Source organism: Xiphophorus maculatus, chromosome 1, assembly GCF_002775205.1.
Source record: "Xiphophorus maculatus strain JP 163 A chromosome 1, X_maculatus-5.0-male, whole genome shotgun sequence".
In the NCBI taxonomy this organism is placed as follows: Eukaryota; Metazoa; Chordata; class Actinopteri; order Cyprinodontiformes; family Poeciliidae; genus Xiphophorus; species Xiphophorus maculatus.
This window is the reverse complement of record NC_036443.1, coordinates 14,465,925-14,572,818: the sequence shown is the minus strand read 5'-3', so window position 1 is coordinate 14,572,818 and position 106,894 is coordinate 14,465,925. Positions and strand designations below refer to the sequence as shown.

The following is a 106,894-nucleotide window of genomic DNA, read 5'->3' as shown; positions in this document are numbered from 1 at the left end:
TAGAAGCATGGTCCTCCCAGCTGAGAAGAAGCCATTATTCCAAAAGAAGCAAAAAAAAAAGACAGATTAAAGTGTGAAAATGAACAGAATAATATTACTTTTAGCATAAAACTATAAAAAGAAATGATAAATAATGTGACATTTTTGCTGTATTACCAGTCCCTAAGTCACACAGCAGTTTTAATTGTCAACTATACTTCTGTACTTTGAACTGGTGGCCAGCAACCATACACAGTTTGATGACAGATGGAGCCATTAAAGGAGAAAAAGTCATAAAACTCATTTTAACTGCAATTTAAGGCATCTATAAAAGTGATGATCAATTCGATTAAAATGTAATTCAGTTTATTTATACAGCGCAAGCTGACAACAAATAACATCTTACAAGACTTTACAAGACCAACAGATCGAATTTAATAAAGACAGAGCAACTATGCATTAATAACAACACAGCAGGTGAGTTTGTATAAGATCTCGTGTTGCGAGAGATGGAGGTGGACTGAATATTTCAAACACCTGCCACAGAACTCATTGTTCTCCGCTACCTTACTCTGACCTTCCCTCCTCCATTAGTTTCTGTTTTTGATGAGAACGACTGCTTTGAAAATAAAGGAACGCGACTTAATGAATGTGTTTTCTACATGGCGGAAAGCAGTGTGTTACTACGCAACACATCAGCTGCAAAGATATTCCCGTAGAGAATTTTCATCTGCCATCTGCCCGCATCCACCCCCCTCTCTCTGAAAATCTATGTGCTTCTTCTTCTCCTCTCTTTCTTCTTCTTCCCCCCTCTGTTTGGCTCACATATTCCCAAGCTTTTGATTCTGAGCAGTTGGGAAATGGTGGGGTGCTTTTCAGGAAAAGTAAATATGTGTTCTCTCCTAGTTTGCCATCCGTCCTGCCTTGATATGTTGACTGTAAAAGGCTTAGAGGCGTCTCTGTGGCAGGAATCAGTCTCCTGCTCTTCAAACACCGACTCTATCAGAATCCCTTCTAATTAGTGACATGGTCTGCATTGTCAGAAAGAACTAGAAAGTGACAATGTTTTCATCTCATTTGACTACAGTGTTGTGTTTTCATTTCACACTCATTTTGCTATGTTTTGGTTAAATTAAGAGCTTAAGCACCTTCTAAGCACTTGTATTGTCCTTGTAAGAGTTGCACAGTTTTACAAAAGGCCTCAGTGTGTGTCAGGGGGTGAAAGAGGGGCAGGGGGGTGTGTGTGATTGGTGTCCTATATCTGCAACAAACTTAATTTTACTCCTTCCCCCTGTGCTCTACTAAAACCAGTATGTATCCATATGCGTGTTATGACTCATTTTGATTTATGCAGCATACTGTATAGCAGAGCCTACAACAGTCACAACTCTTTCTATATTTATCTGATGTGATTAAGCTTTCTGTTTGTGGTCATGATTCACCGTCTGCACTGCTGCGTAAGCTGTTTGTTGCCATAAGGTGCAGCTGTTTTCATTTGCTAATCATCAGAGCCCCCACTGAGACCCTCTGGAAGTGTGACGTACACACGTCCGCAAACCACAAGGGAAGTAAGGCACATTTTATTTACCATAAGGGTTTCTTTTTTCATCTCTTCCACCTTAACTTTCAGTGTATTTTAAAATCCCTGATCACTGTCTGATTGTCTGGGAGGTATTTGCAAAGATGTAACACCCGGCATTATGGTGTAAGAGGGTTACAGTATTTCCTGTTCTGTTAGATAACCCCACTGCATGGCCGATGGTTATTTGGCCAAGAACTGAGGCAGCAGAAGCAGCCCACACTTTGGCATCTCAACACAAAATAAACAGTTGTGCAAACACTAAGCATTCCTTGAGCAGGTCTATGTTTAGCGTTTCTGTTCAATTTGCGGATCCTGAGCAGCTTGTGCACAGGATTGTGCTTAAGCCTACATCATGATGTTACAATCTGGCGGCTTAATTAAAATAAACAAACAGGTTAACAATAATTCTCTTAATCCCTCAACACCAACCCACAAATGTGATGAAATCCGTGCTCAGATGCGGTTTCCATCCATATTTAGAGTTTGTCTCAATTGGCTGTGCAATTCATTCATTTAAGGCAGTGAGAAACTAAAGAAGCATCCGCAATGAATGACCGACACACACTTCTAAAGCCTGTCCAACATTCATGATGTACAGGAATAGTTTTATGTTAAAGTGGATCTTTAAAAAGAACAAACATTTTACAGAGTGTAATATTCATAGACCAACAAAGTCATTCACTTCCAGAGACCATTCATGAAAATATTTGTAAAAGAGATAACAAATGAGGTTGCATGTGATGGCTTTCTTCAATGACAATTTCAGAACTTAAAGAAAAATTAAAACTCCTCAATATGTGCATCCCACCAAGTGGAAAACCAGAAGCAAAACAAATAAAATGTCTGTCAAAATCTAAACAATAACTGTGTCCCAAGTGTGACTCTTTCACACTAAGACGCAGCTTCAAACTTGTGTTTAGTAAAATACAAATTTTACTAACAATACAAATTGTTTTATTACCAATGGAAATGTGATGGATGCAGTCTCTTAACAGAGGCACATTTCAGCCAGCTTCTGCCAGCTTCTTTCATCAACAAAGCCCGTTTATTGTCCCCCGATGTGCTACAGACAGCTGCTGTTGTGGTTGTTGAAAAGAAAGGCCTTGGTAAAGAAGACTCCTGTTTGTAAAACGGCATAAAAGGTCATGCTAGTTGTCATGGCAGCCGAAGCTAATTGCTCTAACACGACGATGTCTGACAATGGACGGCCATGGACGAGCTGCAGACAGGAAGGGCAACAAAATGTTACCCGGCAAAGCCTGCAGCTTTGCTTTTTATTGCTATTTTCGTTGCATACTAAAGAATAACAGTTTTTGCATGATGTTAGAAGAAAAGTAATTTTTTACAGAAAATTATTATTGGAGCTGTTGTTTTGATGTCATGCAGGAACTGTGGTTTTTGCTCATGAGCAACAGCTTAAGTGCAAGACTTCAATCTGCAACAGCCTGGCCCAAAAACCTTGATGCATAACGTCTCTGCTGCTGTGTCCTGTCAGGAAAGCAAGTCAGTAAATCTGTCAGCGTTACTAGGAAAAGCTGAGGGTCTGTTAGGCTAAATCAGGCAGGCAAAAAGCCACGTAACCCCGGCTATGAATCAGAGAGCAGAATGCTAGACTCATCCTTGACCGCCACGCGCAAACACAGACTTGTACATTCATGTATTGCATCTCCGTACACAGTGCATGCACAGATGCAGGGAGACAAACAGTCGCAGAAGCGCAAGCAAGCACCCACACACCCACCTTCACTTTGCTGTTCTTAAGCAAACAGCCTGAGGCTCAGAGGATGAACATGTCAGTGGTGTGGGCTGACATTCTGTCACACAAAGGGAGCGGATGGAGACACATGCCTCTTCAGCAACCCTTGTGCGTTTCGGCTTACACGCCAGCACCGCCTCGTGTCTCATTACTTCATCTTCGTGGTGCACAGATAGACATTTTTTGGATTCCTCCAACCATTTTTTTTTTCTTCTGTCAACTTTGACATTACAGGGGAAGAAAAAAAAAACTGGGTGAAGATATAAAATACCTTCAAAGCCATGCAGAAGTAGGTTACATCTGCTGGAGCCGATTCTCATTACAGAGAAGAGGAAATAAAAGTAAAAGTGTACAATTCACAGGTAGTTTGTCTGTAGTTGGGCACCTCTAGCATGATGAGTAGGCAGACAAGGAAAGAGGGAGGGAGGAAAGCAGTGTGCCAGGGCTCTCCCTCCTCACAGCCAAAAACCCTCTAATTAAGGAGCATGGAACGGAGAGAGCGCGAGAACAACAGCTCTGCATTGTCACATAATGATTTTCTTATCAACCGCAGCACAGAAAATGCAGCATGCCTCTCATCTGATGGATGTACGCATGCATCTCTGTGCTTCCAGGGAGCGTCTCAGAAGGAGACGTCTAGTCGCACCAAGAAGCATGCAAGCAACAGTCTCAGTGCTATTTTTTACTGCTCTGCAGCAGCAGGATGTAACAAAAAAAACAGCAGAGAGCAACAATCGATGAAAGGCAACTAAAGCGTCAGAGGACAAAGCTACCACCCATATTAAAACATATGCCGAGAGCTCAGGTGATTATTAACGTTTAGAGGGAGGTTTTTCACTGAAATTTACATTGCTGGTTGTTTGAAACCTTACTGCTCTGCAAAAATTTAATGTGCATATTTATGGAGCTGCTTGCATTGTTGTCATGTTTTTGCCCTCTTATCCAGATGGACCAGATGGCGACGGAAAGTACCTGTCCATAGAGGCACAAAATTATTTTAATTTTCTTAGGAATCCTCTGCACTATTTTCCTTCAATATAGCTTCAAAGTATGTTATTGGGATTTTTTTGTGATGGACCAACACAAAGTTTTGCATAATTGCGAAAAGGAGTTGTGGTTTTAGATTTTTCAACAAATTACAATCTAAAAAAAATTGTGCAGTGGGTAGTTGACCCTCCCCTCTACTGGACCACCCCTAAATCAGTGGTGTCCACACTTTTTACTCACCAGCCACGGAAAAATTTAATATATTTTTAACGTTAAAAAATAATTTTAACTTTTAAAGTAAAGTTAAAATTGGTACCAACTTATTTCTACTTGTTTGGTAAACAACTAAATATGAAATATTTTATTTAGCAAATCTAACTTTCGCATAAAGTCAATTAAAACTTGTTATTCTGAAAACAAAAAAGGATCTTGCCTTTTCTTAAAAATGGATATAATTCCTGAATTTTTTTGTTACAATTTATTTTTCTCTTCTCAGACTGGAAAAGTAATTGTTTAGGCTTATTATAAAGAAGAGCAGAGTCATTCTTTGTAAACACTTCTTAGATTTAGCCAAACCATCTGCGTGGGTGGTATGCTTTTGAGTTGTTCTGTTTACTGACAATAGTATGAAAGTAAGCGAAAATAGTTGATAAAAGACAATATCTTGGTGTTGTGTGTAACATTTTCCATTTTAAGAATATCTTTTTATAAAAACTTTCCAGAAGGTTGCAAATAAAACCCAGTGAAGTCTCCCAATTGGTAAACAGAGTCCATTGGTGTGTAATTGTGTAATTTCAACAGAGTATGAACTTGTTTCTGAAGGCCTTAGATGTTGCTTAGAGAACATTAGTGAACAAACACCATCATGAAGATCAAGGAACACAGCAGAAATGCTAGGGTTTATCGTCATTATGGTCTTTATTTATTCAAGTATAAGTCACAGAGATTAAAACATTCTGATTACAGAGAGACTAACTCGCAAACGCTTTAAAGCAGAAAAACAAAATACGATATTCAATAAACACAAAATATATGTCACTAATATGCAACATAAGCTGTTGTGAAGACCTTTAAAGCAAGGTAGAATTTTATAATACAATCCAATGCTTTAAACATCTGAAAGAGCCTTGTTCAATCCATTATCTGGTAATGAAAGACTATGATTAATCAAAGAGGCAGCCAAGAGGCTCATGGTAACTCTGGAGGACCTGCAGAGATCCACAGCTCAGGAGGGAAAATCTGTTTCCAACTATTATTCGTGCTCTAAACAGATCTGGTCCTTAAGGCAGCAAAACAGTTGAAAAAAGTCTGAAAAAATCCCTTCTGCAGTTTTTTTCCAAACATAGGGAATACAGAATACTTATGGAAGATGTTGCTCTGCACAGATGACACCAGAACTGAACTTTTGAGCCTACGTGCAGAAGAATATATGGAGAAAAATCTGAGACAAAATTTAAAACAAAAAAATGTATCTAATAAAATAAAAAGCACACACACAAAAAAAGTCAACCTTTCTCAATTTGAATTTTTAGCAACAAAATGCATTTGTGCTTTTACTCCAGAGAGACGTCCTCATATAGTAACAAACCAGACAAATTCACATGAAGTATTTCATGTGTAAATGTAGGTTAGATTCAATGAAGTGAAAGTAATTTCAGACATGCTTCTACTTTGTGCTACTTTCACTAGATTCTGCTTTATATGACACACAATCCTGCCTCACTACTCAGTGCGTTTAGGGTTTCTAGGATTATTATTGAAATGTAAGTTGCATTATGAGGCAATCTTTCTACGTCAGAGAACCAAAATGTTGAAGAACTTTTTAAAACACAAAACAATTCAAATAAACCTTTTTTTTTTATTATTTGGTGAATGGACGGATGATGACATGTGAATGAATTTTACTGATGAACTACTGCAGAAAGAGGGGCAACATAGGGTGGGGTGGCAGATGGGTCCTACTCTGATTAGAGGTTAGCAGATGCCCTGAGATCCTACAGGCCACAGAAATGCCCCCAGACACTGACGTCAGAGTGGAAAACAGGCCACTATCTGACTCTGTTACATCACGTGCACGCTTTCAAACTAAATAAACGTTAAACGTGCTTCTAGACTATTCTTTTTTTTTTTGGACAAAAACCAAATTTGAACTTTTTTTTTACAATTTGTCACATTACAGACACAAACTAGAGTGAGGGACGAGAGGATCATGTATGATGGGTTGAAAAATGCCGAATAAAATCTTCAAACTGCGGTGTGCATTTTTATTCAGCTGGATTCATTCTGATATCCCTAAATAAAAGCAAGCAAAATCTGAAGTCATTTCAGAAAGCATTTACACAATAGTAAATGTGTAAATTTACTATTGTAAATAGTATAGTTTACACAATAGTTGTGTTGTGTAAATTAACCTCTTAATCAATCCAGCTGATTTGAAGGTCTCAGAGGTTTGTTAGAGAACTAAAAGAATCATAAAGACCAAGAAACACCAGACATGTAAGGGAGAAATTGAATGTTATACTATACTTTCCAAATTTGTTTTTGTGGGGAAAAAAATGTATATATACCATATAATTGTGGTAAAAAATACACTGACGCTTGTGTCTGCAAAGTGAAAAATCAGCTTAGTATGCCATGCACTGTAATGCTAGACCAAAACATTCAGAGCGAGTTTTAAATAGGATATACACTATTTGGTCCAGCATTGATTTAGTCGGTCTTCACACAATTAACAAAGAACAGCAACTTCCCTTTCAGCATTTAGCCATCATCACCACATAGCAGTACACATTCCTCCAAAATATAACATCATATCTTAGTGAAAGACAAAGCAACCTCCTCTCTAACTGTTGCAGTGAAAACTGACCCAAACACATTAAGTAGGAAACTTTGAGGGGAGAGAGAAAGCTGGGAACAGAATGACGACGAAATGTAACAGTCCTTCTACTAGGAAAACACCGCCATCTAGTGTACAAGCGTGGTGATGTCAGGGTATAAAAACATATTTCAATCGTTCTTAAGGCACAAACTTATCTGATATTGCATAAGGCACGAAATCAATTAAGGTGTATTACTGCAAAAACAAAAAATATTACCCAAAATTCTGTTTTTGTAGAAAGGCTAATAAACCTACTTTTAAAAAAACAATGTAATTTACTTTTAATTAGTCTTTAGCCAGGCACTGTCATTCTTTAGTTTTTTTGGTACACCTATTTAAAAATAAAATGTAAATTTAGTTAAATATATTTTATGGGAAATGTTATGTTCAAATATATTTTCACAAAAAGCGTTTGCATGCGTTTGCACTTTTTAAAGAAGGAAGCTGGAAAAGAACAAAAATTATTTTGCAAAATATTTTAAGCGTTTTCAATAAACAGAACTGATTGTCAACAAAATAATATACAGGATCATTTATCTGACTCTGCCATAGACCCTAGAAAACAATCGCTTTTCATTCATATTATGTTTCCATCCAGTGCAAATAAATTGTTACAAACAAAGCACTCTCTAATTTTATTGGCATCTCTGGAGAAAAAAAAAGAAAAGAAATGTGTAAAAGTCCTTTAAATAAACTAATCTACCCGTCTGCCACAAAAAATTCAACCTTCACCTAAAAATGATGTTCAACTCCTAAGTGTATTTTTAGTTTTTTGAATGACTACTTTACTTTTTTGTATTGTTCAAAATCTAATCCACATTTTTCTGTTTGCTGGAGTTATAAATAAATAGGTAAATAAATACAGGTCCATTTCTCCTAGTCACTCTTCAAAATGGATACATGCCATTCCAGGAAAGCCTCTTTTCCACTACATCCTGAGTGATGCTTGAAACACTTAGAACTCAATGAGGTAAACAGGATGTTTTTCAGTGTGTGATCAGAATAAGGTGACAAAAGATTAACTTAGTTTGTCTACTTTCCACACTTTTTTACCAAGACTGCTAAAAAATGTGAACGGTGCTGTATACACTAATGAAATCAATACCAAACTCGTCTTGCTTATTGGCTTAAAGTAAATCAGCTACATAACAGGAATAAAGCAGAAAAGGTCTTTGGAAAAGCTAAACTTCTCCCTCAGTTTAGCCCAGGTCACATACAAAAAACCCCCCAAAAAAACACATCTTCAAGTATTCGTGGTGAACATTACTGTTGAAAAGTGCAGATTTGCAGCTGGGAACTTTATTAAGAGCAGCACTAAGTCTGTCTAAAAAATGTTTTTGAACAATCAGGCATCCTCTGTTACACCTTTAAGACGAAGCTCCTCTTGAACCCTGAACAGGTACGCTGGATCTGGATAACCAAAACTGTAAAAGAAAGAGATGAGCAGAGAAAGAGATCTCATTGGTTTTGTGAGTTCCAGGGCTGCTGCAAAACCATGCAACAGTTAATGCAACATAAATAATCTGAACTTCATTGTTTTATTCTTTACCTCTAGCAGCCAGTGTTGCCCATAAAACAGCCCAAATAACTAAGGTAATCCTAGTTTTCCTGATGTACCTGGAAAACCCGGCTTTCTTGTTTTCTTGGGACCGATTAAGTATTTTTTCACAAACTTACCTGTTTTACTTTTTATCACTGAAGTTAATCTGGTCTTAAACGATTTCATTGAAAAATACATCACATTTATGCAAAGCATCAAGAGTTGGTTTTCATAAGAATAAAGATGTAAAGAGCTTCTTAACTACGTAAACAAAATATGAACATTTTGATTCCTGATGCACTTGAGGCACCTTGAGATAAATCTCTCCATCATGCTGGGAAAACCATTGAACAGCTGCTGGATGGTTGGACAAAGTTCCTCTTAGAGGACATTTTGTTGTTTTTTATTATTCATAGAAGTTTATTTGGAAAAGTAAGTCCACTACTTCGCACAAGAGGCAGGCCTATATAACTATAAGTATAATACAGGTCTCATGGCAGAGTTTGCCATTTTTCCTGTAAAATGTCAAATTGCTTTTGATGTTTTTCTTGAATAAGAAGAAATACATGTGCCAAAACCTCACACCTACTTGCTGCCGTCCCTGAGCTAGCTCTGCAGTGGTGGAAACCTGATTTCTTAGCTGCACACTCTTTCTGAAGCAGACTTGCTGGACTTTCACAGAGCTTTGTCACAACAGCTGAATGTCTAACCTTGAAGTTGTTGTGGTTTATTTATTTCAAAAGGGGCAATGCATGTCACATAATAAACTTGAGTTAGCCATAGAGGTTAATTTTAGTCCCTCCAGGTACAATCAATATAAATACAACATATTACCGTGGAACGCAGACAAGTTTCTTCCCCAAAAAATTATTATTATTATTATAAATAAAAAGCACTTTTTAATCTAAACGAGGCATGTCAAGTTACACAGCTAAAAAGAATAAAAAGCGATATAGCACAATGGTTTACTACAATGCAAACAATATAATAATCACATATTCAGTGCCTGCATATTTGATTATCTAAGAGCCATACTTTTAACTAAATAGAAAATGATTTAAAAGACTCTTACGTTCGTACGCTCTCAGGAATTTTATTCCAGCCATAAGAAGCTTTCACTGAAAATGTCAGTGCATTTGGTGCATTATGTCTAATGCACCAAATGCAGAAAATAACTGTTCTAGGCCTCAGGGCCCCTCCACAAAATAGTTTTTTTGTTTTTTTCTTCATAGAAATAGAAAACAAATTGGGGCCTTGTCATTTGCAAAATTAATTATATCGTGTTTTTTAAATTGTTTTTATCAGTAAAAAATAAATGTTACCACTCCGAGACCAAAACGCACACATTCAAATTTACACTGAGCCCCAACCCCCTTGAATCTGCATGAAATGGTGACGGTGTTCAGCAGCAGTCAGTAGAAGACAAGAACACTGTGGCAGTTACTATGCTGCCAAGAAAAATAATAAAGTCAGATTTTCACAAAGAGAGAGAGAAAAAAGACAAGAGTGTCAATTTGTAGCCCAGTTTTTCTTCAAGAGAAGAGGGGGGTTCACTGTGTGAGATTAGCAACCATTTAGCATAGTTAGCTTAGTTACAGACTGTTTGCCTCCATTTCACTAGCATTTAAAGAACGAAGGAAAAACATCAACCAACTTAATCACATATTTAAGTTGTCCCTGTACCTTTTACCACACTTAACAACAGATGAGTCAGTCAGCAGCAGCTCTAACCATCATATCAGAACAATCCCTCATCCCTGCCCCAGTGAAAACGGTGAGCAACATTGTGTTCAGTGACAAGCTAGTTAGCATCATTCCAGGGAGTCTATGTAGATTTTTCCTCTTTTGACAATTACACAACAAAACAATATATTTATTAGTGACAGAAATTCAAACAATATTTATAAAATTATAATAAAAAACAGCCTCTTGTCAGTCCAGATAGTCCTGCCTTAGCTTGCATTTAAATTGTTACCAGATATCTGTTGCCCCGGCCCTCCTCAGTGAAATTAAAGCTGCAGTATGTAACTTTTATGAACAAAAAGTACATATTTGTTAAGTCTGTCAATATGTTGTGAGATTATCTGACAATAATCTAATTCCTCTGCATGACACACAACTATAGAAATATGTTTGAAAAAGTAGGCAGCAACATAAATAAATAAACAGTTAGATAAAAATAGTGGAGTGCATTAAAAAAGACCCTGAAGTGGGACCAAGCTTGCTAAGCAAAGCAGAAAATGAGGGTTTATGAGAGTTGGAGGCCTAAGGAGATGTATAATTTAAGACTCAAGTTGATTTGAGTGTGATGTTTTTTAACCTTTTGTCGACAGAAAATAACAGCACAGCAAGATAGGTCTTTGCAGTCCTTCATCTATGTCTTAGAAACAAGTCTTGTCTTTTTTAAGAAGCTCTTTGCCACTAATTTGTTATTGTTTATTGACTCTGTTAAATGATGGATTATCAATTGTCCAGTGGCCAAAAAAAAAACTCTTATGAAGACTCTAAGAACAGTCTTTATGACACTTCTGCAAAAAGGAAGCTTTCAGACTTTAGAAATTTTCTAAGCTACCTTACAAAACACAAAGACAAAGAAGACTGACTTTAAGCACCTCTCTGTTTTCAAATAACTTTTGTGCTTTTCTGATGAGAGAAGGATACCAGTCATCGTTGTCGAGCCTGGACAAAGCATTGAAATGATGCTTTCCTGAAGAAAGAATAACTGCAGTCTTTTGGAAATAGATTTTCATATCAAGAGACAGTTCTATTTATACAGATTTTTAGTTTTTTGTTTCTTTTAATTAAATGCGATTCTAGTATGATCATTTCATAATGGAATTGTTTCAGATGTCAGCCAAAAAAATGGATCACCTACCTCTCTGGGCCACCATTTATGCTGGTCTTGTGGTGAATGTCGTTCCAGGTAATGACATTGTTGAGGCCTGTGGTGGCCGACCGTCCAACGGTAAAAGTAAGTCTTCGGTCGAATGCTTTCCTTAGCAGCCTCAAGACCTTCTGTCCCTCTGCACAATCTGGCAGGTAGGCAATACGAGAGGTGCTGCTGTACCTCACGCCGGGATTTGGGTGTTCAGCCTGGAATAAAGACAACATTTTTTTAGCTGAGCACCAAAAGGTTTCATCATAAAAATACAAAAAAACAAACATTCATTTTGCAAATTTATAAGTTTCTGAGCCGTGATTGTCTTGATGTTCTCTCCAATCAAATTAGACATCAGTTCTGAAATCTGATTACTAACCATTAACTAATTAGTAACAAGAATTATTGGGGCCTGCCATAGCAGAGCATAGAGCATTGAAATGCCTTGCCATTTTGAATAACAATAATTGTTGTTAATTTGTTGCTAAGAGATGAGTGCGTTTTCTGGTAACCACGTGCCATGAAGTAAACATCTGATTTTTACTTTTGCAAAAATTTACCAACTGTAAATTTCCTGTGCCTAAGCAGATAAGCAGTATTTCAAAAGAGCTTACGTTTAATAAACAATAATTCATTTGGTGTTAAGAGAAGGAATTTTTTTCTCTGGTAACGAAGTGCCACCGAGTATAAATCTGATTTTTACATTTGCGTTGAATGTCTGTTTTATAACATATTCACCACCAACGACAAAAAAAAAACATTTTCACTTTTATGAAAAATTCACCAATTGCACATTTCTTCTTAAGTAGTATAAGACAAACAGTATTTCAAAGTAACAGAAGAAATCTTATGTTTTTTTTAACAATAACAATATTTGTTGTTAATCACTGCCTTGCATCTTGGTGCAGAGTTGATATACTGGTACCTTTCACATTATCCAGTTTCAGGTTACATTTCTGGTGCAGTAGACTGAATCATCTGCCTAAATACTCCTGAGTAAATGTAGCCACATTGATCCCAGTTTCTCATGGTGTGCTGCCAGAGTGCTTGAAGGTCATCTATGTTTAACAGTGTACAGCACTGGCCTTTACACAAAGAATACCTGAACCTTTCCTCTTACTAACAACTTTAATATGCAGAAAGTTGAGCAATTTGGCTGCAAAGTTTCTTGTTTTTGTTTTGCATTAATATTGCCTGACTGGAAATTGCTTGAAATAAGCTCATGAGTTAAATAAATGGCTTGATGAAGGTAAATGCTCAGTCTGCATTAATACAGGTACTTTGAGAAAAACAGTTTTTTCCACAGTATTGTTATCATGTTGACATCCACTGTTGCCATGTATAAAGGACATGCTTTATGGGTTACCCCAATGCATTGTGCACATCAATTGACATGGTTGCTCTCCACCTTTATCCCAAAAGTATACAGTCAGAAAATGGTTTCAACAACTAATGGTACATCCACTTATTTATCTGCTTTTACTGGAAATTATTAATCGATTAGTCAAAAAAAATAAAAATCAACAGATCAGCTCTACACTGTATTGATGTTAAATCAGGCAGAAATTATGGTTCTTTTCACATCATTACGTCCACACTTTGTTTTCAACAATGTAATGACGTCAATCTTTAGAGTTTACTCGGATGCCTTAAGGAACTTCCCTCCTGTAATTAAAGAAGGAAACACAGCACCCCCTGCTGGATAACTATGTTCCTAACAAGTAACAGTATAACAGCAGCAGCGTGAGGAAGCTGCCAGACTCACCCCTTGTATCCCCCCTGGGAAACTGTACTGGATGACGATTGAGCCGCAGTTCTCGAAGCCCGGCAGCTTCAGAAAGCTGTGGGTCACCGTCATCGTGCCCTGCGGCTGGGTCCCCGTGTACACTCCGTGGAATGTGTTGCATATCGGACATGCGGGCTTCAGTCTGAAAACTGAGTCGATGCACTCCGAGCAGAAAGAGTGCTGACACTTGAGCGTTTTCTTCCTCTGAATCCTCTCCAAGCAGATGGCGCAGTCTCCCGTGCTATCAGCGTGCTTGCTGTTGTTTGCCGGGTTTTCCATGATTTCCGCGGAATGTCAGACATTTAGCAGTCTTCTGCTTCCTCTCTGGGTCTGACTCCTAGGGGTTGGATACTTCAGACCTGTGACGAAGGGAAAGGGGCGTCTAGTTCATCTCTACTGGATGAGAAACATCCCATGTGCCAGGAAGTGGTAAACAACTTGTCTCTGATTGGTTGTATGTTTTTTCATTATTATTTCTCTTGCCCAGGTTATGTTTTAACAGCTGCTATGTTAAAATATAACCTCGCAATGTGATTTAAATGACATTTAAATCATTCGCGTTATACTTTCAGATTTACACATTTGTGCTTTTGACATCAGCTTTATTGTGCGTTTGCTATAACTTCTGTTTTCTATAACCTGAATAAATTACATTTTTTAAAACAAGGTTTCATTCTTAAAGAATATGCATGTGAAAATCTGACCTTGAGCTCTTTAAGAAGTAACTACTTCCCTCTACTATATGAACTTCATTCTACCAACAGGACATCGCTTAGGTTTTATTATTGTCCTGTTAAAACATCACCCCATTTTATTCAAAATCACCTGATAGTTCAGATGTAATAATGCCATGTTCTCTAAAATAAGATATTCAGGATCTTTGGAAAACAAACAAGCCCACAGCATCACAGATTCCCCACCATCCTTAGCAGTTTGCACCATCATTAACACTGTGTAGGAGAGATGCTGGTCCACACATTCATCACATCTTTCACACCAGATCTGCCCAAAGTGTTTCTTGCAAACATGCTCAACCTTCATCCAGTTAAGTCAGATGGTTCCAGTTAAGCATTAACTCTAGACCTGAAAGACAGAAAGTCATGAATTAATAATTAAAGGTCAATAGAGACTGAAAAAAAGTATGTCTTTGCTATAAAATTTTCCTTAATTTTACCATTTGTTACCAAGGGTTTCGATAAATTTGTAGAGGCTGGTTGGATATGTGAAAAATGTGATGACTTTTGTTCATTCACCTCTATTTCCAGGATTTTATAATTGGTATCCTATCCATCCCTTTTGAACAGAAAAAGTACAAAAAAGGCACAATGGTATTTCCAAAATTACAATGTTGCAAAAAGGATTTGCTCCCGTTTCTTCAGTTTTTGCTTTTGCTCAAACTTTAACTTTCTATGATCTGAAACTTACAAGTGTGGATAAAAAGCAAAAACAGAAGAAAACTGTATGGGAGCTAATACTTTTTCACAGATGTTGAAGCAGTTTGAGCATAGTGTGGTTCCCTGCAATAAACTTTTATATTAGTACAATTTGTCTTCAAGAAGAATTTATTACACCTTATTTTAGCAACATATTGCTGTATTTCTGGTGACAGCACAGTAGAATGATTACATTGGCTGGTATATTAATTTATGGTATGTTTAGTTTTCACTAAAGATGCAAAAATATTAACTGCATCCTACAAGTCACTCCAAAACACCCCTGCTGGATACTTTTAATAAAACCTTCTTCCCCACCTGGTTCATGTCAGCGAATCTCCAACATATGAATGCTTCTAAGACCTTGACAAGTGCTTTGCTCAAAGCGGCTTTGTTTCGTTGCCAAACTTAAATGTCCAAATAATCATGTTTTGCTAGTTCAAAGTTTTAAAACATCTGCCAGTTAGTAGGAACTTTAAATATTGTGTTGAAATCTGACACGTGAACCTGCCTTTTTATTTAATAGAATATGTTTGAACCTTGAATGTGAAACCACCTCTAGTCATGAGAAGTTTTTATTAAAGAAATGGGAGTATCCAGCAAGGGTGTTTTGTTATCTTAGTTTGTTGCCATTTTGGTTTTGTTAAAATAATCCATTTTCCTTTGCTGTGTAATACTGACATTGAAATGACGGCCTCGGATTGGTTGATCAGTCCCTCATGACGTCTCCATCCCCAGGACCTTTGCTTGCTGACTCATCCTTTGATGAGTCAAGGTTTGTTTTTCCACACTGGGTCAGAGCCAAGACAAGTTAGACAAGTTCTCTTTTTAGATTGGGTTAAATACGGAGAGACATTTCTCTCTACAATGAACATTACGTGACTCTCCTGTGATTTTCTTCAAGAAAAATACTCATCATATCCAAAATCCGAAATGAAGAAGCACAGAAATTTAAAGATTGTTGTTGTTGTTGTCTTTTGAGACTATAAAACTATGCAGTTTATGATCAGAAACTGTTTATTTTGAATGCATAGAAAGAACTGGATTTATCTATTCCACATATGGTACTTATATTGTTGGTCATTGAGGAAATATGCTGCTGGTGGTACTCATATCTTGTATGGACTGATATTTGATTTTGTTGTGGCAAACTATATTGTTATTGTCCATCATTTTTAGAACTTTGATTGTATGTCTCTTAGGTTTTCTTTTTTTCACCTTTTTTTTTTTTTTACTTGCAAACATTAATTGCCCTTTGGGACCCAAACCTCTTCAAACTGAACACAGGCTTACAAATCAACAAGCTTTTAAAGTGAATGTGTTCCAGACTTTCTTCAGAATATAACAGCATACTCTGAAAACTTGAATTAGACTTTTGCTTCCAGCCAGAGGTATATCTTATCCTCTTCTTTTTTCTCTTTAGAACAACCTCTCTTTAAAAGCAAAAAGAAAAAAGTAATTTCTTATTAAAATAGGTGTTTATTATTGCTATCAAAAATGTGTATGTTATTAAGAAGATGGAAAAGATTGTTTGACGCATAGCTATAGCTAAGTAGCCTTACCTATTTCTATATTTAACGGTTAGTAATGTTCCTATAAAAAGTACTTCAATCTAACTTTTAACTTTTTTAGAAGTACCTCACAAAAGAATTGAGTCAACATTTTTGTTGTTATCTTTGTATTTATTTTTACTCAGCTAAATAGTAAATAGATTTTAGCTTGATTACATTAGTTAAAAGTTACTTTGACTTTTTAATGATCCCTAATTGGGGTTCATCTCATTTTAGCTTTTATTTGAGAAATACTGTATTATAATCATGAGAAATATACAGAAATTTTCTTGTGGCCTTATAATTGTGCTAGATTACTCAACGTGAAGGAATTCAAAATTAAGGTACTTTTTTTAAGATTATGAAGTGTTTCATGTGCACTGTTCTTCCCGCGCTACATGTTCAAAGTCCTTTAAACACTGTGTATCATTTATTGCTTTTAACTGTTTGCAACAATGCAGTAGTAAACATTAAAATGCAAGACTTCCCAGAATAATTTTGTATTTTCTATACTTTAACTTCTTGAGGATAGAGCACTAAAAGCTTTGGTCATAAAACACTAAATACTTTGTGTGTAAAATTACTAATTTACATGTAAGATATTAAAATATTATAGAAACCTGTAGTCATAGAAAGCCTAAAAAATGTGTAATAATACCTCTGGGACTTTGTTAATGTTGAAAGTAATAACCTCCGCTGCCACATTTCCCAGTGAATCATCAGTTACTTGATTCACATACATACCGGCAGCATAAAACATACATACCGTTTATTCAGGACCCACATTGAACGTCGTGGACAAACCCAAAAAGAACTTTTATTCAAGTATTAAAATGTAGCCACATCATTCTGAATACCAACGAAGTACAAATCAACACAATTATAAAAGCAGAACAGATTTTTGTTTTACTTAACATTCGATTTGCAAAATATGGAATCCAGCCATCTACTTCTTCTTTTTCCCCTTCTTCAGGTTCAGTATGCATAGAAAGGTGTGCAGAGTAGCTTTGATTAACTACAATCCTGTGTCCCAAAAATGTATTGATTGGTCCCTTAACTAAAATACAAAGGGGGCAAGAACATAACAAAAGCATTTGATGTGCCGTTATGACTATTTAAATCAGTATTTATTTTCAACCAAAAACAAAAATGCTGCTGGATGCCAAGCACATTCACACTAAAAGACTAGGATCTATTTCTAAAATTAATGTAGGCAAACGTCTTGGACAGAAGGGGGGTGATATTTTTTGGACCAGATTAGGTTTTACATTTAATCCTGTGGAGTATTTGTCTAATATACACTGGAGGCTTCTATACAATCAAACAGCACTGCAAAAGCACTCAAAATCCTCAACATTCGCCAAAGTCTTCATGGCTGATTATTTAATCAAAAATGAATATAAGGAAGGCACAAGAAAATGAGATCAGTGACTCACCTCTAATCAAATCAATTACTAAACTCTCCTACTGTTTGTTACACATTGATAGATTTACAGCAGTTAGCTCATTTCGAATAAAACGATTAAATAGGCAAATTTCCTAGTTTGAAAGGAACTGAAGCATAGATATTTAAAGAGCTTTTGTGCCTCTGATTTGGTTCAAGTGATCTGTATGCCCTTCAAAGTTGACATCGTCATAAATCTGCTAATTCGGACCAGAGTGTTCCTATCTAAGTGAGGTAATGGGCCGAACCCCTCGAAGACATCTTGGAAAAAACAGGAGTAATAACTGGAAAAAACACAGTGGGAACTTCCAACACTTGCTGAAAGGTGCTGCCATGAGACATCATTTAACATTCCTCCTATTTTAAAAATCAAAGTACATCCCGAGATAAAGGTCACGCGTAGCGTTTTCTAAGCAACTGACATGAATGTGTCGCCAGCTAATAGCTGATGGCTGCATAAACCTGTTTGCTTTGGGCATTCCTTCATTCAAAGGAAGCAGATTTCCATTACTTCTACTTCACTAAAACAAAAATAATAGTTACCAAAGTGCCTGTGAGTGCTTAAGATTGCAATAACATCAGAACTGTAAATCTGTTGCTAAAAGCAGTGCTCTTCTGCTGTACGAACCAAGTACAATCATTACAACAGGTAATTAATAACAATCAAACTTGTTCAACAAACATTTCAGGGAGACACAACCAAACATGTGCTTCTAAGACTTAAAAGTACTCCCAAAGGAGGGAAATGAACATTAATAGAATGTAACTTAAATGTCACTAAACTTAAATTATCTAAATAACATCTTGTAATATTAATTCTGACAAGCTCCTAAATAAGTGCATCAGAAATTAGGCCTGGTGCCAGCAGTGAGGGTTTGAGGATTTGCACTGCATTTAAGAGTATTCTCTTCCACATGTAGCACTGAATGACTTGAACGCTTGAGAAAAATAACCAAAGTAGAACAGCAGTGGAGGAGATATGGATTCTTCTGCAGCAATAGACGTGTGTCTGATGAGGTGATTTTCTTTTTGTTTTGTTTTGTTTTTTTAATCTTCAGCTATCTTTTAGGCATCAGGCAGTCTCAGAGCAAATCCTGCAGCTTGGTCCACAGTGAGGACATGTCCAAGGAAAAGTCCAACAAAGTCCTGGAGGTCTCATGTGGTCAGTTCATGGCAATACCTTTTTCTCTGAGCTCCTCTGTCACGCGCACCAAGTATGTGGGGTCTGGGTAGCCAAAGCTGTAAAAAGAAGGGAAAAGTGGCTAAAGTTCCTTTGTTTGCTCAACTGGCAACAAAAAGTACCATGTAACTGCATTTTAATCCGTCCATTTCCACCGAAGCCTTTCTTTATAGACTGAACTCCCTTGCCAAGGATTCTCCAAAAACCAGACAACCGATACGTACCAGGGTGGCCCGCCGAATATGGATGTCTTGTGGTGAATGTCATTCCAGGTGATGACATTTTGCAGGCCCGTAGTCATGGAGGTACCAATGGTGAAGATAAGGCGCTGTTCGAAGGCCCGACGCAGCAGGCCCAGCACGCGGTTCCCTTCTGGGCTATCAGGGAGGTAGGCCACGCGGTCTGTGCCTGGGTATCGAATGCCAGGGTTTGGGTGATCGAGCTGTGGGTAAAATGAATCAGAAACTGTTTGAAACTGCACCATCAGTACGGGGTGTTTTTCCCTTTACATTCTCGTGCATCATTTAAAAAATGCCAACTAAGTAGCAAGCGTCAAATAAAAGCTGAACGTTTGTTATGGAATCAGTCATTTCATGAATCAAAAACAATCCATCTTTTAAATGGTCAGGCCTTAAAGAGACAGCCACTAGAGTAAAATGTTTGAAATCATCTTAAGTCACCACTTTAATCAAAGGTCTACCCATGAGCTGTAAGCCTCAATGATCAGCTTAAAGGCACCAACATAAAATATCTAACCCCCTGGTGTGGCAAAAGTATTCATACTGTTTGAACTTTATTTTATAATGTTATACACATGAACCTAAATTTGTGCATTTTTCGGTGATTTTTTGTGACCAAACAAGCTGTACTGATATTGGGATTTAGTTATGTATTAAATAGGAGATTTCTGCTCAACAAACATGTGCTCCACAGATCTTCATTTAGATTAGGGATCTTCAAACGCAGGCCTCGAGGGTCAGTGCCCTGCAACTTTTAGGTGTGCCTCTGCTTCAACACACCTGACTCAAATAATGAGGCCATTAGTAGGACTGTGGAAAACTTGAATCACTGTGAGGACGTGATTCAGCCATTTGATTCAGGTGAGTTAGACCAGAGACACATCACAAGGTTACAGAAAATTAGCCCCTGGAGCCTGCATTTGAAGACCCATAATTTAGAAGCATCAGAATAAAAGGAGGATAAACCACTTTCTTTTGGTTTATCACATAAAATTCAAACAAAATAGTTTGAGGTTTGTTGTATCAAAGTGCAAAAAGGGTGAAAGTAATTTTGATTGCCATAACAGCCAACAGAAGATGAAAGAAAAGAAGAAATTAGTGAGAGGTAATGCTATGATACAAAATAAAGACAGCAGCAGTAGCAATTCAAACACTTTGCAAGCCGTTTGATCCTCCAACGTCCAACTAATCTGAGAAGTACTTCATGTAGATCAGCAGAATGATGAAAATAGTACGTATGATGTGAATAAGGGCTCCTTAAAGTGAAACTCATAGTCAAGAGATTAACACAAAACTAAGATCTGCAAGTGGGTGATTACTTTGTCACTTTCCAAGCCTATTTAACATCTCCTTTGTAGTTTTAAGTTTATTCACTTAACAACAAATGTTACACAACATGGGGGTTTTACACTTCCTTAGAGGTGATTTAATAGGCGAGAATCATGGTGAACATCAGTCACATTTGCATGTTGACGTAAATCTCCAGACATTATCTTGAATGTTGAAGCTTAAAACCTGTTTCACTTCCTGTAAATGAAGAGCAGATTTTCCAGTGTGGGAACAATGCTGTCTAACTCATTAGATGTTGTTTGGCTTTGGATCAAAAATGTGAGGATAAAGTGACGTCAAAGGGAGAACACAGTGTTTAATTTCTGACAGTGTTTCATGGTCATGTCAGAAAAAATTACATTAATGGAACACAAATACGACTTTGTTTTTGTTTTAAATAAAATGTATGGAAAATTAATTTGCAACAGCACTGTATAAAATATTAAGGCTATAAATGCAGATTTTTTGCGTTTGCAATCTTCAGTCATCTAAGCTCTTTCTATCCATGAGGTGTTACAATAAGACTGAGGACTGCAACTTTGAATTAGGGATTTTCTGTCTAATGTTTGAAAATACTAGATGTACAGTACAGACCAAAAGTTTGGACACACCTTTCTAATTCAATGGGTTTTCTTTATTTTCATGACTATTTATAAGGCAAGAAATCCCACTTATTAACCTGACAGAGCACACCTAGGAAGTGAAAACCATTTCAGGTGACGACCTCTTGAAGCTCATCAAGAAAATGCAGAGTGTGTGCAAAGCAGTAATCACAGCAAAAGGTTGCTACTTTGAAGAAACTAGAATATAAGGGGTATTTTCAGTTGTTTTACATTTTTTGTTTAGTGCATATTTCCACATGTGTTATTCATAGTTTTGATGCCTTCAGTGTGAATCTACAATGTCAATAGTCATGAAAATAAAGGAAACTCATTGAATTAAAAGGTGTGTCCAAACTTTTGGTCTGTACTGTGAATCTAACTCAAGAGAATATTAATGCATGGTATCTTGCAAAGATAAGCTCTTTCAAATTGTGTCATGTTACAACCACAAAGTCTATATTGTTGGGATTTTATATGAAAGATAAAAACAAAAAAAAATGCATAATTGTGAAGTGAATGAAAAGAATGAGTCTTGTTTCGCTTTATCTTTTACAGATAAAAAATCTGAAAAGTGTGGAGTGCATAGATATTCAGCCTAATTTCATAGAGCTGAAAAAATGAGGAAAAAAATAACGGGACAAGAGAGGAAAGTTGTGTTTTAGGCTTTTGAATAAGTTGCATTGCTCAGAGTCTCTATCCGTACCTGACGGTACTTACTGTCTGTACTCCAGGAGGGAAGCTGTAGATGATGCAGATACATCCGTAGCCCTCATGGCCAGGAAGCTCCATATCAGGGTCCCGCTCCACCATCATTGAACCATTGGCAGGCTGGTTCCCAACCAGCTGGCCATAAACCAGTCTGCACACGGGACAAGCTTGCTTCACCTTAAAGGCTCGTTCCAGACATGAGCGGCAGAACGAATGGCCGCATTTCTCCAGGGTGGTCCTCTCCACTATGTCCCCCATGCAAATTGAGCAAATGCCACTGTCCTCGGCCTCACTGTGGGACCCAATGCCAGAGTCCATGTCTTTCCTCAGAGAGGCCTCGTGGAGCATGGCGCACACCTCCTCATCAGCAGGTTTCCTGAACCTCTGCTGCTGTCTCTGGGAGCGCCGTGGCAGGGAAGGTGGAGCCTGGAGGTTCCCTTCTCCATTCTGCTCCAGGACCCCCACGCAAGGCAGCAGAGCCCTCTTCCTCTTGGGTCCTCCCTCCTGTTTGCTCATTTCTTTGCGGGCACATCGGCATAAGTCAATGAAGGCTTTACGCGTCTCGCTAGAGATAGGTCCATCCATCATCCCAGATCTGGTGCTCCTCGAGCCTTCCACCGGCTGTAGCCGCACAGCACAGCAGCCCCCCCTCTCTCCTCGCCTGATGATGCCGGCACTCATCCCCTGCTTGTGCTGGAAGTCAATGAGCCAGGGCCGCCCAGCTGCAGCCAGGTAATCCCAAACTGCCTGAGAAACTAGCACCTCATCACTGCCCTGGCCAGCACGCACACTCATCTCATCAGAGGAAACTGCACAGAGGAGCACATAAAAGTCATTACAGCTTATAAAACTTACTCACTTGACCGCAGCCGGTTTAAGGGATAAATGAAATGATCTGCTGCTTAAGGTGAACATTCTACAACTACGAATGTTGCTGAAACACATTGGCTGCTACAAGTTATTTAACTGGTGTCTATTCTAACCACTGACCTGACAAAACATTGATTGCCGGATTTTTTTGTTGAACATTTGTGGCATTACAAAAAAAACTGACTGTAAGCATTTTTGAAGCTTTTAGGTTACAAGCTTTCACCAGTTGAATATAAACTACACCTGAATTTCTGCTTATATTATGCAATAAATATCTTTTCAAGCCTCTATTCCTGATGTATAGATCTTACATAAGATCTACATATCAGTTAGTTATTTTATCCAACTACAGCACAACTATGGCCCCCGGGCCAATCGAAGCAGTCTATATCTGTACAGTGTCAAATTACATCAGTGTGAAAAGATGTTCAGTATTAAAATTTTAAGACGTACTCCTTGAATTCAGAGACAGCTATTTAATAATACTTTCAACAGTTTGTTTATGGGTAGTTTTATCAATACACTCTGCCTCAACTGACTCTCTGAGGACATCCATGATCTTGACATATGGCAAAATGAAAATGAGTTTGACGCCCATGAAGTATAGAATCTTAAATAATAGCGAACACAAAAAATGCTATTAGAATAAATATATTTTTTGCACTATAGTTAAATCTTAACGAAGTAATCAGCCAGTGGATCTTAAAACCAGCTATGTAATAGAGGTAACGTAAAAGTAATATAAGAGAAATTCAAGCGCATCCCAGAATACCTACTGAGTGAACAAGTGTGAGACGTAAACGCCCACACTACTCATTATTCTTTGATTACAAAATATATGCGGTCACATCAGTCACACTGCACAGTCTTTTAAAAGCACAATTTTACCTTAGCCTTTATAATAGCGCTTTTAGAGGTTTGCATTGAGCACGTGCAAGCTGACCAAACAGACCATTTTGAGTGAAAGGTGGCACATTTGATCCATGCCAATTTCCCAAACTTCTGAGGTGAATAGGCACCATGACAGCCCACAAGGCCAACATGTAGGGGCGGGAACGTCGCGATTGGCGCGCAACCCCTTGTGCCCAGTTCAACGCATCAACTATACAGCTTAACCTTTCTGTGCTATCACTGTGACGGGTATGTAAAACAACCTATTTAAAATAAAATTACAAATGATACTTAGCCTAGCGGGGCGGGGGTCAGTAAAGCCTAATTACAGTCATATAAACTAATGTTTTCAAGCCTCTATTTCTGTTAATTATGTTTGTTTTGCTTACAGCTAGTGAAAACACTATTAAGATTAAAGTATTACATCACGCCAATACAAAAGTTCAATACATAAATGTTGGCTAAATGAAAAGCATCATTAATAGCTCCTTAAATGTTCAAAAGACAGTTTTAACAAGCGTCATTTCTAATTTGTTTAATAATAATAAACCTGCAAGTGGTTACAAAATTTTATTCTGCTTAGGGCCTTATTCAGCTTTGTGTAGGTCCTCCTCACAGTCATTTGCACTTTAAACTGATAGATGCAGTGATGCACAAGCCAGGTTGAAGCTTTTCACATGTATTAGGGGGATTACTTTAGCTTTAGCTCAAATGTAGGTCCAAGAGTTCTCTGGCTTTGTTGCGTTCACATCTGCTTAATCTGCTGATATTGAGAGAGAAATAGTGCAAAATTCAGGAAATTTGTCCGCGACTCGTCAAAGGGTGACAATTTAAATGTTTGAAGAACAAGTATTTGCTTCAGGGAACATAAAGGCTGGTGGCAACACATTAGCTGCTGGGATGTTCAGGCTATAAACAAAATAAACTAAAGCCTGTGACGTGTACAGGAAAGAAAGAAAAACAAACCCTGAAAGCATGCACTGACAGAATCACCCGAAAAGGACAGAACCGTGATCGATCCAACAATGTTACCTTGTGATCCCATAAATTCCTCCAAGTGCGAATAAAGCGTCCTGTTGAACAGAAGTAAAGAGAGAAACTGAAGGTCTGGAGCATATATATATATATATATATATATATATATATATATATATATATATATATATATATATATATATATATATATATATATATATATATATATATATTCCCCCGCCAGCTGTATATATATACAGCTGGCGGGGGAATTCAGCGATGTGGCAACATTGGCGTCAAATTTCTTACAACATGAATCACTAAAGCGCTTTCTTCTCTGCACACCTCACCCCTCTGAGTAGTTCTCCACTGCCTGTCAGGGAGCTGTGAGGCTGGATTAAAGAGCTCTGAGCTCCATCTGCGGAAGGAGACGGAGTGAGAGAAAGAGAAAGAGAGAGAGAGAGGGCCGTTATTTCTCACTGCAGTTTATCGGCGGAGGATGGTGAAGAGCCTGCTGTGGTCAAGCCATGATATCCCAATGTTTTCCCGGATTAAGATACAAAAAAAAAACCAAAAAACATTTGAATCCACAACCTCCTTCCTCTCGTTTTCGGTCTCGTCTGCGCTCCTGTGTCCTTGTAGGCGTCAACACAAAGTAGAAAAACATTCACCGACGCTGTCCGTTTATCAGCCTCCGCCACGTTGAGCTGTGAGCCTGCGCTGTCCTCTCAGATAATTTACTCTGCCTTTTTTCTTTTACTCCAACCTGTTTTCATCCAATCGTGGTCGCGTCATTTTTGTCAGCTGCGCGGCGCAAACAGACTTCACTTCATGGAGGAGGAGGAGGAGGAGGAGGAGGAGGAGGAGGAGGAGGAGGAGGAGGAGGAGGAGGAGGAGGAGGAGGAGGAGGAGGAGGAGGAGGAGGAGGAATAGGAAAGGGGAGGATAGGGAACTACATGATGAAACTGTAACCAGGAAGTTCGTCATTGGTATGACATGATTGGTCAGTAAACGGTGGATTACATAGTTTATGTGGTTTCATGTTGCCTTTATTACCACTCTAAGCGGTGATGTAGTGCACAAAAAATCCTCGCAAAAGACATGAGCCCACAGGGAATACCCACTCCAATACCGGAATTACCTTTATCCGCTTTTATCTGTTAATATCATAACAGAGATCTTAAATACACTGGAAATACGACCCCTTAACAACCAGACAATCCAAGGACTTCGTGAAGCCAAACTGAGGCACGTGATCTGGTATATTCCTCATCCAAATTTACTAATGTAAGAGTAAAGAAATATTTCGTAAGGCAATTTCTTTTTACAAAATATCTGATCACAACACCTTATTTAATATTTGAAAATGAAGTCAGAACAGACAAAAATATATAGTTGTATGCAAATAAAATGTAATAAAATTAATACAACTAAACATAATTACAGAATGTCAGATTTAGGCAGAGAAAACATATTTTTAACAAGAAATATATGAAACCAACACTAACATGTCTAAGTATTAAGTAGGTATTGAAATCATTTTATTATTTTTTTATTTTTTTGCTTTACAATATACTAAAGTGTTATACCTAATCAAAAACATACCTGGAGTGTTGATTTGATACTTGTATGTTTGTTTGAGCTTGATGGTCTACAAAGTCCTGAAGAATGAATTACTGTACAGGATCTGAGCCAGGCCTTCTTGTCCAACAACAGTGTCTGACCACATAAATGTGCTTCTGGAAGAATAATAAACAACATAATATTAAACCCTACTGGTCATTCATTCAATGTCACATGTGTTGGAAGGCAGAGCAACATAAGGCCAGTTGATGTTGATGATTTGTCTTTTGTAACAACTTCCATGTATTTGAGATTGGAAGGGTTCCATGTCTTCACACTGATCTTTAGCTTCCTCCCCAGATTACTTGTCAAATTCAAGTCTGTGCCACTAAAAAGTGGCAATATTAATGCAATCTGTGTCTCTTTTGGGTTTTATTTAGAGTTTCGGGAAATAGCAGTTGCAATCTACGTTAATTTATCTATTTTTGACTTTCTATATTAGATTAGTTGTTGGTTTGTCAACAATTGTATTTTTCTCAGAGGAAGACCAAGGACACTATTTGAGTTCACATTGAAATTTAATTCTTCTATTTTAAACGGTTCTCCATATGTATTTAAACCCTTTAAAAGGCCAGCTGTTATATCTGGTTATTTTTTTAAAAAAACAGTTCCAGTCCATTAATAGATTACCAGAATATGAACAATTGTTCAATTTTCTTCAATCTTCTCACAGAGACCAATTCAATGACTCACTTTGTCCTCTGTGGATATTTTGCTAAATTTAAATATATGAAATATGATCACTTATTGTCATAAAACCCCCATGGCTGCATGAATTGTCTGCTAGATTGTTCCATCATTCACTGGAAATGGAGCAGCTATTGGATTTGTGCCTGGCTTTATTGCAGTCTTTTCTCTCTGTTGGACAGAAAATCCTGTAAAGAGTTTTTAGCCAGGAAAATGACATGTTCCTTGGGTAGGCTGGGAGAAAATAAGTGATATCAAAAACTGCTTTTGCAAACCTTTTTACAACGTGTGTCTCAACAACTGACCAAAGAAAAGCAGTTCTTTTGAAGTACTACCTGAGCCCCTCTTATGCTGTTTGCATTGCACAAAGATTTCTGCAGACATCAAGTGCTTTGCTGTGTGAGAGTAATCCATTTTTGTTTGTTTGTATTCATGGCACCTAAGCCAAAGCCAGATTTGCAACAAAGTACTTTTCAAATTCTACAAATGGCATAATTATAGTCAGAGCGGTAGGTAACGTTCACTCATCTGGACCACACAAAAGAAAAGATAATTAGGTGCCAAGATCACAACAATACAACCACATTATGGCTTACTGTGCAACGAGACTGGTAGAAACGACTTAGCACCACAGTGAGCAATAGTTAATCCCCCCTTTCTAATTACAGAGCTACTGCAGAAAGCTCCTGGATGCAAATTAGATTTAACTGATGTATTTCTTTTCTTTAGTAATGGCTAATTTAAAAGATTAGTTGGTTGTAAATGCACAGAACCCAGTGCCTTTATTGTATGGATAAAATATGTTTGGTTTTGAGTCTGTGCTTTTAGGGGGGACACTAGTAATTTTAACATTTGTCTTTATACTTTAATGAATCCATAAAGTTTTGTCTCATCGTGAAGCAATATTTTAATGGTGCTGACCCAGCAGCAACTCAAATTTCAAGTAAGTAAATAATTACATTTCCACTGCATTGTTTGCCATCTCTAACGTTTTTGTAGTTTCCCACAGTGACGTCTGAATTGCTTTATCAATAAAAGGGAATTTGACAAGTGAGTGGGATGTTTGAAAAGAAAGAGACAGAAAAACAAGATGAAGCATAGAAAAAGAATCAACAAATATCAAATGGCTGTGGTAATATTGCAATATTACAATTTGAGTTTTTCACAAGGTCAAAATTATTCTGAATAAACAAGTCTTAGATAAATAATTGTAAGAAATGCATCAAACATAATTAATTAAAAGTGAAACCAACATTACCATTGTACAATTTTAACAATGTTTTATGCTTTGGGGGTATTTAACTAAATGTGCAGTTGTCTTAGTTGTGCATAATATTTTACATGATTTGGCTTCTGAGGCTACTGAGTGGTTTTATTGAACAAAATCACTTGAGTTTTGAAGATGCTCAAGAATTGCATTCAGTCTCTATGGGATCCAGCTGTCGTTTAGAAAACTGGGCTGTTATGTCTCTGTTTGCTCTAGAAATATATAAAATTGAACATTGTATCCAATAAAAGATGTACTCAAGCTTTAAAATGTTTTCATTTTAGCCTCTTGATAATTCACGTTCAGAAGGCCATGTAGTTTCACTATAAGTCAAGTAAAGGGTATTCATAGAGCACATTTGAGCATCAACACTTTACATCATGAAAACATAAAAGCCAATTATGAAGTAGTAAACATTACATTTTGTCAAATGCCATCATCAACATCATCAACCAAATGTATATCAAATATGTTGATCAATGTTTCACTAACTCAAAGGCAGTTATAAACGGGCGGGTTTTTTAGTCTTGATTTGAAGAAATTCAGTTTTTCAGCATTTTTGCAGTTGTCTGGAAGTTTGTTCAAGAAAATAAATGCTACTTCCCCATGTTTGGTTCTAGTTCTGTGGAAGCAGAGTACACTAGAACCAGAAGACCTGATTGGACTGGAAGATTATGCGTTTTTATTGTTTTATAATTTATTCTTGCCTGCAAGAGATTTGGAGATACAAACTCCTGTGCATGGTCCCCTGTGAAATTCTTTTTATATACACAGTCATGTTCAATAAATTCTATTATTAGAAAACTAGTTTATTTCGGTAACTTAATTCAGTAAATGAAACGCTACACAGACCAATTACACACTAATGTTTTCATCCCTTTGTTTGTGTTATTTATAAAAAATAATTTTGCTTATAGCTAATGAAAATGGAAGACTTAAGATCAGAATATTTCCCTACATTAATAAAAATACATTTGAAAGTCCACACTTAATGAAAAATATTGTAATACTTGCTTAAAGGTTGTTATTTTCAATTGAAGCGCATCCGTCTAAATATTGTAATTTATTGACTAACATTTAGCTTATTAGTTTTAGTTTTGTTGTTCAATGTCAGAGCTGAACAGTGTCATAGTTGATAAAACTGTTGTCTGGGTTTGCATGGACCTTTCTGCATGGACTTCCATGTTCTCCTTTCTGTGGTTTCTCTCCGGGTTCTTCACTGTCTAAATGCACACCGGTTGGGATAATTCATTAATCCATCCATTTTCTTCTACCCTTGTCCCTAGTGGGGTCGGGAAGGGTGCTAATGCCTATCTCCAGCGAGACATTTCGGGTGGTACACCCTGGGCAGGTCGCCAGTCCATCGCAGGGGTCAGGATTTGTTTTTTTCGAAATAATCCGGTGGACGTTTGAATTTATCATGAATTACTTGTGGCTAACCAGCAGCAGGCGCTGTTGAGCCACACGCTGTTTCTAGAATTATCTCATAGCGCGCGCCCACGCTCCAAGCAAGCGGGTAACGTCCTCTCGAGATATCAAGAAAACTCCGCGATACTTTGAGGGACTTCAACGTTTCGGTTGAAAACCTCAGAGTTTAGGTTTAGGTTTCAGTCATCACATTTGCACGGATTGTTATTATATAACACCGCTAGGTAGCCCCTAGTCAGACGAAGAAGTTCACCTGCTATACTGTAAAGATGTAAGTCTTGTTTATGTGTGTACTAGCAGTCGATTGTTGCTAATATGCGCTTAGTCTTTGAAGTGCTGTAATGCGGATCAACTAGCTAACATTAGCTCATTGAGCTAGCACACGAGTTAGCATTAGCTGTGCAGTTAACATCTATTGTTACAGGACTAAAAACCAACACAAATAGTTAAACCTACATACCCTTGTAGCTTAACATAACCTTTTCCAACTAGCCCCGAACTTTTAATTGTAGCTTGCGTTGTATGCGCCCCACATATCAGTTAAGTTAACATTAGCTGGCAAGCTAAAGTCAACTAACTGTACTAGGTTAAAGTTAGAACCGAGGAGGAACGCTGTCATGGTGTGAAGATTTCACTTTGAGTAAAACCAGTGAAACGAGTAAAAACTCGTTCAAAGCCAGTACGTGTAATTCAGAACAAATATTTGACATTCAAAAAAACACAGATTACAACAATTGTAAGTCAAAGCACAACCGTTTTGCCACCTAGTTAGGTTGCAGAGAAATCTTCATTGGTTACAATTCCTGTATAAAACCGAAAGCACTCAGTCTTGCCCTGTTAAATGGTTTAAAGATGTGATTATATGATATTTTCTCTCTGTAATAAAATGTAACATAACTCAGATAGCTTCACCCTGCACACGCGACCCAGCAGATCAAAATGACCACTTAGGTTGACAGTCTAATGTGAAAAGGAAATATGTTGTTGTTAATTCCTTCTTTCTGTTCATCAATAGCATGGCCCATTTGCCACAGCATGGCCCATTTCCCACCCTATGTGCCATAGCTAAATGGTATGACAGACGAGACTTTGTTTTTGTAGAGTTCTGCGTGGAAGACAGTAAAGATGTACATGTCCAGTTTGACAAGTCAAAATTTGAGTTTAGGTAAGTTATGTTTAAAGTGCACTGGATGGTAAGTCTCCTTGTATTTGTATAAAAATGTGATGTGTTTTGTGAAATCCAGTCATCTGTGTGGACCAAATTTAAGAAAAACTGGGTGTACTGTATGGTGACCTCCCTTTCTGTCATTTTACAGTTGTGTCAGCAGAAGAGACAAATACTACAATGACATTGAGCTTTTTGGGGAAATTGATCCCAAAGTAAGATTAACATCTGCAGAACTAGTTAAAGTTTTAGGATGAGTTTTACTTCTCAAGGGTTGTTAATAAATTGATAATCTATGTAATTTACAGCAATCGAAACACAGCCGCACAGACAGGTCTGTGCAGTGTTGTTTACAAAAAGCAGAAGTTGGGAAACCATGGCCACGACTTACCAAAGAAAAAGCAAAGGTAACTTTAAATTTAAGGCATTTTTTCTTAATTGTTTATTGTCGAACAAACATCTTCACATGTTCAAAAGTACTTTTCATAAACTTAAAAAAGAAAAGTGATTGTCTTTTGGAAATAAACTCTGCTGTCTTCAGGTGTTTAGATCATGACATCTTCTTGTACAAATGTGCAAGAAATCGGATGCTACTCAATTAAATTGGAGTGAGACAGTTAGATAATGGAGCTTTATTACTTTTTAAATGTTGTACTAAATACACTCTTAAGTCTTTCCTCTTACGTTTTTTCACTTATTTTCTACATTGCGTAATCTTTTAAAAGATCTTAATTTTGTTGTACAGTGTGTAAGCCCTACACAAACAAAGTTATTCATTCATTTAGTGAATCTAAATTTAAGAATTTGACAAAATGCTGTTTACGTGCAGGTAAATAGTATTTGTTGGTTGTATAACTCTGTTCCATCCCCTAGTTTAAATGGTTGAGTGTGGATTTCAACAACTGGAGAGACTGGGACGATGACTCGGATGAGGACATGTCAAGTTTTGACAACTTCTCTGAGGTAATTGAGTGAAAAACTGTCAGCATTTATTTGTTTATTCAAAGATCCCCTTTACCGTAGTAGAAACTAATGGGCTCGACAACAAAAACTACAATTAAATATTCCTTCACAGACGTTACAATAAAGACATAATGGTATTCCTTAAGACATAAATAAATTAAACACAAAATTCAAATCAACTCCAACAGCTATAATGTTTTACAAACATTACGAAAAGACATGCTGATTTATGTACGTCATACATCTTTCTTTTTTTTTCCTTTTTCTTCAGATGATGAACAACATGGGTGGAGATGATTTACCCGATTTTGATGGTGCAGAAGAAGTTAGTTATGTTTATTATTTTCTGATGATTTCCTTGAAGTTTACCAGGTGAAATTCGAGTTCCCATAATTTTGTTTTTGTGTTTCAGCATGATTCTGCAGACGGAGATGATGAAAGTAAGTATGACTTTTAAAAAAAAAACAGCAAAGTTGTAGGTTTTTTTTATTGAGAACACAGGAATATTATTCTTTATATGTAGAAGAATATCGCAGTATAATATCTTTGAAAGGTTCACATATGACAAGTTCAGTTAAAGTGAAACTCATATAACGTCATTACCATGGGAGTGAAACATTTCAAGTGATTTATGTTAACCGTTGATGAATATTTCTTGCAGCTAATGAAAAGCTGAAAATTCAGTTTCTTAGGAAATTTAAATGGTACACAAAACTAATTTAAAAGGAATTCAAACACAGAAAAGTTAGTCTATCACAAAGCATGTCCATGTGCTGTACAGTACATGGTCGAGACTCCTGACATTAACTTTATTAACACCAATGAAGTCTGGCGTAGAGGAGAAAGGCCTGTGATTCTGCTGAGGTGTTAAGTTATGGTTGCTGCAGTTATGACCTTCAGGTTTTCTCTTATCTTACTCTTGATGATAATCCATAGAGTCCCTGCAGGGTTTAGATGAGAGGAGTTTGCTGGCTCATCAAACACTCTGACACTGTTGCGTTCAAACGGTTACGTTTGGTACCTTTTGTCATTATGGACAGATGCCAAGTCCTGTTGAAAAATTAAATCAGGATCTCCATGAAGCCCATCAGCAGAGGGAAGAATTTAGTGCTTTAAAATCTCCTGGTAACAGGTGCTTGTGCTACTTTATCAGTTTTCCACTCAACCATTATTCCTCTAACACACAGGACTCTGAACAGCAGTGACCTCTTAAGACTTAGCTACCTTGTGGAAGATGGCAATGTCTATCTGCTGGACACTTTGCGGATGTGCCATATACTAAATCAAGTGTCATTTATTGTATTTTGATTACTGAATTTAGATATTTTTTTACACTTAATTTTAAGCTGTTTCTGCATTTGTCATTGTTGTCAATGTTCCCCTCATTGGAATTGTTGTCTCTTGCAGAAATGCCAGACCTCGAGTAGGCAAACATGGTTGCCACCTCACTAGAGATCAAAACAAGTCATGAGTCTGAAGAACGAAATTGGGCAATGAGTTGGCAGCCACATTGAAGAAGAACTTCTCTCTATACCCCGTTTCCAAAGTGAAATCCCTGCAGAGAGCGACGGGGAGTGACTGTTGGATACAGACATGCACAGGCGTCCATAACAACATACAGTGCTGTGCTTTGCTGTTTTGTTCTGCATGGACGATTCTGTTCAAATGAAAATGTTGTTCCCTGGCTTAAATTACTATTGGGATGTGCTGATGTCTTATACCCTGTTTATCTTCTGTTTTGTTGTTTTTTTTTTTTCTGGTGTCAGGTTATGTAAACACATTGTGATTTTTAATGACAAAAAAGAAACTGAAAATGCCTATTTTCCAAGAAGTACATTTTCTAATGACAGACTTTCCCCTCTTTAATGTTTGTATTGTAAATTGCACTTATGTTTAATTTAAGTGGCAAGAGTTCTGCTTTAAATTGGTTTTTTGATGTCTTTGGTCATATGCAAATATTTAACAGTAATTTCACTTTTTTTTAATATGTCGCAGCATTTAAAATAAACATGCCTGTACAACTACAGATTTGTTAAAAATATGGCGGTTGAGTTTACGATCTTATGTGTTCACATCTTGGAAAGGCATTGTTTTCTTTATGCAATCCATTAAAGAGATCTTTCATTGTTGCAAATAAAACAGATAAGTGTTGTTTTTTTTTAATTGTATGAAGTGAGAAGATAAACTGCATTTTTCTAAAAGTTAAACAACTTATGCATAACATGAACAGCAAATATGTTTTGAATGCACATGTTTGATTCTCGGTGTCAAATGTGTTCATTGTAGGCAGTGGGATTTTAAGAAATATTTTAAATCAACTTTATTGTACCATTGACCACTCGTCATAAACGGGACAATAATTATTAGTTATTTGGTATTTTTTTAAAATCCATCCAGAGTCGAGATGCTCTACGTTATCCAAATTATTGGATCACTGACCGTACACTACAGCAGTCACATCCTATTTTTACTACAAATATGGTTCCTGTACCAGGGTGGACCTATAACGCAACTTCAATTAAATTGTGTAAACAATTAACTGCACATGTTTATTTATAATGAAATTTGTTGTATAGTCACTGAATGAAGAACAATGCATATGCCCACTCTAATATTTGACTAAATCTCCACTGGCAAACTTAAGCTTGACCTCAAGCTTTTAATTTCAAATATTCACAAACTAATTTCTTGTGAATATTTGACCACGGAAATAAGCACAAGCATCCATTTCTTAGTTGGTTTTATGAAAAAAGAAGTAAAAATTGTGACAGTCATGTTGAGATGTGAGAAGAGACCTGGATGTTAAGCAGAGTTAAAAACATTTTAGTTGAGTTAATTTAGTCAAATTCAGAAATTTAATTAGCCAACTTTATTCATTCTTTGATATAATTTTCCTGTTGATTCTCCCAATTATTTCCAGTTTCACTCATCGGACAAAATCTGTCTCCAGGGGGCGTGCCGTGGTGTCGTAGGGGATAGCTCAGATAGCCATGTTTGGAGGCCTTGAGTCCTCGACGTGGCTGTCGCGGGTTCAACTCCCGGACCCAACGATATTTGCCACATGTCTTCTCTCCTCTCCTTCCCCCTTTCCTGTCAACCTACTTTCACATTAGGGACACTAGAGCCCACAAAAGACCCCCTGGAGGGGTAAAAAAAAAAAAATTAAAAATCCATCTCCAGATGAAAAGGAATGGATTGGGATTTGTATATAACCCAGGAACTAAATGGCTTAAAATCAAACATAAACATAAGAACGATCACCAGACTGGTCTTTTGATGGATAAAGCAGGGCAAAATGAAACTTCTGGAATGACCCCAACGGCAGACCAATTCAAATCTCATGGACAACGGTTCATACACATGTCCATTCCCGGAAATCTTCCAATTTAATCAGTTACACCATTTTTGAAACCTAAAGTCATCAACTATCTAACCAGAAATGAGACAGAAGCTCCCATTTGCTACATAAAGTGAATGCTGCAGGTGCAACTGATTGTAGGAGATTTAACTAGATATTAGTGGGAGGAGTGTGTGGATGTTTGAGCTTTTATAGCTAAAATTAAAACCTGTATACTCATTTTTCGCTTTAAAAATGTGTTAAGGTTCTAAGAGTAACTTCAGGAAAAGATTGAAGTTTAACCTGGTAGCAGTGTTGGTGATGACTTTATGCGAACTTCGGTGGAACATGAATAGTTTGCATGTCACTGTGCTGCCTTATAAGGACCTCTGTCCTGTTCTGCATCCTTTTACTTGGAGCGGCTGGTAGGGACTTACCGTCTTTACTTTCACACAGACTAAAAAGGGAAATACCCAGTTTCATTCCTCTTTTCTGAATATTTGAGGTGTAAATTAGTTGTGGTTCAGTTTTGCTGTCTGTGAATTTTCAAACTGTGACCTTCAATTTTAGACTTCCCTTAACATCAGGGAAATACAACTAGTTAGCTTTTATACACTATTTGATGCTCATCAAATCAAGTCTAAAGCCCAACTCAGAATTTCAAACACACACACAATTATACAGTCCACAATTATGCTAGCAGAGGGCTTCTCAAAGGTATTGTAATTTAATCATGTAGTCTAAATTTCCTTCTTCTCTGGCAAGTCTTTACTGCTGTACAGTTTTTATAGAGCTTGTCTGCCCCAGTGTGAGATGTTTAGGGGCTGCAGGTTATGTGTGCGTCAGCAGTCTGGACCAAGAGAACAGAAAAACACAATGTAAGCATCTTTTCCAACACCCTCCAAACAAAACTATAGGCTTAAATGTACAAAAGCTGGCTTAGAGAGACATGGGGAGTGGGAGGACAAAACTTCCCAACCTGTTAACTAATGAACTTTCTGAAATGATCGATGTGTTGTTTAGTTATTTATTTAATTTTTCCAAAATCAAAATGACCAAATTCTTTTTGCTGTTTGGCAAAAATCTGCCAGTTGAATTTGTAAACATGTTTCACACCACTGAAAAAAATCTGGACCATGTACAAATCAAAAGTGAAACAACAAGTACTAAGTTAGCCACTCACAGGTGCAGGGAAGGGAACTTGCAGATCTGAATATGACTGCAAGAAAAACAGACCATAGAAACCAGCAGAAACTGTTACTGCTAGCGTTTTGTTTCCATGCGTGAAAGGCACAAAAAGCAGTAAGGTCAGCATAAACCTTTCAGAGAGCAGCGGCCGTCCCTGTAGCTGTCCTGGTCAGCATGACGCTCCAGTGCAGAAGCTCAATACCACGGCTGCTCTCCCCTCTTCCTCTGTGGCCGTGGATTTTCCACCGCTTTATCCGACCTGAGCCTACAAACCAATCCACAGCACACAATGCATAACTCTGTCTAATCAGTTCTGCTGCAGAACTGTTTTTTTTTTTTTTATTCAGAGCATAAGGCTGGGAAATTACTGGAGCCTTATGGATTCCAGCGTTGATTAGAGTTCATCTGAGTTCTGCTTTAAAAATAAGGCCATAAACGTGTGGAAGATCAGTCGTTTCTATACTGTATGTACTACTGACTGGCACCCTTACATGTTTAGCATGTAAGAAGAAAATAAGGCCAGAAAGAAGTTTTTTAGTGTAAAAGCAGTCACCTCAAGCAGTCATCTGTTCTCAACAGACTTACAACCAAATGCATTCCAGAAAAAATAGTGATTGTGAAATGAAACACGCAGGGAGGTGGAAGTGTCATGGTTTGGGGAGGAGTTGCTGCTCCAGGAACTGGTCAGCTCACCAACATGAGCTGACCACATTGCCGATGCTGATGGAGGAAAATGAGAGACTATTAAAGCTGAAGCAGAACAGAAACTTGTGATGATAATCTAAAATATAACAGTGAATACACTAAGTACTGGCTGGGAAATAATACATGGAAAGTTCTGGACAAAGTCAAACGTGCTGAAAAGTGTGTGTCCAAACCGGGAGAACATGCAGCACTTTAGACGTGGTTACAAGACCTCTTTTTCTCTTCATATTTTCATTAGCAACTAAGAATAAAAAATAAGTTATTAAGGTAGCAATAACAACAGATAAGTTACTAAATAAAATTTTTTTTGTAAGTACAAAACCAAAGGAAATTGGTTATTGTTACTGTTTTTGAAGTTTTACTCAGGTGTTATTCATTCTTAAATTTCTTTATTTGTTCCAACCTTGTAATTACGCCAAACAAATGGGAAAATCCGAAATCGAATCAGCGTCACATTAAATTTGTGATGCTGGTGTAGAAAGAAAGACATTTTTTTCTATAGAAAAAACGTTTTACTGCCATCATGGTTTCCACCAGGTTGTTAGACTTTTTTTCATCCTAAGGTAATCCCCAATAAAAAGTTTAATGTTTGGCAAAGACATTTATATAAGATTTTTATTACTTAGTGTGACTTTTATCATCAATCATTATTTTAAAATCACCTCTTATAACAACTAAACCCAGGAGTGTTCCTGGAGTAGAAAGCTCCCCTCAGCCTCCATGTGTCAAACTGTTTGTCCAAAGGACCAACTAGCAAAAGAAGGGTTAAGTAACCTTGTTTTGATTTGTGATATTGTCCGCTGACCCCTCCCCTTGGCTCAATGAGTCTGTCATGGCGTTGGTGGGTTATAAAAAGGCCTCTGAGGTCCCCCCGCTCTGATAAAGAGGCTTAATGTCTGCAGGACATGCTTAACGTTTGTCTATCCATGTTACTCTTCTAACAACCAGCGAGAGTTGGCATATAGATGCACAGAGACTGGCTTATTGCTCCACTCAGGAGCTTTTTATGACAAAAATCTGATTTAAGAAGGAATTTGTGCATTTTACTCACAGCTACATGCTGAGGCCTTTATGTGTTGTTACATTTAGCTTTAGAGAGACAGTTTCTGTTTGAGTGCTTTTTGGTCTGTATTTTTTGGACATTTTCTCCTTTAGGTTGATTAGTTAGTCCTCAGGTGTTTAGACGCTGCTTTTTGACTTTGTACGATCATGTGGGAGTTCAGGTCTATGTCTTTCTGGCGAGCGGTCTTCGCAGAGTTCTATGGCACCATGTTCTTTGTATTCTTTGGGCTGGGAGCGGCCCTCCGCTGGACCACAGGCCCCCACAACGTTCTTCATGTTGCCTTTTGCTTTGGACTGGCGGCTGCCACCTTCATCCAGTCCATCGGTCACATCAGCGGGGGACACATCAACCCAGCTGTCACCTTCGCTTACCTGATCGGATCCCAGATGTCCATGTTCCGGGCTTTCTTCTACATCATAGCCCAGTGTCTCGGAGCGCTGGCCGGTGCTGCTGTGCTGTACGGCGTCACACCCAACAACATGAGGGGGAACTTGGCACTGAATACGGTAAGGTGACCAGAGTAGTCAAGTGGGAATGAAATTTTTTACTTCTGCACTGTAATGAAGAAAGATGGGACGGGACCACCCAATCTGCAGATTGAAAATAACCTGACATATGTCCCAAATATAGAACACCTTCTCTTTAATTTCAATTTTCTCCTTGTCATCTTTCTAAACGGTCTCTTACAGCTGCAGCCAGGCATCAGCCTTGGCATGGCCACCACGATCGAGATCTTCCTCACCCTCCAGCTTGTCATCTGCGTCTTTGCTGTGACAGATGAGAGGCGCAATGGACGCCTGGGCTCTGCTGCTCTTGCCATCGGCTTCTCTGTGCTCATTGGGCATCTGTTTGGGGTAAGAAGCCAGCTCCAACTGCAAATGTTTTCAAAATTATTTTTTAGGTTAATCACAGAGCAAACTCTAGCCTTTTGATGCATGAATTAGGTTTTTTAGAAGCACAAAAAAAAAGCTTAGATAAACTAAGATAGACCACGTTTTGGGTTTAAACTTGCTGGATCAGCAGCATCGTAACATGGAAAACCTCAAACTTCCTCAGCATCGTAGCTACTACCGGATCTTCATTAACATCCTATTGAGATGGATGATTTCCGTCGTTGAAGGCAGATGTCCTGCAGTGCTTTAGAAACGGTCCGGCTACAGGTCGCTCACCTCAATCAAAAAGCATTACAAGTAGGAATACATTAAATCCAATACAATTTATACATCTATAAGATTTAAGATTAAAGTCATCAATAAATTTTACCAACATGAATCTTCTGACTGAAAGTAATATTAATGTTTTGGAGTGGTTTAAACAGATGACTTAAGTACATTTTAGGTATAAATTAGGGTAATGGCAAGGAGAGCTTTCATCCTCAAAGAATTGGACCTGCATCATGCATATATTCTAATGATGTGGTTGAATGAAAACACCTCAAATCTACCAGGGCTATGAAAATGTTTGGCTTTGACTGTGTTTCAACAGCCTATCACAAATTTTGCAGAAACCTGCTAATCACCAAATTATGTGACTCAGGAGGGTTCAAGCAGAGCCACATCTAAAACATGCAGGACAACGGCCTGTCCTTCTCTGGACGATATTCATGATCGCGGTTGCTAGGACTGTCTTCCTCTCACATAAATTTTAGCTCCACTATCTTCCTCAAAGGTATTGTTTTGCAAACTTAAATTGTAATAGCCTAAAAATAGATTAAACTAATCTATTAGAGAACTAAAAATAGATTTCCAGTGTTATTTAAGTTTCTTAAATGATATAGTCAAAATCATGGCAAACATTTCAGGCAGAATATACCCAGTGTTACATAATTTATACTATGAAGGACATCCTTCTAACACCTGTCCATCCATCCATCCATCCATCCATCCATCCATCCATCCATCCATCCATCCATCCATCCATCCATCCATCCATCCATCCACTCATCCATCCATCCATCCATCCATCCACTCATCCATCCATCAATCCATCCATCCATCCATCCATCCATCCATCCATCCATCCATCCATCCATCCATCCATCCATCCATCCATCCATCCATCCATCCATCCATCCATTTCCTAACACCCTTGTCCCTACTGAGGTCGGGAGGGGTGCTGGTGCCTATCTTCAGCTCCTTCTAACACCCTTTCAACATAAAATCAATACATCAAGACTATACATGAACAACATTGACTAGTATGTTAGATTTAGTGTCCACCAAGTGTTAAATGAGCAGATAAGGAGCAACAATGCTGAACCACTTTATCTGCCTGTCACTTAGATGTACTACACAGGAGCGGGAATGAATCCAGCAAGGTCCTTCGCCCCTGCTGTCCTTGTCAGGAACTTTGTTAACCACTGGGTAAGATGTATAAATACGTTTGCTCTACAAAGAAATCCAAACCAAATTGTTGTGGTATTTCTATATCAGCTATGCTGGTTTTCATCCTGTCCAGGTGTACTGGGTGGGACCCATGATCGGCGGTGCCATAGGCGCTCTGCTCTATGACTTCCTGCTGTTCCCACGCATGCGTGGTCTCTCCGAGAGGCTGGCCACGCTGAAGGGCACCCGGCCCCCAGAGGCCGAGGCCCAGCAGGAGACCAGGGGAGAGTCCATTGAGCTTAAGACACAGGCCCTATAAATCTGGAGATTTGCTTTCTGACACCCCCAACCTCTCTCACACCCCTTCCACCTGTAGCGCCACACTCTGCACCCTTGGTTCCTGGTCCATCCGCAGCCCACACACTGTTTTTGCACGCATGCCTCCTCCCGTTCCTCAACAATTGCAAAGAGCCCCCTTGTCATCCTTGTCGTGCTCCCTACAGGACTTATAGAAAGGGCATGCACTGCCCCAATTAACTTACTTAATCTCACCTACACCCATTTTTCCTTCTCCTGTTCCCAAAGTTGGAGGGTTGGAGGAGGACTTGCCGCTAAAGGAAGCACCCCATGCCCTGTAGCAGGGTGAATCAATTACTCCTTGCTGACCAGACAGCTATAACTGTCAGGGATAGTGGTGCTATTTCCATCTTTACTTCCCTTTCTGTTTATCTTCCCTGCCTTTCATTTCGCTAGGAGTGAAGCTACAGTAGAACAAAGGACCTCCGCCTGCATTTCCAATTTTGATTGAGCGTGATCTCGCTCTGCGTTGTGTTTCACAAACTTTGGCCAAGATATGTATTGGTATTGTTTTTGCCTTTTCTTTCTTTTAGCTGTATGTGTGTGTATATGCAAGCCTGTGTGATAAGAGTGATGGTGAGAAAGACAAATTGAGTGCGCCTGCTTGTCTGTGTGTATGTGTATGCTTGTTTTACAAGATATTTTCCCTGAAATGTCATTGCTAAAATTGTTTGTATAATGAGTTATTTAATGTCACATTACATTAGAGATGTGTCACCATTTTTTTTGCCCTAAATGAAAAAGTATAATTTACTGTAAAACTCCAAGAAATTTGCATGTTTAGGGTAATTGTATTTTTCTCCTAAGGGGATAAATCTGGATTTCAATCACGGCTTAAAGCCCCTTTCAAACACTTGAGCATTTGTGTCTCATGTAGTAAAGCCCCTATAAAATGCTATTTATTTTTAAAATAAAGATCCACAATTAACATTTTTTTTTCTTTCAGGCAGATTTTTTTAAGTGCCAATATTAAGTTTTATTATTTTACCCAGAACCGTAGCATATTACTTTATAAGTAAATAATTTGTTCGCAACATCCACATTTGGATCATATGCAGTAATTGTGTTGGTTTATGCTTTCTTTGACTTTCTGACAAAATTTTGTACCCAGAGCTTTAGAGCAGCGCTGACCAAAGACCCATGTACAGGCGTATTTGAGTTATTACATTTTATTTACTTAGTCATACCAAGGAAAAACAAGGAGAGCAAACTCGACTCGCTGTCCTGAAGATCAGGTGTTTTTTGTTTCATTGGCATTGTGCTACTTTGCGTAAATTATACATCAGAGAACTTAAATTTTGTGTTAATAAAGGCAGACTCCATGAGGTGGGACAGCTGTAGTCTGTTCAAGTTGAAAGGCTCAATTCTGTTAAATTTGAAATTTAACAGAGTGCATCTTGATTTTCATAGTCTTCAAGAAGAAGATTGAAGTTTGAAATTGTATTTGTTCCCTTCTTCCTGTCTTTGGGACGTGGCTCAGAGAGAAGTTAGCATTTTGCTAGTTTTGCTAGAACATTTCTTGAACCAAGCTTTGTAAACTGATTCTCTTTCTGCTTCCTTTACATAACACCTTCACTTAATTTCCTTTTTTACTCCCAGAGTGATTTCCATGGCTGTGGTTGAGTAGAATTTACATTTTCAACAAATTTTTTAAATTAGATTGTTTTCTAATGGAAACGTTATGATGTACAGTGTAAGATTTTTTTTCTTAAAAAAAAGGCTGTTGAAAATGGATGAAAAGTGGATTGATAGAAAGTATAAGATGCTCCCTAATCCATGTTATCATAGATTAAACAAATCCTGCTATGTACAAACATTCAACTGGTCATCTACTGTGGTAACAGGCATAGTTTGGGGCATAATTGGCTTTAAATGTAAAGAAAAAAAAATCAGTTTGCAATTTCTGTTTGTGTTCTTTTCGGGTTTATTTGGAGTGTATACAATCAATTACAAGACAAAACATTTGCATATGGAAAATCTTAGACATATGGAAGAATAAGATGGATTAACGTTTCTGGTCCCAGCTCTATTTACAAGAACAAAACCCAGAGGTTATTTCTGTGACTCATCTATGTGCTGCTGCTTCTAGTAGGGAAACTGCAGTGTTTTTGAAATTCTGAAATAATACATGTGTAGATGAATGCATTTGTAAATAAATTCACCCAATTATTTTGGCAGTTTTAATTTTATGGCAGTTGAAATCTTATACATCACAACAATGAAGGACTTATACCAAAAACCTGCATGACGTGTAAAACATGAAACATGCATGTGACAAGGAACATTAAAAATATTGGCATATATAGAAATATGTAAAATGGATGGCTTAAAGTGGAAGCAATGTTAAAAACTGAATTTATTCAGCTTACACAGAATTGATTTGCATAAGGCTTAAATTAGAAAAAGAGTAACTATAAAAAAAATTATATATATTTTTTACAATACGTTTTTAAGAGGATTTTCAGTACTGTACTCTTCATAGGAGGTTTGTTTTAAGCAGTTACAGGTAGCTAATATATTTCTTAATAAACAGATTTGTTTTTCCAGAAGGCTGAAGCTACCAGACAATCTGACTGGAGTCTAAGAAAGGGGTTTATGCCATGTTAAAATTAGTCCAGTCTCAAAGGTCCCCTGCCAGCTCCCACAAATGTTCCTTTAAAAACCTGTAAACAGAAACTATTTTTGCAGTAAATAAGCAAAACGTTTCCAGCCAGAGCAACAGTCTGTTACAGTCAAAAACATACAACAGCAATGTATAGGTATGTTGTAATTCAAATTAATTGCAATTCAAATGAACACGATCGTTATATTCTTTAATGCTGCCTTATTTCATCAACACATTGTTTCTTTAGACAGACATACTTCGCAGTCAATATTTTGCTGTGGTTTGAATGTTTCTGTATTAGGTCATTTCACCTTTTTACTAATTTGCAACCCATGTTATTCCCAGAGACAGTACAAGGGGTATTAATATTTTCAGTCGCATAACCACATTTTCTCATAATCTCTTCAGTTGTAAGATTGTTCCAAAATCTTGGCATTCTGCTTAAACATCCATCACCTTCTTTAAAAATAATCATCTAATGCGAACATGTTGATAAGCCAAAACTGCCATGAGCATCTTGCATTTTCAAAATGAGTCGTTTTGAGAAGGCGGTTCTCTCATACAAGCAGTTAACTTCAGTCTTGGGGGGGAAAAACAAATCTGTATGTTTGCAAAACGGGTTTGCTGACAGATTACTAGTTATCAACTGAGGATAGGACAATAACAACATACTGTACAGTGTCAACAGAATTGCGCTCTATCCCATTACTTTTGGTTGGAACTTTTGCTACATTCCGTTCTATCTTATAAGCTAATAAAGTATTTAAATCACACAACTTTTCATACAAAATAAAAGTGAAGCAGTTCAACTTGCAGATTTGTATTTACAAGCAAGAGAAGGACAACCAATTTTAGCATTTGTAATGTTATCACTGGCCTAACATGCTAGCTCTCGTGTCGGTGTAGTTTCTGTGTCTTTCTAATATACTGATGATTTGGCTCATGTTTACTATTGGGTTTTAATGTGAGATAAATGTACGAATTTACTGTAACAGTGTTTGCCAAAGCTTTTTGAAAATACTGTCAACTAGAGTTTCATATATAAAAATAGTATAAAAAAAAATTTAGCTCATAGTCTTGACCGTCAACTTTACTGCATCTGCCAACTGTTATAATACTGCAATCCGCAGTAATGAAAAAAAAAGAAAACGATTATTGTTTATTATTGTTTTCTGTTGTGACTGAACCCATGTTCAACAAAGAACACAAACTATCAGACTATTCAGCATAAATATTGTGTAATATTGTATGGTTAAATGTTCAACACGCAGTAACTGAAGTGTTTAGGTAAGGACAGATTATACAACTGAGAAAATACAATGTCACTGAAACCACCCCCAACATCTCAAAAAAAATAGCAGGACTACCAAAACATAACACCCAATAAACTGATGTAGATGACAACTCACTTATTTAGCTTAAATCAGACCAAACAAACAAATGAATGAGGAGTTAACAAATGTACAAATCATGTTATATATGTGTGTGTGTGTTTTTCAAAGAAGTGCACCATTAAGCATAAAAACACAAATGACAAGAAAACCCCTTTAATTCAGATGGGTTTCCAATTTAAAGTATTCAAAATGAACCGGTCATGTTGTGTTGCTGTGGTAGAGATAAATACTGGAAAGGAAAAGGGTGGCTCACATAACGTTGAATTTAAATAAAATGACTAAAGCAACAGCACCAGTAAAAAGCATCCATGAAGATTTTAGCTTTTTTTTTTTTTTTTTTAGCATTTTTAGTATTCGATATTCATACAATTTCCTTTTCTTTACATATAGGGCTTATTTTTCCCTCTTACCTGTCAGTGGGAGTCCACAAGCTAGCAACACATTTTTGGGTGCTAATTAAGGAATCCATGTTCCCTGCATATTACACCGATTAAAATTAAGATAGACATTAAAATTGTTGCCATAAGCAAATTATATTCTTATCTTGAGGTGTTACTTTTAAATTGGGATTGGAAGATACATCCAGTGCCTTCACAAGACCGAGATTAGACAAGATTCACAAATCTATGCCAAGTGTAGAATAGTCTAGTTCAAGATTAGTAAATAAAGTATTTTAGAATAAAAAAAATAGATCAAATGTTGTACAGCGTTGAAACAGTGAAATGGCCTTTTTGTATAAGATGCTAATTTGAACCACATCAGAGGCTAATAATGGTTAGCCAATTGTGGTATTAACACAGTGTTCATCGTAAAGACGGCTGTGGCAGCTGATGAGTCTCAAATAAATTGAAATAAATCACTCCACTTTACATAAAATAATCTAGATGTGTAGGAGATTTAAAATAACTGCCTACAAAAATGTTTTGAATTTTGATCCAGAGATGATCTAATGCAGTCAATAAAAATGTGGAATACCCTCTTAATTTAGTGCCCATATAGAGTTCACAAAATGAGCGCTGGCACATAATAGTTATCCAGTTAAGATGTCAAGTTTTTGAATCACAGGTTGCCAAATGCTCTACTGACTATGTCAAAACTCAGCAGAGAGCATAGAAGCAAATGCTAATCTTGTCTTCAAAAGCAGCAACCAATTAGCAAGCTGTGATATTTGCACAGGGTTAAAGCCTTAGAATTTAAATCTTGAGCTACACAGAAATGCAGTCCACGGGCGTGCTGTGGTGGCGCAGGGGGATAGCACGCCCCACGTTTGGAGGCCTTAGTCCTCAACGCGGACGTCGTGGGTTCGACTCCCGGTCCCGACGACCTTTGCCGCATGTCTTCCACCCTCCTTCCTGTCTGCCTACTGTGGAAAAAATACGAGCCACTAGCGCCGCAAAAAAAAACTCTTCGGAAAAAAAAAAAAATGCAGTCCAGAAAAATTAAAAAAGCCCTTTGCCTATCACTTTTAAGTTTGATTCCTAGAATAATATTTGTGACAAGAACGCATGTTATTAAAATGACTATTTTTTGGACTAAAACGCTTCAATTAGCTTACACCTCAACATTTAGGAAATCTCTAACCCTTTTTAGCTCTGTAGTGCTAAAAATCCTGCTGCTGGACACTTTAAACTGATGCTCGCCCGATACTGAACTCATAATTATTTAATTGCCATATTCAATTGAGAAGTGTGGCCATTTTAAAATGGCCTAAAATGCCCTGAAAAGGCTAATTCTAGCCCTAAAAAGTTTCTATTTACAATCAAATCAAACTGTAGATCCCGATGAAGAAAACAGCACAATCACTTGAGTCATAAACGATGAGTTAGTCTTGACTTTGCATCTGCCTTGGTCTCTAATATCAAGTAGAGTTCTTAGGAAAATCATTGAAATAAAAGTCGTAATCCATGCCATCTGCAGGACTAGAAGATAAAAAACACATAATTAGTGTTTTGCGCAGTCTAATACAACTTTTAACATTGAACAACATGCCACTACAGTATATGTAAATAAATGACTAGGTTTTAAAATCCAGTCTTCAGACATTTAACATTTGTCTTTCCACATGCATAAAAGACAGGCTGCTTCATCAAGCTGTACTAAAGGGAGGCCATTCATTTACCAAATGGTATTTAAAATAATAGTATTTTTAAATACCAAGATGTATTTAAAAAATACCACTTGGTATTTAAAAATGGTATTGTCAGCACCAAACTGACCATGCCTTAATGCCTTGAAGGATGTTTATAACTTTTTTTTTTTTATTATATCACATATTTTTTTAAAAACATATAAATAATTTTTTCGCATTTTTTAAAGTGAATTTTATTATCTATGCCTGCTACAAACATCAATTAGTGTACTGTAAAAAGCACAGTACAGCTACGTTAGCGGTAAGGTTGCATGAAGTTTACTTCACAAATTTATTAAAAGCTTAAAGGTTGTGAAACTGTGACATCACTGTTTACTTGACAATCTTAAGGTTACACTTACACGGGGTCGCAGTGTGCTTCCCTGCAAATGTGGAAGAAATGTAAATGCATAGTCATTAGAAGTGAAACAAAACTGTAGACAGAGAAAAAAAACTTTGAAATAACACTTACATGGAGAGGACAGTCAAGTCTGGTAATGTATCTCTGCAGATGTTAAATCAAGGGAAACATAAAGTTAGTGGAGTAAGGAATGGTAAAACATTAACAAAGAACCAAATACACAAATAATTTTGTTCTGACATAAAACTCCATAAAAATGTGCTTGACTTTATATGCCGATGGATATTTAGCCTAAAGTCCTGATCTATAGTTCTACCCATCTTGTATCCATCCTAGTTATGATACTATAAAACCACACCCTGCATTAACATTGTAAATTTAGCACAACTTGTCCTTTTTCAGTGTCTGTTAGCTGGCCATTTTGATCAGTACATGTGGTTTGAGTTGTGTTGATAGAACAGGAGGGGCAGCAGGTTACAGTCTGTATTTACAAGCAAACGGTATCTACAACTGAATACATCTATTCATGATCTATACAAATTTATCCTTGAAGGGCCTCCAGTGGTCGTTAGGCAGATAGTTAGATTTATAATTCATCACAGGGCAACACAGAGACACACTGGACAAACAGGAATGCATGCACACACTCATACTTAAGGATAATTTAGAGAGACCAATTAACAGTCATGATTTTGAACTGAAGCCTGAGTACCCATACAGTATCCACACATGTATGGGTAAAACGTAGAAACATGCAAGCTTCATGCAGGACCACAATCTTCTTGCTGCAAAGCAAGTGTTGACAACTGTGCCACAAAATTATTTTTATTATTATTAAAATTTACCATAGATACCTGAAAATATCTAAACAAAATATATACAGTTAATCCAATAAGCTGAGGAATCATTTCACTATCACTGAACACTGAAGCATCCAGAAAGGAATGCAGTGCAAAGTGCAAATCATAAAGCTTTTAATTAAAAGACAGGTGGTTTAATAAATTGAGATTTTCAATGCTTTTAAAATCTAGTTTCTAGAAGTAAATTTGATCAATTTAATCCTCCTGCGGTCTTAAGACATTGGGTCATTTGGACACATCAATGAGCAGTCCGGCGTGGTCGCACTGATCCCCCGTTCATTTTTTTTTGGTGTGTGTACCCCACCCCTTTGCCCGCTGTCCGACCGTGACACACTAAGACCGCGGGAGGGTTGAATAAAAACTAAGAGAACTTTCTGTATTGTAGAAACAGAAATCAAATTTGAATTTCCACACAAAAAAGTGGCCACAGTTCAACAACTGTCTGTGCGAACAGACTGAGAAGCTGGCACATAAAATGACTCTTACAATGAGTAGGTGTCTTCGACATTCAGCGCGCTCAGTTCACTGTACACACAGAAACAGACACACATAACGAACAAGATAATTTTAGCCTTTGTAATGAAGTCTCTTGCTGAACAAATATATGAAAAGTTGTAGAAAACTTAAGATACAGTATTATTAAAACCAAGCCATATTGAAAAACAGAATGTGACAGAGAATTAGCCATGGTGTAAACAAACATGAGATTGTACTGGATCCTTCTCTGTGTACACAAACACTTTATAAGAGAGGACTAAGTGATGTCCTGTTTGTAAAAAGCTGTGTCAATAATTTCATCGTTTTCTTTCTAGTGACGGGAATTGACAAGAATTTAGCCATACCTATGCTATTATCAATCTTACTTATTGGTTAGATTCTTTAACAATTTTCTAATTAATTTTCATCAATTAATTGATGAAAATCTATTCTGTCATTTTACTCCACCCTGTCTTGATGAATGGATAGCTGAATGGGAGCTAGAGCTTATTCTGAGCTAGCTTTACGCTGGCAGTCCCTGTCAACTACAGTCATATTCAATAAATAAATTAGGAAATAAACTCTTTAAATTGTTTAACTTAAAATATGCACCATATTTTATTCAATTCAAGCAAAATTACAACGGGCATGAAAAAGGAATCCCTTTGTCAAATGAGCATGAAATGCAACTTTTTACACAGTTTTTGTACAGACAAATTTGCACGTTTACCTTTTCAGGAAGGATTGTTCAAGACTTAAAGTATGTCCAGCTATGGAAACACCCTCTCAGATGCTATTTATTATTATTTATTTTTGCCTCTGTCATTTTACTCCAACCTGTCTTGATGAATGGATAGCTGAATGAGAGCAAGAGCTTAGTCTGAGCCAGCTTTACGTTGGCAGTCCTTGTCAACTACAGTCATACTCAATAAATAAATAGTAATAAATAAGATTTGTCTCACATGGTTATATTTGTATTATGCGTATTTAATACCTTAGATGGAGTAGCTTGTCAACAAATAAGCATATTCTCCTTGGGGATCAATAAAGCATATTCTATTCTATTCTTGTAAATTAGAATATTAATGAAAATTTCATATATTTCAGTAACTCAGCTCACAAGTTAAACAGTTTATATAGATTAATTCCCTACAGACTGATGTTTTAAAGCTTTTATTTGTGTTCACAGTGATGATTTCTTGCTTAAAGCTAATGAAAACATGACAATCAAGATGAAAATATTCCATCAGACCAATAAAAAAAACATTCTTAATGCAGAAATGTGGGTCTGATGAACAGTATGTTTAATACCTGCCTAAAGGTTGTTATTTTCAAAGTGTACTTGTAATCTGTCAAGCAACCCTCATTGGAACCCATATTCAAATTTATTGAATGACTGTAAATATTAATATGAGATTAAGTTTATTCATACAGAATGGTGCTAACATTAATACAATAACCAGGACTTTTACGTTACCTGTGACATTTATGGCAGAAGACACTATGCTCAAACCTCAACCGCAAGACAGTCACAGCAGTTGCTTAGCAACCTACCAAACGCTTCACGTTTGTGGAAATTATTTGCATGCTGTGTGGTCAAATGTCTGAGGGTGTTGAAGATATTTCATCCTTTTGTGACCAACGCTTTGGCACATGTAGCAACTGGTCCTAGTGTGTCACATGATCAGTTTCCTATACGGTTCCCTACAATCAGGGGGCAGCACAACTTACCCACTGACATGATTTCCATCAATCTCTGGTGCCCTGCAAACAGATAGATTTTGATATATTTGACACTGGCACAACATAATACATTTTATTTTGTGACACATTAAAGAAATATCTTTTAACATCTAATTAAATTAGTTGAAACATTTATAATGTTTATCACTTCTCTACACACTGACCCTGCCCATGCATGCGTGCATACACTAATGAGACATTTTACATCTCCATTCAATGATGAAAGATTAACTGGTTTGAAGCATTTTTGCACATTACAAGAAATGCGGCCATCGCTCTATACAAGCTTAAAAAATTCAGAAGTTTGTTAAAATTTAATTTTAAGTTTCAGAAAACTCAAAAACAGCCAAACAGTGATTTCCTTTAAATCAAAGCTAAAACCCTACCTGTTTTAAGAGTTGCTTATTATTAAAAAACAGCTGGAACACTGATTGATATATTTGATGTGTGTTGGACGATGGTTATTCTTGATGAATTTGAGGATGGTATTCAACATCAAATGCGACAAAATAAAATGTTTGTTGCTTGTCTAACGGTTGGTTGCTGTGTTGTGTTTTGATCATCTAAAGCACTTTGAACGGTGTTATGACGAAATACAACTTTAGCTTATTCACTGGGGAAACAGAACTTGATTTACAGAAGTCTTCTGAGAAGTTGTTATTGTTCATCTGAACCTACTGACCCCGCTTTATCCAAAGATAGAGCTGCAGAGACAAGCTGTGAAAAAAATGTGCTTCCTTTGTTAAGCTGATGGGAACTTCCATGTTTACGTAGCTGGTGAATATTAAAGCGATCCACTTTATCTTTTCTTCACTCTCCTGGACTAGCCAGGGAGTCTCATTTTCTTTGCTTGACCATTGAATACAATAATAATCAAAATGCATTTTGATTCGTTCTTGACTGACTCAGTGTTTCACCTTAAAACAAGATTTATTAATCTCCACAAAACTGCCTTCTACCTTTGCCGAGATGGGCTAATAAAAGAAAAATCTTGACTTTACTTACGTGCCAACTTTAGTCTGCAGACGTACGGGAATGTAGCCCGAATTGGTGGGCTGTTGCTCTGTTTCAATCAAGAGAAAAGCAAATCACCCACAACCAATCAGTTTAAATTAACATACAGCTATCTTTGGTCACTTTGTACAGCCTTACCTGTGTAGAACTTTTTGAAAGCATCATGTTTGAGCACATTTGGATACAGGTACAAGATCTCATTGATGTCTCGAATGCGGTCACCGAGGCAGCGTATCTCAAGATCTTTCCTAGTGAAAGGCTGAATGTTCTGAATCATCGGTATCCCATCTAGAGGAAAAAAAATATTGGATCTGTCAATGAAAATGTTTAAGTATTCAGATTTGTTAATTTTTTTTAACATTTGCCATGTTAAAACCAACACAATGGTATGTCCCTTAAAGTTGAAGAATTTTATTTTATGGTGTTGTTTGTTTATTTTAATGTTTTTAAAGAAACATCAGCAAAGTGTGGTGTGCTTTTCTCTTCAGCATTTGGAAAGGTGGTTCCATTGTAGAATCACCTTTCCTTTACACCTGCAAGCCTTTAGGGGCCATTGATGAGTTCCAGTGAACTCATCATCAGTGGACCGGACTGGGAAACGATGGACACTCTAGATTCAGAAGTTTTTAAAACTATTTTGACCCAGCTGAGGAAAGCTAACTTGATTTCTGGCTGTTGGTGAATCCACCAATAGTTTAGACGTAGTTCAACGGTTTTTGTCTGTTTTTTTTAAAAGGTGACAGCTTCAGAGACAACCTATAGAGCCTGACACATTAGAAGGACAAGCCCCTGCTTCAATAATTTAGCAAAAAATTATGGCTTTTCAAAAAAAAAAATGGAAGCATAAGCATGCAACATCAACAGACATTTTCAATATTGTCTGGATATTACGGCATATTGGTATTACGGTATTTCTTTTGCTATTCAAGACCAAATAGTGATCTAATTATTATTTTTTTTCTTTTGAAATTACAACCTGTCAGTAAACTGTTTAATCAAATGATACACATGGTTCAAAATAAATGTAATTAAAGCTGTCAAGCCAACACTTACTCTCATGAGATACATAAGCAATGGTGATGCCTCCGATTTCTGAGTCACTGAAGCGAAGGAGGAAAGTCCCGCTGGGAGACTCTTTGAGAATCAGGTGGACATGTTGCTTTCCAATGAAACCAAAAATCAGCCTAGAAGAGCAAACAGTGGTCATCGTGGCTGTATATCATGGGATTCCTTCATTACTGACTGAAAGACAATAAGCATCTTCTCACCCATCGCTCCAGTAGGGCTTCAGATGTTTCTTGGTTAGATCCATTGCTCCCTCAAACCACTGCCAGAAAGTGAAATTTCGACCCGCGAGGACCTCCTGTTAAGGTTAAAGATAGCATTTAGACTTGTACGCCAGCTGATGTCTGTGAAAAAAAAGTTACACACCATTGCTTACTTTATTAAACTGGCACCAAGTAACCACAGAGTCACTTAAGTCACTCGCATATTCAGGCTGGTCAAAGATCTTCTGAGCTAAGAAGTGCTTGTTGTAGGGATTCAGGTTGTGATTTGTCCCGACCTCTGAGCAAAATTTTATATTCAGAGTTTCAATCATCATCTTCCAAGTCACACGGTCCGGGACGACAAAGGGCACTCGGTCCTTAAGACGGAAACAGAAAATAAGGCATAATATGACATGATATGACAAGAGTATGTAGACCTTCTAGAGGCTGCTGCCCCTTTGAACAGCAAGCCAAGGCTGATATGGGCGATGTGGGCAGCTGCCCAAGGCGGCACCTCATCTTGGGCGGCATGAATTCCTTGAAATGCAATGGTAGTACACATTATTTCATAAATGTTTCACTATGGGTTAAATTTTTAATTTTTAAAAATTAAAAAGATTTTTGAATCAAAGGATTTCAAGGTGATTTAAAAAGTTGTGTCACGATGGAGCATGTCTGTGCCCCCCATTGGTGAGGTCGGGGCATTTGGAGAGGTTGTTTGCCCGGAGAACAAAACAGGTTAGAACTACAATGCTATAGTTCACTATAAATTGTATGGAACTACAGTATCTCCCAACAGAGTTCATTGAGCATACTGCAAAGAATGTATTTTTATTTTTTTATGGATAAAAACTAGATTAAAAAGTAGACATTACAGGCCATTCATAGAGATGAAAAACATTCACAGAAATGGAATTTAATATTTTGAATATTTGGTTCCTGATTGCCTTCCTGGGTAACTAATTATAATTTCTGGGTGGGTTGTTCCCTGAGTCAATTGTCAGAGGCAAGACACCAAACATGCTTTAGTTTTGTACAACTTGTGACGAACATTCAGAGAGACTATTTTTATGGACGAGAAGAGTTGAGAAATAGAAACATGAAGGAATAATGGCAATCCAATAACAACTTGACACCTACTGGTTCAGCAAACGCACAATCCCAGATGATGGTGGCCACTGCGTTGATGTCCTGACTGCCGTGAACAATGACGACCACAGGCTGAGAGTTTATCTGTAACGACAGATAATAGATCACGTATGCTTACAAAGTTGTAATGTTTATGGCAGTAACGTTTATGAAGTTTAGTGTGTATAGTTTTTTATTTCAGTGAGAGTTTACCCCTTAACTATCATGAGGACACTGGTGTCCTAATGGACTCATTAGTTAACATGTAAGCATTTTCAGTGTGACAGTTAAGGTGGAAACAGTTGCAGTTCTGGATTTGCACAACTTTATTATGACCCTAAATGTCATCTTAAATGTGGCCTTTTAGAAATTTTACCTCCTCTTTTTTTTCATTATTGAGTTGCAGTAATTTAAAAAAGATGCATATTCAATATTGGATTGAATATATGCTGAATCAACATATACGTACGTGTATCTTGAAAGGAGTCTCGTGACCTGTGATGAAAATTTCTGCAAGAAACATCAGCGCAAACTTCTCCTCTGTCACAGATTCGGCTCCCTTTCGGTCTGCTCGCTTTATTTTTTTAATGGACTGTTGAAGAAAAAGATCAAAATATTTAAGGTGGAAAATTCGACAAGTATGTGACATGCTGAATGAGAAATGTTAAATACCATGTGTCTGAAGTTGGCATTTGTGGTCTTTGTGGCTGTGTTTCTATCCAGGATTGCTGTGTGGTTTATGAGTTCTCCAACATTGTCACTGTGTATAACAGATTTCAGGTTATTCCCTCCCAAATGCAGCATATGGTGATTACCATTTCCAAATGAAACTGGAGTACTAAACTTTAATTAGACCTTCTATTTTTGTTTTTCATTTAATTTCAAATGCCAATACAAACAAGCTCTATTTACTGCATAGTTTGAACAAATTAAAATATTTAAACGAAGAACATGAGATGGCTCCCGTTAAATGTCCTGCTCAAATTAAGGTTTTTCTGGGAAGCAGGGTTTCAGTGTGAGCAGCATGATTTTAGGGTTGTTGCTCTGATTTATCCCGCTGCATTACAGCAGCCAATCACATTCAGTTTTCTTGGCATAATTTTAAGTACAGGTCTTAATTACACAATTTTATATGTCTGCTTCATTACAAAAACATTAGGGAGAAGAGGAATAATAATAATAATAAAAAAAACATATAGTGCGGCTTTATATGATACTCACCACAATGCAAGGTTCACGTTTCTGGCTTGGAGTTCATTAATAATTTGTGCCTTCATTGTCACAGGCTGCCCAGACACCAATGATTCCCCCAGCAGATATCTCACAACTGCTGAGAACTTTGACTGAGTTTTAATGACCTGAGGGGGTTGTTTTTCCACAACGAAAGAGCTAGAAGGCAGAAATGTAATCAATGACAAAAAAAAAACAACATGTCTTCTTCACTAAGTGTATCTAGCTAAAAATGTGTAGACGAGTTGATGATGCCATATGCACTTTACTGATCATTAATTTATTGATTCTGGTAATAATAATAATAATAATAATAATAATAATAATAATAATAATAATAATAATAATAATAATAATAATAATAATAATAATAATAATAATAATAATAATAATAATAATAATGATGCCCTTTATGTCTCAAATTAAAATCTCTGTGTATCTATTATGTGCTGGTTGATGAAGTGCCAGAGCCAATGATGTTTTTAATCTGATGCTCTGCTCTCCTTCAGTGGTTCACCAAACGGCTGGGTTTTCTTCCCCCTTTTATTTGTCTTATACACAAACATGTCAAAGCCACACATATGTTCACATTTGCAGATTATTGCTATTGTGTCTCTTTCCAAGTCAGACGACCCTGATCAGGGATCAGCACCAGACTTTGACTGGAAAATAATCAATGCCATCTCCCTCTTTGTCCACATTCTTTTAGCAAGCCTTTAGACACTATATGCAAGAAAGCTCACCAATGTATGCACTTTCAACAGAAATTAAGGAATTTTATTGGACAGTAGCTTTATAAGAATGTTTTATAGTTGTTTTATTGAATCCGTTGTTAATTTTTATTAACTGGTATAGGTTACTGACACTGAAAAATGAAAAATGCATTCAACACACTGTCACTGTCAGTCTGCAGCAAAATTGCCAATGGTTCGCTAAACAATATTTCTACTCTCCACAAAAACAGACCACTCAAGATAGATTAGCCAATTTTAGCTAAACCAAACCACCTCCTGTTTAAAGAGTTTATTTTTTTTAATAAGGAGCAGTGGGTCCTAATGGGTTCCTATAAGGCCCAAAGTGTGGGCCCTATAAGAAGAAGTGGTGTTGTAGAGTTAGGGTTTGGTTTAGGGGGTGCTGAGCTGAATACTTGATCCTATTTCAGAGAATATGAGAGTGTGACAGGTGTGTACCTCTGAATCAGTTCCTGAAGAAGACATGTCAGTTTTTCTCCGATTTCCTTTGGAAGATCAGGGATCAGCAGCCACTCCTGTCTAAGGTTGCTGTTCACCGCAAACAGCTGTTCGGACCTAACAAACAGGATGAAGATAGATTTTTTTTTTTTAAATCCTAATCTCAAAAAGAGTCATGACAACGTGTGAGATGTTCATCCATCCAGCTCAGGTCACCAGTCTCGCATCAACACAAAGACAATCACACAGGGTGTCAAACTCCAGTCAATCTGCTTTTGGAGAAAAAACATTCACTTTTCTAAAGGTCTTTAGAGGTTTCTAAACGCCTTTTTAAAAACCAGGAACTATACATGGGATTATTGAACTAGAATCTGATATTGTTACGTAATGTCATGCTTTTCACTTGGATAAGAGAAAGAGTCAGCAAAGCACAAAGGCACAAGTAGAAAGGGGTCATCTCACCAGTTCTGCATATGGCTGAGGTCATCAGTGAAAGGATATCCTATAACGGATTTGTGCTGCTCCCACTGCCATACATTCATCTTTATGATGAAATTATCCTGACACTGTTTCAGCTTGGTCAGAGTCTCTGTGAACACCCCCAAACATTCCTGCAAACAACCAAATTAATATATTGACACCAACAACCAACATCTAACTACTGCTCAGTCATGGAATGGACATAAAACTAGACAAATATGCTAACAGACTTTACAGCAGAAAAGTAAATTTGTATATGGATAGATGAACATATCAGCAGCAAGTAGTGTATAATTGTGACGTGGAAGGCAAGCGATATTTAAGCATACAAAATCTATCTATTCTTCAAAGGTTTGTTAAAGAACATTACTAAACAAATTGCATCATGAAGACTAAGAAACACAGCAGAGATACATTTGTGAAGAAGGGTTGTGTTGTAAGACAAATATCCAAAACTTTGAACATCTACCAGAGCACAGTTCAGTTTGTCACCTGAAAATGAAAAGAGTACATCGCAACTGTAAACCTACCGAACATGGATGTCTACCTACACTAAGAGGAAACAGCAATAATTTGAGATTATCCACAGCTTAGCTCAGAAAATCAGCCAACAGAAGAACCTTTATTCATGTTTTTAATAAATCTGGTCCTTATTGTGGCAAGAAGAAAGCCACTGTTAAAAGAGAGCCATATGAATATGTCATTTTGCCTGTTTCCAAAGCAAGCATATATGGCATGCGTATATGAATTGGTGTGAGTATACAATTATCAAGTATGTGTTTTGTAAATGAGAAATGAGAAAGTGGCGTATGAATTTTGATTCATTCATTAAATTAAAAGAAACACTAGATTATAATTTAGTGTGTAATCATCACTGAGTTACGCAAAAAGGTGGAATATTATAAAACTTTCTGGGACAGTGTTCTATGAACCAAAGATCTGTTGTACTTCCTTGCAAATCCAGGGCTCTTTACCGTAAAACCCATCCCTATAATAAGATAGCTGTCTCCACCAGATAGCTACATCCTCTCTGTGTGTACTGTTAATTCATGAAGATGTACATAACAAAAGGACAGAAAGCATAAGGACAGTCAAACAATGTTAAACTAAATACCATTATGTTCATGACTCAAAGGACCGTTAATATTGTCTCACCCGGGTTAGACTGCTTTGATTTATCTTGAGCTCCTGGATTTTCTTCGAGAGCATCTGTAGTTCTCTGAGTGAATGTTCTGATGGAGTCTTTGCATGAACGGCTGTGGATGCAAACAATTAACATTAGCATGTGTGACACACTGAACACACAATACGACTGCATTTCTGACAAATACATTTCAGTGCCCTTTACATAGGCATCAAGATAACATTTCTTGGATAAAAATAAAAGTAAGACCCTGAGCACTTCTCCTGGTTTTGTTTTTTAGAGTTAACATTATTTACTGAAATGAGGGAAAATTTTGGTCCACTGAATTGAAGCAGATCAAAGAGACACATGCAAAGACACACAAATATAATTGTTATTATATGTAGGTTATAATACTTGATATGCTTCATGAATTCGCTAATTACATGTTTTATGTAGATATAATGAGAATATTAAAGTGATTCATACAACGTTTTTGAGAGAACTGATGAAAATACGAAAGCCCCGTGCTTCGGTGCATTATACACCAACACACAGCTGAAAAGCAAATACTACTTACCTTGCAAAGCTTCATAGTTTACCATCTCCCAGTTCATATCCTCTTTACAGCTGTGGATTCTTTTTCTGCGGTCCTGGAGCTGAAGCACTATACTCTTCATGAAAGTCAAATCCTCAAAGTCAGGAGTCTTTCCTTCTGTCCGTTTTGGGGTGTGCCTCTAACACAGAACATTGTTATTTTAACTTGCAAAGAACTGGAGAGCATCAAAAGCACCGTATCTTTTGGACTATAAGCCGCTACTTTTTTCCTACACTTTGAACCATGCGGCTTATAGCCCGGTGCGGCTTTTCTGTGGATTTTCTTCAACCGCCAGGGGGCTCTTTAGCAGGAAGTGAATCATTGGAAGTCAAAATTGGAAATCAAAGAAGAAAGCGCTAATTTTCATTTAGAATAAGCACGTGCTAGCAGCAGGCACGATGGAGAAATTTCTTCAAATTCTCATGATGCAGCTTTTAAGTTGAGGGTTATCGATCTGGGAGTACAGGAGGGAAATAGAACCGCTGCACGTAAGCTCCGCGTGAACGAAACCATGGTTCGGCTTTGAGGACGGAGGGCTGCATCCTTAATAAGTCAAGCAGATTTATTAGGACGCAGCCCTCTGCTGCGTCTTTATGGAAAACAGACAGCAGCGGAAATTACCAGCGGCTTATATATATGTGTATGTTTCCAGTTTGTTTGGTTTTTTTTTTCAAAAAATTTGTAGCTGCGGCTTATAGTATGGTGCGCTCTATAGTCTGAAAAATACGGTAAATTGCAAGTCAATTTCTTTGACTAATAACAGGCAGCTTATGGTGATTTGATTTATATTTGAGAACATACACTGCTTAGCTAAAGAAAAGGAGAATACAGACTACTAAAATTAGATTGAGAACTGTTCAATTAATTATTAAAAACTGTAAGGAAAGTGGGGGATATCTTGCATCATCTTAAGGATCATCACAACTATTCTAAATAAGAAATATAAAAGGTCTCTTACCTCACAGAGTATCATCTTCTCCTGCCTGAGAATGTTTCTGATCTTCACAGCAAACTCCATAGCTGGCCGAGTCATCTGTAAATGCAGCTCTGATTTTCAATGTGCCATGTATCAGCTCCACCTGATATGTGGCACATATCTTTAAGCATTTTGCTGAAATGTTTACAGACATATCCAGCAATGTCTAGTTCAACCCCTCCGTATGAAAATCACATGACAGCATTTTTCTTACCAGTTTTTATTTGATCAAATATTTAACTTTTTTTGTTTTGTTTTTTTAACAGAAAGAATCTGATTATCCACCCACCAAGTTCTTCGTTATCTGCAACAGCTTCATCCTCTCCACTATATTCTGCTGCTCAGCAACCGATTCTAAAAGGAGGATACAATCGCTCAGTAAAGCCTGCGCGAGCTGCTCTTTGTCCGACTGGTCTGGGTTGAAGCCTTCCCTGTGAGGACGCAACCACACACGTACATTTAGAAAATGTAAGCACACACTAATGGATCCATTATCACACAGACAACAAGCAAACTGCAGTACGGCTCCTTGTAAAAGCATTCCTACCCCTACAACTGTTTCACATTTTGTCAACCATGAATTTCATTGTGTTTTGTTCTTTAGATATGGTGATACATCAACAAAATGTAGTGCATAACAATGAAGTGAAAATCAGCTAGCTCCGAAGAAGTTAATGTTTCTCTTTTGTCACCCTCTAGATTTTTTAACTCAAGTTTTTCTGCCGTATTTTCCTGTGTCATAGTAAACGCCCTTTTTAAAATGAACAGGACTTTACTATAATTTCTTTAGCTACTTGCCATGCCTATTGGTTAAGGTAGATGGTCATGTCTTTTTCGATTTGCTGTGGCGCCACTCTATTCACATGCTCAGATTATGGCGTTCAGTGAGAAATTCAGGAGCTGGATTACTGTTTTTCAAAATTGCTGGGTTTTTTTTTTAAAGCTTCTCCATAACTTTATCCCTGATCTGTATGGTGCTATGCTTGGTGTTCATTGATATTCTCTGAAGAAACTTCCGAAACTTCTGAAGCCTTGACAAAACAGATGCACTTAGATTAAAAATAAACAAACAGGTTGACTCTATAAAAATATATTGAAGCTTTGTGGTTGTTAAATGTGGGAAAGTTCAAGAGGTTGTACTTTTGCAAGATACTGTACATATTGTATATGCTGTTATGAGCATGCATCTCTGCATCAGTGTCTTACCAATCTTTTTCTTCCATCCATTGGCAAAGATAATGCCTGATTTCAATCGGGAAGGTGTCTGGCGGATAGAGCGCGTTGATTCGCTCATCGTCCATGTTAGTCAGGACATAACTCATCTCCAACCACTGGGCCATAATAAGGCAGTTCTGGAAAACAGAATATAACAAAATTAAGTGTTATATGTTTAGTCACCTCTTAAATGTTAATCACATATAAGTATGTGATTAGATGGTTCACTTGGAATAAACAGTTAGTTTTAAGACATAGACTAAAAACTTCAGAAGTGATCAAATTGCTGCAAGGCAGCAATGCTACCTACAGCCGCTTATACACAGTAAGATACTAAACTGACTCCATTTCTCACTCCTCCCTTAAACAGTTTGTATAGGCCTCCTTGGAAGGTCTATGCTTAATTCTCAGACAAAGAAATCTATTTATACTACACTACCTCCATATGAAAAATATTTTCACCTTATGAACAGATCTGTTCACATTTTTTGTTCTTTTGTTTTGTGAGGGATCCACTGCAAGCCGCAAGCAGTAGGTAGAGTCAAAAAGGTATTTAATAAAAAAAAGGTCCAGAAGTTACAGAAAAAACTGAGACAAGTAACTCTGGGTGGATGTACAAGGGAAAAAATCACCAATAAATGGCTGAAACAAAAACAACAACAAATTAGCCTTAATTAGCCACATTTCTGAAAGTCATCTTTAGTTTCACCACACAGGGCGAATTACTGCCAGACCACTGGGCTCATGAAATCAAATCTAATCTTGAGCAGAATCTAACAACATGAAGTAAAAAACTATCAAATAGCACAACATCTTGCCCCGATCTAAATACATTTAAGAACAACTAAGAAACAAATTCACTATCATAAATCAGTCTTGAAAAGACGTTTCTAAGGGTGTGAGAGCCATTATCCACCAGTGGAAAATCTACCAAAGACTGGCCTGTCTGCAAAAATTACCCCAAGAGCACAACAGTAACTCATCCAGGAGGCCAAAGAAGAACCCAGAACAACATCCAAAGCATTACAGCCTTCATTTGCCTAAATTAAGGTCAGAGTTCATCATTCAACAATAAATAACAGACCGGGGGAAAATGGCCTCAGAAGAAAAAAAGCACAAAGATTCAATTCACATTTCCTAAAAAAAAACAAAATGTGTTGATGCGCACCAAAATGTTTGGGAAAATTAGCTGTGGACAGACAAAAGTGGAACATTTTTACAATTAAACTAGTTTAATGAGTATTTTGCTCATTTCTTTGGCTTTGAATTTGTATTTATCCCAAAGTAACATCTAAAAAACATGATGCTCATTCCAGTGCGGATGTAGTCACTGATATTGCCAATCTGTTGCTGGCAACATGTCAGTGCAGAACATCCTGTAAGCTTTACCAGCTTTGAACAAAGAGGGGTGAACTGCTCTGTGTCACCTCTTTGCTTTAAGGCGTCCTATTAACAACCGTTTATGATAACACAGGGTGAAGTCATGATTCATTCTCAAATCAGGATGATTAGTGACAAGCAGGATGATTTGAGAATGAAATCATTCTGATCAGAATTGCTAATATCTTAACAATCCCTTTCTATTTTTAAGGTAAACATGCTCGATTCTGAATAATTATTAAAACTCCTATTCTTAAAATTCTAGGACTTAAGGATCGGCGTAAAGCCAACCCTGCTGTCAAGGCATCTGGCATGCAGCTTGTGTTAAGTCAGAGTAAATGAATAAGCACATTGTCCTTCTTTTCAACTTAGAAAGTTGTGAAAATCTAAGTCTTCTATGAAGTATTACTCAGTTTGCATATTTCCGGTTAAGCTTAAGGAGGAACTCCTCACACATCAAGTGCCTTTACAAGCAACAACATCATAGAAATATGACTCTAGCATGCATTGATTTCAGCCACTGGCAAATAACTGCAATCTGACACCAGTAGATAGCATCCAGTGTAACAAATTACATTTGTTACATTTGTTACAAATTAGGAAATCACCTAATTTTTAAATTAACCTGTGGGTGACTTCAATGTCTCATGAAACCAAGAAACATAGCAGGTTTACGTACTGTATAGATATATAAGGGGAAACTACTACAATCACAAACTACTTTGTGCTGGTCTATGACTTAAAATCCCAATAAAACAAATTAGTGTCATGTATTAAAAAAAGTTGTACGTTTTCAGGAATGCTGTTGCTTTTACAAGGTTTTAAGCTTGGACTAACTTTATCCACTTCTATCAGTGTCAGTTTCAAATGTCACGGTGACGTGAGTTAGTGACTGTGAGAAACAAACAAGATAAACAAAATCCATCCACTTCTGGCTATATGAAACAAGATTAGTTATTTTCGACCAAACAGTGCTTGGTATTGTTACGTAAACTGGTGTCTAAAGTGCAAAGCATATGTGACGTTATAATGTAAGCTGTCAGTTGTTTGGTCGTTTAGAATTTGATTGAGTTATTGCACGTAAAAAAATGAAAATGACTGCTTTCTTTATCTTCAACTGCTCTAACCGTTTTCGATAAATCATTAACATGGTATTACCTTCTCATTAAAGACAATCAGACAACATTCTGGGTAACGTTCCACAACACAATGAAGAGTGATGACAGTATTTCCACCTACCATACAACATTATCCTGTTTTGTTGCACAATTAACTACTTACAGAACTGCATGATATCCTTAGGCGTGTAAGAATTTTTTCCACATACAATAGGAAAATCTGGCTACCAACATACATCAAGTTCGTTCAATCACTAATGCAAATCTTTAACTTCATACGTTTCATCATAGGCTTTTCTGTGTTGAACTCAGAATGAAAATCATCCCAAGCTTCCCATCAATAATACCCTGTTTACTGCTCCACTGACAAGGAAACCCATTAGAGTTAGAGAGCGGAAGTTGGAGCTAATTTGCTGACTGCAGTTCGAGTTGTTGTGCAACAATAAGTCGGCCTGGCTATGAATTGCTGAGTGCACCTGATCAACAGGGCAATGCCAGCCAAATAGTTCTCAGTTTTACTGCTTATTAATAACTGTCTCATAACGCATGTCAATTTACTATTGAATAAAATCCACTAAAATTTCAAGAGCAGAAGAATTGTAAGGGGTGAAATATTTATTTGCATTGCTACAAAAGATCTCGATATGTAACCTCTTCTGTGTTAACAAGTACAACTTCAAAAATTACAGTTCCACAACATTTTAGTATAGTTCTCTGTGTGATACATACATAGGCCACTACCATAGTGCACTTTCAATACAGCAACATAACATCAGGTTCAAAGTTAAGGCTGATCTCGAGGAGAGTAGAAATACCACAGGCTGGAATGTAGACCTTTTTCTTTGTCCTTGTGTTCTAACTGGACCAACTCTAAATCAAATCCTGGAACCATGTTTTGTTTGTTTTTCACCAACTAAAATGCCTGATTGTTCTGTCACTGGGGTGGATAGGTCTGGCAGACAAACCCAGAGAATCAACCATATGTCACTCAGCACCAACACTACTAAAACAATATGTCCTCAATTTGATCTAATTGAGGACATATTGTTTGACTAAGCAAAGTGCCAAATAAAGAGAAAGTGGATCCAAATGGGGCAGGAAGGTAGAATAACCCACAAAATGTTCACAAAACAGGTTGCAAAGCTTTAAAGATGTGGAAGTGGTTTGAATTCTGTAAATATAATGAGAACAACCTCCTTCAGCAAAGCCCAATATTAGCATTAATACTTTGGTGGTCTGACCAAGTTATACTTATTTATAAACAATTCCTTGCAAGAGTTGCATCAGATTAACAAAAATGCAGTGAGATAATTTCACCCCCTAACTTTAATATGCACCAGATGTAAACATGGGATGCATTTGTACATTTGGCTACAATAGTAAGTACAGCAGAGGATTTGACCATCTCTCAGCTCATCACTGTTGACGGGTTGTGTTGGTTGCTTACTCATGGTCTGTTCAGCACTATCTTCGGCTGATAACCACAGTTGAAGTGATATACTGTTTTTATTCAAATGGAAAATGTTTAGATCAGCCACAGATCACGCTTTGGTCTGAAAATACAAAATGTCAGGTAATTTGTAAACAGCAAATGGGGCATTTTATAGTACTGGCATGACAAGTTGTATTAATAAAACTCTAGCACAAGTTCCACCATGCAGATGACTCTAGCAGATTGGTTTCACAGATAAGGGATTAAGAACAGATGAAGGCATCAGGTAAATTCATAACCCAAGGCTCTTCTAACTCCATTCCTCAAGGGCCAGTGTCCTGCAGTTTTAAGATGTGCCACAGGTACTGTCTCGGCCTTCTGTTCCAAAAAAAACAAAAATTCCAATAAAGGCCGTGGGTGGTAACAGGTGGTTTTGGATTTGTACGCATTTCCGAATTGATTTATTTATTGTAAAAGTAGAGACAAAATAATTACTAAAACGTCTTGTAACTTAGTCGAAACGAAAAATAATCTCAATTTAATGTTTAATGTCCCATCCACACCAGACATTTACCAAACTATAGACCTCCACCAAGCACCCGGTGTGTGCTTAATTACTCAAATTAATGGGAAGGTCTAACAATTAACAACTAAAACTAAACAATTCCAAATATAAAAATTAATTACACATTTTGGTTCTAAATTAATGTAAATATATTCTAACTACCCAAAGAACAAAACTAAATTGGTAGAAATTACAAACTACAAAAATTTAGCATAAATGGCCACAACAGGTACAACACACTGGAATGAAATGGCTTAATTACCTCCTCCTTGTGTAGATCAGTTCCCCAGAGCCTGGTTAATGACCTAATTATTCTATTCAGGTGTGGTGCAGCAGGGGCACATCTAAAAGTTGCAGGACACCGGCACTTGAGGACTGGAGTTTGACACCCCTGTTCTAACAGAACTAAATCCATTTATCCATCCATCCATTTTCTTCCACTCCAGACACCATTTATAGGTTCTGGGAGAGGCCATTGAAAAGTGTGGGGGGGAATTGTTTATGGGTTTTGTGGTGTTTCATTATGGTGTAAGATAATTCAATCTGGAGAGACTCAGACTGAGATGAGAAGACAATTAGAAGAGTTTATTGACGAACAGAATTTAAAGTCTTTGGCGCTCGGGCCCCGGCTGGGGATAACAGTTATCGCAGCGTTAGCGATAGGCTTCAGATGAGCATCCCCGATGCTGTTAGGAACGTCATCCCCCCAGGGCCCGGCACTGGTGGTGGAGATTGAAGAAGGGTGCGGGCCTCAGGACCGGGCGAATGGAGGAGAAGGGGTGGTGGTGGGTTGAGCTCGGCTGGAGAGCGAAAGACACCATGGATGAAGGTCCTTATCAGCTGGGACTTGGTCGGTGATTGGACGTGACGTGGCTTGGTCCGGCGTTGATAGGTCGACGATTGTGGGCAGGTCGCTTCAATTAACGGGTCCCGGTGGGGATAAAAGAGTCTTCCAGTTTGAATTTGCGCCTAGGCTTCATAACATAAAATATTTATAAATAGTAAGTGGAAATGTTTGTATTTAGTAAAAGGTATTTTATTTTAATAGGTGGAGATTGGTGAATTGAGATTCCCCTGTGTATTAAAGGTGGTTTGGTCTGTCACAGCTGGGACTATTTAAGGCTGCAGTTTCACCTGTGAAATGATTGTTGATGCTGTGTGTAAACCACTGCTGTTTCCACCTGACTCTGCCTCAGCTTTTTATCCTCACTGTAAAATCCAGCTGCAAAAGGCTGCCTTGTTACAGAGGCCCAGACTTCCCTCTCCACAGCCTCTTGTTCCAGCTCCTCTGGGAGAATCCCAAGGCGTTCCCAGGCCAGCCGAGAAACATAGTCCCTCCAGCGTGTCCTGGGTCTTCCCTGGGGCCTCCTCCCGGTGGGACGTGCCCGGAACACCTCGCCAGGGAGGCGTCCAGGAGGTAACCTGACCAGATGCCCGAGCCACCTCAACTGGCTCCTCTCGATGTGAAGGAGCAGTGGCTCTACTCTGAGTCCTTCCCAGATGACCGAGCTTCTCACCCTATCTCTAAGGGAGAGCCTAGACACCCTACGGAGAAAACCCATTTCGGCCGCTTGTATCCGTGATCTCGTTCTTTCGGTCATGACCCAAAGCTCATGATCATAGATGAGGGTAGGAACGTAGATTGACCAGTAAATCAAGAGCTCCACTTTTTGACTCAGGTCTCTCTTCACCATGACAAACCGGTACAGCGCCCGCTTCACTGCAGATGCTGCGCCAATCCGCCTGTCTTGTGACAAATTATATGTTTCATGATGTCCTAACACAAACACACTGGAATTTGACCATGCAAGATTCCACAAAACAATTGGGATTTATTGCACAATGTTGTGCAATGGGTGTTCATTCATAAACTATTTCATGGAAATCATTAAAACTAGTAACGTTGTCCTCCCAATTACTATATTATCATATTCACATCTTAAGTGTGTTGAGACATGAAGCTTGTCTTAATTTTCCAGGCAACTAGTTAACCTTATCATTATAGTTCTCATAAACAGAAGTAGACTTACTTTTACAATGTTTTTGCGCTTACAGGCATAGGATTCCACTTTCGAATGTGAATACGCTGATGAAATATTACAGCTTACAATGAAGATAAAATGACACATTGTTGTCATCAGAACTTCAAACGTCGTCTCATGAGATTCACAACTACCACCTCATGCAGGTTCACCACACAGTATTGAAATTTCCTCTCTTCAGGTGCTTTTGACAAGGCTTCACTAAAGACAAGACCTTGTGACAAATTGATTTGTTTCGTGACATGCTGACACAAACACTTAAGTCACATTCCACAAGATAACTAACATTAATTACACATAGTTGTGCAAGCTCTTTACAACACTGAATGTTGTTTTCAAGTGTTGAACAGAGATGGCTAAAAACTGTGATCTTGCTTTGTAAGCTCGGCAGAGGACTGAAGTTTCTTAGCAGACCTTTGAGTAAATAGACGGCACTTTGTGAGAGCAAGCGTTTAGGCACTCCAGATGTTTGCCCCCAGAGATTCAAGGACTTATGAAAAATGCGGAAGTGACCCAAAGCAACACTGTGGGGTATGTTTTTAATGAGGAAATGACGTTATTTAATTTCCCTTTGGGCTCAATAAAGTATTTTCACAGAGGATTTTGATGGTTCACTGATTAAGGCTGTAGCGTAATACGGTAGGTGAAAAAAGTGAAGCGTTTTAAATACTTTCCAGGTGCACCTTATTTCCCTCAAAGCCGGTGAGTTGTGAAAGCTTGCTGGTTACACTGAAAACACCAGTGCAGAGAACAGAAAAAAAGAAGGGTGGCATTTGAATTACTCATTTTGACAATAGATGAAAGTGACACTTGAGAAATAAAGATACAGTTTTAAGATATTTTTCCACGGAAAAAAAAAAATCCTGTCCTGTCTGTTGTTCTCAGTGTTGACAGATGTCTCCATGAGCGTCTGCGTCATTCAACAGACTCACAGCTGTTGCCTTAAAGAGCAAGTAACTCAGACGGCTTTTATAACTACCTGGCAGACAGACGTATACACCTCAGTACACCAGGTATATATATTTTCAAATGTATTGGGAATGAATGAGGTTCTTATGGAATTAACTGCTGAAAAAAACTAAATAGCAAAAGTACAATGCCAACTACAGCGTCATCTGTTGGACTTTGAACATCAGCATGAATTAGATTATGACTAACTAGCTGGAGGAGAATCTGGACATCTCAGCATTTTGACTGATAAGACTTTGAATTAAAGCAACAGCATTGCATAAAATTACTGATGTATTATAACTTTTTAAAATGTTAATCTACTCTGTACCAGTTTGCTGTCCTCTGTTTAAGGAAATATTTTAAACCTGTATTTTGTCAAATTCAGGTAAAGCATATTGATGAATAAAAAACACATTTCACCTCATATGTCACACTGACGTGCATAATGCCAAATTATCTCCATCACTTAGTTTGAACATCATTATGTGATATGGGATATCTGATATTGTTTTATTATTTTTCTATCTTATTTTATGTTTTATAGTCTTTATTGCACTTCTTGTTCCAATTGTTGTTCTTGTTTGTTGGTTTTTAACTGCACAGCGACCTTGAGTGTCCTGAAAGTTGTTTTAAAATAAATGAATAAATATTTTATTATTATTATGTAAGAACGGGTCAACTCAGCCCATTTAAAAAAGCATGAATAAGCTAAAACAAACTAAAGTGTACATTTTGTGAGCTGTTCCTTCTCTTATTTATTGTTTTGTTTTTATATATATACTAAATAAAGTGTAAATCTGAACCAGCAGAATGTATTGCCAGACACATGTGGCTTTCACCACAAAGGTGTTAAACGTAGACAATGCAGCTTTGAATACATAAATTAAAAGGGTGAAACAAACATAAAAATGGCCTCTGTTGCTTTGCAGTATTGTTATTATCGCTTTAAATATATCAAGAGTTGTCCATACTTGAACTAAAAATAGGTTGGTACATGAAAAGTGCTGCTCCTAAAACTGCCCAGACAGGTTTTTGCCTTTCAGAAAAGTTCTGCCAAGAAAAAATTGTTCACTATAGAATTTTAAAAAAACAAACCACATCCTACACGGTGTTCAACAGCAACAACAATGTCAGTCATCTTTTTCTTCCTCCTCCTGGATTATAGTTTAGGTCAAATATACATGCATTTATACAAGATGGACATGAATGTCACACTAGTTTGGGGCTTTTAGTAATTTATCAGATTGTATTGTTGTTGTTTTTTTCAGTATTCAGTTACATAAAGCTTCAGCTATTCCTGAAAACAAAAGTTGGGTGCTCAGGACATCATTTATTCTACAAATTGTACACAGTTTTTCTATATTTTGTTTTAGAAATAATTTTCACATTGAAATCCAGAGTTTTATAAACATGAAAACAATTAGGTTGACTCTGTTTTGGGGACTGCTCTGGTAGAAGGATTCTTCATCAAATGAACTGTGTACATCCTCTTCATCAGACTATTATACAACGTCTTTAGTCAGAGGCTTCCTCAGAGCCGCTGTAACTCCACTATGAAAGATCCTTCATAACCACAGCCATTAGAATCCTTTGCAATTCTTTGAAGAAACCTAGATAATGTAAGTTACAACATAATTTAATTTCCACTTGCAGTTAAATCATTTTTAACTAAATGAACAGTTTTGTAACAAATGGGTTGAGGCTGTTATTTAAACTGTCTCATGTCTCTGAAACAGGCGATTTAATAATAATTCATTGTGTGAGACCTATGAACAAATGGATAAATATGAATAAAGACTGCTTGCTGCAACTTGTGATTATCAAACTGTAGAGGTTCAGGAGCATGTTGAGGCAACACCTTACACACACTGATTCAGTGGGTAACACCATGGAAAAAGCTCAAATTGGCCGAGATATCGAGAATTTGAACTTCTTACACAAGTTTTCTTCATCCTTGGGGACTATTTCCAGATGCCTAAAGCTGCCATGCTTAAACAATCACAGGCAAGTATAAACAGCATGGCAATTTCAGACATCATATAATTCAGAAAGTAAAGTAGGTACCGTGTACCAGAGATGAATGTGGGACAAAGACATTTCTAAAATATATCCTGTGATCCAATTACAAAGTAAAAGTATTTGGTCATGATGACCAGTTTTACATATAAGAAAAAGAGAAGCTTGTAAGAACACCCTCTCAACTACAAAGTATGAGAAGCTCACAGCATGGTGTTGTGGGAGTGGATGAGGGTTTTGATACAGGAGGAACTGGTGCAAATCACAAAATAGCAAAATAACAATCTGTGGATATATTGACACAACATCTCCAGACATAAGCCAGGAAGTTACAACTTGGTTGCAAATGGGTAGTAACCCTGAGTATATTACCAAACTAGTGGACTTTAGGAAAGAAAGTGAATGGATTGACCATCACAAAATGCATAGGCCAATCTGAAAGGCCATGTGGCCAACAAACCTGATGGATTCAACCCTTGTTGTTCTCTCAACTGTTTGGCTCTTTATCTTTTTATACCTTTGCAGTTTTGGTCATCTGGCAACAGTAAACTTGATGCAGTTGACACCCTGGGTGGAGAGCCATATGACCCATTTAACAAACCACCACTTGCTACTGAATGTATGAAGCATAGCACAAGAACAGTTCATCCTGTACATCCTGCACACTCCTAGTCAGCTGGCTGAAAGTAGGCTGCTTTACATTCAGATGTACCTCACTTACAAGTATGAGAAACCGAGCTGTTTTATTGGACTAAACAACAAAGGTTGCATTAATCAGCACAATAAGCACCAAACATGTTTTCATTCTACATTTCTATTCACACTTTCTGTTCATAAATATAAAATGAATGACCTAACAGGTAATTAGATCCATGTTACAAATGGGTATTGTGTGATATTTTTATGCAGGGAGTCAATGTTGAACAATGAGAACATTGTACAACATGTACAATTTAGCTCAGAAGCTTTATTTATCGTCTGAGATAAATAAAGCAAAAAAATAAAAAAAATACCATTTACATAGGCCTACATAGAGGCTTCTGTTAGATAGATATACGGGACTAAAAATGATAGCAGATAAAGGAAATGTCAACCAACTTCTTTGGTTGTAAAACCATCGCTTTAACGTGCTCTGCTGAATTAAAACATCAGCAGAGCCAGCAGTGATAATCCTACAGAAGAGGATTACCGAAAAAAAGGAATTCTGAGATTAAAGTCAGAATTCTGAGATTAAAGTCAGAATTCTGAGATTAAAGTCAAAATTCTGAGATTAAAGTCAGAAAGTCAGAATTCTGAGATTAAAGTCAGAATTCTGAGATTAAAGTCAGAAAGTCAGAATTCTGACTTTAATCTCAGAATTCTTTTTTTTTTTTTTTTTTGGTGGCCCTAATCCTCTTCCGTATAATCCAGATCAGTCAATAAAGGGGTGGTTTTATTAGATTTTATTAGATTTGAAAGAGAAAACAAGAGACTTCCGTCTTCCTCTTTGCTGCAGTGCAGAGCAGGAACAGCTGTAGGGGGGAGCCCACCAGATTCTTCCAGGACTCTGAGGCATCTTAGTGGCTCAGTAAGAGCCGCTAATGCCCACCATCATGTTTACGTGGCTTTACAGCTTGACTTGGTTTTATTACGCAAACACTATATTTCATGTTTGGCAGACTAACAAGCTGGTGGCTGCCTTCGTTTCATAACTCCACATATTTAGAGCAGCTGCGCTCATAGTGAGCGGTTGTTTACTCGGGATTACAATAGACCTGCTATGGTGGGATATGAAGTGCATTAGCAGCGAATCTGGTTAATGTCAGTGTTAAGGTTACATAAACATCGTTAAGCTGTGGAGCAGCAGAATGGAGCAAGGCACGGGTGGAAGTGTAGCGTAACTTGAATTAGCCATAGCAACTTATTTGTGAAAAGACAATACTTGGTCATGTTTAAAGGGAGGGAAGTTGATTAGATGTGAAGGATATAAAGAGGTATTTCACGCTGACACTTTGTTTTTAAGGTCTTGTTGCAACAAGTAGTTGTTTTGTCACCACAACATGGCAGAGACGCAGTCAGCATCCCTCATTACACTTAACACACATACATAACGAGCCCCCCGCAGCTGCGAGGCCCCGCGTTTTAACGCACAACTGCCACAGGTACGACACGTACTCTCCGCATTAGAGCTTACCTTTCGTAAAGCTTGGGTGTAGAAACAGTTTTCGTCGTCGCCTTTTCCTTCTCTCCCTTCTCAAAATATCTCCTACACTCCGACCATACTCCTTTTCTAGTACTTCTGCATCAAGAACTCGCTTTAAGATCACACGTCGTTTCTTCTAAAAGCTGTAAAGGCGGGTTTCCTTCTTTCCTTATTTGTGACGTAGAGAAAGTTAACTTCGAGAACAGGGTAGAGAACTTTCAGCAGTGCAGAAAAGCAGCCGAGGTTCACTTCCCTGTTGCGCACAATGTGCCATTTAGCGGGGCTGCGTGCGTTATTTCCTGCCTTCACGTTCAAAGCAAGCCCTCACTTGAACGCCTTGTCATTACAAACATCCCGTCCGCCGTGAAGCAAAGTAACGAGTCCGTTAAGAGACACTTTGAGATCTTACAGCTCCTTGTTTATGGCGGTTTCCACCTGTCCCCTCTTTTATACAACAAACCTCACCTCTAATTTAATGAGTCCCTGAAAAAAGAAAGTAAACAGGACATGAAGCGCAGTGGGGACTAAATAAATGTTCCCGTTGAAACAGAAACTGTTTAAAGAGGGCTTGGTTGGTAGACTTCCACAGAACTGCTCGTAGGCGGAGTACTGTTGAGTCATTGTGCCGCTCGCTGTATAACTTCCAGTAAGGGAAATGATACCATATCTGCAGAGGACAGAGCCTGCGAGACGGATGTTTTTTTCCCAACTGTAGCCACTGAAGGTCCAAAACATTTGCTGCCTCAAAAGTGCAAAATACTATGTTACAAATACAAGTAGATCTCCTTTAATTAGGATGTCGTCAAAAAAAAAAAAAAAAAATAAACAACAAAAAAACGTTGAATAGCTTGAAAAAGAGAAAAACTATCATAGATTTACTGCACACAGAGTAATATAGTTTAGCTATTAAAACAGCAAAAGAACCATGCAGTAACTTACTGTATACAAACAGCTTGGATTCTCTGTATCTCTACTCTTCTGTCAGACCTTGAGACCTTGATTCGCAAATATTTATTATTATTATTATTATTTATTATTATTATTATTATTATTATTATTATTATTATTATTATTATTATTATTATTATTGCCTTACAAATTTCTCATAAGAAATTATGAGATCAATTATGAAATCAAACTATCAGTGGGATTTGTTCCATAATCCTCTCAAGGCTTCGGTTCTCCCTGTTGCTTGTGCATCTTTTTCTACTACATTTCCTCCTTCCACACAACTTTCCATTACTGTGCTTCAACGCTATGTGAAAAGCTAACTTCCTTAGCAATGCTGTTGCTAACATCTGGTTGGTTTGCTTGCATAGTGAAGCCACATTACACCATTTATTTTAACTTGCCCAGGATGAGGATGACCAAAAAATTTATTAATGTTATGGCTAAAAACTCTAATATGAAGGGAATACATTGACACGATTATTATGTATAATTATTTCTTTATTCATGTCTACCTTTTTTAGAATGTTTCCTTTTTTCCCCGTGATTTCCTGAAGTAGCCACCAGGGGACACTGACGTGATGCATTTGAACACAAGACCTCCTGAAAAAGTGGAAGGAAAACTCCCCCCCCCCGAATCCATTCATGGATAAAATAACGAGATCAGCGAGAACTGAACTGAACCAAAACATGGACACACGGTACCGCCAACTTCTATTCCTCTTAATAAGAAATCAAACTATTTGTTAAAACTTACCAGATAAAATAGGTCTTATCGGAAAATGAACAGCATATAATGAGACTGTCTGCAGCTGCTGTTTTAGAAAACCTCATAGAAGATATTCTTGCCAGCAGATGTACTTTTTCAGTGAAGAAAAGTTTATAGTTTAGCTTTTGTGTTTGGTTTAGGCCATTTAAGCACATACAGACTGCAAAAAACAAACTCTATTTATTTGTCCGTCACGGGTAAAAAATCAACAAAGAAATTCTGATACATTTCTCTATGTTTGAAGCCTTTCTCATGTTCTTCAGCACAAACACCGACTGTTTTCCTCTTTGCTTTTCTTGAGCTTCGACTGACATATTTGAAGTTGTTTTGAAGGCCAGATGAGGATTCCTCAGGGGCCACCTCAGGCCCTCAGCCTGCGTTTTGCCCTTGTATGGCTGAGCCTGCTGTGTTGGCTGAGGTTTACAAACTGTGTGCATCAATGTAAATATTGCGCATCATATTGCTGTTTTTGGTTGTTTTAAAATCAAATCATGATTCATTGAGGCTCCTTAGCACGTTCAAAATATTCACATTGCAAATCAGCAAACAGTAGTTTGACTAAACTAAAAAAAATATGAATCTATATTTGGCAGCCTGCATTTTAATCTTTTGGACTTTTTTAAGTCTTATCCTTCCTGGACCCATCTTTACTTTGATTTGATGAATTATAGTAGTATTCACCGTGTGTTTGATATATGTTTGAACAACACATATGGTAATCTTCAGGTTACCTTGCATGCAATAAATTAGCCACTGCAGCCTGATTCAGGAAATAATTAACAGAAAGTTTTCATTTCTTTAGAGTGATTAAATTAGAAACATGACCAACGCATGTAAAGAATTGATCACTTGAATTATGTTGTCATAGTTGACACTTTATGCTTTTGTTCTCAATTATTATAAACAAACTGACACCTCTTGTATGCATTCTAAAAACACCAAAACAAATGTTTTTCTATCTTTACTATTTTTTAACAAATATCAATTTCTATAAATGTATTTAGCAACACGCAGTGGTGTGAGAAAACCAGGTTGCTTAACCTTGAATGTTTCAGAGAAACTTTACCAATAGACCAAGACTCTGGTAGTAAAATGGCATTTTGAGTAAATGCCAAAAAAATGTTCTGGCTTTTAATCCTTAATTTCACATCCTTTTTCTTTCTTTCTTTTTACTGTTCATTGCTGAGATGGAGAAAAATCAATTAACTAGAACCTGTGACAATGGAAATAGATTTTAAAGTGTAACTCCTCATGCGACGGCCTAAAGAAAGCCAGTGGTAGATGAAGAACAACATCTACCACTGGAAAGATTTACAAAGTAATTTATAAGGTTTTGAGAGTTCAGTAAGCCACAGCTTACTTTAAAATGACCACATTGACAACTCATCCAGAAAATGAGAGAAGAATCCACAACATCTACTGTGCTGCAGACCTCCCTTAACTCTCTTAAGGTCAGTTTTCAAGATTCAACAATCAGAAAGAGAGGCTTAGTAATGTTGACCTGTATGGCAGAGACCTGAGAGTAGAGCAAATGATGACCAGGAAACAGAAAGGCCTGTGCTACATTTGCCAAACAAACACAAACTTTCAAACTTTTCACAGTCAAATATGGCGGTGGTAGTGTGATGGTCTGGGCTGCTTTGCTGCTGTTGTTTCTCTCAATACTTGGCATAAATCATATTCCAAAAAAGTTTATGTTTGTCTGATATTCAAATCAATCTGATGACCTGAAACTTTTCAGTGTGAGAAAAAGGCAAAATCAGAAGCAAATACTTTTTACACCAATGTGGTTCCTTAATGTTTTTGAGGAAACTACCAACATTCTTAAGGAGGCCAAGGTCTTAGATAAACTTGTATCAAAAATGGTAAGTTTGACGGAACAGCATTAAACCTGAAATCAGATCAGTTCTTTGAACTGCCTCGTTCAACATCTGTCTCTGCTGCAGCCGTCCCCTGAGAATACAGTTTTAATTGCTGTTAGACATTATCTGTTTATTCTCCCGTGTATCTGTTTACTATTTATTTATTTTGTGATCACATTTTAGTCATGTGGGAGAGGGGGGCGGCCCCAAGTCCTTCTGCAAGGACATTCCACCTGTCAGATCTAATTTCCTGAGAGTTTTGATGGAGCAGCGCAGAAACAATGCAGCTGCAGGGGATGGAGCTCTCAGTCTGAGACAGATTATGTTTACTAAATTTTCTTATTTTATGTTGATCATAAATGGGTTTATTATTCTGGAAGGAAACCAGAAGGGAATATGTAATTTTTAAACAATCCAGAGGAAAAACCTTATAAAGCCTTAATAGATATTTATCAATATTTGTCAGACTTATTTTTTATTGATAGATCTATTTAGGTGATTTATGAAGAATTTCAGCTTTAAGTTCACATCGTTGTCTTTGTTTCATTAAGGCAAACCTGTGCAGAAGTCCCACCATTTTCCGTGTGCTGCTAGGTAAAGAGTCCTCCCTACATCTGGAACCAATACAGCTGTGCCTGCTATCTGCAGGACCAGGGGCTGGGAGGTTGCAGGCTGCGTTAGCGGAGGGTGAGGGGCCGGACTGGTTGCTACTTTGGCCCTGGGGGTCTGTGTGTCCCTGACTTCAAAATAGATTTGATTGCTAACAGCTGGCAGTCCTAACTCACCCGGTGTCAGAGCTCTCCTCTGATGTCAACCTTGTCAGCGTCAAGGCCCGCACAATGGAAGGCCAAAGGTAGAGAGGAGGACTGTGTCGCTGTGAAATGAGATTCAGACAGTGACTTTTTTTTTTTTTTACTTTGTGAAGGTTGTTGCCATAAATAACTTTCAGGTTTTTTGGTCACTGACAGAAACACTTCCTGCATGTGTTCAATGTAAGCAGCAGATATTTAGGTTGAGTGCTTATTAACAGCTGTTTAAACTGAGCGGCATTTGACACAATCAAGAATATCTGCAACCAGGAGAGCAGCTATGGTGCAAATTCACTCACAAGCAAGCAAATGACAACGTGTGTAAATAATGCTGAATTATACAGAAGTGTCCTTTGATATTCACCAAGGTAAAAGTGTGACTGAGCTGTGTCCTCCTATTCAGAGCCGCAGTCCGAGTAAATAGGACAGCAACTCATTAGCATCTTTTATTATCCAATTACAAACTCTGCTCGCCTAATTACCTCCAATCAGCAGGGAGAAGAAAATGATTGACTTCCTGGAGGACAGGACTCACTTTGGGACAAAAAAGGGACAAAGTGGGTTTTTGTCATTTACTGGAAGTGAAACCAATCCAGATGCTTCTGTTACACTGTCAAAGTATTTTAAAGACATTTTCATAAATATCTTAAGTTAATTGCAGTTTTTAAACCAATGTTAGACTTCATCTGCCTCATCATTAGAATAACTGCAAAATGCTGGTGAAACAAAATGTAGTTAAATAGTTACATCATTTGCATTGTGTACATTCTACTAGTTTTGGGCCTTAATGGATCCGTTTGAACCCTTTATTTTCAAACGTATTGAAAAAATGTTAAAAACTAAAGTCTCTTCAGAAATTATTTCTTATTTTCAGTTGGTTGAGTTTATTTAAATTTGCTGATTTCCTGCCACAGATCCAGCTAAACATTTCAATAGTGCTACAGTAAGGGTAATACCAGGATCTTAAGGTTATTCTGCTTCATCCATGCAAAAGCCAACAGTGAACAGGACAGTGATCCCAAACACTGACTGCCCTGACCACACAGCTCTATGGATTTACAGCCTGAGCTAAAAACTCACATTTGTGGCAGGAAACCAGCAAAATTAAACAAGCTCTACTATAATTAAACCTAATTTAGTCAGTATGATGCCAAAACCTATTGATAGCTGGAAACAGCATGTGCACACTGTGCAAAGTCTAAAAGACACTTTTCTAATTATTATCAAACAGTATAGAAAAAATGTAAGATAAATGTGTCTGGAAACAAAAAAGACACCTAACAGGCAACAATGCATTTAAGCTTCTTGACTCTGGATAGAATAGATCAAATTCACAATACGTTCAATTCTGTGCATCCATATTAAATACAAAATAAAGGTACTAGAAAAATGGTTATGGAAACAAACCTTTGGCATAAAAAAAAACATGTTCATGTTATTAAATTTCACTCAAGTTCCATCTTGGAAAACTCAAATGAGTTATAAAAAGCCCCAAATTTATTTTATTTTTTTCCTCTGATGAATGTATATAAAACTGGCACTGGCATTTTTTATTTTCTTACTTGCATTTAATACCTGCAACTATAATTTGAAACATTTTTTCCTTGTTGTCTGTCACGTTTTTGCCCAAACAAGGGTCTGCTGTTCAACCGATTCTGTAAATAGCTGCAGGAAAAGATGGGACGAATTCTCAAACAGCTGCAAAAACCATTATCCTTCACTAGAGGATGAAGGGGAACTGCTGCACAAGGTTGTGATTGTACCACAGCAATGCATCATTATTAGACAATTAATTACTTTTGTCATTAGCACCCTCAGCACCACTGTTCTGCCGGGATTCGCAGGCGCAGATGTTTCGAACTGCAGCTCTGCAGCAATGTATCCCGTGTCGTGCTTCGCCTGAACTTTCACTTCTTTGCTTAGATTTATTTTACAACTCTCAGTTAGTTTTGAGTCTTTGAAAGATGTCAGGAAAGAGCAGAAATAGCGCAGAGGGCAGGCCGCTGGGACGAGCTGTTGTTTACAGACAGTGACAGGGACGAAGGACCTCTGCGTTCTGGTGCCGGGCCCCGCAGCCTCGGGGGCCACGCCAGTGTTGCTTCCGTGGCCGCTCTGGAAGCTCCAGCATTAGCACACATACACAGACACGCATACACATGCACAGATACAAACATGAAATGCAAGTCCACGCAAGCCGGCAGAATGATTTGCACACAGAAGCACGAAGCAAGACAGTTTTGTCTCTGCACCTTTATCATTCAATGAATGCCCTGTTATAATTCATCCAACATTGATTCACACCAAATATATAAGTGTTGGCATATGTAAAACTCTAAAATAAAATACTTTAGGGTTTAATGTTTTTATCCTACAGACTCTGGCTGTTTTTGTTTTCTTTTGTCAAACCTAAATATTTAAAATATTGAAATATTTTTGGTTTATATATGATAAAGATAACCTGAATAAATAAGAAAAAGCACTTTTCAGCGGATGATATCAATTCTTAGTTTCAGTTTCAGTAGCCACACGTAGACCTGATTTATTCCAGATCTGATCTGGACGAAATCTACATCTAGATTTCGTCTAGATGTAGAATTAAAATATTACTTCAGTAGAACCGGTCTGACAACATGAAATAGGCCAAAACTTCTCAAAAAGCATTAATTGAAGAACAGAGGAGAAATAAAGTCACTAACATTATTATTGAACATGTTACAAGGCTATTTTTAATTAATCCAGCAAACGACAGTGAGACTGCGTCCATGTGGAAAAGGAGTGCTGAAGTTCTACCATGTTACTCTTTGAGCACATTGAGAACTCACGCCAGAAGGTCATACAAGAAACCCAAGTAACTTCTAAAGTACTGCGATAAATGTTCATTTCTATCAGTAGAAAAGAAATTGGATAAAAATGGCAGGTTTGTGAGAGTTGCAAGAAGAAAACCCCTGAAGAGCAAAAAGAACACAAAAGGCGGCCAATAATTCCCAAACATTTTCTTGAATCTGCCAAAGATTTTTGGAAAACATATCAACTGAAACTTTCTGTAGGTATACATTACATCTGGTTCAAAACTAGCAACATTTTAGAAAAAGAACTTCATGAAAAGTTTAAACAGGGTCGTGGTGGTAACTGTCTACGACAGTTTTCCTGCTTCAGGAACTGGACGACATGCTGTTTCTGACAGAACCATGAATTCTGCCCTTTACCAGAGAATCAGCAGCCATCAGTTTGTGACCCAAAGCTCAAGCACTGTTAGGTTATTCAGCTGGAAGTCCATCTTGAATGACTAAGAAATTAAAATTTTAGAGTGGCTTAATCAAAGTCTAGATTTAAATCTGATTGAGATGCTGTGATCTGATTTTAAAGAGGCAGCTCATGCTTGAAAACCCCCTAAACCCCCTAATAAAGCAGAGTGGAGCAAAATTCCTCAAGAGGGAATATAAGAGACTCGGCAGTAGTTATAGCAAAGACTTGATGTCAAGTAGATTACTAGTAAACAAAGGGCCAAGTTGGTTTGGATTAGCTGTTTTTGTTTATAAATGAAAAAAAACCTACTTTTTGATTCACTTTTGCTTGATGAAAACAAAAATAAAACAAAAAAGTGTAACAAAAAATGTTTTGTTTTCAGCATAGGACATCATAGATAAAATTAAAACAGCAATCAATGAAACATATACAACCAGGTAAAGTAAGCCTAAGAAAAGCAGAGACCTTCGTTATTTGTGCAAATGTGAGTGTGAACTAAATAAACAGCCGTGTTGCAATATTGACAAATTCTGTTTAATATTGTGTGATACTCTTCTCTTAAAATACAGTCTTTTCTGAGGTAGACTATTACAGTTCAAGAAACATCATTATCATTTTTAAAACAGACATCAAATAAAACGACATGAAATAAATATTTTCATGTACAATATGCTGCAAAAATGAGGTAGAAATGGTTACAGAAAATGTACAATAACCAAGAGAAAACGTTACTGCGGTGGGCAGATTAAAAGTGGACAAAATAAAAGCTTGTTTTGGTGGACAAACTGTCGACAGAGAGAAGGAAGTGGTTTCATTTCTGTAATTTAATGTGAGCAATTGTGGAAAAGTTTATTTATTTATTTTGCGTTTTCAAGACAGTGGGGGTCACTCTGATTGATCTGGCTGAAGCCACCAGCTGGTGAGGGAAGGCTGCTCTGAGATATAGGATTGCCGGGCATCAATCAGTCCACTTCCACTCCGGAGAAATCAGAATAAGGGAAGTAGAAGGGGAGGAGGAGGGACGTTGGGGAGGAGATTCAACGCCACATGGTCACTGGGGCCTGTGGCCGGGGGCAATCCAGTCTAATGAGATTGCATTTGGGAAAAGAGAAAAAAAAAAGAATGATGAGGACAGAGCGACAGAGGGAGGGATGAAGGATAGGGAAATATTACATCATCCTGAAACTTACGAGCCGCTTTGCCTGCAGAACGTTGACTGGGTTTTTTTCCGGCATCTAAAAGGACCTGCTGTAGAAGGAGATATATTGCTGGATTGTCTACATGCTGGCTTATGCACAAAGTAATTGTAAATATTTAATCTTTGAGATGTAGTGAAAGCCACACGTAACACCTTGGTCTGAACTACTAGTTGGGATTGATATTCTAAGCCATTTTAATCAAGTTTTGGGTTCAGATTTTGACTGTAAGTGCATTGGGGTTGGTTCTGTATTTTTTTAAATTTAGAAATACAATTTAAAACCACAACACAGAGCAAGCTTACAGTTGCGGTCAGATTCCTTGACATGCCTGGTAAAAATGTGCAAAAAGCCTTAAAATAAATCAGTATTTTACTACAGGCTCCTGGTGTTTCCATGCACTCAAACAAGAGACCCACAGCATCACTGATCCTCTATCATACTTTAAGGCCTCTTAATATTTTTTACACAGGTCCCATCTAGAGTGTTTATTTCTTAACTGCACAATCTTTGTTTCATCTGCCAAAAGCCACAGCTCCAGTTAAAGGGTTAATACAAGTCCACATGTTTACTGGCCTCCTAAGGAGCCATTTGGTGTGAGGGAAGCATCTAGTTGTTGTTATGGATACTTGGTGACATTTGTTGCAGTTTTTAACTTTGACCTGTGGAGATGTTTTACCTTCCACATCATTCTGCTCTTTGGCCATGGTGGCAACATACATCATCAACCCAAGAGGCCAATAATAAAAATAAAAATGTTAAAAATGGGCCCCTTTATTAAGTCATTCTCCCAGCTAATATTTACACAAGGAGCCCATATTGACAGGAAATGAGCTGAAACTCAGACAACTGATGGGAATGTTACCCCATGCCCAAAGAGGTTTTATATAGAACAACTCCAGGTTAAAAGAGTTTTATCTCGAACTTCATAAAAACTCAGACCAACTTTAAAAAGTTGACAAAATTGGGAGATTTTTCGATTGGATCGTTCTAAATATATTTCTGCGACTTTAAGCTAGTAGAATAACTTATTTTAAGGGTTTTTACACATTTACCAAGGTTTGCTGATAAATGATCTCTGTGTGTAGATATGTGAGGAAAACACCAAGCGGTGCATTTCCCAGCAGTTTGTCCAACAAAAGAAGAAATATTTTCTGTTTTCTACATTTCTCAAAGACAATCATCACTTCACCATAAACTACATTAAAAATAAATGGTAAAAGAACTGAAACAAACAAAAAAATGTGTTTATATATTCATATATAATAATACATGGATTTATGGCATCAAATATCCTTTGAAATACCTGAATTACATTCAATGTTACTCTTTGTAGAATATTCAAGTTTCTCTGCTGAGGTACTAGCCCAGCCGCAGTGGGTTTTTCACGAGACTGTCACGGTCCTCCTCGCTCTTCTATCTCACTCTCATCTAAGACCCTAAGATTACATACATTCTTTATTTCATATTTCTGAGGTAAAGAAATTCTTCCTGAGCATTTCAAACAATATCACATAATACAAGAAAAAAAAAAAGGAGGAACGGAGGCAGGAAAACCAACACGATGTGGGACAAGCTGAATGCGCAGGTGTTATTCTGCAGGTGGGAAACTGAACCTGATGTGGAATGTGAATCGTGAAGCAGGTTTTGGGTTCATCGTACTATATTTACTGTAAGCACAGCACAGTCAGATGGGTGAAGCATGAGAAGTGGTTTTGCAACGAAACATAAAAACACTCCACTTAAACAGCTATATTCCAGGACAAAGGAGGCCCAGCTTCATTTATTCTGCACTTGTTTTCTCCGAGAAGGTTTTTGTGTCATAGTTTGGTAAAAAGCTATTGTGAATATCAACATGCTGTGATTTTTACTTTGTTACTACTGGTCAGTTTTGAGAAATTATCAGTGCTTTTTTTAGTATGTATTTGGTTTGTCAAGTTTTTGGTAAAAAAAAAAAAAAGTTGCTGAAGTGTTGCTGATCCCAAGCCCTTTGAGCGACAATCCTATGACTACATTGACTGTAGGATAACATGGAAGTGGATTGGTAATAAATAGGATCCTGAGAGTAGCAGCCAAAGGGTGGATTTTCCAAACCCTGATTATCCATAATGTTGGACCACATCGCCCAGCAACAAATAACTGATTTTGTCCTGGACCCAGGCTAATCGAGACACCCCTCTGATTTCCCCTGTTGGCCAAATGACTAAAACCCGTTCACCTCACTTTTTCTTTGGGAAAACATCAAATATTATCAGTGTTCTGGGCAAAACAAACAGTATACCGTGTCAGGTTCCTGCCAGTGAAATAACTTTATCAGCACTGCCCCTAATGTCGAGATTCTCTGGCTGTTTTGGCTGCATAATTAGTAATTAGGAAACAACAACAAAACATCCCCAAGGCTTTAAATGCCAAAGCAAAACCAGGGTCGTAGTGCAGTCCGAGTACGGTGACTAGCTGCTTTCTCAGTGGCTGTACATTTTGCTCCACTCTATACAAGTGACCAGGTCCTTTGTGGTGGTGTGTGGGCGCACCTTGCAAAAGGCATTCTCAAAATCTGTAAAGTCCGGAGTTTTGGGGGACGTGGCGAGGCCGTGCATGGCTCCGGCTGGGGAAGATGCTGAGGAGAGCACCTGCTGGCTCAGCTGCAGCAGCTCCCACACAGAGAAGCCCTCAGTGCGCTGCAGCACAGCGGTCATCTCCCTCTCGCTCAGGGTGCAGCCCTGAGGCGTCAGCGCCTGCAGCAGGACATGCTGACGGATCCCCATGTCTGGGAGGCTCACATAATACTTCTTGGCAAAGCTCCGGTGGACCGCGTCCTGCAGGAGATCTGGCCTACCAGTGGCACACACAAGAATAACCAAACCTGTGGGCCCCACCTGGATTTTCTCCAAGATTGTTAGCAGTATCTGCCTCAGCCCCTCCTCCTCCTCCATTGCTTCCACCTGACTGAGCAGAATCACGGCGGGTTGTCGAGCCCCTGCCACCTGCAGCAGAGAACCCAGAATGTGTTCTGCTTCGAGCTTTCCTTTAGATGCCAACATAGGTCCGCTCACACGGTAGAAGGAAGCCCCCATCTGCGAGGCCAAAGAACGAATCAGTGTCGTCTTCCCCCCTCCTCTAGGACCAAACAGCAGGACGGTTCTTGGCGGCCGCGCCAATGGGCTGGGCCTTAACACGGGCCACAGCAGGTCCTCTTCCAGGGCAGCCTTGACATGAGTGAGCCCAAACAGTTCGGTCCAGAGCAGTGCCGGGCTGCAGTCTAACAACTCTCCGTTGATGAGCTCCAGCAGTTGGGGGTCTGGGCTCTTCATAGCTTCAACAGGTGCAGAACACAACGGAGGGCGTTTGAGTGACTGGGGGCGGTGCTGTTGCTGGGTGAAGCCCTGCTCCGTCACCCCATTCTCCCCCGTCATGCCTGCAGGAGGACTGTACTCTCCTCCAGCCCCAAACTGAGGAGACACCAGGGGCTGAGAGGAAGGCTTGCTGGGCTTAAAGGTTTGAGGGTCTGAGCTGCCTGAGCTGCTGAATCCATTTCCCCTGCACTCTGTTTTCTCACTCACTCCATAGGGAGAGGTTCCTCCAGCCTTCAGGGAATCATAGCTGTACTTCCTGTACCGTGACCGGTCCCCACTGTCATCCTCCTCTACGCCCATTTCAAAGGCCTTTCTCTTTAATGTCCCTCCAGACTCAGATGCTCCAAGGTTGGCGCTCTGGTAGCTGTATGAGCCTCCAACCACTGTGGGCCTAGAGGGGATGGGTGTAGGAGCTGGTAGACCTGAGGGAAGGTATGTTGTGGAAGGATGACTGTAGCTGGGAGCAAGGCTGGTCTGGGGTGGGTATGTGCTGGGTGGGTAGTTATAAACTGGTGTGTTGGGGCTGTAGCTGGGCACCAGAGTGGGTGTGGGTTGCAGAGTGTGAAGGGAGGTGGGGGGAAGTGCTGCACTGGGCTGAGGACAGAACCCTGAGGAGAGATAGGTGCCGTTGTAGCTGGAGGGATACTCGCCTGAACCGCTGCAGGAGCTGCTGCCACTGTAGGCCGAGTCTGACAGATTACTGTTGACTACTGACACGCTGCTCACCCCAGGGGGACCCGCAGATGTAGCAACAGTCTTAGAGCTCGAAAGACTCTCATGGCCTCCAGGAGGAACCAAAGGATAAGAGCCATCAGCGTTGTGTGTCAGCGGCCAAGGTTCCAGCTCTGTCTTCTGGCCATTAAGGCCCCCAAAAGCCCCCGGCTCTGGGTACGTTCCCACAGTAGGAGGTCGGTCGTATGGTGAGTCCAACACGCCTGCGTACTTTTCAGCATAGCGCTTCAGGAGGTTTGAGGCTGTGAGGGCGGAGATGTCATCGTTGGCCCAGGCGTAGTTGTAGGAGCTGCGTCCACGGCCGGAGTAGAGATCCCCCTTGTGGGCTGGAGAGGAGGTGGTGGAGGAGACATCCAGGTGCTGCTCGGGCCACTGGCTGAGGGGCTGGGCATGCTCTGGGTTCCAGTGCATCTTTAACAGGCCTGACAAGACAGTCACAAAAAAACATCTAATTATTTTACATACAACTATGCCAAAAAACTTTAGACTAATGCTGTTTCTGGAGTAGATGTATTCTATATTGAAAATAGTATTACCTATTCTTTATTAATTATTGACATCCTCAAATTTATTAACTGTACTGAATTGTACAATTGCTTTCTCATATCACAGATTTCCTTTTCAAATATACCAACATATTATATGTCCTACACTTACATTTTTTTTTTGTTTTCCTGATTAAAAGTTCAATTTTAGAAATATTTTAAAGTAATGGTTGCCATTAAGTAATAGATGGATGGATCTTTCAGATAATGGAATGGGAAATAAGTCTTGAAACAGAAATATTTTCCTCACTCTTTTGTCCAGTCTTATCCAGATCTGGAAAATACTTTCAAATTTTACATACAATACAAATTTACATGCAAAGAAACCCTGAGCTGACCCTAAATGATACCTAAATTGTACTGTAAAGAAAAAATATTGCAGCTGTGTGTAATATTTTATCTTGCAGCCCTGCTGAGCAAATTAATGACTGGTTTTGGCAAGAAGGCAAAAAATATTAATAAATCTCAATTATTAAAAATATTTTAATTTCAATGATTATATGTAGTTCTTAAACAGAATACAGAATCAGCAGGTTGATGTTTAACAAAAAAACATAACTTAAAAACTGGTGGATCTCCATTACTTTGACTATTGTGTATAAAGTGACGTGATCAAGGACCCCTCCTCTGCCAAGAAGTGAACTTCCTCTGTCAGGAAAAGCATCTTTTCTCAGTGCTGCTGCCAAGTTTGGCAACAGAACAGTGTCAAATTTCTTAAACAGGGAGGGGTAGCTGAAAGGGAGGCACAGAAAAACATGGAAAGCAGCAGAAAGAAAGAGTGAAAGCAAATCAGTGGGATGCATGTGTTGTTTTGTAGTTTCCCAGCTCATGTTGGCGGAGCGATAAGACCCCTCCACTGTTCGCCCTACTAGTAGCATCTGCAGGTCTCCCAGAGGAGCTATTGTTATCTCCCTGTGCATGTTGCTGTGAATGCCTGCTCTCTCCGCCCCACACCCCCACCTACCACCCACGGATCCACCCACCCACCGTACACCACTGCTCAGAATGGCTTGCTGGACACAAGGAGGGAAGGAAAAGAAGGGTGTACGTGTGTGTGTGCGGGTGTGGGCGTGTGTGGACAGTGGTTTAGAGAGAGTGAGAAAGAAAAAGGGGGTGTACTGGAAGTGCAGCATAGTGAGCTATTCATCAGCACAGGCTCCTATGGAACATTGGGAAGGGGGAATGTCTGCTCCTCTAGCTGACTTCAGCGAGGTCGAAGCAGCTTGGAAAAAACAAATAAATAATGTTCTATAAATAACGTTTTCACTCCACGCCTCTTTATTAAATCTGCCTAAAAACACAAACTCAAAAACATCCTATAAATGCTCAATGCTAATATTTTAATGTTATTAGCATTAGATGTAGGTTATATTAGCCCTGCCTCCTGCTCAGGCATTAGCTTGACATTCCATACATAGCTTGGCATTATCGAACTGTCACAATTTACCCCGAGGTGAGAAATACTCCGGCCAGGAGCGGCGAGGTAAAAAGGAATATAGCAGAAGCCGTCATTGCTGCAGCTCTTTGCCTTTTCCTCCAGCAGCCGCCTGATGATTCATTATTCATGGCCGTCTGTAGGTGTGGAGCCAGGACTCTTATTGCTGTTTAAATCAAATCTCAATATCCACAGCGCGAGATTCTGCTTCTACTATCTCACTGCTAAACTTTGACCTGCGTCTTTCCAAACCTCCCCGTGTGTGTTTTCAGATTATGCCTGTTTATTCAGTCAGATGAGACCAGCAGACCAGATGGCCGTTGGATTATCATGTCCTTCATATTCAAATAGACTGCCTTAAGTTCCCAATGGCCAAACCAGTTCAAGTGCTTCGCTAAGCTTCAGACGGCACACACGGCTGCACACCCACTGCAGCAAACTGTGACATTCTCACATATCTTCACTTGCAGAATACAGACTTGTCCACACCCAGATGACCACATTTTTTTTGTTTTTCGGTTTTGTTTTGTTTTGTTGCGGACTGGTCTTTGTCCGGGCCACAGAAACCGTACATGTCCTGCAGGCCCTTCCCATCTGCAGCCGGACCAGTTTGCGAGCAGCCCCAATAATGGGGCCTGTGTGTGACAAAGATGGATGAGAGCCCAGGGGAGCTCATAAAACCTGCAGCAGGGAGGGAGGGATGGAAGAAGGCAGAGACGGAGGGAGGGAGGGAAAAGAGAGCGAGTGGACAGCAGGCGCTCCGTCTTTTCTGAGGGGACTGTAGCAGACATTAGAGGACCCTGTGAGACGGGCTGACTGCTGTCCACTCCATCATCAGCACTAATACAGAAAACTACACCTCACCTCTCCCATCCCACTAGCTGATTGTGCTGCTTACATAGAAGCAAATTCACTGTCATTATTTGTAAAAACGTGACTCTGAATCATTCGTCTGTGAAGAAAGCGGCAGCGTTTCAGCAGAGTTTAGCCCTTTCTGTGTAATTAAATGCTGCCTTCTGCTGGATTGTGGTTTTTAGAGCAGTAACAGTTTGAGCGAGCTCTAATCTACGGTTCTGCCCAAATCGGAGCCATCACACAGATTAATTCATTGGAGGGCCGGTAAGAAAGCTAAGATTAGAAGCAGGAAATCAGGACAATGTGTGACGACAGTAAAATCATTAGATCAACCTCAGAAAAGGCTTGAATGTCAGCTTAGATCGCAAATTATTTAAGACATCAAGAAAGGCGAGTACAGAGCTGGTAAAAAGTGTAAATATTAAAGGTAAAAATTCATTTTTCTGTTGTGCTTTCGTTACTTTCTGTTTTCCAGCCTCAAACAAATCAACCCTCACGTACACATGGGAGGATTATAGATTTAAAACCTGTACCAGGAGTAGGCAGAGACATTATTATGCTTGAAAAGTTTTAATCCAGACTTGATTATTTTTGAAGCTATTTTCATTCTGTGATCACACTGAAAAAACACTGAATATGCATATATATTTTTTTCGATTTAATATTGAACAGGTCTTTCCTATGTTGACTGATGGCCTTCTTTGGCTGTGAGGAGGCTGATAAGAACCTTCTGTCCGTGCATGTGAAACTTCCCACTCTTTGTGTGTGTTTTCTCGGCCCCAGGAGAGACAGATGTTCCTCTGCTGACCGCCTTACTGTCTGTGCAGCCTTTGTGGTGGACAACCATCCAGCAGACGTGCATGGATCGAACAATCCAGTTGGCCCTGAGACAAAGCCGAAGGGATCCTATTGTCAGGGGCCTGTCTAATTATGGAAATCTTATTAATCTATTCAGGAGCAGTTCACTGACAGCTTTTGTGTCAGCCTGGGATTTATTGAGGGACCTGTGTGAGCTGCATCCTATGGCAGGAGTATGAGAAGAAGACAGCGGCATGGCTCTCTTCAGCAATTTTCACTTTTAGGAGGGAGTTTTTTTATAGTCTTAACATCCTCAGATCTGCTATCTATAAAGTCCCCTCATCCAGTGCTTATTGGAGAACACAACAGCAGTTTTTGTTCCATAAAGTAGGTATTACTTCCAGCTCTGTTGTGGTTTGTCATAAAAATATTATAGGTTCGAGGTGAAAAGTTAGCTTGGCATGAAGCCCTGAGATGGAGGGACCCAGCGGCGTTTCATTACTCCCCAGAGGTTGCGTTCCCCTTCTCTGTTCCCGGCTCTTTTATTTTCCATGCCTCGAGGAACAAAACATACACGGATGTAACAAGCCTTCTGGGACTTTGTGCTATTAAAATGTGCAGATTGTGAAGGGGGCTGCTTGTAAACAGCAGCATTTTGGATCAATTCAATCAGGGTCCGTTCGGCGTTGAGCTACACCTCCGTCCACTGATAAACCTAACAACTCGACATCACACACCTCCGCAATGAAGCAGGAGTCAAACGTGTTAGAAAAACAAGATGCAATTTTAGGACAGGAAGCTTCAGCAGAATATGAAAATCTGGAAATTCATCTTTGGAAAAAGCGGAAAGCTGAATCTTTCTGTTTAAATCCAAGAAAAAGGGTCTATCTGAAAATTGACCATGGTAAAACAATCTCATCACAGAAAACCAACCATTTTGCTAAAATTCTTTCAATGTTACAAAAATGTAAACAGGTGGTCAGTTTGAGTATTTTCGCAATATTTTGGAAATTCAGTTTGTACAAAAATTGTAAGAAGCCCATGCTCAGTAAAACTCAAACTATTGCTGCGACAAAAGCGAATAGAAAAATAACTAGCAACAAAACAAGCTCACACACCTTCACTGCGCATCATTGGCACATGTGAACCTCATCAATTTTATAACAATATTTTCTAGTATTTATCGTAAAGATAGCAAAAGTGTTGTTTGTGAACAACAATCAGTCTGGGATATTTTTGATTATTGATACCAATTTAATCCCATTCTGATTTAAAAGTATAACATATGAAGATGTAGCAAGACATAGTCTTGATTTTAATATTGTTTTAAAACTAAGTGAAAATGATTAGGCTGTAAACAATTTAAATGGCCTTTAGTATATTAGTTGTGATCAGCACAGGTAGGATTAGTAACTGCAATCATCAGTCTTTGTCCCTGGAGATTGTAGATCGTTACCTTGACTTTTCAAACAGTAGCCGACATTACCAAATCTAGCAAGTTTTATAACACAGAGTCTGAAAACGATAAAACAGAGATACTTCAGTGTAACATGTTCACTCGAACGTCTTGCTTTCTCTCACCGTCTCACAGCCTGAATAAACGTCAGACATATCAGGATATGTGCTTCCTCTAGCTACAGTTCTTAAAACATCACTGATAAAGAAAATGGCTAGCTTTGAGCTTTCTTACTCACTTCCTACACCTTAAAGTGTTTAGTGTTGCAAAGTGGTAGTGCAAGTATTGTGCAACCATTGATCAGAAATATCTGACTTTAGAAGTTCTCACAATCTGATCACCAGTGATCACAAAGTGGAGCCTAAAATTATTAATAGATTTGGATTTAAATTTAAAACTGTTTGTTTCAACTGGTTTGTGCCTGACAGGAAATGAGGCAGGCATCTCAAAATAATAATAAAACAATGTAAAAGGAGTATTAGTTTGAAAAAAGGTATGTTTTTAATATACATTTTGATTTACATTTTAGTTTATTTAAGTATTTATACACCTCTAAATGTTCAACTGGAAAATATTTGCTACAATTGCCAGTGGTAACTTGATTTATTTTTTGCGATGGGCTTTGAAATTGGAAAGCATGATTACCATTGCCCTAACCTTCAGCTCCTTCCACAGATCAGTTTTAAATGGGGACTCTGACTTAGTCACTTCAAAACGTCAATATCACTTGAAATTCTTAACTTATTACTTGAAATGAATAACTTTGGGCTTAGCTGTGAGAATTGTCTGTTTCTGATTGCAAGCTCAGTTTGGCTGGGCATCCTTCACCCTAAGAGCATCTGTGAAAGCAAGTTGGGAATAACAGACTTAAGGAGACATAAGACAATAAAGCAATGTTATTTATCTAATAACTGAACCTGCTTTTATGTTATCAGCTTGCATAAAACTAATCAATTAGCAACTGGGAAAAAATCAAGTGTAATGTTCACAAGCAAGTCAGGCAAACAATCTTTCAAAACTTTTTAAAAAACCTCTGCCATCACAAGTTTAGCGTGCACATAAAGAGCATCCGACAATCCATTATTTATGTTTCAGATCTTGATTTGTCATTAGAAGGCCCCTGAGTCCTTTGTTTTCAAGTTCACAGTGATTTATGATACTAATATCAAACAGGACATTCTTTCTGGGCTGTACGCCGTGACATACTGCCAGCCAGTCGTAAAAGCACCAACCTGAGAGGCCAACTGCATTTTACAACATGGCTGGAGGAGACGGTACAAAATTGTCTTAAGGTAATCTTCCACTGTGGTATGAAATACACTTTTTTATCTGTATTATTACAAAACAGCTATGGTATAATATTCAATTATATTACAGTTTTATATTAATATAAATCAGTGTCAAATATGCTAAATGATTTTAATCAAAAGGTACTAAAATATTGTGTGAGGCGCTGCTAAATATCTGCAAAAAGAAGTGCAAGGTGAGTTATTGAGAGCATTTTTAAATGACATTAAGACAGGTACATATCACATGAAAGAGTGAGGAAAATTATAATGAATCTAAGCACTACTCACAGGCCTACTATCACGCAAAGAAAGCACAATCCCACACTCTCGCTCTGCCTCAGTCTGGATCTCTTTCACTGGCCATAAAAAGATGTAATAACAGAGATCTGGTGTGGAGTTTTCACACCTGCTGCCCTGAGTTTAAACATGGATCATGAGTCCTGTCCCAGGAGGAAAAAAACAACTCTCTCTCCTACAGTGGCTTTGAGGGGCGTCCTCTGTGTGTCTCTTCTCCTTCCTATCTCTGTACTTGAGATCTTTGTTTCGTGCCTCACGATGACAGTTGGAGTTAGTCTATTTTATGCTTCGACCTCCGCTGGGAATGTTCCAGGCCGGCTGTCAGAAGAGTTTTGTCAGTGTGGAGATCATACCACTTAATAGAGGAAGAACAAAAGATGAGAAAGTGCTTAGAAAATAAACAGCAAAATTAAAATACTCTTTACTGTTATAAATTTAACAATTATTTTACTATTTGTTATTTTACGAGTGGAAAGTAACAAATAGTTATTGTCACCACAGCTTGTTTTTCTCTGAACTGGACGAACAAGAAGAGCAGCCAAACTACTTGGTGGCATTTGTTAACAATTGATTCATTGACAAACGTGTTTGGAATTGCTAACGATGATGCAGCGGGAAGGCTAGGTCTCATCTGAGAGCGTGCTCATTTTAACAGCACTTTTCTCAGCACTCTCCAAAAGTAGAAAGCCTCAGGAATAATTGCTGGATGCGTCACTTCATGCTCGTAATTTTAGAAACAACTCCCCCCATCCCCCGAGCCTGCTAGCACACATCCACAAATGGCAGAAGCCGAGTCCAGCCCACCCACCCCCTATCCCCTGTTCTCTTCAAGAGCAAAAAAACACAGGGTCCCTATTTTCTGTGGCTGCAGGCTGGCTTTAGGTCATTGTGTCCACCAATATATCAAAGAACAGCTGTCCTTAAGGCTCAGTGATGACCAATCGCCCCCTCCATCTGTCTAACCCAACCAATCTTCCAGTCTACGGCTCCATCATTTCCATCCAATCTTCCTCGCCTTTCTCTTTACTCTCATTTCTAACCAAATCACCTGGACCTTCTCTGCATCCAGCTCTTACTTTGTGCAGACAAATTAAGCAAATCTCAATACATTCAACACACATGCTGCCCTGGCAAAGTTTTGATCCTCCACACTACAAGCATCTAATAGCATTAAAGTATTTTCTCGGGTGCATTAATTTACTAATTAGCTGTGTTTGTGTGGAAAAACGTGTCACACTGTCGAGCCCTGAATTTCTGCTGCCTCAGGAATCCAGTGAAGTGCAGCCATCCAAGTGAGCCTCAACCCCCTTAATTGGACCATTAATGGGAGCGGAGGTCTTCTTAATGAGCTGATAAACCCCTTGAGAAATAAAGCACCGGGCCCGTGGACTCACAGGAGCCCGGGTCCCTAAAAACATCTTTTTTCGCCCCCCCCTGCAATACATGCACAAAACAACATGCACACACTCACACACTGGAGGCTAATTAGAGCCAATTCACACCCACACTAATGATCCTTGCTCTTATTCACACACAGTTTAGCAGGCTGTGTGTTTACTCAAAGACCTCACAGGGCCCTCCACGGCAACACTCATACCACTCTGCGTACAATGGGGAAAGATGCTGTTGTGGCCCTCCAGCCAATGTTTGAGGGGCCGTGGGATGAGATCCACTGCTCTAAAACTTAGAGTAAAACATAAAAACAGAGCCAGAAAGGGAGAGAGAGAGAGAGAAGACAGGGGTCACTCAGAGGAGAGCAGTAAAAACTGCCAGACTGGACTCTTGTGTGTAGTCATTCTCTGAGCATGTGTGCTGCTTTAAAAGAGAAGGTATCCCTCCACCAGCGGGGGCCCCCAGCAACAAGAGTTAGGGCACTCCTGGGTTGGCGGCCTGGGACTGATTTAAGAGTGTGTTTGAAGTGCAGATTACAGATTTTTGCACCAAATCCCTCCAGGAGTATCCATGGCCCCTGGAATCTCTCTCAGGTTTCGTCTCAGGTCCAGCGATTGTGGTTTCACCCAGCTTGAGCTATTCTGGACTGGCCACAGACGAGGACCAACAGCATGTTGTGTATACAAGTTGTTGTCATGTCATGTAACCATGGGTGCATCTATTCTCTATGCGCAGAAACAGAAAAGCCAACTACAGGAGTGAGAAGTAGCAGAAGGAAACCGGAATGCTCCACATTCCCATAAAGTGGCATTCCAACATGGAGGTGAGAGTCTTCGCATTCTCTGCACACATACAAAATCTTTCTCAATTATGACTCCAGTATTTAACTGAGAGCTGCAGTATCACCAGCAAGCACATGGGTGAGCTTGTGTGTCACCGGTCTGAGAGTAAACAGTGTGACTACCTCACACTGCTGTGTGTAACCATACGAAGCTCCTTTCTGCAAACACACACTAGAAGGCTGTTCTTAAATGACCTCAACAACAGAGCTACGCTGTACATGGGAACCTACCAAGCTGTCGAACAGAGAAAACCACTGCACCCAGTCGTAAAATGAGCCTCCCCCCACCCCCAAAGGTTCAGAAGATCCCTATTAACCAGCAGAGACGTTTGGTAGAAGACTAACTTTTTAGCCATCCGTCTGTGACATTCATAGAGCTACCGTCTCCAGGAGAACTCAACTTAGTCCGTCAAGGTGGACCAGTAAGGTTTGTCACTGGATAAGTTAAAATAAGTTGGTGTTGCAATCTCAAAGGAATCCTCAGCGTGATCCAAACATGTCAACCTTATTTGTGTGAACATACTTCCAGACCTCGTGCTTTCTTATTCAGAATGAAAGATCTACCATATAGATATGGCGCCTATCAAAAGGATGAAATTTGCAAAAAGCAAACAAACAAGCTACTGTTGCTCTATTTCCAATTTTGCATGTATGTAAAGTGCACTGAAAAACATGGTATGGACGTATTCAAGTGAAAAACTGAAGCAGAATTAACCGTGAGGAATTCACAGTGTCCTGCTTTATCAGGAACAAGAGCATTATTTTAGTTATGTTTATCTAGTTTTCATATTAAAGGATCAGGGAAGTAACAACACAAATGTTTGTATTATTCTTAAGACACTTTCTGATATTTAGCAATTTGCATAAATCTATTTTATATTGCCCAAAAATGTTCAGTTACTGGAGAAGAATCACTTAGTGAAGTAAATTAGAATTATATTATCATGCTTTGTTTTACTTAGTCAGAGATTTATTATATTGCCACTAAACAAAAAAATTGTAGGCAAAACACAAAAATTTGTTTTTGCTTTGAAGACAGAAACAAAACGTTGTTTCAGATAAACAATCCTTTTAGGATTTTTTTTTCCAAAAGTCAAAGACAAAGCTGTAATTTCAGAGCCTTTTTCATGCTGCTTACACTTTACAGCTCTTACACAGCCAAAACTCAGGAATAGTTTAATTGTGCATCATTAAATCCATGGTCATCATGGATTTAATGATGACCAAGTTCTGTAACAGTATTAATAACCATCACACGTTGCATCACAAAAGCGATTAAAGACCATCTTTATCCATACAAATGTTCTGCAAATCCCCCCAAGTGGTCAGATAATTTTTAACTGAATTAATCAGAAAGTAGGTCATGCTGTCAGTTTCAAGTTCATCTTCAAGGTGAGGGATTGCATGTGCATAGGACGGTGTGAGATCAGATAATGTTTCTATTGGGTCATTGCTATAATATTTGAGTCAGAGTTGGACATGATGCTGATGTGGCCAAATTTTTCCAACATGGATAAAAAGTACTTATCAGCCCGGTGATCAAGTTGTGTATGACTTAGTGTTAAATGTATAGTAAGGTGATGCTGGAGTATTATTTTCCTACGGCATCCTTCCAAACCCATTGAAAGGGAAGGCATTGAAGTATGACCAGATATTTTAGACATGTAACGACAAACCTTTTCCTGGTCAGTGTCACATTTTTATTTTCTTTGAGGTCTTTAATGTGGGAGTTCTTGTCTTTTACTCACTTTATGAACATAAAAAAGATCAGCCTGTTTAGTATTCGATCTGATGAACATCTGAGACATATCGACATGTACTTGACATGCATGTTTATTTTCAAGTAGACTGACTGGTGCATCTCTAATAAAAGTAAACATCAAACATCAGCTTATGTTTCAGTCAAGCATTTTTAACTCAGAACAGCCGCACATCTGCCTACGCTGCCATTGCGACGCGTTTTTACATGCCGGTGCACAAACAGAAGTTTCTGTCATCAATTATAAAGCAATACTTTTTAAATTAACTATTCTGTTTGATTCTCCCTCCTTTCTTGTAACTGTCATGCCAATAATGGTCCATTGAGGCGAGTTAAAGAGCTGGGAAAAAGAGGCTCTTGAGGACGAGGCCACAGAGGCTGGCCCCTGCTGGCCACCAAACAATGCTGTTTTGGAGAGCCCGAGCACTGGACTCCTAAGAGGCCCGGTGTGAGGGTGCCCACAGGGGAGAAATGGAACTGGGCATGTCAGTTATTAGGTCACCGTTGTGGGAAGAAAAGTGAGAAAAGGAGAGGGGAAGCAGGAGGAAGTGTGTGCGGTGGTAAGTCTTGCATTGGTGTATCGGTAAAATTACACTTGCCTAGCTAAGGGGTTTGTGCAGCTTAACCCATCATCCCTCCATCCTTCCTCTGTTCCTCTTCTGTGCCACAGCTGTTTTCTACCGCCTGCTGATGAAACATTCAGTGCTCAAGGTTTAGCGTTTCCACTCTGCGTATCAAAGAAAAGTCCAGTCTCTGCGCTGAGCCCGACTTTTAGCCACCGGTGCATCTCTCGTTCTGTTTGCACACGTCCACTCCCACTTATTTTTTTCTGTGAGAGCTCATTGATTCAGGCAAAGTCCAACTAAGTCAAGCCTCTGTGGTGTGTAGTTTAGAGAGGAGGGGGAAAAAAAGAGAGTGTCCTACTCACTATAAGGGACAATAGGACTCAGCATTCTGTGGAGCTGGTCTCAGTAAGGAGGAATGCTGTTTCATGAATGCCAGCTAAGGATAGCGCAGGTCCGGCTGTGGTCCATCACTGGCATGAGCGCGCACTGACAACAGGACAACCCTGAGAAAGACAGAGAAAAATAGAAAATAGAAATAGATGAGGCTGTTGGAGGCTGCTGTGAAAAGCTTTGACAAATGTTAACCAACACTTTCAGATGAGCCCGAACACACTGAAGCAGAGGACGATAGAGTTACCGACCAACCTGAGAGCCGTATCGGTGTAACAAAACCAGAATTCACACTATGTCTCACTCACACACTCAGTCAGCCAAATTCAGACACACAAGGGCATTCATTACAGGCAGGCATTAAGCTGATTGTGGAGCTGTGTCCAGCCTCTAAAGAGGGTTTTCTAAATCTGCCTTACAAAAAGACTCATGCATACCATTGCTCCGCGCACTGGGGCAATAAAGACTGCATTCTTGAGACAGCAAATACTTTTGGAGGTTCATAAGCCAAGAGATCTCTCCTTTCAAGTTTCACGTAACAACCAATCTGGTAAATAAAAGATCCTCAGTTAATTTTGTTGACAGGGTAGAATTATACATTTTAAAATGGGAAACAAATTTTACTTTAATTGACTTTAAGAGCCAAGTCAGCATATACTGTAGGAAATATCCATTTTGGTTTTGATCATTTTAGTATACATAGATGAAACGGCAGATTAATCTTTCAGTGTTTATTTCTTCATTCTTCTATAAACTACAAGAGCTTTGGGAATGCTTGCTTAATTATTTATGCACAGCAAAAAGATGCATTTATCACATCAAAAATGTAAACAACAGACAAAACATTTTATTTCTATAGAACATTTTAGGAATTTTCACACTATTTATTCCCTAAATTCAAAGAACTTTATCAGGCCACAATAATTCACAGTAAAGTAACAGTGTTGTCATCGATGCAGAGACACCCAGCTTATAGCAACAAAAAAGACATTTATTTACATTCCTTCATTCACATGAAGGAGATATTACGCAATGACCCCCTCGGTTTGTCTCTGGACGCCAACAGGCTTCACTCCAGCAACAACAACACCCTCCACTTTAAACTGACAGCCAACTTTTACCACTCGCAGCCCAGAATAACAATCTGCACCGCAGCAGCAAACCACAGCTTCCACTTCAAACAAACAGAACCTCTTTGCAGGAAAGAGATTTTGTTTGCAGGGGGGAAAGAAACGTCAAATGGTCAGTGGCTGAAGAGAGGAGAGAGCTGCTTCAAAAGAGCTCGATTTCAGGCAAACAGCAGGGAGAGCAGCTGGCCGTGACAGCAGATCGACATAGAGATGCAGAGAAGACAAGCGGCCTTACCTATTCATGCCTGCATGTCCTCCATCAGATCTGAGAGCACTAGGATAATCCCTGGAGCTGACCGGACTCGTGTGTGCACTGCTATGCTTTTTTTCCACATATGGGACACAACTCTGCTCTTTCCCTCCCTCCCTGTCTCTCTCTCCCACTCTCTCTCTGCTTCTCTCTCTGGCCAGTGACAACAGAGGTAGCACTTCCTCCCATCCCCCATGGATCTCCCATCCCCCTCCCCTCCTTCTCTCTCTTTATGCTAAAAGTATTTAAGTAGGAAGAGGGAGAGAGAATGAGGGGAGGGCGTGGACTGACCAGTCATTCTCAGAAGCAGAGAGAGAGGCCACTCGTACATGGAAACCTTGGCTCACCGGACAGTATCCGAGTTTTAGGGCTGGTAGTGCAAGTTTGGTTTGACACGAAGGATTGCACTGAAATATAAACAATGGAAAGATCTTGGGGAAACTTTGACTTCTTCTCTGGCTGACGAAAACTGTTTATCAAGTTGCTTAACAAAGTTTGAAAGTAATTACCCTGATAAACAAATTACCCCCCAAAAAATGTCACATCACCAGTTGGTTAATGTTGTTAGTCAGTCCAGCTTTGTTAAAGATAAGTTGAAAAATTCCACACGTCTTTAGGTAACACAATAAGAGATGACAAACTAGAAAATGTGGTTTAGCAAGCAGTAGATAAATGGAATTTGGAGATTAACTTCTGCTTGACAGACACACAGGCCTGTCATGTACTTTGGTGTAGACTAGAAGGACGCAAGTACAAGGAGGAGGACAGCATGAAATGCAAATTTACAAATAGGAAACAATACGAAGGAGAAAACATCATGGCACAAAACTGGTCAAGAGAATCCATCAAGGACTGGTCAAACATGGAGTCCAAATACTTGGAGAAGGATGATTAAAGAGTGGGAAGAGGGTAAATCACAAAAAAAACAAAAGAATCAGGTAAAACATATGACTAAAACAATTTCACAAGGAAATAATTGCGCACGAGCAATTAGGTAGAAATAAAACAGTGGCTGAAATTTAAAAAAACAAAACCGACATCAAAACTTGACTAACTCATGACACATCCAGAATAAATGACCTGTCATCCTTTGTTTAAAAACTACTCTGGGGACGTTTCAGTAACGTTAACCTGCTAGCTAGCTTTGACGGCAAACTAGGATCTTTTAGTAGAAGTTATGTGAATTAAATATAAACTAATGTTCCAGAAAGAAAAACAAATGTGCTGCAGAGTCAGACAATTTTTCTTGTTTGGCAATCATCAGCTCAAATTGGATATATTTTTTACTGATCCTTAAATGCAGACTGGCACCTTCCTCCATTTTTAGTCTATGAAAGCATGCACTTTAATGCAGTATTTTCAGTAAAGGAAGAATTGCATGTGTTCTCTTAGCAAAACTTAACAGTGAATTTCGGGTGTTCACCCACATGTACAGGTGGACAGAAATCACAAATATTTGCCCTGGACAAACATCCGTGGAGTGAAACCTGTCTGACAGTTTGTTTTGCACCTGTCTCTCTCTGTGTGTGTACATTTTTAGCCTTGACTTTCATAGTCCACTTCAGGTTTGCCTCACAAACCAAAGCACACAAATGCAACTTTGAGCAGAGAAACAGTAACTGATAGTGATCAGTGCAGCTCTCAAACCGCTATATTCATACGATGACATACTAAACAAATGAAAAGACAAATGAAAGATGAATACAATCAAACACAAAACACAGATCCTTCTTTCTCCATGCATTTGCAGGAGACTTTTCAAATGATGTTTTTCCAGTACTGATTGAAAGCAAAACATCTTACCATTATTTATTATCCAAAGAAATAAATCATGACCATTTACAGCTACCAGCATTTATACTCAGCCACCAATCAAAAAAGGCTAGAAAAAAAGTGTTGATTGTGGAGTGCAAACTGTAGCACCATTCTGTTGAAAGTTCTAAAAAACATATTTAGTTTTGGTCAAACATTTTTGAAGATTCACTGAATCTGCCATTTTTTTATCCTGTCTTTTTCTATATTTTTGGAGCCTTTCTTTGCACATCTTCCAAATCTACAAATTATGGATCTGGTCAACTGGTCTCACAATGCAATTGATCAAATTTTTTCAACGAGAAGACTGGGCACAGGACAGCCCTCTTGTCCTGCGAGGATACTCCCTGGATTTAGTCATGATAAAAGGATTTCTGTTATTTGGAGCTTGCGGATACCTGGCTTATCAACAAATTTGTGATGGACTTGGCCGAACTAGCGAACACTCAGACTGTTGGTGTGGACAGAGATGCAAGTTGGATGTCAGTCTTGCTGCGACTAGCAGCCCAGCTGAGGACTCCAAAACTCACTAACAGAATGGAATCGATCTTGGAGAAGTTGCTAGTTTCGGCTCAGTGGAGTGACCAAACTAATTTGGATGATTGGGAACTGAGATGTATCGGAGAGACTTTAGGGAAGATTGAAATTTAGAATCTACCCGACCTAAGACATTCTGTATCTGAATTGGCTTTCCCCATGTTGCTTTGGAAGGGCTGCATGTTTCCAATCTCCTTGAAGATATGTAAACATAACGCTCCTTTCCACCTCACCCCCTCCTGTTGCTCTTTCTTTTGGTTTGTTATTTTGTTTGTATTTCCTTTTAAATCCTGTAAAGCACTTTGTATTATCTTGTTGCTGAAAATGTGCTATATAAATAAAATTACCGTTACCTTTACCTATTATTTCTGGAATGTATTCAGAGTAAATTATCAATTCATCCAAACAACACCAAAAAATCAGATCATCAAATCTTCAGCCAAGCCCAGATTTAAGCTGCAGGCAGGTTTTCAGTGCAATTTGCCTGATAATAGAGCACATAATTATCAATACTGGTGAAATACTGGCAAAGGGGGAGCCACTGAATTTCACTGTGCATCCATATTTACCCTACAAGGCAACTGGATTCTCCTAAATATCATGTGGAAATGATGAGAGTGAGGAAATCTTGCTGGGCTTAGATTCCAAGGATTTGTTGAGTTGGGATCAACCAAAGTCCTACAATGGCAGCTACTGGTGAAGTTGTAAGCCGGACAACAGCTGTGTGGTAGCTTTTAAAGAGCTTATCATACATGCTGCTTAAGCATCTGACCTAAACATCCCTTCACTTTAAGTAGAACAAAGTACAGCACTGATGTTTCTAGACTGAAAAGATGTTTTTATTCACAAGGATTCAACACTGTTGCAAAAACCTCAGCGCTGTTTTGATAAGACTTTGATGCATTCATTCATAAAGAATCTGCTGTGATGTTTTATCCAAATGTATGACAATATTTCCTTCCTGAAAAAAACTTTTTTAACCAGTTTGAATAATAAACCAAACCGATGATGCTGATAATTTATTAAATTTGTTCCATACTTCAGATTTTTCAATCTCAAAATGCTACAATTATCTTCAGTCCTTTCTTAAAGCTTTCAGTAGAGAGTCATCAGGTGGTTTGGGAAGAGTGCTCTGCAGACGAGGCGCAGCAGAGCCCATGGTGTGAAGGTTTGCCTGTGGCATATTGAGCCTGTAGGAATTTGCAGAGTGGAGAAACGGAGTTGATTTCTGAGCATTGAGATGTACGTTGAGTTAGGATGGTCTAGTTCCGTGAATGGATTAGCAAGTGAGTACTCCTTGTTTGCTAACTAGGATCAATTGAAATGGATGTACTTGACTTGCAAACTGTCTGCATGACTGGATTGATTGGACTTTTTGTCCCTTTTTGTTAAGTGTCTTCAGATGACATGTATAGTGAATTGGCGTTATTTAAATAAGAATTGAACTTAATTAAACTGAACACAAAATACACAAAACTGAAAACGCTGCATTTTCTTTCCCCTTTAACGTGAAAGTCAGTTTTATAATTATTTCCTAACAGATGGAGTTTGTTGTCATTCAGGCGACGTACAGTCAGCTGAATGACAATATAATGTCAGGCGACATAAAGCTTCAGTAACAAACTACAAGTACTGATAAACATTATATTCTTCATTTCAAGATGTGCTTCCGGACTTCCTGTTACTCAGGTTTTAAACATGCGTCTTCAATACAAATGATAGCAGTGAAAAATATCACAAGATATGTTCTAACACTTTTTTCAATGAGTCGAACACAGAAAATAAACAGTGTAAGATTAAACATTTTTTTCTGACTCACCGTTCTTACACCTGTAAATATTTTAATGCCCCACCCAATGTTTTGATCAGGTGACATTTCAGTTTCATATTCAGGCTCTTAACTCCCAGCTGTCAGTCTGTTTTTAGCGCCACATTCAGGCTCAAATAGCACAGTCGTCTCCTCCTGTTACATGGAGCCAGTTCTCCAGTCCAGTTTATGTCCATTTGTGCTGCTGCTGCTGCTGCACAAGGATAAAACTGACAAAAACACAACCTGGCAGGAAATTAAACTAATCATACTTTTCTTAAGCGCATCTGATGTTTCTGTGGGACGGGGTTACAAAAATATGAGACAGTACTACTACTATCATTAGTTTTTATGAATTTATTTGATTTTAATGCAGCACACTCACAGCCAGCCTCCTATCTTGCGCTATTTTCTTTAGTCATTCTTTAGTAAACCTCAAAGTGTTTATACATTTTAGCAGTTTTTTGTTATTATAGCCGGCAGGAATAATACGGAACAAAATGTACGAATAAGATCTAAGATGTGAACTAAAATGCTTTACAAACACTCTGCATCTGAAGTCTAATTTGTAACATGACGTGAGGCTGGAGCTAAATTAGGAGACACTCGAGTGGTCAGTGACAGGACTCAAATCAGAATGTGGGGCAATAAACCAGAGAGGGAAACACCACAACTCATTAGTGTGGATACAAAACTTAACACACCAAGCGAGTCTCAGCTCACAACCACAATTAGACTCCTTGATGTTTTTCCTAATATGGGATCCTCAATAGGTTTGCTAATGGTGTCTCTGTGGGGGGTTAGGTGAGGGTATGGTTGAGTAGGGATGTTGAAAGCAGACAACTGGCGCTCTCTCTATCACTCTATTGCCTTATTAGTGCTGAGGCAGCAATGTGTGGACACTGGCAGCATGCTGAGCCCAGCACTACTGCAGCACAAAGGCTCTAGGGCCTCGGGACTCAAAGTGAGCCAAAAACAGAGAAAAATAAGACAGAAAGATAATTTCACTGAGAACAAATGGATACTGTCAGCACAGAGCTTTTCCCCCACATTGCAGATTAGCAGACACTTCTGGCAAGTTTTAATCAACTCTTAAAGATATTTTAAGAAACGTATCTACACACCTGTGACATTTCTGACCACCCGAAGACTGAAAAGAGATTTAGTGGAGTGAACACTCTGACACACAAAATTTGTGTGTTTGCATAATTAGTGCTTGCATAATTGATGAATAGTTGTTAATAGAGAAATGTTAAAGACAAATGAGCAAATGAGCCACAAAGCCAGAAAAAGACTTGACAAGTTTGGTTTGAGATGCTAGAGTTTGACCTCATGCTCCAGAAATTTTACAAGAGGATCAGCAATTTTTCTTTTGTCAAGGTAGCAAATCAGGGTTTCATTTAATTTGGTTAAATTAAATTATGCAAACAGAGCATCATGGTGATAATCTAAGCAGGAGTTATGCAGGGGTATAATACAAACATCTTCTGGCTAATTATAAGTAAGTCACACTTACAGTGTTACACAGCCATTGGCATTTCTGCAAAATGTGTCACAATGTACAAAATCACATAATAAATGATAAATTTAATACTTTCCCTTCCTTGAGTTCCTATGTATCATGTGCAATATAAATTTAAAAATAAATTGATAAAAAGATCAAATACTTGAAACTTTTAAATTTACACATTTATATGTAAATTTTAATGTGACATATTTCCATTTGTGTTAGTCAGAAAAAGGTCACATTTAGCCTTCAGGTGTCTGATGGAAATCTAAAAATGCATAGGAAATGTATTATTTCAGCATCACAGTGAGTTTAGGCATATGTTTTAATCAGTAAAACAATGACTACACTGGAAGTAACTCAAAGGTCTTGGCATGGCCCAGCCAGAGCTCAGAACTGAATCTGATACAAAAACTGTGGAGCGATCACAAGTGCATGTCTTGAAAACAAGACATGCACCAACAGACAAATGCAGAACATTTTCAAGGTAGGCTGGGCAAATATTGCTGAGTTAGGATGTGGGATATTGATAAACTCCTACACAAGAAGACTGAATGCTCAAATTGAATGAGCAGTGAGGTTATAGTAGCTTTTTCACTTCTTTACTTTTCACCCAATACAGACTCTGTCTTTGCACAGTGTACATGTCTGATTAAAGAAAAAACCAACGCTTCCAGTGATTTATCTAGTGCTTTTAACATTACTAAACCCTATTATCTAACAGATATGTTTACATATATCTGAGATCCATCGTAACTACAAGTCTGTATCTGACAACCAGTTGTTGGAGAACCTCCTTTACTGGTTTACATGAACCGTGAACTGTTCTACGACTGAGGGGTACAGTGAGGTTGTAACTGTAGATCTTATGTAGAGTTGTTAAACGAAAAACATTTATCAGCTTATTTGAAGTGGCTTGTAAAATAGCAAGAGTGCAAATCATTTAACAGAGTATCAGCTACTAGATCTGGTATCAAAACAATAAACAGCATCGCTATCGTTTCTTGTGAGGAAAAAATAGTGCGCCACATTACAGCATACAGTATTTGATGACATGCAGAGAGCGAGACATATTTCACTTTGTTGTTGAGAACCGATGAAAAATGTTTCTAGAAAACAGAAAATAATCGACTCAAAGAAGCTCTTAATGCTTTGTATGTGTCCACAAACATAAATGAATGTTGCACATGTGGTTAGTGTGCGGTAGTGCTGATAATGAGTTCCAGGCTCTAAAGGCAGGGAAATATCATTTTATTAGTCCTTTGTGGCTTTGGCATAGATTAAGATAGACAGGGAAACTCTACCCACGACTCAGTGAGCCTAAGGAGGACTGGGTAAGCTGTGGAGGAAGGGACAAAGTGAGTATGTGTGTAAGAAAGCGTTAGATGGGGTAAGGGGGGTCAGAAGGATTATTAGTGGGAGGTTCAGCTGTTTATTATTCCAATTCTATCTCTAACAGCTGAAAATTGGAGAATTAGGCGGCAGCCTGGAGCAAACTGGGGATCAATGCAGGAGGGGTTAAACCCTGTGGCATGGCGGCTCGCACTGACAGCACTCATAGATACTGACGCAGCACATGCACACCACAGAGGTCACTCCGAAAACTTAACAGACACATCAGATTTACCGCTCTGAAGTGATAAGACACTCAAAAGACCTCACATGTCGATGAATAACTTCACACTGCAGAAGTGACTGCAGAGTTGTTAAAAAAGAAAAAATAAGCGCTTCAGATCTTCAAGCTCGAAGCAGAAAAAGATGTTCTGTTGATAAGTTCATAAGCAGAATTTGCAGACAACTTTGCTCACCTGGATTTTATTCAACAAATAATGACTTTGACTAGAGAGGAAGTGGTAAACAAATAATAAGGACTTGCTCAACAAATTCAGACCATGAAGCAACAGGTAAAGAAGGAACTGTAGATTAACCAGGACCATGTATGTCGTTAATATGTAGAGGGACATGCGACACTAAAGTGGGAATCCTGACCTTTAAACACCATGCAGGCATGCAGTCTGATGGTATGGAAAAAGAACTTTGGACACATGGAGGTCAGAAAGTTGAATTTAGATTGGCCTGGACTTCAGGCTGTTTCAGATTACAATCTGGGGCAGGTTGCAGAGAAACTGTTTTTAGTCAGGTTACCAAAGAAACAAATCAGGACTTAGTAAAAGGACCTTATTACATTAGCTCACATGTAAATGATAACATTAACGTTAACTTGAAATAAAATAAACTACATAATTTATATGGTGAAACCTATGTATTTATTTGATAAATCATTGTTGTACTCGCAGTAATACTTAAGATTTGTAGGACATTCTAAAGATAGCTTTAGTGACTGAGCTTTATGTGTGTTTTAAATCTGAGTGTATACTATTTTCATCTTGAATCTGCAAAAAACAAAGACTAGACCATTAATAAATCATCAAGGGTCATATTTTCTTTATGTCCTACCAATGAGGCAAGACTAATCAACAATTATAACAGATGCAAAACGGAGCCGTTCTTACTGATGCAAATTGTGACCTCACCTAATGCGTTAAGGCTCTGACATTAATTTTCAAAAATGCTTGTTTAAAGAGAATTATTTTGTTAAATAATGGCAAGTGTTGTTTATTCAAAGTTGCTGCCATCAACTTTGAATGGCCTTAATGGATTCGGCATTTCAAATATCTTCACATGGATTGCATTGTTGTAAGACTTCTAAATACTACTGAGCAACCTGGGCCAAGTTGAATGAAAACAACTTTCTGCAGCTGGTAGGTTCAGAATTGCAGGAATAATCCAAATTATAACAACACAGAAAGGAATTAAGTGGCATTTATTGAGAAAAAAAACATTTCCAGAGTTTGGTTCAGCTGGATGCAACGTAGCATAAGTTTTCTTAAGCAAAGCTCAGGATAATCAACAACTTGATCTTATAAAATCAATCCAAACAGGCGGAATCCCTTTCAAACCTCATGATACTCATTGAATGACATTCAGTCATTCTACACACAATGAGTCATCTTTACATTATTGTTCCCCAGACTGCAAACAATAAGAGTCTTTTTTTTATTGTCAGCATAAGAATTATGTTGGTTATTTTTACTCAATTTGTGGCTTAAGGAAAATGTTGAA

General features: G+C 38.4%; 6 protein-coding genes across 13 annotated transcripts; 2 read left to right on the top strand and 4 right to left on the bottom strand.

Annotated features, from left to right (window-relative positions):
- Positions 1-7,593: 7,593 nt before the first annotated feature.
- LOC102234776 (probable E3 ubiquitin-protein ligase DTX3) lies at positions 7,594-13,735 on the bottom strand. The gene is made up of 3 exons (XM_005801410.2): positions 13,366-13,735; positions 11,598-11,815; positions 7,594-8,606 (listed from the first exon to the last, which is right to left on the bottom strand). Exons 1-3 carry the CDS (start codon positions 13,663-13,665, stop codon positions 8,528-8,530), a joined length of 597 nt encoding a protein of 198 aa, XP_005801467.1. The 5' UTR covers positions 13,666-13,735; the 3' UTR covers positions 7,594-8,527.
- A 3,426-nt stretch (positions 13,736-17,161) lies between these two features.
- LOC106699693 (probable E3 ubiquitin-protein ligase DTX3) lies at positions 17,162-25,450 on the bottom strand. Of its 4 annotated transcripts, none has more exons than XM_023346803.1 (6): positions 25,202-25,450; positions 24,953-25,025; positions 24,665-24,705; positions 21,881-22,680; positions 19,218-19,435; positions 17,162-19,052 (listed from the first exon to the last, which is right to left on the bottom strand). In XM_023346803.1, exons 1-6 carry the CDS (start codon positions 25,272-25,274, stop codon positions 18,977-18,979), a joined length of 1,281 nt encoding a protein of 426 aa, XP_023202571.1. In that variant the 5' UTR covers positions 25,275-25,450; the 3' UTR covers positions 17,162-18,976. The 4 variants fall into 4 exon arrangements, with proteins under 4 accessions (XP_023202571.1, XP_023202611.1, XP_023202739.1 ...); XM_023346843.1 differs by having other exon boundaries at positions 24,917-25,025; positions 25,202-25,228; XM_023346971.1 differs by having other exon boundaries at positions 24,958-25,025; positions 25,202-25,226.
- Positions 25,451-29,718: 4,268 nt separating this feature from the next.
- LOC102220683 (prostaglandin E synthase 3-like) lies at positions 29,719-33,879 on the top strand. Its single transcript, XM_005801358.3, has 8 exons — positions 29,719-29,883; positions 30,628-30,777; positions 30,929-30,992; positions 31,086-31,184; positions 31,651-31,740; positions 32,012-32,065; positions 32,153-32,180; positions 33,148-33,879. Exons 2-8 carry the CDS (start codon positions 30,629-30,631, stop codon positions 33,165-33,167), a joined length of 504 nt encoding a protein of 167 aa, XP_005801415.1. The 5' UTR covers positions 29,719-29,883; position 30,628; the 3' UTR covers positions 33,168-33,879.
- Positions 33,880-37,840: 3,961 nt separating this feature from the next.
- LOC102220419 (lens fiber major intrinsic protein-like) lies at positions 37,841-41,644 on the top strand. The gene is made up of 4 exons (XM_005801356.2): positions 37,841-38,539; positions 38,723-38,887; positions 40,316-40,396; positions 40,491-41,644. Exons 1-4 carry the CDS (start codon positions 38,180-38,182, stop codon positions 40,674-40,676), a joined length of 792 nt encoding a protein of 263 aa, XP_005801413.1. The 5' UTR covers positions 37,841-38,179; the 3' UTR covers positions 40,677-41,644.
- Positions 41,645-42,880: 1,236 nt separating this feature from the next.
- LOC102234517 (signal transducer and activator of transcription 5B-like) lies at positions 42,881-72,769 on the bottom strand. Of its 2 annotated transcripts, XM_014469649.2 has the most exons (22): positions 72,182-72,769; positions 60,496-60,641; positions 59,579-59,720; positions 59,272-59,346; positions 58,296-58,452; positions 57,748-57,848; positions 56,575-56,723; positions 56,113-56,229; positions 54,914-55,081; positions 54,365-54,452; positions 54,162-54,284; positions 53,705-53,797; positions 52,738-52,941; positions 52,565-52,659; positions 52,350-52,480; positions 51,435-51,584; positions 51,288-51,345; positions 50,271-50,303; positions 48,549-48,587; positions 47,314-47,346; positions 47,204-47,224; positions 42,881-46,632 (listed from the first exon to the last, which is right to left on the bottom strand). In XM_014469649.2, the coding sequence occupies exons 2-22, from the start codon at positions 60,627-60,629 to the stop codon at positions 46,572-46,574; spliced, it is 2,172 nt and encodes a 723-aa protein (XP_014325135.1). In that variant the 5' UTR covers positions 60,630-60,641; positions 72,182-72,769; the 3' UTR covers positions 42,881-46,571. The 2 variants fall into 2 exon arrangements, with proteins under 2 accessions (XP_014325135.1, XP_023195968.1); XM_023340200.1 differs by lacking the exon at positions 48,549-48,587.
- A 7,575-nt stretch (positions 72,770-80,344) lies between these two features.
- LOC102220158 (putative fidgetin-like protein 2) lies at positions 80,345-98,210 on the bottom strand. 4 transcript variants are annotated; one of them, XR_002753326.1, is made up of 4 exons: positions 98,094-98,210; positions 96,701-96,841; positions 81,015-85,527; positions 80,345-80,907 (listed from the first exon to the last, which is right to left on the bottom strand). XR_002753326.1 is itself a non-coding variant. In XM_023340207.1 (3 exons), the coding sequence occupies exons 2-3, from the start codon at positions 96,723-96,725 to the stop codon at positions 83,483-83,485; spliced, it is 2,070 nt and encodes a 689-aa protein (XP_023195975.1). In that variant the 5' UTR covers positions 96,726-96,841; positions 98,094-98,210; the 3' UTR covers positions 80,345-83,482. The 4 variants fall into 4 exon arrangements, 3 of the variants coding, with proteins under 3 accessions (XP_023195975.1, XP_023195984.1, XP_023195988.1); XM_023340207.1 differs by having other exon boundaries at positions 80,345-85,527; XM_023340216.1 differs by lacking the exons at positions 96,701-96,841; positions 98,094-98,210 and adding an exon at positions 96,372-96,689 and having other exon boundaries at positions 80,345-85,527.
- Between the last annotated feature and the right edge of the window lie 8,684 nt (positions 98,211-106,894).

Bases quoted from the DNA above. Each gene is read 5' to 3' on its own strand.
- LOC102234776 (XM_005801410.2), bottom strand. From the start codon at position 13,665: ATGGAAAACCCGGCAAACAACAGCAAGCACGCTGATAGCACGGGAGAC. The intron at 11,816-13,365 runs GTGAGTCTGGCA...TCTTTATTCCAG, and splicing joins TCCCAGGGGGGATACAAGGG to GCTGAACACCCAAATCCCGG. The intron at 8,607-11,597 runs GTAGGTGATCCA...TTTCTTTTACAG, and splicing joins ATAAATGGTGGCCCAGAGAG to TTTTGGTTATCCAGATCCAG.
- LOC106699693 (XM_023346803.1), bottom strand. From the start codon at position 25,274: ATGTTTTTCTACTTTGTGTTGACGCCTACAAGGACACAGGAGCGCAGA. The intron at 25,026-25,201 runs GTTGTGGATTCA...CTCCTTCCGCAG, and splicing joins CCGAAAACGAGAGGAAGGAG to ATGGAGCTCAGAGCTCTTTA. The intron at 22,681-24,664 runs GTAACATTGTTG...TCCTCTGTGCAG, and splicing joins GGAATTTATGGGATCACAAG to TTTCCTCTGATGAGATGAGT.
- LOC102220683 (XM_005801358.3), top strand. From the start codon at position 30,629: ATGGCCCATTTGCCACAGCATGGCCCATTTCCCACCCTATGTGCCATA. The intron at 31,185-31,650 runs GTAACTTTAAAT...TCCATCCCCTAG, and splicing joins TTACCAAAGAAAAAGCAAAG to TTTAAATGGTTGAGTGTGGA. The intron at 32,181-33,147 runs GTAAGTATGACT...TGTCTCTTGCAG, and splicing joins TGCAGACGGAGATGATGAAA to AAATGCCAGACCTCGAGTAG.
- LOC102220419 (XM_005801356.2), top strand. From the start codon at position 38,180: ATGTGGGAGTTCAGGTCTATGTCTTTCTGGCGAGCGGTCTTCGCAGAG. The intron at 38,540-38,722 runs GTAAGGTGACCA...GGTCTCTTACAG, and splicing joins GGAACTTGGCACTGAATACG to CTGCAGCCAGGCATCAGCCT. The intron at 38,888-40,315 runs GTAAGAAGCCAG...CCTGTCACTTAG, and splicing joins TCATTGGGCATCTGTTTGGG to ATGTACTACACAGGAGCGGG.
- LOC102234517 (XM_014469649.2), bottom strand. From the start codon at position 60,629: ATGGCCCAGTGGTTGGAGATGAGTTATGTCCTGACTAACATGGACGAT. The intron at 59,721-60,495 runs GTAAGACACTGA...GCGTCCTCACAG, and splicing joins TGGATGGAAGAAAAAGATTG to GGAAGGCTTCAACCCAGACC. The intron at 48,588-50,270 runs GTAAGTTGTGCT...CTGTGTGTACAG, and splicing joins GATGGAAATCATGTCAGTGG to TGAACTGAGCGCGCTGAATG.
- LOC102220158 (XM_023340207.1), bottom strand. From the start codon at position 96,725: ATGCTGAGTCCTATTGTCCCTTATA. The intron at 85,528-96,700 runs GTGAGTAGGACA...CTGTCTTGTCAG, and splicing joins GAGTCCTATTGTCCCTTATA to GCCTGTTAAAGATGCACTGG.